Raw genomic sequence first — 130008 nt, forward strand, 5'->3', positions numbered from 1 at the left:
CTCTCTCTCTCTCTCTCTCTCTCTCTCTCTCTCTCTCTCTCTCTCTCTCTCTCTCTCTCTCTGCTCTAGCTCTCTTGCTCTCTCTCTCTCTCCATCAGGCAGCGGCAGGGACTGAAGCTCCCAGTCAGCTCAGAGAGGATGAGGAGAAACAACCCACACTCCAGGCATGTGCTGCTACACCAGAATGTGCAGCAGGTGGGGTGTGACATTTATCTTCATTTGCCGTCTCTTCCCCTTTCATGGGTCTGCTATCATGACGCCCCATCAGAAAAGGAGCATACCTGCTTCCTGATAGTCACCTCCAGGGGAAGAGTGACCCACACCTTATACTGACAATTTCCATAATAGCTTTATTGAGATATGATTTACATGCTGTACAGCCCTTCATCTCAGCCCTTAGCTCTTAAACAAGTCACACACACACACACACAAAAATCATTACTACGTAATTCCAGAACATTGTCATCACCCCCAAAACAAAACCCTATATCCAGAGCTGGGCGTGGTGGCACACGCTTGTAATCCCAGCATCTGGGAGCTGAGACCAGAGGATCGTGGTTCATGGACAGCCTCAGCTACTTAGTGAAGCCCCTTGCAATTCAGTGAGACCCTGTTTCAAAAAAGAATAAAAAATAGGGCTGAAGGTGTCACTAGAAGTAGACACCCCCCCACCCTGGGTTCCATCCTCAGTACCAGAAAGAAAAATTTTATATCCATTAGTCATTTCTAATTTTTCTCTTCCCGCAGCTCCTGGCAACCACTAATCTTTCTGTCTCGATTTTCCTGTCCTCAGACTTGCCTGTTGTGGACATTTCTTACAGACAGACTCATACAAGACATGCCGGCTTTTGTGTCTGGCCTCCCTCAGCTTCCTTCCACGGAGACTGATTATTTCACTATTATTATTTCTGTAGGGAAAGAACTTTGGGGCCAATCCTGGTGTCCTGACCCTGCCACACCCTCACCGTGTGACTGGGCCAGCCGTTCTGTTCATCTCTCCTCCCCCGGCGTTGGGTCTCAGTTTCTTCATCTGTAAAATAGTTAAGGCCAGAAGCAGGCCTATCTTGGCCAAGGCTCTGGAAAGGGGCTTTGTAAACTAAAAAGGACAGCGACAGGAGCTACGTGGCCAGGCTTCTGGCTCACATCTCAGCTGTGACAGCCGTGGCAGTTTGGACAAGGTCAGCTAACTTCTCTAAGTTTCTGTTTTCTCCTCTATAAAATGAGGATCTGGGTCTTGTGAAGATCGCATGAGATAAAGCTTCCCAGTTACTGGGTAAATAGTTTCTCCCCCTGGAAAAATCCACATCTACAGAGAACTTCAGAATGTGACCTTATTTGGGAATAGGGTCTTTGCAGAAGTAATAAAGTTAAAAAGAGGTTATTCCAGGTTAAGGTGGACCCTGGGTCCAAGGCTGTCATCCTTATAAGGAGAGGGAAGGACACAGAGGAACGAATAGAAGGCAGCATCTTAGGGGCCAATCTAGGCCTTCACCATGGGGACCATGGGCCTGGTGGGACTAGGCATAAACACTGTCTCTGCAGAGCCAGGACTGGGCTGCCTGCTTCTCTGCCCCACCCCATCCCCCAGGCTGGGTTCACTCAGGGAGTCTCAGCCCAAAGACCCCAGCTGGGACCATCACCCAGCTTCAGATAGATGGCCCCCAGGCCCTCTGGGCAAGACGCTGTTTAGAGACAACCATGGTGAAACATGGCCAAAGCGAGGTTCCAAGCCGGCTCAGGAGGCCTCTCCCCAAGCCTCTCAGGTCTCCACAGTGGGCAGCAGCGTGTGTCTGTTTTTTCTCCAGTCCTGGCCCAAGTGGATAACCATGTGTGGCCATTCTGTCTTGTGCAACAGCAAAGTGATAAGGTCAGGAATGAGAACAGCTCCTTCCAGGAGCTCCTGCTGGGTCCACCGCCTGTATAGAGCTCCTCCTGCAACACAACTGGCTTCTTCTCAAGCTACAAGACTCCGTGGAAATCCTCCCGCCGCCTCCCTGACCCGCCAAGCACAAGCCCACGCACCTCTCTGTGCCTTAGAACAGTGCGTCTGGTTCTGTTTCCTACTCAAAGTCAGCAAGGACGGCAATGCGTGGGCTCCTCTGCTTGTCTGTGTCAGTTTCATGCTGTAGGCCCCGTGAATGCTGGGTCAGGAGCATGACCTCCAGTCTTCAAGAAGAGATTGTGTTATCTTCAGCAATGCCCGGATACTCAGAGCCCTGAAGCTCAGGGAAGCATCCCCGTCGTGAGGACCAACAGGATTTAGGATAAAAATAAGGGCTCACCGTATCAACTTTGTAATGAGGTCACCCCATCCCAACTTTATTAAAGATATCATAAAGAAGATTAATTTTGTTCCATGCCTGCAGACATGAGCCAACCAGGCACGAGGTGGATGGAAAGGTAATATAAGAGTTTCGCCAGGTGGACACTTTCTGCCAGAATACACCGAGAAAGGTTGCAAGTCTAGGGAAAGGGACCTTAACGTTTGTACGGGAGCCCCTGTGGATATCTATACACTGCAGTATTGACCCTGTCCATGCTTACTTGATCCTCCAGCAACTCTCAAAAGTAAGATGGGTATGGAGGCTCATGCCCATAATCCCAGTCCTTAGGAGGCTGAGAAAGCAGGATCACAGGTTCAAGGCCAGCCTTAGCAATTTAGTGAGACTCTCAGCAACTTAGTGACACCCTGTTTCAAATTTTTTAAAAATTAAAGGGCTGCATAGCTCAGAAGTAGAATAGCGGGGGGACTTCCAGGAAGATGGTGACGGAGAAAAGTGGGGCTTATGAGCCCCACTAACAACCAATCTCTATTACCACAAAATCAGCGCCTTTCATAGCCAGAACACACCATCAGCAGAGAAACAAAAAATGTAATTTCAAGGGACAGAGAAAAAGAGGGCTGGAAAAATGAGACACCAGAAACCAGACCATAGTACTGCAGCTGGAGCCACGGCGCGAAGTGGTGGGCACCATTTTCCCTTGCAGCACCAGGCTCCAGAGAGGAGGGGAACTCATAACAGAGCTCAGAACTAGAGAGGAGATACGCCGGCCTCACGGCCGAGGACACAGCAGCAGCACCTTACTGCTGGCGGCAGTGGCGAGTTCACCGGACGGCACCAGACCAACGCACTCAACAGCCCACCAGGCTCCAGAGAGAAGCGGCAGACAGCGAGCCGCTGTGGATCAGCCAGGAGGAATTCGGCAGATTTCTCGGCACAGGGAGCATCTAAAGCTCCCAGAGGCTGGGCTCAGCACACCCTGCAGGGACTCAGAGCGGAGCTCAAAAAGAGAAGAAATACGCCAACCTCACAGCTGAGGGTGTGGCAGCGGCGCCATATTGCCACCAGCGGCAACAGCAGCAAATTCACCGAGTCCACGACAGCTCCATCAGCGCACTCAACAACAGTGAGTCAAATTGGGGCCACTAGAGGAGAAATCCCAGTACTGCACTCCCAGGGACTTGACCCAGTGGGGGAGTGGCGGTGGCAGAGATATCACACCATAGGAGAACGCCCAACCTGGCACCCCCCCATGGTCTAAAGCAGCCTCGATTGACTCCCAGGGTCTGAGACTCTGCGATACAACCCAGTAAAGGAGTAGTGGGGTCTGAGATACCACAGACTCGAGATCCAGAGCACGTTAAGTGAAGTTGTAGTGACACAAGGGAAGAACCCAGAGAAGGCACAAACTTCCGAAATCATGGGAAAGAGGAATAACAATGGAGCAATGAATGCCCACAACCCCACAACATCAGAACCTGATAAAACAGAAATTCAGAGATTTCTAGAAGATCAAATCAGGAAAATAACTGTAGAAATAATAGAGGTGTTTCAAAAAGAATTCAGAGAGAGCCAAAGAGAGATAAAGGATGCAATTAATGAAGTAAAGGCCTCAATTCAAAGTACAAACAACTGATTAGACCACATGGAGAATAGAATCTCACTCCTAGAAGATGATCATTCAAAAAATGAACGCATAGTTTCTAATTTAGAAAAAAAAAATCCGACAGCAGGAATCTGACATAGAAGAAATGTGGGCCTATTTTAAGAGAGCTAACCTAAGAATAATTGGAATAGAGGAAGGAAAAGAAGGTGAAACCAAAGGGATCAACAATCTTTTCAAGGAAGTAATAGCAGAAAATTTTCCAAAAGTAGAGCAAGAGGTCTATACACAGGTCCAGGAAACTTATAGAACTCCCTTTAGAGAGGATCAGAGAAGAGGATCCCCACGCCACATAATTGTCAAAATGACCAATCTGGAAGCCAAGCAGAGAATCTTAAAAGCAACAAAAACAAAGGGCCAAGTGACATTCAGAGGCAAACCAATTAGAATCACTCCAGACTTCCCAAACCAAGTCATAAGAGCCAGAAGGGCTTGGAGTAACATATTCCAAACTCTGAAAGAAAACAACTTCCAGCCAAAAATTTCCTACCCAGCAAAACTTTCTATCAAATTAGATGGGGAAATAAGAAGCTTCCACGACAAACAGAAACTGAAGGAATTTATGTCTTCAAAACCAGCGCTAGAGAAAATACTCAAAGAGATTAACTACAAAGGAGAAATAGGTAACACACACCAGAACCAGAGAAACAAGATTTTCCATCCAACAGACAACTAAGATTGGTTATCTGTGGAGATTCATTATTTATGTTAGTCTTTTACCTATCTCTAAATTGTATTGTTTGCTTTTATTGTTGCTAATTTTTAGGATTTCTAGTTGAAATATTAATATACCTTCAGATATATATAATCTCACATTATAGTTTCATTTGTCTGATACCAAGCTTTTGATGACTTAAAGATAACATTTCAATATTTCTTTTTGCTTTCTTTCTTACCAGAGAATATTTCTTTCTTTTTTCTTTTTTGGTGAAACTATCATACATTTATTTATTTTTCAGAAAAAATCTATCCTGATATGGAATATGGACTCTAGATACCCAAAACAATTTCAAAGAAGAACAAAGCTAGAAGATATATATTTTCTGATTTCAAACCATATAAAGCTACAATAATTGAAACAGTGTATTACTGTTCTAAAGGCAGATATATAAACCATTGGAGTTAAATAAAAGCCTAGAGATAAATTCTTCTATATATTGTCAAGTTATTTTTGACAAGATTTCCACGAATATTTGGTGGAGAAAATACTAATCTATAGGATAGATTTTTTTTCTGAAAAATAAATAAATAAATGTATGATAGCTTCACCTAAAAAAAAAAAGAAAAGAAAAAAATATTCTCTGGTAAGAAAGAAAGCAAAAAGAAATATTGAACTGTTATCTTTTAGTCATCAAAAGCTTGGTATCAGACAAATGAAACTGTTTTGTGAGATTATAATCGTTAATATTGGATAAATTGCTATAAAACTAGATGTCAACCACTAAGCCAAGCATGGGAAGGAGGGATGGTGAGGGAACGGGGTGGGTATCGGGTAGGGGCTAACTGGGCGATGTGTGCATGTATGTCTACAAAAGTATTTTCTTTATACCATTATGATGTGTGAATACATTGCACCAATAAAAAAGAAAAAAGAAAAAAAGTTAAAAAAGAAAAAAAGAACACATGCACATATATATTGCTGCAACAGTGTGACCTCTTAGAAGTGAAAAACTGGTAGAAGTGGTAACTAACATTTATTATGCACTATATAATAAAAATGGTTATAAATTTTTTAAAAAAGTAGAATAGCGGTAGGTTCAATCTTTAGTACCTCAAAAAAAAAAAAAAAAAGAGGCAGGTGTGGTGGAGCATGCCTGTAATCTCAGTACTTGGGAGGCTGAGACAGGAGGGTTGTAGGTTTGAGGCCAGCTTCAGCCCTGTTTCCAAATAAAAAAGGGCTGAAGATGTAGCACGGGGGTAGAATACCCCTGGTTCAAACCCCAGTACCCACATACATACATACATACATACATACATACATACATACATACAATAAAAATAAGTGAGCAGGCAGTGCTAGGAGGAGGATGCCCAGCTCGTGTGCAGGAGGCCGCGAGGGGGGGCTGGCTCCCTCCCTCTGCAGTACTCTATCCGTGCATGCTCACACTGGGCTTAGAGTCTTTGCATAATCTTCTTCCCCACACCAGACCAGGCGTCCATACAGAGCCTGCCCACAGCCGGGGACCAAGTGGTCCTCGTGGGCAGAACGCGTAGTGGGCTGCGAGCCCTCCACGGAGGCTGTGCGCATGCGTGTGTGTATGTCACACATGCTGGCCCTTCCACTCCACTGCTTGTCTGTCTTCCAAACTCCTCTTCATCTCTCAAAACTCAGCAGAAATAGCCCACCACCGCGCAGTCTTCCTAGACTCTGCATAAGAGCCAGGGTTCTCCCGAGGTAGCCAACGGGAGACATAGATGATAGAGATAGCTTTGCTATAAGGAATTACCCCACGTGAGCATGGGAGTTAAGACGTCCCTCGATTGGCTGTCTGTGAGCTGATGCTATAAGTCCCGGTCTGTTTTGGTCACTTTACCATCCCTGTGACCAAAACAACGACAAGAGCAACTTAGAGAAAGAGAGGCTCATTGAAGCTCAGTTTTGGTCCGCGTGGCCGCTCTGAGGCATAAACGGCAGCGTAAACAGATGGCAAAGCGCAGAGGCCAGAAGCATGAGGGCAAGGGCAGGGGAACAGGGTTGTGCAAAACCCCCAGGCCACAGCCCCATGGCTGCCTCCAGCCAGTCCGCCTGCCTAGGTTACCACCAAATAAATCCACCCCGATGAGCAGCCCATCGATGGAGACGAGAACCCTCAGGGTGAGTCATTTCCCCTCTGAGCACTTCACACTGTCAACACATGAGCCCTTCCAAGGGATGGTCTATGTCCAACCATAACACAGTCCTAGGTTGAAGAAGAGAGATGTCTCAGCGGGACAGGAGCACCAATTATTCCCCACTCTTCGTTTCTGATGGGGAATGTGCCAGTATTGGAAAATTGCTTTGGTATTAATTTCAAAATGTAGAAAGTAGTCAGGGCCTGGGTGCTGCCTGGCACTCAGCTTGTTTTAATGCAGAGTTCCCTCACCAAAAGTGATTACCAAGAGTTGTAGCCCAGGGCCTTCATACTTTAAACACAAGTTTACATGATAAGTAACTTCTAGCAGATAGGCTAAAATTCCCCAAGGATGCTGGAGGATGGTACAGGCCTTTGTCAAAGGGGAGAGATACCATGTGACCCCTAACTTTGTTAACCAAGTAACACATCTTGGTCTTAACAAAGACTTGCACCTGAGATGAGGGGCGGAACCACACCGGCATCAGGGCAGGAAGAAGGCTTTTGGTCAAGCAGAATGGGAGATAATCATACCAAAAGGCTTGCACCAGAGATAACGGGCTGGCCCACACTTACATCAGGTCAGGAAGACTATTGGTTAAGCCAGATGGGTGATAATGAATCTTTATAAAAACTGTTTTATATTCAAAACCCCATGTCTTATTTTCAAGGCACTCCACTACATCACTCTGATGTACGGCTTTATTATTCTGTCCCTTCTTTCTACCTTTGTAATAATAAAAATTGCTTAAGCTTACAGCAATATAGTCCTGGCTATTTTTTTCTAAACTAGATAAGAACAAGAACCCACGGGCAGCTCAACACCGTTACATTTACCATCCTATCGGACCGCTGATCCAAATGCTAGTCCACTGCACAAACCCTCATGGACACACCCAGAAATCACATGATTCCAAACACCTGGGCACCCCAGGGCCCAGTCAAGTTTCCCATGAAATTACCCATCACACCCTGCTGCAGGCAGAATTACTTCTGTCTCCATACTAGGACAGAGCCTGGGCACATCAGTGCCACTTTGTGTCCCACAAGTGCTGTCACCACATCAATCTGTCTTTGTCCTCAGCCAGGTGGACAGCTTCCTCAAGGGGACGGGGTGGGGTGCCTTGGTGTCTCTGGACCTGAGTGTTGTCATAAGATGAGTGTGTTGACATAAGACAAAAAAATGATATTCTTATATAGAAATAAGTAGGTATGAATTCTCTTAGCAAGTATTTATTGAGCACCTACTTTGTACCAGCCCCACTTGAGGAGTTGGGACGATGACCTTAATCCAGAGAGATAAATCCTTTGCTGAGCTCACCTGTGGCTGCAGAAGCAGGAAGTGAACATAGATGCACAAATGTGTACCGTGCAGAATGAAGAGGCCAGAGCAACCTGGTGAGCTGGTGAGGGGCCTTAAATGAGAGGGACCCACAGGAGGCAGCCACCTCCAGCACCTGTGTCTTCTGCTGTGTCTGGCACGGAACCTGACAGGGCTTCCAGCTGAGAAGTGACTGGCCCGCCTTGGGACTAGAAGATAGAGAAACAGAGCGTGTTATCCCAGCTATGTTGCCCCTCCTGAGGCTGCCTGGGAGGCCCTGCTGTGGGCCAGGCCCCGGCTGCATTCCCTCCTGGGATTCTCACAACCCCTGAGAACAGGGTTCCATGGCTCCACTGTCAGGTGGAAGGTCCCTTCCACAGGGGGCTGTTACTGGCCAAGAGCTTGAACTTTCCTGGTCTGTGGAACGCCCAGCCTAGCAGAGCTTTGACTCCTGTGGGCTTCTTCAAACCCCAGAACTGGCACCCAGGTCCCTCCAGCTGGGCCCGGCCATCAGCTCAGGCCAGCGCCACACCTGCAGCTGCCTCAATGCCCCACGATTTCCAGGTGTCATTCTTCAGCCTTGCTGATGGGCTACAGGGTTGCACCAGGTCTGATCAGCAGATGAGAGAGAAAAGGAGGAGGAGGCCAGCCGACATCCACAGAAAGCGAGAGTAGCGGGCACCAGGAGCCCACGAGTCACCGCTCTGCCCCACGGGGCTCTGGGTGTTACATTAAGACCACAGAGGGGCACCGTCCTGAGAAGCACAAGCGCTCCCCTGGATGGGCACATAGAAAATGGTTCCACTGAGCCGGGCTTGGTGGCGCACACTTGCAATCTCAGTACTTGGGAGGCTGAGACAGGAGGATCATAGGTCGAGGCCAGCCTCAGCTACTTGGTGAGGCTCTCCCCAACTTAGTGAACCCCTGTTTCAAAATAAAAATAAAATAGGGCTGGGAGTATAGCTCAGAGGTAGAATGCCCCTGAGTTCCATTCCTAGCACCATAAAACAAACAAACAAAAAATGGTTCCACTGATGTCAAAGAAGGACTTGGTCCTCACCCAGCGTGAACTGGGGCCACACCCGGCAGAACACAATGCCCAGGAGTAAGCGCAACCCCGGGCAGAACCAGGACACGTCCTGGCAACTGAGGCTCACACCGTAGCAACCTGAGGACCTGACACCCAACCCGCAGCTTCGTCCGCCACAGAGCCTTGCCATTCGGCCACCAAGAGCAAGGTCAAAGTGGCCAGGCCCGCTGTGCCTGTGGCGGTGGGGCTAGTCTTCACTTTCGGTTCCAGCAAAGACCAGTCCTCTCCAGAGTAAGCCTCGCCAGCCCGAAGACCAGACCCACTGGGACCTGACCAGGAAGCTCAGACTCTGAATCAGACTGTGCAACCTGCCTTTCCAGATTCTACTAATCCCATCCCTCTCTCTGTCTCTCTCTCTCTCTTCCTCCCTCCCTCTCTCTCTCTCTCTGTCTCTCTCTCTGTCTCTCTCTCTCCCTCCCTCCCTCTCTCTCTCTCTGTCTCTCTCTCTCTCTCTCTCTCTCTACTTCTCCCTCGCTCTCTCTCTTTGCCCTAAATATAAAGTATGTGACATATTATATTTATGAGAAGTGTTAGTGAATAAGGAACATGTCTAGGCCACTGTTGGGATTGAGCCTGTATTTATTGCTAATGAGGGCAGTACTCGTTGTTAATAAGAACAAAATTTTTATACTTAGGCAGAACAATAAAATCCCTTTCTCTCTAAGCTGTCAGCCAAGGGCTGCAGCCAGGGTTGACTTTGATCAGCTAAAAGTGAGCTATTAGCCCAGCTGAACACTGAATGTTGAAACACAGACATCTACACTTAAAAAAGAATTATATAGACTCACAGCAGTTTAGACTAAAGTCCATATTAACCCAATATTAATGACTAATAACACAAATTGGTTAATCTCCCAAAAACTCCATACTTTTTTTTTTTTTTTTTTGCAGATCTGGGGATGAAACCCAGGGGCATTCTACCTCCGAGCTACACCCCCTGCCCTATTTTTTAATTCTTTATTTTGAAACAGGGTCTCACTGAGTTGCAAAGGGCCTCACTAAGTAGCTGAGGCTGTCCTCAAACCATGTCTCAGCCTCCCGAATGCTGAGATTACAAGCGTGCGCCACCATGCCCGGCTCAAACCTCCATACTTTAAAAGACTATTTAAAAGACTATATCCCTGTCTTTTTTTTTTTCTTTATTACAAGACAAGTTTTCAGCATAGTAAGTAACTTCTAGCAGACAGAGATAGGGAAAAGCTGAGAACTTACCAAGGACACAGGTGGACAATACATGTTTTAAACTTTAATAATAAAAGACAAAGCAGGCTTCCACCATGCAGCCCCTGACCTTGATAAACAAGTAACACATTTTGATTCGTGATATTAGACCTGTCTGTCCCTGTGAGGATGAGCAAAGAAGGTTAGCAGAAAAGGCTCACACAGCAGAGAGAACTGGTGGCCTGTGCCTGCTTTTGGTGAGAAAAAGACTATTGGCTAAGCAGGGTGGGAGGAAGGAGATAATGAATTCTTATAAAGGATGTCATGTGTTAGAGTCTTTAGTGTCCTGTTTTCAAGGCACCCCACTGTGTCCCTCTGACGCAGTGCTTTGTTCTATCTGTCCCTTCTTTCTACCTTTGCAATAATAAAATTTTGCTTAAGCTTGCAGCAGCGCTGTTCTGGCTATTTTTTTCTAAACTAACTAAGAACAATAACCCATGGTGACATCTCAAACTGTTACAGTCACGATTGCAATAAAGCCTCTTGAAATGACCGGAACCATGTTTTGGTTGGTCTCCTGATCTCCACCTGCTCGGAGCACCCCTCTAGCAGAAGGATGGGTGGAAGGGAAGGAGGGGGCTTGAAGGACTGCACCCTGAGAGGGTCTGCGCACTCATCTCCATCCCCCAGTTGAGATGGCGTAGGAAAGAAGAAAAAAAAAAAGCCCGGGTCCTGAATACAAAGGAAATATAATATCTCCTGCTCCAAACAGCAGCTGAGGCTCACTCTCAGGAGCCACAATTCCAGCCTGGCCCGTCCCCTGCAGGAAGGGAGGGAGCTGGACACAGCCTCAATTTTTTTAAGGAATGACAAGAACAGATAAGGGTCATTTGGTCAAAGTGTGTCTGGCAGAGAGAGCCAGGAATGTCTTGATTTTCTCAATTTATTCAGCAAGAACTTACTGAACACTTACTATATATCAGTCCTGTTGGAGGAGTTGGGGCTAGAACCTGAATCCAGAGACATAAATCCTTTGCCTTGAAAGGGGGCTCTAGAGTAGTGTAACTTGAGAGGTGCAGGTTTATATCAAAAGTGAATTTCAGAACCGGCAGGCGAGCTCAGGGATAAAGCACATCTGATGTTACTCAGCGCTGAGCACTGCCTGAGTCAAACTTTTCCCAGCTCTCAGTTTGGATCCCGGGGTCCCCACTGATGGATTCCTGGCGGTGTAGCCTTCATGACCAAAACCCAAAAGGGATGTTCAAATTGGCTCCCACTGAAGCCGCTGCAGAATCCCAGGCCCCCGGGGCCAACTAGGCACCGGGAAGTCATCACTCAGCCCAGGCTCAGACTGTGAGCGCCGGGGGAGCTGGCGGGAGTCGAGCCTGTCTGCCAATGGACCCGTCTCGCGTAGATTCGCCAGCCCCACCGGATGTTACCCAAGGAGAGAGGGAGATGGCGGCTGAGTAATCCCTCACCACCCCCTAATGCAAAGTGAAAGGAGAGTCTGTTTTCCTCTCCAAATACCAGCTCGCCTCCTCCATCTCCAAAGACTCACTTATTCCACAGTCCCTCTGTGACATCACAGAGGAGTCTTCATTTAAGATCCACGGAGCTCCCCAGTGCAGAAACCTCCACAGGCTGCGCTCGCCACCAGAAACCCCAGCTCAAGTTGGGAGCTCTTTCGTTTTTTTCTGAGTAAGTAAAGAACCAGCTTTTTATTTTTTCTTTTATGAGAGTAAAATAAAAGAAAAGATGCGTCTCTTAAAAATGTGAACTAACAGAAAACTTCCTTTTACACCTATATACTGGCAGGGCATATACTCTATAAGGGTATATGTTTTAGCAGAAGTCATTCTAAACCAATTCCATGCCTAGCTTGGGTTCTAATTGCTTTCTCAGAACAGAAGGAAAAGGAGGAGGGATATCTGGAACAGCTTGGGAAGGTTCCAGTAGATCTTTTTATCACAGTCAAATGAAACTTATTAGTTCTGAGTAAAACCATGGACTCTGTCCCACTACAATGTACAAATTCTGATTTATAAAAATCAATTAACCTCTCCCAGGCTGGCTTACAAGATTTCATATAGCCAATAACTGCTCGGGTTATGTGTGGCTTAAAAATAGTATTCTTTTTTTGTGACCATGCTAATATCCTTACCATCTGTGTCTATATTTCAAATGTCTATTTCTTCACCTAACCGCTGAAATTAGAGTTAATTTGAAGAGGGTTAATTTGTTGAAGAAAAGTATGGTTTTTCTCAAAGAGCACATGCCAAGGGTAAAATGTGCAGACCTCAAAAAAAAAAATCATGTGGAAATGAGTGAATCCTCATCTTCAGGATGTATGCCCAGGGCCCCTCTGAATTTTTCAGATGGGATCAAATATTACTAACAATAACAGTAGCTGCAGTTTGTTGAGCACGTACTGTGTGCCAGGCAAATATCAGAGCTAAGCCTAAAAAAGCCATGAAAGATTTCTTCTCTCTGTCTACTTTTAAAAACAGGTAACAGCCTAGAAAGTCAATCCCTGTAAGATACGCCTGGCTTAAGCCGACACCAGCTCCAGCTGCCCTGGCCAGAGCCACCATCAGGCCAGGGAGGGAGGGCACCGACCCTGACCCCATCCCTTCCAGCTGAAGTCATTGATTTGCTGTGGTCACGGAATTCCTGCGGCCACTGGCTTCCCAGGCCGGGTGCTAATGTCCTGCAGCTGTTGTAACACATTGCCACAAATGTGGTGGCTTCCAGCAACACAGATTCATCCTCTTCCAGTTCCAGAGGCCAGGGCTAAAGGCGAGGCATTGCCAGGGTTGGTTCCCTCTGGAGGCTCTGGGGGTGGAGAGTCTTAGCCCAGCTTCTGGAAGCCACCTGTATTCTTTGGCACACAGTCCCTCCTCCATCTCCAAAGCCAGCTGTGGACCATCTTTACATTTCTCTCTGACTCTCCTGCCTCCTCCTTGTAAAGACCCCGAACAGCATTGAGCCCATCTGGATGACCCGGGATCGTCTCCCCATCTCAGGCCCTTTAGTCTAGTCACATCTGCAAAGTCCCTTTTGCATGAAGAGTAACATATCTGCAGGACTCAGGGATCAAAGGAGGACCCAGACATCTCTGGGAGCTGTTATCCTGCCCACCCCCTCCCTTCAGCCCTGAAGAGGGGGTCGGGTACAAATGTTTTATTCAAGTCATATGCTCAACAAACTTCCTGGAGAGTCAGAAGTTTAAAACTGAAATTATCATCGAACGCTTGTCTTTTAGACCAGTTGTTGTCAGAAGCGTTTATTGCAAAATTTAAAAGTATTGCCAGATAAGAAACCATTAGTGGTGGACTTATGCCCTGCAATAAATACCAAAGCCACATAACAAGAACATCCCGAGTCTCCGCACACACTCGGCCCCTGTGCACATGGCTGCCTCACAGAACCAAATCAGGCTTGCCCGTTGCCTGCTCATCGGTCAAGTAGTGACCCAGCAGCTGATGCTCACCTACGGTGCTCGCCTAGGTGATTCTTCATCCAGTCTTGTGGACTTAAAGATCATCCCTGTGATCACATCGACCAATTAGGTATCATTGTCTCAGGTCTGGTCCCCGAACGCCAGACTTGTATAGCTAATTGCCCACTGGTCACCGCTGGTTGATGTCCACCAGGCACCTCAACCCGATTAAGTCCAAACTCAGGCTCCCGATCACTCCCTGAAGGGTCTTACCTCTTTCCCCTCGGTCATCCTCACGCCATGGACGACAATTGCGCACCCCCAGGGACTGAAGCCCAACCCTGGGCATTGCCTTGCTTCTCCTTTCTCACCCTGAATCCAACTGGAAATCACAGTGGTAGGATCTCCAAAGTATATCTAGGACCCGGTCGTGCCTCACTGTCTCCCTGCAGCCACCCCTCTCTGCCACCACCAACACCAGTATTTAATATACTCTTTGTTAGCTGGGAGGGGCAGTGCATTCAGGAGGCTGAGTCAAGGATCACGGTTCATGAACAGCCTCAGCTATTTAGTGAGGCCCTCTGCAACTCAGTGAGACCCTGTTTCAAAATAAAGAATAAAAATAGGGCTGGGGGTATAGCTTGGAGGTAGAATGCCCCTGGGTTCCATCCCCAGTACTGCAAAAAAAAAAAGCATGTATGTATGTATGTATGTATGTATGTATATCCTCAGTCCTTATTTAGTGACACTCTCCTCCACACTGGAGATTTTTGCCTTTTCCATTCTCTGTTATGTTTCAAATAGTGCCTGGCACATAGCAGCTGCTAGGTAAATACCTGTCCAGTGGCTGAATGGGCAGAGGAGCCAGTGAATGCCATCCTAGTGTGAGTGACTCAGAGTGTGCGTGACATGACAGAATGTCACAGGTAGAAAGAATTCTTGTAGTCATCATGCTCCCCTGAGGAAAGTCCAGCTCTGAGACGTGAAGCGACTTGCCCGAGATCACACAGCCAGGCAGAGCCTTCCAAGATTAATTCTCTCTTGCACAGTCTCTTTGGCTAGATACCGTGAGGCTGTGGCCAGTGGGAGGGATCTCAAGCCTGGCTGAGGGATAGCAGTGAGGACACTCATAGTTCAGGTTTGTTGAGCATTTCTGAGAGTCGGAGACTGTCCTAAGACTGGCCAGCTCCCCCATCTGGGGACAAAGAGCACAGAACAACTCAGGAGCCCTGGTCAGTGAGCACCCTGAGCTGGAGACCAGGCTGTCCCGTGCATCTCTAGAGTCTTGCCAAGTGCTGGCACAAAGCAGGCACTCATGATCTGTTTGCCAGTCTCTTTAATAATAATGTGGTCATTGATCAAACTAATCTCCACCTTCCATTGGGCATGCCCTATAGCCAGTCACCACGCTAAGCACTCCATAAATACCATCAGCAGTTCCGTGGGAGGGGGGATACAATTAGCTCCAAATTTTAAAAAGGAAAGGAAGACAGGCATACCAGTGCAGACCTATGATCTTAGTACTTAGGAGGCTAAGACAAGAGGATTGCAGGTTTAAGGCTAGCCTGAGCAACCACTCAGCAAGACACTGTTTTGAAATAAGATATAAGAAGGGCTAGGAGTATAGCTCAGTGGTAGGATGCCCCTATGTTCAATGCCAGTGCCACACATACAGAAGAAGAAAAAAAAGAGGAAGAAGAAAAAGAAGGAGGAGGAAAAGGAGGAGGAGGAGGAGGAGGAGGAGGAGGAGGAGGAGGAAGAAGAGGAGGAGGAAAGTCTATGCCCACATTTGAACCCATGCATCAACCCCCTGGTCCCTTCCTTTAAACCTGAGGTCAGCAAACTCTTCTTCTAAAGGAAGGAATTTGAGCACCGCCAGCTGAGCAGGCCAACAAGATTCTAGAGCAACCACTTGACTCAATGCTATAGTGTAAAAATATTGCATCTGTGATATGCAAATGAGTGGGTGTGGCCAGGTGCTAATAAAACTTTATTGTCCTAAACCAGTGGCAGGCTGTGGTCCTCCACCTCCAGTGTGATGCTACAGGCTTCTCATTTCAGGCAACTGTGGATGGCATCCGGGACACTCTTGGAGCTCCAGTCTCCCAATGGAAGCCAGCTCTCCCCTGCCAACGCCACGTCCTGCGACCATGCCACAGAGGCCTGGGACCTGCTGCACCGCACGCTGCCGACAGTCATCATCACCATCTGCTTCTTCGGCCTCCTGGGAAACCTCCTAGTCCTGTCCGTCCTCCTGCTGCCCCGGCGGCGATTGAACGTGGCAGAGATCTACCTAGCCAACCTGGCGGCGTCTGACCTGGTGTTTGTCATGGGCTTGCCCTTCTGGGCAGAGAACATCTGGAACCAGTTCCACTGGCCTTTTGGGGCTGCCCTCTGCCGCGTGGTCAACGGCATCATCAAGGCCAACCTGTTCATCAGCATCTTCCTGGTGGTGGCCATCAGTCAGGACCGCTACAGGGTGCTGGTCCATCCCATGGCCAGCCGGAGGTGGCGGCGGCGGCGGCGGGCCCAAGCCACCTGCGCACTCATCTGGGTGGTGGGGGGCCTGCTGAGCACCCCCACCTTCCTGCTGCGATCCGTCAAAGCCATCCCCAACCTGAACGTGTCCGCCTGCATCCTGTTCTTCCCCCACGAGGCCTGGCACTTCCTGAGGATGGTAGAGTTGAACGTGCTGGGTTTCTTCCTCCCTCTGGCCGCCATTCTCTTCTTCAACTACCACATCCTGGCCTCCCTGCGAGGGCGGGCAGAGGTGAGCAGGACCAGGTGTGGGGGCCCCGAGGGCAGCAGGACCACGGCGCTCATCCTCACACTCGTGGCTGCCTTCCTGGTCTGCTGGGCCCCCTACCACTTCTTTGCCTTCCTACAATTCCTGTTCCATGTGCGAGTCCTCCAGGGCTGCTCCTGGGAGGAGTTCATCGACCTTGGCCTACAGCTGGCCAATTTCTTGGCTTTCATCAACAGCTGCCTGAATCCTGTGATTTATGTCTTCACGGGCCAGCTCTTCAGGACTAAGGTCTGGGAGCTGTATAAGCAGTGTACCCCTAGAAGTCTCACCCCGATGTCCTCGTCCCATCGAAAAGAAATCCTCCACCTGTTCTGGAGGAATTGAAACGGGAACCCAGAAGCTTGGCTTTACCAAGCATTTCATAAAGACTACTGTGGCCAGCTAAATATGAACCACAAAGATATTCAGGACTTGCTCTCTAAAACCTGTGAATGTTACTTTATAGAGTACCAGGGGGCTTTGTAGGTATGATTAAACTAAGGATTTTGAGATAACAAAATTATGTTGGATTATACAGGAGGCCCAATATAACCACAAGAATCCTTATTAAGAAGGAGGCAGGACACGCCGGGCGTGGTGGCGCACTCTTGTAATCCCTGCGCTTGGGAGGTGGAGACAGGAGGATCGTGCGCAGGTTTGAAGCCAACCACACTGGCTTAAGAGACCCTGTTTCCAAATAAAAAAATATATGTATATATAAAAATAGGTGTCTGGGAGTGTAGCCCGGAGGTAGAAGGGTTTCCAGGAACCCCAGTACCACCACTAAGAAGGAGGCAGGAGAGTCAGAGTCAAGGAGATGTGAGGACAGAGGCCGAGGCTGATGCTGTACAAGGAGAGGCCATGAGCCAAGGACTGCAGGGGCTGGAAAAGGCAAGAAGACAGCTGCCCCTGGAGCTTCCGAAAGGAATACAGCCCTGACTACACTTTACCTTTAGCCATGGCCTCCAGAACTGTAAGAGAATAAATCGATGTTGTACTAATCCATTGAATTTGTGGTAATCTGTCATAGCAGCAACAAGAAGCCAATACAAGCATCCAGGGAGGTTTTTTAAATAATATTTTTATTTATCCAGAATTTTCTGAGCTAATTTCTAAAAATACAGAGGTAGTATGGCTAAAGATGCTATCTGCACGAACTTACATAGATCTAAAAAATTATAAAAAAGAAAGAAAACAAAAAATGGACGCTATAGACCCAGCACTTGGGTGTTTTGAGGAAAGGGGGGCCAGGTTTCTTCTCAGGCCAGAGAGAACACTGTTGAAGGGTGTACACTGTGAGCTGAGTTGCTGCAAAGGGTGAACTCTGGATACAGGGATGGGGGAAAGGGCTGGTAGAGGTATCACCAAAACCAGACGTGGGGAAGCATGTGCCATTCATGAAAGCGCATAGAACGCTGGTACACAAGCTTTCCTGACTGTCAGAGATCCAACCGAGAACCTGGCAATGTCTGTGCCCTCAGAGGCTCATGGCGACTGGAAAATAATTAAGAGGGTGCCATAGAACAGGAGGACCATCCTGTCTGTCCACATGAGAGAGGGGCATGAGAGCACAGAGAAGCGGCCCCAGTCTCCATGCATGGGAGAGACAGTCAGAGAATGCTTTCTGCAGGAAGGGACATATAACCTGAGTCCCAAGGAATGAGCAGGTGGCCAAGCAAAACAGAGAAAAGACATGTTCCCCACAGAAGATACCAATCAGAGCCAGAAGCAGGTAGGTTTGGGCGAGGAGGGAGAGAGTGGAGGAAGGTGAAGGAAGAGGGCTTGGGGTTAGAGGAGAATGGATGTGTCAAGAAGGTCCATGATGGTCAGTAGTCAGGGAGAGCTCACTGGGTAGGAAAGCATGAAGGTGTCCCAAGGACCCCCAAGTCCCCGCTGAAACTAGAAAGCATCAGATTGTCGTGCAGTTTACTCAAGCGATGGGTGGAATCCCCAAAAGACAGACAGTTGAATTGCTCCCAGCTGGGTTCTGCCAGATGGACAGCCATAGTTCAAGAAAGTTGGGGGTCCTGGCCATTGTGGCAAATGACTGGGATGGGGAAGTGGGTGAAGTGTGTCAGTCAGCTTTCTGTCACTGTAACAAAATACCTGAGCCGAACCAGGCGTGGTGGTGCACACTCGTAATCCCAGCATTTGGGAGGCTGAGACAGGAGGATCGCAGTTTGCGGCCAGCCTCAGCTACTTAATGAGGCCCTTTGCAACTCAGTGAGACCCTGTTTAAAAACAAAGAATAAAAAATAGGGCTGGGGGTATAGCTCAGAGATAGAATGTCCCTGGGTTCTATCTCCAATACCGCAAAAAAAAAAAAAAAAATTATATACCCAAGCTACTCAGGTTAATAAAGGAAAAGGTTTGTTTGGGTTCATGGTTTCAGAGATTTCAGATCTTGGTCTCTAGGCCTGTTGCTTTGGGCTTACGGCAGCACAGTACATCATGGCATGGGTACCTGGAGACAGAGGCCTGTCAGAGCCTCTATCATAGGCAGAGAGCAAAGAGAGACAGGAAGGGGCCAGGGGCCCTCAAGGGCACAACCCAATGACCTGACTTCCTTCCTCTAGGCCCTACCTCCCAACAGCACCAGGACTGGGGACCAAGCCATTAACACATGAGCCTTTGGGGGACATTTCAGATCCAAACCCCCGCAGGAGGTGAGGGAAGCTGAGCAACATTAACACAGGTAAAGGAGAGGAGTAGTCGGGGCACCTGGAAGACAGAGCGAAAACGACAGGATGTGCACGGCAGCAGGGGGTGTTCAGAGTTGATATAATTATGAGAGGACAAATATATACTTTCAATATAAACAAATATATAATTAGTAGATATAATTAAGCCATCAGTGGACAAATACATTGTAATGGGTTTAGTGGGTGGTAACCCGGGCAGATGGGTGTGGCAGGGGGAGGTGGCCTTGGGACCACGTGTGTCCTGGAATCCTCCTGCCCTCTTGTTTCTGGCCCCCATGATGTGGGAGCAGAGCTTGCTCACCCTCTCTGCCTCCTGCTGCGGTGCCCTGAGCTCCGCCGACCCGGCCTGACACGGACTGAACTCTGAAATCTCTAGAACCATGAACAAATGAATCTCCCTTCCTCTAAGCTGTGGTTGTCAGTGTTTTGGATCACGGCAGTGGAAATGCTAGCTGAGACAGGATGTTGGAGTGGAACAGGCCAGAAGGAGAGCCAGCCCAGGAGATGATAGGTTGAAGGGGAGAGAGAAGGGGGGGCTAGAGTCACTACAGTGGAGGAACTGTGTGGTCAGCCGGGCCCCAGCGGCAGGCAGAGCACTGCAAGGCCCCGAGAGGAGAGAGTCGCACCCCAGCAGCCAAGGTCAGGCTCGTAGACTGGAGAAGGAGGTGCAGCCCTCAGATCCTAAGACAAGGGGCGAGGGGAGGGCAGCCTCCAGGCCTGTGTGAAAGGGCTGTCCCTTGGGGAACAGAGCACACGGATTCATTCCAGAAAGAGAAAGGAGGCTGGTGACCCCGGAGCCTGCGACAGGGCTGAGAAGCTTGGCCACCGGCCCGCATGGGTGATAATCTCATGATCTGTCTTCCTGGAGAGCACAGCGTGGTTCAGACAGCTGGGTTTGGGTCAACAGGCGAGATCCATCCCGCACATGTGTTTACAATGGTCTGATGGTGTTTAAAAGTTGCTTGCGAGTTCCTTACCAATACTGAAAATCCACATTAGGATCGTGGTTTGCAATACTGAACAGCTGCTTCACTGACTAGAAAGTCACGGCGCATCTATCATGCACCTATGTCGTCAGCCACTGGGTTGCAGGCACCGAGAACACAGCTGTAATCCTGGAGGGCTCCCAGTCCTCTCGGAGTTGACCTCTGGGGCCACCGGGACACTGATTCCTCTGTGTCAAGTGGCAGTGGGGCCCCTCCCGCTGGCATCACACACGCCCGGCAGCTGCAGGCGGCTGATCTTACAACTTCTGGTCTGGTCCAGCTTCTTCATCCATAATCCAGGAAACGGAGGGCACATGACTTGCCCTGGATGGTCCCGGGAGGATTATGGCACCCACCAAGCAGTGTCCTCAGCCAGTCGCCTTGTTCAATCTCTTCAATCCTTTGTGAGGTCCCTAGTCTGCATTTTTCCAAAGGAGGATGTGGAGGATAAGGAAGAGGAGGCTGGGGGAGCGAAGGCTGAGGAAGAAACCGATGAGGTGGAGGCTGGGCTGGCGATTGCCAGGCCCCACGGCAGCAATTCAACAGGCAGATGCTGCGGAGCAGGGGCAGTAATGGGCAGGAATAGGAAGCCAAGAGGCAAATATCTCTGGTCTCTCCATCGCGCGGCAACTGACCCCAAAATGACCCCTTTCTAACTCTGCCTGTGTTAAACTCGTGGCTATAAAAATCCTTTCTAGGGATCACAAAAACCAATCCCTAGGATTCTAGGCCTGTGAAGTCAGAGGCCATGGCGCGCAGGTCTGCCGTCCCAGGGAAAACTGTCACCAGGGTCTCTGTAAGTCCGAGTCCTGATTCATGGGAGGCAGGACATCAGCAGAGCTGGGGCAGCAGCCCCTCAGCGGGAGGGGGAGGGCAGCCTCACAGGAGGCTTCTGCGGGGTCAGGGGACGGCTACTTGTTTGCAGAGGGAGAGAGATTCCTGCCTTGAATTCCCCTTGAATTCCCCAGGGTCTGGCGGTTCGCCTGGCATGTCTCACAGCTGGGTCCAGGCTCAGGCCGCACCCGGGTGCTAACACCTAGGGCAGAGGATGAGTTAGCAAATGGAACTCCCACCTTCCCGGCTCCAGCGCCCATGCGGGCTCCTACTTTCCTGCCTGGGAAGGATGGAGTGGAAACTTATTACTTCTTCCACCGCCAGCTTGGGGCCTGGCCGGGGCCTGGGACTCATGTGACCAGTAGTCATAGCCCCATTACTACTCAGTGCTGGGAAGGATCCAGGCCACACACCACCCCCGGCCCTGCATCCATCACTGTCCATCGCGGGCAATGAGCAGTGCTAAGCCCCTCCAGATCCCAGCCCCGGGGAATTCTGAGATGTCGCAATGGCACGGGCAGGTTCTCGCCGCTCTCTGGAGATGAGTCACGAGTGTGACGAGGAGCAGGTGGGAAGGCGGCCTGGCTACTGCTTCTCTCACCCACACTCACACCATCGCTCCCAGTGGCCAGGAAGAATCTGAGCAGGCTGATGAGCGTGGTGGCCTCTGCACATCTCCAGCCCTCCTGCTGTGCCCTTTCCCCAGGTTCCACCATGAGAACCGGGGAAGGCAGCACCAGTCTGGCTGTTCTCTGTGTCCAGCCCTTCTCCAGACCTGTTCACTCCCCACAGGACTCCTCTCAGCCCCACATGCAGGGAGACTCACTGTTGACGATGCTGTGCAGCCAGCCAGAGGCCAAGTGCATGGGCCAGCTCACAGAAGCCCCCACGCGGGGCCTTGTTGAGATACTCTGGAAATGAAGTGACTCTCGGGCTGCCTCCCACCTTTTTTTGAAAAGAGCAAAGGATAGCTGGGCGTGACAGAGCACGCTTGTCATCCCAGCATTTGGGAGGCTGAGACAGGAGGATGTGGGTTCGAGGATAGCCTCAGCTACTTAGTGAGGCCCTCTGCAACTCAGTGGAAATCTGTTTTTAAAATAAAGAATAAAAAAATAGGGCTGGGGGTGTAGCTTGGAGATAGAATGCCCCTGGGTTCCATCCCCAGCACCGCAAAAATAAAAAGAGAGAGAGAAAGAAAGAACAAAAGAAAGAAAGAGAGAGAGAGAGAAAGAAAAGGGGAGGGAGGGATAGGAGAGCAAAGGGATGGACATCGTGGTAGAGGAGGGCAATGAGTGTGTACACGGGACGCCCTTTCGCGGACGCTGTCTTCACCTACAAGCTAGGAGAGGGTATCCTTGTGGGCTGCGCAGGGGCGCGGTGGCGGAGCGCGTGCTTGGCAGGCGAGAAGCCCTGGCTTCCTTCCATCCCTGCCCCCACCAATAATCTCGCTGAAGTGGACACGGACCAGAGTGGTGACCCCTGAATAAAATCTGAAAAATGTTCCCAGTGTTTATTTTCCTGTTGCGCCAAGTTTGCAAGAGAAACCACCACTGGGGGGCGCTGGGCAGGGATACAGCCTTCCCGTCCTGTCACCTGTGACTACTAAAAAGCCTAAAACTGAAAATGTCATCAAGTGTGACCCCTGTTGTACAGATGAGGAGCCTGAGGCCCAGAGGGCAACGTATTTGCCCAAGGTTTCTCAGTGAGCTGGGCTCCGGGCACAGCGCTCTGTCCCATCGGGATGCCCAGGAGGCCGTGGTGATGGCGTTCAGGCGGTGAGGTCAAGGGGAGGCCACCGTCTGAGTGGCCTCCACGGTGGGGGAGCACCTCTGTGGCTGGGCTGGATTTCAGACAACGAGCAGGAAGGCCGGCCTACTTTCCAGGAGCATCAGGAGACAGCAAAGGACCAGAAAAGGTCTTCTGGGCTCACAAACTCCGCCATTATTTCAGGGGTGAGGTTGACAGGGAGCCCAATGTGAGCTGCCAGCTCTCGGCTGCTTTACTTGGTGTATCTAAAGGAGGGAGGTGACAGCCCATTGGCTTGGCACCTGCCGGCTCCAGAAGTGCTGTGATCGCCCCTGGCTGGTTCAGAAGAAAGGAATACGGCCAGGCGTGGTGGGCACGCTTGTAATCCTTGCGCTTGGGAGGCAGAGACAGGAGGATCGCACAGGTTTGAAGCCAGCCACGCGCGCTGGCTTAGGAGACCCTGTTTCCAAATAAAAATGTAAAAATGGGTCTGGGAGTGTAACCCGGAGGTAGAAGGGCTTCCAGGAACCCCAGTACCACCAAAAAAAAAGAAGAAGAAAGGAATACGAGTGGCAGAAGACTCAGAAGACTCGGCAGCAGCTTGGCAGCAGGGCATGGGAGGGCTTGCCTACAAAAAAGACCTGTATGAAGGGGAGCGAATGTGCTTAGTAGGACCAAAGAAGATAACATTCCCGATAAACAGTTTGACTTTTTTTTTTTTTTTTGCAGTACTAGGATTGGAACCCAGGGGCATTCTACCTCCAAGCTACACTCCAGCCCTATTTTTCATTATTTTGAAACAGGGTCTCACTGAGTTGCAAAGGGCCACACTAAGTAGCTGAGGCTGTCTTCAAACCACAATGCTGTTTCAGCCTCCCGAATGCTGAGATGACAAGTGTGTGCCACCACGCCCGGCTTCCATTTTGGCTTAATTTAAGCAAGAGCTCCTGCTGGTGGAGCTGTCCCAAGAGGGAAGAGGCTAACTGGGCTCCCAGTGGATTTTCTGGTGCTGAAAGGGGGTCAGCCGGGGCTGTGGAGTCTCAAGGCGGATTACAGTGAGGATTTATGAAGATTACCGCACCCCGACCCCGGAGGGGCTTTCTGCACATCAGGAAAGCAGATGTAAAAGAGACCATTCCTGAGAGTGGGACAGAATTGCAGGGCGACCGAGACTGCCCGGATGGAGAAAAGAGGAAAAGGAGTACCCCGAACTGGGTCTTGAATCAGGGTGTGGGCCCCCTGCAGCCTGTCCCTTCCCCAACCTCCCAACCAGTAAGAAGGGCTGAAGGCTGAGGCCAGGGCCAAGGGGTGACTGTCCCCTCGAGGCCACACACGTCGGCGGAGCCTGGACTGGCCTCCGTGCGCTCGGAGCTGCGTGGCTCACAGAGATTAGCTGTAGCGGCACAACAAGCCGGCAAGACGCAGCAGCTTGAAACAGACGCCTTAGCCCTTGGCTGGTCGCGCCGGGCGGTCCTGCTGGCCGTAGCAGGACTTCCTGGTGCACCTGTGATTAGTGGCCAGACAGCTGGTGGCTCTGCTTTAAGCAGGGAGGAGCAGGAGGGGGCAGCAGGTGCCTGGCCGGCCTCGGATGGGCTAGGCATGGTGATGGCAGAGGAGGGTCACCCTGACCTCCCCAAACGCAGAGCCAGGACAGACCATGCCCTGAGTGTCCAGTACAGCCAGAGCGTGAGCAAAACCAGACCTTTCCCAGCCTTTGGGGAGTCTACAGGACAGGGAACCGCTGGTACAGGAGGCCCACCAGGTGGAAACTGAGGCCCAGGGTGCTTTGCGCCTCCACGTGGTCGCATTGGTGTGAGGTCTGGGATCGGGCTCTGTCTATGGCTCTTGCCCTGGGCAGTGACTCCCCAGAAATGCTCCCTGGACATCTTGTCTTTCAGAGAGAAGTGTCTTTTGGTCTGTGTGGATGGGCACAGGAGGGGCAGGAAATTCTTCTTCCTTCTTCTTCTCCTAGAGAGAGTACTGCTGCCTGCTGACAGTTCAGTTCCCTATTTCCACAAAATGAGTGTTAGCTTTCTTTTCTTCCTTTTATTTTTTATTTTTTATTTTTATTTTTGGTGGTACTGGTGAAACCCAGGGGACTTTTCTACCTCCAGGCTATGTTCCCAGACCTACTTTATACTTTATTCGGAAACAGGGTCTCACTAAGTTGCTGAGAGCCTCACTAAGTAGCTGAGGCTGGCTTTGAACCTGTGCGATCCTCCTGTCTCAGCCTCCCAAGCGCGGGGATTACAAGCGTGCGCCACCACGCCCGGAGAGTGTTAGTTTTCTCACTCCATGAAGGCCAAGTGCGGCCTTGTGAGAAGAATCATGCATCACTGCTAGGCAGTCAAAGAAGAGCTAAGATCACAGCTCTAGCTGGGCATGGTGGTGCATGGCACATGCCTGTAAGCTCCGTCCTTGGGAGGCTGAGAGAGGAGGATTGCAGGTTCGAGGCTAGCCTCAGCAACTTAAAAAGACCCTCAGCCACTTACCAAGACTGTGTTTTAAAATAAAATATAAAAAGGATTGGGGGTTTCACTCAGAGGAAAATGCCCCTGGGTTCAGTCCCTAACACCTAAAAAAAACTCACCAGGAAAACACACACACACACACACACACACACACACACGAGAGAGAGAGAGAGAGAGAGAGAGAGAGAGAGAGAGAGAGAGAGAGAGAGAGAGAGAGAGCGCCCGCTTAACGATGCTGGCAAACACTTAATTGTGTGTGCCACAGGCCGGAGCCCCTTCCTGTCTGTGCCCCTTCCTGCTCTGGTCTGCTACCCAGGAGACACTGCCAGTTTCCCTACGCGGCAGAGCCTGTCACTCACTCTAAGCACACCTCAACCCTGGCGGAGTCTGCAGACAGGCACTTCCTGGAGAGAATAAAGAAAGGAGCTGAGCCCTACGGGTCTGGTTCTTTTTATGGAATCAGTTAATTAGATAAGTCACTCTTCTTTCAGGGAGAGGAGTAAGGGGTGGGGAACAAGATTTTTGGGAACAATCCCTCTTCATCAAAATCCAGTGAATCAGGATGGGCTGGGTTCTGCTGCACTAACAAACACCCGGGGTCTTGCTAAGTTGCCGGGGCTGGCTTTGAACCTGTGATGATCCTCCTGTCTCAGCCTTCCCAGTGCTGGCTAGGATTTCAGGTGTGCGCTGCCACACCTGCTTGAGTCCAAAGAGCAGCATCAGCTGCTAGCGAGTTGCCCTACTGATTCGGGGGCCATTTCCTGGTGTCTAGCGCCCACCCCAGCACCTGTGGCTTCTCCCAGAGCCCTCCCCTCCACGTCCTCCCGACCTCAGGATGGGAGGTAAGACAGGAAAGAGTGAGCGAAGGAAGGGAACAGAGGCTCCATCTACACGGAGCAGGATGTCAGCATGTGAGCCATGGGGGATCAGAGAAATAGGTAAAAATTCGAACTTTAATATCAGAACCTGGTGCTAGAGCTCCTCCTGCCTTTACTCCCCAAACCATTTCTCTCCCCCAGGCCTGTCTCCCCCAAATTCCTGGGAAATCTGTAAATCTTAAAATCAACAGCAAAAGAAACAGCCACTGCCCTGTGCACTATTAACAAGGCAGATCTGGTATCTTGAGGCACTTCTAATTCTGGGGACCCTCCAGCTTCTCTGTTGACCAGGTGGCAGAGACCTGGATCAGCCCAAGGACTCTGAGCACGACCAGACACCAGCACCGCCATGTGGGAACCAGACTGAGGCCATCTTCCCACACCTAGCCTTCACCAAGTGCCCTTTAAAAGAAGGACCACGAACCAGCTCGGGTGTGGGGGCGCACGCTTGTAATCCTATCATTTTGGAGGCTGAGACAGGAGGATCCCAGTTCAAGACCAGCCTCGGTTACTTAGTGAGGCCCTTTCCAACTCAGTGAGACCTTGTTTCAAAATAAAGAGTAAAAAAAAATAGGGCTGAGGGTATAGCTCGGAGGTAGCATGCCCCTGGGTTCCATTCCCAGTACGGCAAATAAAAAGAAGGGCTATGAACCCCCAGAGGCACCTCTCTCACTTTAGGGGGGCCCACTTTCTTCTGTGAATGCCTATTTCTTACTTGTCTAAATAAATCTCTACGTCTCTGACACACACTGAAATTCTTTCAGTTACATAAGCCAAGGACCCTGCTGACCCCCAGCTGAGGAATTGACACTTCTCCCATGACAGGGCACAGACAAGACAAACAGGACCAGGGCAAGGTGGAGGGAGGGGTTGGCATGAGCATGGCGGTGCCATGTTAGATCCTGTCATTATTTAAGACACTGAGGTTTTGTTTATCCGGGACGTTTTGTGTTGATTTTGATTGTTTGATGGACTGACTGACTTCACTACTGGCGATGGAACCCAGGGCATTCTACCTCTGAGCTACACCCCAGCCCTAGTTTTTATTATTATAAAACAGCGTCTAAGCAGAAGACCTAAGTTTCTAAAGGCAGGCTTGGAACCTGCCGTCCGCCTGCCTCCGCCTCTCAAGTACTGGGGTTACAAGTGTGTGCCCCTATTCCTGGCTTGATTTTAAATGTGTTAACATCAGCCGGGCGTGGTGGCGCACGCTTGTAATCCCCGCGCTTGGGAGGCAGAGACGGGAGGATCGTGCGGGTTCGAAGCCAGCCGTGCGCGCTGGCTTAGGAGACCCTGTTTCCAAATAACAATGTAAAAATAGGTCTGGGAGTGTAGCCCGTGGGAGTGTACCCGGAGGCAGAAGGGCTTCCAGGAACCCCAGTACCACCAAAAATAAATAAATAAATAAACAAATAAACAAATAAAATGTGTTAACATCATATTACCTTGCTTACTGATGCCCCCCAAACTATGTGTCACAGTTGCCCAGCCTCATCCTGGCCCCAAGTGGGAGTCCTGGGAGGGGGACCCCTTCATCTCCAGGAGAGGGGTCGGGGGAGAAGCTCCCACAGGCTTCTGTCAGACTCGCCTTTGGATGCCCTCAGGGCACCCATGAGATTGTCATCTGACTGTGAGGCACATTTCCCATCTTTCAGACCCCCAAATGCCCCTTACCCACCTATTATAAAAGCCTCCCGGGGACAAAGGGCCTGCTGTATGATGTCAGCCAGCCTGGTATTTCCAGGAAGAAATTAATCGTGAGATAAAATGACATTTTTATTTCTAACTGAAGCGGTGTCCTTGACTCAGAAGAAGCTGACAGGCAGGCTCTGAGAAAGAGGATGGTAGGGCTTGTCCAAAGCCTTCCCAGGGCGCATGGGAAGAGCACTTGCTCAGGCTCAGAGCCCCCCAAACGCCATTTCATAGGGACAGATTCCCAGCCCCGAGTTATGCTGGAGAGAGCGCGGGCGCCCTCTGCTGGCCCCGAGGTGCGCGGCTCTTTCCCACACATTGTCAAGGCCAGCCTTATGTGGGTGACCTCGGATCTGCTCCACAGCCACACGGCAAGGATTCTTCCAGAACAGGGTTGTTTAAAATCCCCTTCAAAAGAGTTACTTCCAAAATTATAAACCTGACGGTGGGTGTGTCAACAGGCACAACTTCTATTGGAGGGCAACTGGCAATGGCCACGCACATTCTAAATGGACGTCCCGTTTCATTCACTCGTGGTGACTTATCCACAGACACACTCATGAGACGCTTCATGAAGGTCGGTGACTCGCTCAAGACGGACCTTGGGGTGCAGAGTCAGTGCGACGGGGTAAGAAGCGGCCTGGAGAAGATTGTGTCCTGAGGGGGCGGGGAAAGGAGAACAGATTCATTTGGTCTTTTATTTTTATTTTTGGTGCTGGGGATGGAACCCAGGGACATTCTACCTCCGAGATACACCCCCAGCCCTATTTTTTAATTTTTACTTTGAAACAGGGTCTCACTGAGTTGCAAAGGGCCTCACTAAGAAGCTGAGGCTGGCCACGAACTGTGATCCTCCTGTCTCCGTCTCCTGAATGCTGGGATTACAAATGTGTGCCACCATGCCCGGCCTATTTTTTTTTTTTTTAAACAGGGTGTCACTGAGTTGCTGAAGCTAGCCTCAAACTTGTGATCCTCCCATCTCAGCCTCCCAAGTACTAGGATTACAGGCAACCACCACCACACCCAGCTAGTCAGTATTTTGGTTTGTGTTTGTTCCTAAGACCTAAATGCCTGATAAAGCATAACTCTGAGGAAGTTTCAGAAGTCATTCTAGGATTGGCTGGCTCCACGGTGGAGAATGGTGGGTGGAGTCTCTCTTACCTCATGGCAGCCAGGAAGCAGAGAGGGAGAAGAGGCCACCAGGGCAGTCTCTGAGGCCATGCCCCCAGTAACCCACCTCCTCCAGCCATGGCCCACCTCCAACCCAGCTGCACTGCCTAACAGCTGAGCTTCTCTGGAAACCTTGTGTGTGTGTGTGTGTGTGTGTGTGTGTGTGTGTGTGTGGTAGTAGGGATGGAACCCAGGGGCATTTTACCTCCAAGCTTCATTCCCAGCCCTATTTTTTATTTTTATTTATTATTTATTTATTTATTTATTTATTTTTGGTGGTACTGGGGATGGAGCCCTTCTACCTCTGAGCTACATTCCCAGACCTATTTTATATTTTATTTGGAAACAGGGTCTCTTAAACCAGTGCAGCTGGCTTCAAACCTGCGCGATCCTCCTGTCTCTGCCTCCCAAGCGCGGGGATTACAAGCGTGCGCCACCATGCACGGCTCATTCTTTATTTTGAAACCGGGCCTCACTGAGTTGCAAAGGGCCTCACTAAGTAGCTGAGGCTGTCCGTGAACCATGATCCTCCTGTCTCAACCTCCCAAATGCTGGGATTACAAGCGTGCGCCACCACACCCGGCTCTCTGGCTACATTTTATATCCAAATTACCAAATTCTAACAGTTAGCAAAGTGTTTATTACAAAAGGATTTCTCTCTATAATGGCATAGTGTGGAGAGGTTGTTGGTTCTCTGCTTTTACTTAATGTTGAAGGTCTCATGGAGCATTGCCGTGAAGTCTCCACCACGGACACAATCAGGCCACAGCGAGCTGACAAAGGCTCGCCTCGGTCACGGACGCAAGGTCAGAGCCGCACACAGAGCATCCGTGCTGTCCTTTGGATCTCAGTGGGTCCAGGTTTAGACATTCTTGCTGGAAGCATGTGCTAGTGTTCATTTTTCTGTTATCCCCAAAGCCAGAAGACTTTGCCTCCAATACCCTCTTCAAATTTTATCTCCAAATACATACCACCCAAGATGTTACCTCAATCAGATGTCCCTGGAGCTGAACTAGGCAACCCTGGGCTAACAAAGCAGCCGATGCCCAACTACCCACGCCGCCCCAGTTGGTGCTGACTGCCTGGGAAGCCTGTGTCCAGGGGGCTGGGGCTGGGCGTCAACCAGCAGGCTCACAATAGGAATTCCAGTTCTAAAACCTCTCTATGTGGTTTATGTGTCTTTGCTCAGCTTCATGAAACATGTCTGAAGCTGATTTTCACTTATGGCTGAACGGATGAGCTGGGTCTAATCAGTTTCGTGGTGGAATGTGAGGTCCTCCCACTGGGTTTGGAGCAAAGACTTTGCCAATCACCTGTGGCACTGGCCTTGCAACACTGGCGCTCAGGAAGGACCAATAAGAATTTCTAACACTTACGTAGTGTCCGCATTGTTGGGATTCCAAATGCAGTGATTAATACCCCCAAAGAGGGAAAGAGTGGCAAATTTTAACATCACATGCCCTACATAGGCTAGAGATTGGTAGCAGGTAAATACTAGATTTTCTATCAAAAGTGCCAGGATTGCGGGAACATCGTTTCCCAGTACCAGGGTGTGTCACAGACTTACCCTACCGAAAGGCACTTCATATAAGCTTTGGGAACAGACCTGGGCGACAGACGAAAGTTATGTATAAAGCAAAATCCAAAGAGTAAATATTTTAATTTTTTAAGAGTATTCTTAACCTCATAATATTGTAAATACACTAACAAGGTACACTTTCACAAAGATACTTGTACAGCATCAGTGTTATTAAAGAATTTACATCTATAATTACCACAATTAGAAAGACGAGGAAACGTAGTAAAGACAACGTATACACATATGTTCTTCTACTCGGAGTGGGATAAACCAACGTCTACGTCAGGATGGCGCTACACAAAAGCTGAGCTTGGTGTCCCTACCAAATGTTTCAATGAAAAGTAAACAGTCCTGCAAAAACAATGCAAGGCAAATCCTACCAGAGACTGGACACTGCCATTTCATGTACGCAAAACACATATGAAACAGCAAAGTAAACGTTTCTGTGAAGGGAGGGGCTGCTATGTCAACCCCAGGGCACTAGAGATGTACCAGCCAGCAGACATCACTTTCACAATCTGCGGACACACCACAGACAGCACTTGGGTGCTTGCTACGAAGCAAGAGGCTGAGAAACGCCTCTGACTCCTACGTTTACAGAAAGTGCTGACTTCCAAATCATTGATACCCAAATTTCTCATCCCCAAAAAAGCCCATCATGGCAGTTTGTTGGAATGCTTTTTCTGTCTCTGATTTAGACAGTGTGATGAAAGGAAAATAATTCCTGAATAAGACTGGCTGGCATACAACTGTGCGTCAGAGGTCTATTAAAGGGATCAATGTGCCCAGAATGGTCCTAGAAATGTTGAGATAAAAATAAATTGGCACGGTAAGCACTACATTATTCCTATGTGAAGGGGGACTATGCCCTCCATAAATCAAAACAAGTTTCCCGGTAATAAAAGTAAAATCCTTTTCCCCCTTTATTACTTATACACTCTACAAATAATTTTCCCTTTTTACCTAAGACTCATAAGTTTCTTTATTGGAACCAATTGGTATGCCCAGTTGATACATGTGTGGGTCCAAAACAGTATCATTTGTGTCTGCAGTCCCTAACTTCCAGGGAATTAAAAACTTTAGATATTCTCTCTAGAGTCTTAAGTGAGGCAAGAGGATTGTGGGGAAGCAGGAAAGAGGCACCTTTCCCTGTTGCCCCCCCGCACCCCCACGGCCTGTGAGAAGACTGAAGCAAAGCTGATTTCGCTTGCAGTTTCTCATGTATAGAAAATTAAAATTAATATTAAGACAGTTAACAATTAATCCTGTAACAAGTACAAATGTGAATGCCTCTAAAACTCAACCCTGCCTGCGGTCCCTCCTGCTGGTGATGACAGTGACAGGGACCCAAGTGGAAGGACATCAGGAGGCGGCCTCTCTGGTCAGGCGACCGCTGCAGGAACAGACACTGCCATGGGGACTCTTGTAGCTCAGCAAGGGCACCAAACCCACCAAACGTTTTTAAAGGAGATAGTTAAAAAGCAACTTTCTCCCTAAAGGTCTGAAATACTGCAATAGCCCTTAAAAGTGACAGGCAGGTGGCAGGAAACACTGGTTTTTAGTATTTTTGCAATCCTAGGCACATTGCTACTTGGGAAGACTTTTTTCTTAAAATGATTTTTATTTTTTTTTGCATTTGAAAAACATCAACATCAGAGTGGGAATCCACGTTCTATCCAAACTCTGTTGAAATGAAGGTCTACTTCTACATCTGGAAGAAATGTGTCTCATCTGGTCTCAAAGGCAGATGTTCAAGGGATGTCCTATGAGTGGGCAATAGCTACGTAGGCACAGGCGGGAAGGGAGAGCAGGGCTCCGAGTCCCCTCCTGGAGAGGAAGGCATCGCTATGGCCTTTCCTGCCTTTCTATTTGTGATCTGAAGTCCTCTCAACACATGAGCACTGTGGGGTCTGAACACCCTGGCAGGCCCTGATCAGCTCGCTCACCTGGACTCCTTGGGGAATGTGTAAGGTTTCAGGGTAGCAGCAGTGATGTGCCTGGTCTCCAGTCCAAGGAAACCACACGGGCAAGTGACAGTTCAGAAACAGTCACCGAGACCCAAGATCTAAAGCAGGCTGCTGTGGGTATGGTGTGACGACAATACTCACACCAGTGTGAGGCGGCCCCGGTCTGTGGCACTGTACTGAGCACCAGGCTCGGTCCACATATGCACAAATGGCCTATCCTCCCGAAACCCTTCACTTACAGATAGAACGCTGAGGCCCAGTGAGGCTAGATGTCATGGCCAAGCCATCTTGGTAAGCCACAGGTCTGGCAGCCCCAGGATCCTGCCCATACTCTTTTCAGAATGATCCTCAAATTCTTAAAAGATATTTTAACAAAAAAAAAATCAAGGAAGAAGTGTTCTAATACAGACAGGTCCTCTAGTGACTCCTCAAGTAGAGAGCACTTGGACCCAACTGGCAGTGACAGACCTGGAGACCGAATCTCTGAGGTCCAGACAGCAGCTCCCTGGAGAGCAGGCTCCGGAGGGCGGAGAGGACACTGGACAGCTCTCGCCTCGCTGGGCTTTATAAGCTTCATTTGTTAAAAGCAGTGTCCATTTGCAACTCAGAGGGCAAAGAAGATGATTTCCCCCTAACTGAACATAGGCAGAACAATGGATTAAGGAGATTTTTTTGGGGGGGTCTGGGCATGGAACCCTGAGGCATTTGACCTCTGAGCCACACCCCCTGCCCTATTCTTTATTCTTTATTCTTTATTCTTTATTTTGAAACAGGGTCTCACTAAGTTGCGGAGGGCCTCACTAAGTAGCTGAGGCTGTCCGCGAACCGCGATCCTCGATCCTCCAGGTCTCAGCCTCCCGAATGCTGGGATTACAAGCATGGCCACCACGCCCGGCAGGGAGATTTTAAATGTTTGAAAAACATAATGACTCATAGCATGTTTCACTGTAAAGGTAGGAAATCCAGGAGTTGGTGAGCAGGGCGGCCAGAGTGCGCCAAGCAGAGGCTGGCCTGCCGCGGTGATGGGCAGCGGCACTACCTGCTGGTGGTCAGGGCCACCTGGGCTGCACTTAAAGGACAGAGCAGCAGATGGCTCCAGGACGCCTCGACAGCTCACTCAGCACTGGTGGTTTAAGTTTCTCAGCAGCACAAAGGAAAAACTTAATCCTCATGCTATATAACACAATTTTACAAATCCCAAATGTTTGTATTTCTGTTTCACAATACTTTCCTGTTTAGAAAATTTAGAGAATAAAAAGGATTTAACTTCATCTTCCAACCCCAAACTGAACAGAAATGCAGTTCTGAAATCCACATTAACCTCAACAACATCCACCCCCCACACACATACACACGCTTAGGAAATGAGGCTACATCGGGCAACTTGAACACTGGGTGGGTACCAAGTCTCAGCGTTCATTTCTGCTCCATCACTCTGTGGTCAGGGCTGAGGACAGTGTCCCTCTCACCCTCTGGTAACTATTTACTTACTACTAACCACAATCGACACTGAGAGTACTCCTAATTATCTCTGGGCAAATCCCAGTACTGTATCTACAAATGTGCTCTAAGAAAAGCAAAGTATTCATGGAAGCATAAAACAAATTTACCTTTAAATAAAAATACTTTATTCATCCCTGACAGAATATCAAAATGTACACTGTTAACCAAGTAAAAATGGTACTTTGAATTCATTGACTAGGGCATATTTTTGAGAATTTTTCTTCAATTTTCAAAGAGTAAAAACCACTTCCAGTCTCCCTTTCCACACATTCCTAACACGTTTGCACTTCACCTGCTTAAAATGAAACATATAAACATGGACCCCAGGTCACTATAGAATGCACATTTTTACTTACACTTAAAATAAATGAAACTATTACATCTGGGTCACTTTTCTTCGCCAAAACTTTCAGACACATTTACTCCTTTTCATATTTTGTATAATTTTGTAAATGACATAGAATATAGCACATGACTTTGTATTAATCTCCACACAACACACACACACACACACACACACACACACACACACACACACACACACACAGGATAAAGTGCAATACAACAGGACGCATCTGTAACATTCACTTTCTCCACAGAAGGGTTTTCCACATAAATGGAAAGAATATTGTTCTAGATAACTCAAGTGCACACCCTCAGTCCAGCAGGGCAGTTAGACTCCCAGGCTTATCCTGAGAATCCCTCTTGCTTTGCTGCACCTGTGGCCACTCTTGTTCTCAACAAAAGTTTTGAAGCTGTGATTCTTTTTAAACCTTGGGAAAAATCAACTCGTCAGAGCTACACAGAATGTTTTAAGAATGCTCTGATGTTTTTGAGCACTCTACACTGTGAAAGGTTTCCAATGACATTTTGTCTGACAACAAGGAGAACTATAGTCATTTTAATAAAAGAAAGCATTCCAGTAACTTGGCAGCAAATGCTTTAACAATCTCTGGCACCAACCACCAAGCCTTTCTAAAGGCAAGTACCAAACTAGCCCTAAAATGTCAGTTTTTGGTTGCATGTTGTGTTGACATTAAATTTTTTAACTAGAGAATGCTTTTGTTCCTGAGATGAGCACAATAAAATTAAATATGTTTCCTCCAAAGCTGCCACTGGGGCTCTACGCTCCTTATTTCCCTCACTTTCTTCATAAAGAATCGCGCTGGAAACACCACCCTTCCCCATGGCGCCATTTCTGGGACTCGTCTTGCCGCACATCCGGTCTAATTTGGTTTCTCATGCCACCTAACACGTTTGACGTTGCTTCAGTGGCAACAATCAGAGGCTTCACCACCGCCGGAGGAATCTGGCGCAGGACCTCGCCCACAGCCCCCGTGACCCCTCTGCTCTCGTGTTCTCGAGCTGCCGTTTCATAAATGGTCTGGGCCGTGTCTGTGATCCCCTGCGCAGAGAGCAGGAGGCGGGAGAGAGAAGGGAAAGCAATCAGTGGTCAGAGATCTCATTTACCCTGTACTACACGATTTTAGTACAGTTAATCAACACTACTTTTGCAACTAGACCAAAAAATAAAACTGCCTTTGAGATTACACAGGATAATTATTTTTATGACAAAATTCTAATTACAAGAGAAAGAGGCAATTATTATGATTTAGCATTTTGTTGTGACACCAGAGGCAGAGAAAATGGAGCTAAACTACAATTTCACACAGGGAAGCTTACAGAAATAGTTAATGATCTAAGAGTAGCTTTTCTGGTGCAATTAATTGTTCCAGTTAAACCCAACTCAGCAAACAAAGCTTCTCGAATAAACACACTAGCTAAAGGACCATGATGACAGCTTCTTTGATGCTGCACAAAAATACTTAATTCCACCAAGCTCTAGAAAATTATTTAATTTGTTTTAAATTACTATGTATTAAGAAAGATAACTGGAACATTCAGTTATGATAAAAAGCTAAGTAGAACACTGTGCTGGATTAAATAGAGGACTGTGAACACACAGCAAGCAGGAACCTGTCGTCTAGTGTGAGAATGGAGCCTCCGGCGCGTCTCCATCTTTCCTCCCTCTACCCAGTGTTAACATAATAATGACTGCTAACTTGAGGCCAAACCTGGAAACATGCAGGGCAGCTCAAGTAGTAAAACGTCACATGACTTTGGAATCTCTGCACTTTATCTAACTCAGAAATCCTCAGAAGAAACAGGAGGCACTGGTCCACTGTGAGAGCTTCAGTGGTGGACACAATGTAAACAAACTTTGGGTGTGCCAGGGAAATCGAGGACCTTGTCCTAACTTAGACAAAGTATGGTTTCTACCATGTGCAGCAGGAGAAAACACGTTAACACCATGAGGCATACACATACGCATGTGCGTGTACACACACACGCTCCAGAAAAACTAAAGGAAAAAGTAGGTGCTATTTGTAAAACTAGAAGAAATCGCCTGTAGGAGTAACCTTGAGTACAACGAAGGACAGGCGAGTCATCTTCCCTGCCCTCCCCGCCCCGCCCGCCAGCAGGGAACAGGGTTCTCTGTGCGGATGTCACGACTGACTCCAAGTCTGGAGACGGATGTAAGTCCAAATCTCAGCCCCATCACTTACTGTGTGACCACAGACAAGCCATTTAAATGGGGGATTAAAACACTGCCTGCCTCCTAAGCGCGTGCTAGAGTTAAATGAAAAACTCATCTGAAGAGCTGGACATGACTGGAAGACACATGTGTCCAATGAGGGATCCCTAAAGGACCACCATAAGCCACGTCACGGCAAGTATCATCAGCAAACTTTTTCTGAAATGGACAGATCATAAAGATTTGTGGGCCACACAGTCTTTTTAAGAGAAGATTACACTTTAGCCACCATGCCCAGAGTTCTGGGCCTGACTCTGCCACCTGCTGGCTGCAGTTCCCTGGGGAGTCACATTCCTGCTGGGCCTGTTCCCTCATCTGTGAGGGAACCTGTAAGTGTCACTCTACACCTGTAAGGGTCACTATACACTTGGCACACAGTAAGCACATAAATACATCATTAAGTAAACATTAGTTAACACAGTAGACAAACACTACGTGCCAAAGTGCTCTTCTACAGTGCTGCCGACTGCCCTGGTCACACCTAGAACCTCTGGATGAGTTCTGCAAATCTGATTTCTAACATGTCTGTTGATAACTGGCCCCATCCCAAGGAGCAGGTCTGGCTGGCAATTCTCTATTTTCTCCACTAGATATCTCTTTTGTAAAGCTGACCTTTGCCTTTCCCTCAGCTGTCCACTCATATAATTCCTGTGACCTTCTCACCGACTAGGGACCACTGAGGCTACTTCTGTCTGGTGAATGGCCAGCCTAAGCCCTTCGGACTATCATCAGCGCATGTCTAGGAAATATCTTTGATGAATTCCTAAAACATGAATCTTAAGTAGAATGACTATAATCTTATGTCTGATCAAAAAGAATGCCAAGCTGGGAATGGTGGCGCACACTTCCAGTAGTTGGAAGGCCGAGACAGGAGGGTCATAGGTTTGCAGCTAGTCTCAGGAACTTAATGAGGACCCCTGCAACTTAGTGAGACCCTGTTTCCAAACAAAAAATAAATTGGGATGAAGCCTGGAGAGAGAATGCCTCTGAGTTCAATTTCCAGTACCAAGGGGCGGGGGAAGAATGTCAATAAAAAAGGAAGCCCCAAATGCCCCGATGACTCTCAGAGAACCGACATTGACTGGGACAGCAGCCGGAGAGTGACAGTGATGCTTAGCAAGTGTCAAGACGCCCATAGCTACAGCTCACCAACTCCACCCCAAAGGACTTCCTCACATAGCAACGAAGACATTTAGTGAGCATTCCCCTGGCAGTATTTCAGGGAGGAAATAGACCTCAAACATCTACCAACAGGCAAATAACCACAGTGTACTTGTGTATGATCCTATAAAACCTTTTAAATCAGATTACATGTATCACATGGATATATCTTGAAAGAAGTAAGTTGCAGAATGGTACATATGATAGCACTGACATAAACTTAAAATATACACATTGGTATGTTTTGCTTTTCCATACATACCTATATGGTAGAATCATTAAAACATGTACAGAAAAAATATGTGCCCCTTCAGGACCGTGAATGCACAGGACAGGGATGAGGGTGGGTGATCTACCTGGAAAGCTGTATTTCTTACATCTGAGGTAAACAAGGTATTAATAGGCATCCGGCATGGGCAGTGAGCCGGGGGCAAGCACGTCTACCACAGGCTGCGCACTTGCTGGTGGAGAGAAGATAGCCTGCCCCTCACTCCCTACGTGTGAGCCGCATCACACCTAGCCCTGGCCACTCACTTCAATCACATGCGATGAGGATAGCTCCCATCACTCCCAGGGTCCCTCTGAAACACACTAAAACCACTGACTGCTGTTTGGGTAAAGGCAGGAAGCTATGCAGATGGCCTGCATACCTCTTTCACGACACTGTAGGCCTTGGCCACGCCTTCCCGGAGATCTACTGGCTGGTGAGCGAGCCGGTGATGAGGAAACCTTTTGGCCTTTTTGGGCTCGATACAAAGAGGACCAGGAGACACCATGTCATAAGCAGTTTCTGCTGCTGCCTGTGTGTTTTGTCAACAGTAAGAGATGAGTTAGAAGCCAACCTGAAAAGTCACATACCAACAGTACAGCAATGCGCTACCCTGGGAGAGCCCTAACTGACATGTTCACAGTGTCCCAATTCTTGGCAAGAGCTTACTTATTACTTTTAAATTTAAAAAACGTTTGTTAACTGGGCTGAGCTGACTCATTCCATCGCTTCCTCTTTGCGCTGAGAACACTCATGTTCCCCGGTTATTCTATGCAATTCAGTAAGCACTTCTACTGCCTCATTAGGTAGGCATTCTTGGATTCAACTGTGATCTCTTCATACAGACTAGTTTAATGGTTATTTACCTGAACCAGGCAGGCAAATGCAATACTGTTTCACCCAACCATGGCACAGTGGCTCTTCTAGTAGGGGTCAGGTGGGTAGGGAGAGATACCTGTATGGTTTGAACCATTCTGTTGGTGAGTTCTAGAGCAGCCATGGCTGTTGAGGTGCCAAAGGAAGCAGCACCCCTCTGGAACCCTCTGACGATGCGGCCATCCTTCCGGTACTGCTCTATGGGTAGCCAGACCAAGTCCTTTAGGCCCTGAACTAGAGCAGTGGACAGAAAGAAAGAAGCATGAGTGCTGGAGTCCAGAGCTCTGTCAGCATTCCAACCCTAGAGTTTTTAACCCCAAATCTGAAGACAAAGTTTTGTGTGTGCCAGTACACATGTAGGTTTTCTGGAAAAATGTTTTCCATGTAGACTCTCGAGGGTATTCATAACCCCAAGAGGGTTAAAAAAGAAAAAGAAAAAAGGACCCTCACCTAATTGTACCAGCGAATGCATGGGCCCGACGCCTCCCAGGATTCCTGGTAGCTGGTTCTTCTTAATGTCATTGAGCCATTCGTTGATTGCATAAGAGAACAATTTGTCAACACCTAGCAAACTAGAGTAAATGACTATTAGTATATAGAAAGGAGAAGTGAATTTATAAACTTGGATAAGTTTTTTACTTAAAATGAAAGAAAATACCTAAACATTTTTTTTTCTTTTTTCTTTTTTTGGTGGTACTGGGGGTGGAATCCAGAGGCTTTCTACCTCCGGGCTATACTCCCAGACCTATTTTTTATTTTTTTTATTTGGAAACAGTGTCTCACTAAGTTGCTGAGAGCCTCACTAAGTAGCTGAGGCTGGCTTTGAACTTGTGCAATCCTCCTGTCTCAGCCTCCCAAGCGCAGGGATTACAAGCGTGCGCCACCACGCCCGGCTTACCTAAACATTTTTTAAAGATAAAAGGAAATCTAACTAACCTAACTCAGCCACTTAACTCCTAATCTGAATTCCTTTTTCTCTCTAAATTTATAGGAGAAAGGTAGATACAGAGATACAGAAAAATCAGCTGTGATGCTATTAATTTCTGCAAGCATAGGTATTTTGTACAAATGTGTTGTTCCATTATTCTTATTTGTTGAACATTTAAGGCTCCGGTGTAGGATTAACCCAAAGTATAAAAAGTGGTGCTACTAATTGCCACTAAGAGCCACAACCTTGTGAACTTAGTCTTTTCACAGAATAAGCTAATTTACAACTTTAGAAAATTATTAAAAATATCCCAAAGTACAGCTATTTTAATACTACTACTCTATTCAATCTACTTTTAATTCCCTAGAAATAAAATTAAAATTAACTTCTAATCAAGAAGAGCCCTCTAAAAATGAGCTCTCTATATAAAACACTGCATGTTAAAAGAATTAAATTATAAATTTTAATTATATCACTAAAAGCGCTTTATTTTTAATTTGTTATACACTATCTTTTGTAACCTCATATTAAAAAGTCGCCTTACCCATGCCGATAGAACAGCCTCTTCAGCTTCAGCTCAGAGCAGTTTAACTGGGCCAGGCCAATCAAAATCCCAGCTAATGTGCCCTTTACAAGGAAAACAGCCCAGGTTAATCTGCACGTTAACAAGAGACTCAACATTTAATATGGCTATTATTTGAGAAAATCAATACAATATTCCTTAATAAAGCTAAAACGTGAAATATTTATAGAAAATATTTTCTAATATGCACAATGCAATATATACCAAGTTATACTCATGATACTGTAGTACATGGTATTACAAAAAAAAATTTTAGTTGCGTAATTAGAAAATATAAGGTAATTTTATAGAGTATATTTGTGCAAAGTTTCCAAACCTGATCCATCGATACATGTTTGCCATGATAATCAAGTCGAATTGGAACTTCTGATGTGAATCTGAATTCTCTAGAAATATAAAAAAGGGAGAGGAAGTTATTTATATTCATAATTGCTGATAATTGAAATTAGATTTAAATCAATTTGATAAACTAGAAAATAGAAACAAAACCATGAAATAAGTCATTTGACTATCTTACAGCCTTCATAGACAATGTCTTCCAGCTACAGCTTAACTAAAGGTACGACCACTAAACAGGTGGTAGCAGTTTGACAAATTACATACATTTATTATATTTTTCTCTCACAAGAATCTTTTCTTAGTTTATTAAATAATGCTTATTCTTAGAAATAAGTATTTTACTTTGATAGATAATCTCAATTCATACAAATTAATAAAAACAAAATAATATAAACAACCTTCAAGATTAAACCAGTCAATAGAATCATTACCAAGAATTAGTAAAAAAGAAGAGGTCAGATGATTATTTAGCTCCATGTGAAGCAGAGTCAGGACACGTGGGCATGACAACCACTTGAGCAGTTAAATGGGATACAAGCATGGACAGGTAATTAAACTCTTGAGTCTCATTATCCTCATCAGTAATATTAAAAACGCCACCTACATAGGCAAATTTGGGTGAGAATTCTTAAAATTAATGCTTATAAATTAGTGCTTATAAATATCTAACTAGGTAGAAATATTTAAACTAGATGAAAATTCCCATAAGGAAAAAGGCAGGAATGCCAGAGTTTATGTGAAACACACTAACGCTGGAATTTCTGGGAGAAAGAAGCTGTACGCACACACTGAAGGCACATGGCAAACAGAAGGAGCTGGCTTCTGAGCGCTGAGCGCCTCCTAGACGTCGTCGCCCTCTGGCTGTGTGGCCAAGACTCCCCCACAACTCCCTCCTCCTTTCCTGCTCTCCTCTCCATGGAACACAGAACAGGACAAGCCATTAATTTAATTACTTGTAAGCTCAAGGAGAGATCGCTCACTATGCCTAGACCAAAACCTGGTGTATATACCAAATGTTCATAAATATCTGTAGAATGAGCACGTATAGGGAGGAGGGAGACGACGACGACACCCCTGAGAAAAGCATGGAGTCATGTGGACTTATGGCTAAGAAGGTCTATGTCCTAGTCCCGGCTCAGTCACTAACTACAGCTCTTAAGCAAATCAACTCACCTCTGTGGGTATTAACTCCCTCAACTATACGGTGAGTAATCGATACTAGATCACTGATTACTACCCCAGGGCTGGACCCTTTAGAATAGAAATGAAATCTATAAGCCACCGCCAATATTAAACAACCTAATTAAAAAAAAAAAAACATTTACCTAAGTAAGTGGGTAGAATTATACAAGCACTTCTTAGTTTTTTTTTTTGTTTTTGTTTTTAAGTGTCAATTTGGGTGCAGCTGTGCACACCTCTAGTCCTAGCTACTTGAGAAGCTGAGGTAGGATATCATGTTCAATGCCAGCCTGGGCAATGTAGTAACTTCTGGATTCAAAAAAAGTATCAAATCTCTTTGCTTTCAGGCCCATGTTTACAAAAAACAAAACCAGCAGTTTATATGTGATTCATACAAAAAAGAATAAAAAATAAATACACCAGTTAGTGACATGGTGATGGGAAGAAAAGCTAACATAACCTCATGGTGCCCAGGACACTCACACACTGCAGAACAATTTCCAAAACTCCAAAAGAACTTCGTTGTTATCAAAGTAAAACTATTTACCTAAAAAACACAGGCTGATCACTGAACGATGCCTCCTGGGCTGAGAAGTCCTGCTCTTCAGCTCCATTAGCCACCTCCACTGAATTGGCACTATCATCTCGGGAAGGCTGCTTTGGCCCAGGGAAAGAAAGAACTAGATTTGGCTCTTTTGAGGCACTCAGATGCCTTGGCAAGCTGCAGGTGACATCAGCTCCAGGAGACTTTTTAACTGAAAAGGTGATGTGCACATTTGAAAGATTAGGTATGCTTCTTTAGAGAAACCATCTCAATCAATCTTGTTTTGCTATATCCCAATCGATAAATTCCTACTAAAACACAGAACACAGATATATGTAAATAGGAAAAAAGATTATCCATATATTCTCAAATAAACCTTAATAAAAATCAATGTAAGCCAGGCGTGGTGGCGCACGCTTGTAATCCCCGCGCTTAGGAGGCTGAGATAGGAGGATCACACAAGTTCGAAGCCAGCCTCGGCTACTTAGTGAGGCTCTCAGCAACTTAGTGAGACCCTGTTTCTAAATAAAAATATAAAGCAGGTCTGGGAGTATAGCCCGGAGGTAGAAAAACCCCTGAGTTCCACCCCCAGTACCACCAAAAAAAAAAAAAAAAAATCAATGTAAGTACAGATTAACGATGATTTGACTTAGAATTTTTCAACCTCACAATGGTATTTTGCATTTTGAGTTTTATCTTTTCCCAGCCTAGCATATGCAGTCGGTCCTCTCTTGTGATGCTGGGTGGTTGCATGTGGCTCCGTGAATCCCTGAATCACAAGGAGAAGCAACCAACACTACAGAGCATGGTGTTGCCGAGCCGGGACCGCCAGCAGGTTAGAGGTATTAAATTAACCTTCCACTATGTATTTCCAACTCTCAAGGGGTTTCTCAGGATGTGACCCCGTCCTGAGTAGAGAGCAGATGCACACAGAGAACTGCCCAGCTGTACGTTACAGACCTTCAGGATCTGGAGTCAGTAAAAGCTCCACCTCTGTAGAAAGGCTCGTGAAGAAATCCTTCAGGAAGAACAAGGCATCCTAGAATTAAGAGATGTTATTATAACTGAAAGGGGAAAAAACATCTATTTCTAAAACTGAGACAAAATATCTAATATCTTAAAGCCTCACATTTTAATCATTATTCAAATACAGTGATAGTTTATTAAACCTTTATGTGTGTCATAGCCCTAATCCAATTCTCTATTACACACACACACACAGTGATAGTTTATTAAACCTTTATGTGTGTCATAGCCCTAATCCAATTCTCTATTACACACACACACACACACACACACACACACACACACACGACAATTCTCACAATTCTATGAGGAAAAATTAACTTACAGATGCAAATATTGAAAACAGAAAAGTAGAGAAATTAAAAGCCATAGAGCTAGGAACAACTTCTAGATCGAAGTAGTTTTAGTTTCTTAGGAATATTAAGCATTCTCGTTCTTACTTGGCATCAGTTCTCATTCTGAATCAGCAGTGGTAATATTACTAGCAGAACAACAGCAGCTAGCATGTACTATATTCTTAGTATATGTCATAAAAGTCTTTGACGACTTATTTCTGCTTTTCCCTCTATGTTACATTACCTTAATACATTTCCTTCAGTGGACATGATCTTCAAAATAAGAATGAAAACTAAACAAATCATCTACTCAGGGTAGTCCTTTCTGGTGCAATGAGACAACAGAGAGGCTTGGCTCTGTCTTGTCAGTGCTCTTACGTTTGCCTACTATGGCAGCTTCATTTTGCTTCCTCCCTCAAACTCACAACTCTACCTTAGGGGCTAGGAAACTCAAATACCAGAGCCTGCGCTTTCCTATTCTTCCCCTCCATTTAAAAAATCTTAACATAATATAAAACATTAATACTGCACCAAAATACAATGCAAAGGTGAATTACCAAGAGTCATAATATTTGAGAGCACACCAAAAACGCCTGACCAACAATTTCCAAGGCTCTGCAATCCCCTTTATCCTAAGTCTAAGTAATGCAAGTGAAAAGTATATCCTAGGTAACATGGCACGGAGGGGCAACGGCGGACGGAGGTCGACCCAACAACACTGGCGATGTTCTGGTTCTGAAGCAGGCAGTGCGTCTATGGACTGATCATTATTTTGCTATGCTTCACGCATGCATACTCTCTTGCGTCACTTATGTTATTCACACTACACATTTACCATATATTACATATTTATATTAAGCATTACCCATTAATAAATGCTACATGAAATGCTATTTCTTGGCCACAAGATGGTGACATTTTAATGCAAATAAGTGCTTTAACTCCAAGCCTGCTCTCATAAAAACAAAACATTTCATGTATCAATCTGCTCTTTGAAGAAAAAGGAAAAGAAGACTGGCGTGGTGGCGAATGCTTGTAATTGCAGCACTTGGGAGGCTAAGATACGAGATCATGTAGGTTCAATGCCAGTCAGCTACTTGGTGGGCTCTCAGCAACTTAGTGAGACCCTGTTTCCAAATAAAATATAAAGATAAGTCTGGGAGTATAGCCCAGAGGTAGAAACCCCCTGGGATCCATCCCCAATACCTCAAAAAAAAAAAAAAAACTAAAGAGACAATGCACAAAATAAAAGACAAGGGATATTAATCACCAGCAACTCAGCAAGATGAACAACTCAGTTTTTAAAACTAGCCAGACAAAGGCAGTCCACAAAAGGATACACAAATGGCTAATAACACACGAAAAGATACTTAGCATCACTAGTCAACAGCTAAAATTAAAAAGATGACACTGCCCAGTTTGGTGAGGACAGGAAGCAGCTGATCCGTACTGGCCGCTCGTGGGACCGCAGGGTGGCACAGCCACGGCGGGACACTGGTGGCTCCTATGACAGCTAAACACGTGCCTGCTCTACGACCCTGAAATTCTGCTTTATCTATGTTATGCATACCTAATAGGAACTGCAGCCACTGCACCTGCCCTTTGCCAAGGCGCCTAACAGATATATGTATTCACCTGTTGACTTACACATGCATACATTTATATTTGGGTACACACATACATTAATGTGTGTGTGTGTGTGTGTGTGTGTGTGTGTGTGTGTGTGAACCCAAATATAAGTCAGAAGGTAAAGAGATAAACTGTGATCTAGCCATGGTGAGACACTGCACAGCCACAAACATGAAGAGACTGTGCTAGAGATGTAGCTCAGCGGCACTTGCCTACAATGTGAGGCCCTGGTTCCAACCCATAGAACCATAAAAAAACCTAAGTAGAGTGGTAGGCTATCCAACATGCTATGGGACAGATACATTTTATGCATATAATGTTGAATACAGGAAACCAAATGCAATTCTATTTTCTTTTTCTTTTTTTTTTTTTTTTGGTGGTGGTACTGGGATAGAACCCAGGGCTATTCTACCTCTGAGCTACACCCCCAGCCCTATATTTCATTTTTTATTTTGAAACAGGGTCTCACTGAGTTGCAAAGGGCCTAAGTAGCCAAGGCTGTCCTTGAACCTTGATCTTCCTGTCTCAGCCTCCCGAGAGTACTGGGATTACAAGTGGGCACTGCCACGCCCGGCACAATTCTATCTATTAAGCTATGGAACAGGAAGAAAAACTAAAGCTTGATACTGAAAAGATGAGTGGTTGCTCTGGGGTGGTAAATACTGAATACAGAGGCATAAGGAAACTTTGCAGGGTGGAGAAAATGTTCTGCGCTTCAGCTGGTTAGCCACCAAGCTATATGACTACTAAGCATATTTTATAAATCTCAAATAAGCTTATGTTTTAAGCATCTCTTTGAATTTCAAAGCAAAGCCCAGAAAAAATTGGACAGAATGCTTGTCTGTATATGGGAAAGCAGTTTTTTTTGTGCTTTGTAAATCTACTGTTTATAACCCCTTTAGGTTATGATTTACTAATTTTCATTTTTCAAAGGACAGAAAACTTAGCTTCCAGACACTGCAATTATGACATAATCCCTTTTGTCATTCAACCCATCAAAAAGTTCTTCAATATTAGTGACTGAAAATATATGTATGTCTTAATGAGGAGTAAGTCCATGAGGACTGGAGAGTAAGCGACACGTCTGCAGTCCTGTGTCACAAGACAATAAACAGGGATTGGGGACAGTACCACCGGTCTCGTGAATCTGCCCTGTTGTTTGCCGGAAGTCTGCTTTAGTTATGTCACTTTCACAAAGCCCAACAGCAGTCAACATGACCACCCCACCTCATTATGAACGTGGGTATCTATACATCTAGTCATATTTGCATGACTCACCCCACACTACACACCTGGTCAATGTTGAGGCGAAGTGGCATTAGTGACACTCTCAGGCAACATTCCTGTGGTGACCTGCCCGACTCTGGACGCACATGTAATGCTTTAATTGTCAACTGCAAGACAGAGAAACATTTTTCTCCAATGATACAATAATTTTGTTCTCATTAAAAAGAGAAAAGAAAAAGTAGCATGTTCCTACATGAGTACAAACACTGGAACTGTTTGCCTTACTTCCTTAAAATCCTGAATCTGACTTTTTTGGGTCCCATCCTCCTTCAAGAACCTGATGACAGATATGGACTCTCTTCAGGAAAAACTGCAAGCAGATAATGTACTTGAGGCTCAACGGAGTCTGCTAAGCCCTGGAAGACAACTTCCTTGAAGACCTCCAAAGTCCTCAGCTAATCATTTCTATCTTACTCAAATTTAAAGTCCCAGAAATCTGGACCATGTTCAACAATCCTAATTATTTTGTGCAGATAGCTTTGGACTTCTGATTTTCCTCAGGTATCAATATATTGGCCAGTTATCGCTAATAATAAACCCTAGGAGTGACATGCAAAATATTTTCTTGAGCATAAAACCTTCAGCAGCATAGTTAAAAGGGATTCTCATATTAAAAAGAGAACATAAGTATAAAAGAAAAGTGAGGCTTTAAATCTCACCATGTTGGAATGAGCTTTCCGAGGCATTTCTTTGCTGCAATACAGGTACAAAAATTTATTCATCTGTGATGTCGCCAGACGATCTCGAATCTCAAGATCCTGAACAATGAACACCTGCCGGGAGACTGGTTGCTCTAGGAGGCTGGAGTCACACTCTGGCTGGCATGGCGGGTAGACCTCATGCTGAAACTTCACCTTCATACACAAGGAGAAGGAACACAGCAATCTCACACTTCATCTAAGTTAGGTTTTCTCTTTACAATGTAAGTGATCACTCCTCATTTCTTTGACTTATACCTCAGCTTACAACCCCTCTCAAAGAACAAAACGCCATGTCATCTCTTCATCACTTCACTCACTCACTTATTGAGGCACATGGCCTGCCATATGCAGGTGAGCTTGTCCAGAGTTTTTTTTTTGTTTGATTTTTGTTTTTTTTGCAGGTCTGAGGATGGACCCCAGGGGCATTCGACCTCCAAGCTACACCCCCTGCCCTGTTTTTTAGCCTTTATTTTGAAACAAAATCTCTCACTAAGTTGTGGAGGGCCTCACTAAGTAGCCAAGGCTGTCTTCAAACCGCAATCCTCCGGTCTCAGCCTTCTGAATGCTGGGATTACAAGTGTGTGCCGCTATGCCTAGCTTGTCCAGCATTTCTTATTTGACCTTAATAAAATCCCTTATCCTTTATAAGCAAAATCCTCAATTAGAAAACAAAAAATTAACATCTTCAATACCTATGAAACTGTATGCAAACAAATCAATGGGGGCTGGGCTCAAGTTTCAGAAGGGGGCAAAATACAATTAAATAGATAGAATTATCATCACTACAATATTCTGTTACCTACCCAAAAATATGGCACACAGGACATCTCAGACAGGCTAAAAGGGCTAAATGCATAAATTGCCATCAGTGGTCTGGCCCCATGGCCTCTAAAACATTGGCAAAGGACCTGCCACATGCTCTGTGCAAAGGCAGGCCTTCCCGGGCTCCAGGGCAGCGGTTCCCCTGGGGGCAGGCAAAAGGTAGTATCAGCATCACCGGGAAACTCCCTAAAAAGGCAAAATCTTAGATTCTACATCAGACTTGCTGAGTCCGAAATTCTAGGGTGAGGACTAGAAACCCATGTCTTAATAGGCCCTCCAGGGGATTCTAAGCTCACTCAGCTTTGAGAACACCCTACTCCAGGGTTAGTCTGGGAGAACAAAAACAAAAGTACCATGGGATTCTTAGAACATTTGAAAAAGAAAAATTTAAGAATTTTGTACAAGATCCTCGCACTTTTCAAGCTCAAGACCCATGGGGCTGGGGCAACCTAAGAACCCCCACTAAGGCTCCTATCAAAGTGGATTTTTCCTTTCAAAATGCTACCTTACCTTGCTTAACTGTATTTCCATTAAAAAGTCATGGTTCCTTCCTTTCCCCCCACATACTGTTTTACGTCCATGTCTTGTGGGTGTATGAGAAGGTGAACTGTGGGGACTGCTAAAAATGAAAAAGAAAAAAATTGAAAGAATATTCAGGCAATTTTAATGAATGGCACAAGAAAGAAGAGTAACAAGAAAATCACAAACTATCAGCATGCTCCTCAAATTACATTACTATAAATCAAAACTTACTTTTATATCTTAGTGATAATAAAATGCATTTTATTATGACCACTAGAGTAGTCATCTGCTTGATAAACAGTCAGAGCTACAGAAAAACTCAATTATAGTGCTGGGGTCCATATCTGTTATGGTGGATATGGAACATCCCCCAGAAATACGCATGCGCTGTCAATGTGGCAAGATCCAGAGGTAGAGCAAGGCTGGAGGAGGAATGTCTCTGGGGTGGGGCCAGGGGACTCTATCTGTCCCTGGCCACTCCTCTAGCTCTCTCCGCTACCAGGCTGCATGAGTGGAACAGCTCTTCCCTGCCACACCCTGCCCCCATGATGCTTCTGCCTTGGAGCTGGCCAGCCATGGACTGACCTCTGAAACCATGAGCCAGACAGACTCTCCTCAGTTGTTCGTGTCAGGTGTTCTGATCACAGCTCTGAAAAATCTAAGGCAACACCACACGATACATGTAAACGAGACCTCATAACCTTCTCGTTACCTTAGAAATCCTTTTTGGTCTGAGCACAAGTCCTAGAAATGCCAGTTAAAACAGAAAAGAACTGTAGACAAATCAGACTGGCCTGCTAAATAACCTTACATAGAATTTAACTTACATGTAACTTTTAGCTGGAGAAGGAGGAGGAACTGCTCCAAAATCCTTGCCCCCATAAAGATGCCACACAAGAGAGACTTCCTTAACGACATAGCGAATGACAGGAATGGGAAAGTGTAACGGGGCCTTGCTTGTATCTGTCTTCTTAATGGGCAGGCTAAAATAATTGTCCCTTATCACAATCGCATCGTCAACCATGATTTTTATAACTGGTTCTTCTTCCTTCTCCTGAAATCAATCAAGAGGTAACATACACTTTCATGTCATTGGAAACTACTTACTATGCTACATATCTCAAGGATTTCTTGAGTCTATATTCTTTTCAATAATTCTGATATACAAAATGGGATAGTGATTTCTGGTATCAATCATCACATAAGATCTCTCCTTTATTAACCATAAAATAAACTTTTTGTTCTATATAAATCACCCAATGAAAACTTTTTATAGTTTACAATTTGGCTTTTACTACTTACATGGTAAGAAACAGGCATAGAGTGTGCATGTGTGTATACAAGTGTGTGTTTTTATTAAGTTAATGTTGATACTGCAATCTAAGCCAAAATCGAACAAACTTCAATACACTAACCAAATTCTCATGTTCCTGATAATAGGTTTATCATAAGCTTGACTGCTCTGATTTTTAAAATTTAACCAAAAGGTTCTCAGAACTTAGAGAACAAATACAGCATACACCTCCTAAGAGACTACGGGGCAATTCTTGTGTGTACGCTCCCCTCCACCATCCTCGGCCTTCTCGCACGCCTAGTCACTCTCCCACAGAGCGGGCACATCCTCCTGCATTTAATTCACAACCTTTCAGAGTCGTCCTACTACGTACAACACGTGCCATCAGAGGATCTGTTATCTAATTACAAAATTTCGCAAATGTGGACCACTCTTCTCTGAGTCTAAGGGATGTGTTAGAATGGTAAAGTATAACACCCAATTACAAAGCACCAATGGCAAATTACAAAATTAAATAATTCAGAATTGTGAGGCGTTAACCTAAAAAATCCTCAGGTATCCTTTGGTTGATTTGATTTGTAACATTATTTAAGCCTCAATACTTCATGAACTTATTACCTGAATGGCTGCTTTGGGTGCAAAAAGAATGCAGAAGTCGTCGTTTTCGGCGGGCACACCTGTCACTGCATCACTAATCGAGTGGTGAGGGAACGAGGCGTAAGTGGGCCCAGGCTCCTGGGACACATTCCCACTCTCGTCGGGGAACAGGAAGAGATCTGAACAGCACGGCTCCTGAACGTGAGAGTTCTCATCCAAAACACCTAGGTAAAAAAGACGGCAGCTGCCACACTCTGCAACACCGAGAGCAGTAAGCTAAGCATCTGAACCACGTGTCCGACACCATTAGGCTGAGTGCTTTCACTGGCAAAATCCCATCGTCTCCTAAAATAACTCTGTGAATCTGAGGCCTAAATGAATTTAAAATAAAGAAGTTTGCCCCAAAACTCCTCAGCAAGAGGCAGAAACGTAGCTGGGTATGGTGGTACATACCTGCAATCCCAGTGTTTGGGAGGCTGAGACAGGAGGATGGCAAGTTTGAGACCAGCCTCGGCAACTTAGGGAGGCTCTCCTCAACTTAGCAAGACCCTGTTTCAAAACAAAAACTAAAAGTGCCGGGGTTATAGCTTGGATGTAGAACCCTGGGTTCAATCCCTAGTACCATAGGCAAAAAAAAAGAGGGAGAAATACATCAAAAACCACTAATTAAAAAGCCCATGATAAATCTGAACTTCTCTAAAAGAAGAGTAAATGATCTAAAGTATAGCCGGGCGTGGTGATGTACGCTTGTAATCCCCGCGCTTGGGAGGCTGAGACAGGAGGATCGCGCAGGTTCGAAGCCAGCCTCAGCTACTTAGTGAGACCCTGTTTCCAAATAAAATATAAAATAGGTCTGGGAGTAGAGCCTGGAGGTAGAAAGCCTCTGGGTTCCACCCCAAGTACCACCAAAAAAATTAATAATAATAAAAATAAAGTAGAGACAGTCTCCTTTTAGTCATCTGGCATTAGAGAAGCTAGGATTCAGTAGCAGCAGGTAACGTTGACTGGAGTTTTGCTTCAGCCAGGATTTCATTCTAACAGTTCTGTCCTGTTGGTGAAGCTCTGAAGAAATTTCTTGGGCAATACTGCAAAGGATGGGAAATGCCGTACATCCAGCAGATCCGGGCCTAAGACTAGGAGGTCTCTGCTTGTGAAAGGAACAGTGGCCAAGCATGTTTTAGGCAAGAAGAAGAGAAGTGACTCCAAGAAATTAAAACCGTTTCTTGGGCACTCGGATCCCCACACTGGACATCTGTTCTGAGGGAGTTTTCTCAATATGAGTTCAGAAAAAATAGCATGTTGGCCAGGCGTGGTGGTGCACACTTGCAAACCCAGTATTTGGGAGGGAGGATCACAGGTTCCTGTCCAGCCTCAGCTACTTAGTGAGGCCCACTGCAACTTAGAGAGACCTTGTTTCAAAATAAAGAGTAAAAAATAGGGCTGGCGTATAGCTTGGAGGTAAAATACCCCTGGGTTTAATCCTTGGTACTGAAAAGAAAAGAAAAGGAGAGAACAGAAAAGGAGAGAAAAAAGGAAAGAAAAGATAGCATGTGCACATAAAACCATATGTGAACATATATTTTATGCATTTATATTACATATTAAGAGTCGGTTATTCTGTATCCATTCATTCAAACCAAACACTGCAATGAGACTGAAAATATGAAAAAGAAAAAAGTGACTTTTTAATTTTGGGGGGGTGGTACTGGGGGCGGAACCCAGGGCTTTCTACCTCCATGCTATACTCCCAGACCTATTTTACATTTTATTTGAAAACTGTGTCTCACTAAGTTGCTGAGAGCCTCACTAAGTAGCTGAGGCTGGATTTGAACCTGTGCGATCCTCCTGTCTCAGTCTCCCAAGTGCAGGGATTACAAGCGTGCGCCACCACGCCAGGCAAGAATAAAGTGACATTTTGGCCTCAAGAGACTCAGAGACAAGATTCTAAACATTTACATGGCAGCACCATGGTGAATAATCTTGTCTAATAAAACCATTCAGTAAATATTTATTTAAATATTCCTTCCCAAGCCAGGCATGGTGAAGCATTCTTGTAATCCCAGTGCTTGAGACGCTGAGACAGGAGGATCACACAGGTTCGAAGCCAGCCTTAGCTACTTAGTGAGACCCTGTTTTCAAATAAAGTATAAAATAGGTCTGGGAGTATAGCCCGGAGATAGAAAAGCCCCTGGGCCCCACCCCCAGTACCACTGAATAAACAAACAAGTGAGTATATAAATATTCCTTCCCATGTAATTAAGGCAGCCGCTGATGTGACCAATGAAGTGAGCCCGGGAAGCTAGATCTACCAGTATATTTACGTAGTTCTAATTTATCCTAAACTAGAAGCTTCGTTTAATGCTAAACTTCTACAGCACCATGAAATGTTTAAAGATTAAGATTTTACAGCATGTAGAAATAGCTATGTCCAACCGTTTAAAAAACTATTTTTGAATAGATACTTCAATATTTAGACCCTTCCATTTGGCTTTCAAGGGTCCCTAACCATCTGTTCCCTCCCTGCTTATCCACCTGCACTGTTAACTCCTTTCAATAAGAAGAGCACTTTTGTTCTTTTTTTTTTCCCCGTGATAAGGGCTAGAAAACAAAGGCCAGTGCGTGTCCTTCTCGTGTTCCGACACAGTTCACTCTATATCTAGTCAGGACTGCTGTTTCCCCCTCTACAGACCTGATTCCTACCCACTTTTTTTCTGTGTGTGTGTGTGTGTGTGTGTGTGTGTGTGTGTGTGTGTGTGTGTACTGGGGATGTAACCTAGGGCATCCTACCTCTAAGCTACACCCCCAGCTCTATTTTATTATTCTTTATTTTGAAACAGGGTCTCACTGAGTTGCAAAGGGCCTCACTATGTAGCTGGGGCTGGCCACAAGCTGCAGATCCTCCTGCCTCAGCCTCCCAAATGCTGGGAGTACATGGTGTGCCTCTACGCCGGCTCCTACTCACCTTTAAACACCAACTCATCTCATGTTTCCAATCCTTCACTCATCTCACTCTTCCAATCCTTCCCCAAAATACACTACAGAGCACATTCTGAGGTATTTTCCTTATCATTTGTCAACCACGCTTGGCAGCAGCAGCAGTCTCCTGCCCATTTGTTTTCCTAGGCTGTGAACAACCAGAAACAAGTTTTGCCTCCCACCCACTCTGTATCCCCCACATCATCCTGGCTGCATTATTTACCTACTAGACAATAAAGACAAGCTGACTGCTTAGTAAATATGTACCAAAACTCAGATTATGTCTTTTCTTCACTAAGTACTCGTTGAAGAACTTATGAGAATGCAAATATATTCACTGTAATATCAGTGGTTGCAGAGCCAGAGCCCAGGCCTACCATTGGCCTGCGGTTTCGTGGATGAGGTGGCTTGCTGCGTGTCGATCTCCTCCATGGCATCGCTCATCAGGTCCCGTAAGATCTGCTGATCTGCCTCTGGGAGCACTGGGCCACGTGACGGTGATCGGCCACTGCAGTCTACCTGTAGCCCAAAAGCGTAATTAAAACAGCGCAAGACGGGCACCATGGCATGTGCCTAAAGCCCCGGCAACTTGGGACGCTAAGGAAGGAGGAATCAAGGCCAACCTGGGCAACCCAGGAAGACCTGTGTCAAAGAATAAAAAAGAGCTGAAAATACTCTTTAAGAAGCAAATTCCTGCTGGGTGTGGTGGCACAGACCTGTAATCCCAGTACTTGGGAGGCTGAGACAAGAGAATTGCAGGTTTGAGGCCAGCATGCACAAACTTGATGAGACTTTCTTTAAAAAAATAAATAAATAAAAAGGAAAGAGCTGTGGGTATAGCTCAGAGAGTGGGTATAGCTTCAAGCCCTAGACAGACAGACAGACAGATACACACACACACACACACACACACACACACACACACACACCCCAAGAAGCAAATTCCTCACATTTATTTTATCCTAGAAATACAATACACTTTACAGAAACACCAAAACAGGACCATACTCTCTTTTTCCAATTCTTGCCAGCAGCTATTAACACTTCAGTACCATCAGATCACCCTAAGGAGTACTGGCAAGGACAGGAATAGGAATGAGCGTGCCGCCAGCTGAGACCTACAGGGAGGGGGACGTTGCAGAGGCCAGTTGCAACCATCACCAGAAAGCCAGGCAGTGGGGATTACTGAGTAACTTGACCTGCCCAACTCCTATGGGTGATGACAACTTTCAACCTTGGAGACAGAGCCATTTCCTGGACTACAGAAGACAGTAGGGGGCATACGCAGGTGGGAAAATCTACTAAACAGTGATTCACAGGGCTCTCCAGTGCTGCTAGTCACCATTTTGGTTAGTAAACTGTGAGTTCGTCATTCGTATATAAATGTGAGCAGGACTCTAAAATGGTAAATCCAAGTTGAAAGGGATAATTTTCCTTTAATTAACTGGAGACTGTTTTATTTATTTATTTTTTTAATTAATTAATTTATTTTTTTAAATTGGTGCATTGTAGTCATATATCAATCACATTGGAGTACAAGACTTGAGAGGATATACAAGCACACATCATCCAATTAGCCCTCATCCAGCCCCCATCCCATTCCCTCCCCCTCCCTCCATCCCACACTCCTTTGGTGATTAACTTTGATACATGTTTATGTACCTCCTGCGTTTTAAAGAGATTCTGTCCTCCACTATTACATACCCTCTGATTGGTCACATTAGTTGCTTCACTATAGGGCCCTTTCTATAGCTCGACCTCTTCCTGTTGCCCCTTTCCTCCTAGTTATTGCTGATTAAGAGAAGCATCTGATTTATATTTTCTGCGATATTTCTCTATGCATGCTGCGTTGCAAGTACCGATCCCACTCTTGACGGCCCCAGTAGTGGCCTGGCTACTCAGTGGACTGATCCAGACCTCGCTGGCTCAAGCAGCGGCCTTGCCTCATGGGAGGCCCCGGTTCTGGTCTCGCTGGCCCCAACACTGGCCTAACCCCTCAGCTGGCTTCGGTCCCGGCCTTGGAGGCTGCAGGAGTGGCCTTGCCTCACAGCAGGCTCCGATGCTGGCCATTGGTCCCTGCACCGGCCTAACCCCTTGGCAGGATTCCAATCCCAGCCTCGGAGGCCCCGGCACCGGCCTAGCCTCACGGCAGGCTCCAATGCCAGCCTCGTTGGCCCCAGCACCAGCCTAACCCCTCGGCAGGCTCTTATCCTGGCCTCGGAGGCCCCAGTACCAGCCTTGCCTCAAGGTAGGCTCCGATCCCGGCCTCGGAGGCCTCAGCACCGGCCTTGCCTCACGGCAGGCTCCGATGCTGGTCTCACTGGCCCCAGCTCCAGCCTAACCCCTCGGCAGGCTCCAATCCTGGCCTCGGAGGCCCCAGTACCAGCCTTGCCTCATGGCAGGCTCCGGTGCCGGCCTCGCTGGCCCCAGCACCGGCCTAACCCCTCGGCAGGCTCCGATCCTGGCCTCGGAGGCCCCAGCACCGGCCATGCCTCACGGCAGGCTCCGATGCCAGCCCTGGAGACTGTTTTTAGAGAGAGAATAAATAAGTAGCAAGGACACTATGTCATAAGTCACCTTCTTATCAGCAATGACTTACACACAGAAGGCTACCACAAAGGAAGTGGAGGGCACTCCTGAACAAAAGGAAACCCAGCGCCAGCCAGCCCTCACTAGAGCTCACAACAGAGACGCCCACTCCAAGGAGAGCGAGAATTCTGTTGAAAAAAGAAGCCATGAAGAAGAATCCTGAGGAATAAACATGCTACACAAACAGGACAGTGCTCCAGTGGGACACGGGAGAGGTCTGGAAGGTGACGCTTGGGCTTAGGAAGGCACTGTGCTTAGAAATAAAAGACGGGTCTGCTCCTGTTTCTCCCCCATGAGGGCAAGTCACCCACATGATTCACCTGTAAAGAGGAGATGATCATCTTTAACCTCTCTCTGGGCATCATGAAAGGAAAGGAAATAATGTATGAGGACACGCGCTAACACTGGGTGGTGTTACAGATAACAAGGAGGGAAGATGCTGTTAGAAAAATAGCCTTCTGATAGTCGCACCGCCACCCGCCACCCAGCTGCTCATGGCAGTCTTACTCACACAGGATAACTTCCACGAGTGTTTTCATCCTTCTCTGAGAAGATGAAAAGACTGAAGTCTGGAGAGGTCTTATGTTGGTTCACAAGGTTGTTTGGAAACAATCTCAAAAGGGTAGAAGTTTTTCACCCTTCCAGACCCATTTCATGGAAGGTAAAGAACAGATACTGTTCACTTTCTTTTCTACCTTACGACTATCACCAAGGCCTGCCTGCTCCAACCACAGCCCTCATGTGGCAGGCACTGGGAATGAGCACTGCCGACGGTACCTGGGACGCCCTCTGCGGGGCTCCGGGTCTCACGTCCGCCCTGTCAGGTGCGTGCAAGTCGCCATAGCTTGCGACGTACTGGATGAGGTTCATGAGCGCAGCACAGGAGTCTGAGCAGGTCCTCACGTGGACCACGTCACTGGAGCAGTGCAGCTCAAAGCGGGGCTCAGGCTGGGCACCATGTGGGGGAGGAAGAAACTGTTTACAACCAAAGACAAAGCTGTCTTTTTTTTGGCATAGATTTATATTAAATAAGATATATGATCATTGTGTTACAGGATAAATGTATTTGTGGTAACCCAATCTAAATTTTAAAATATTTTACCTATTTTTGAACAAAATTAGGTTAAGTGAGAAAATAATTTTACAATACATTCCATTTTTATCTCTCATAAACTGAGACTTAAATAAAAATTTCCATTTTTTAATAACTTACTTGCTCTCCATCAGAGTCAGATTTCACTGCAGTTATGGTTAATTCTAAAAGTCCCATGTCCATCACACGAACATAATCTAAAGATTTTAAAGTAATTAATAAAATGTCCAAAAAAATTTCTGAGTGCACTTTCAAAAATGCTTAACCAACTAACACATAATAAAGCTAGTTTGTTTGTTTGCTTTTGTAATCCTGTATATTGATCCCAGGGGCTCTCTAATGCTGAGCTACATCCCCAGCTCTTTTTGTGTTTTTATTTTTAGACAGGGTCTCACTAAGTTACCCAGGTTGGCCTTAAATTGGTAATCTTCTGGCCTCAGCCTCCCAAGTCACTGACATTATAGGCTGTACCACTGTACCCAGCTTCTCATTTTAGTTAGAAACAAACTCGTGTGTGTGCGTGCGTGCGTGTGTATGTGTTAACTGGAGATTAAACCCAGGGATATTCTACTTCCAAGCTATACTTCCCCGTCTCATTTTTGCCTTTTGTTTTGAAATAGGTCCTCACTAGGCTGCTGACAGCCTCACTCCTCCTGTCTCTTACTCCCAAATACTGGGATTACAGGTGTGTGCCACCACACTCGGCGCAAACTCTGTTTTATATGAAGTAAATAATTGGAGCATATGCAGTTTTGATGGGCATAGCGAATGGTATATGAACACTGTAACTTTAAACTGAAAAACTACTACCTGAAAAACTTTGACAATATGATCACCAAATGCTTAAAGAACTTTTAATCTTTAGAGCTCTTTAATAAGATCCCTAGTATGCTTGCATTACTCAAGAGTTGAAATGCTTTAAAAGAGTTACACACAAGAAAATAAGATAGCATAATCTATTTTAGATTTTGTTTTTTAACTCTTACCTCTATTCAAATTTATGGTAACAGTATTACATTTGTCAGAAAGATGTAAAGCAGCCTCATCCATGATTATTCTGAGGAAAAAAAGAAAACCAACATCTGGAAAACTAAGCTTTGAATACATATCACAGTATTATTCTATAATTTTATCATTTTCTAATATGAACATTGTAGAAATTATGTGGTTTCTAACATAATTTGTCATCTAACATTTAAAGAAATTTTTTTTAATTTTTAATTTTAAAAGTTGTTTATTAGTGATAGATATTTTTAAATGGTATAAAGCTCTAAATTAATCATTCACTCAAATTAATTCTAAATTTTATTTATTTATTTATTTATTTATTTATTTATTTTGTGTGTGTGTGTGTGTGTGTGTGTGTGTGTGTGTGTGTGTGTGTGATGCTGGCTGAAGATTGAACACAGGGACACTGTACCTCCAAGATACACCCCTAGCTCGATTTTTTTATTCTTTACTGTGTGGGGGGGGTGGGGTTCCTGGGAATGGAACCCAGGGGCATTCTACCTCTAAGCTACACCCCCAGCACAATTTTTTTTTATTCTTTAATTTTTGTGTGTGTGATACTAGGGATAGAAGCCCAGCCCTATTTTTATTCTTTATTTTGAAACAAGGTCTCACTGAGTTGCAAAGAGCCTCATTAAGTACCTGAGGCTGGCAGCAAACCATGATCCTCCTGTCTCACCTCCAGAGTACTGGGATTACAGCATGCGCCACCATGCCCAGCTTATTTTTTATCATATATATATCATATACATATATTTTAAATATATATATATATATTATATTTTTTTTCTTTTTTTGTGGGACTGGGGTTCCTGGAAGCCCTTTTACCTCCAGGCTACACTCCCAGACCTTTTTTTATATTTTTATTTGGAAACAGGGTTTCTTAAGCCAGCACGGCTGGCTTGGAACTAGCGCAAACCTCCTGTCTCTGCCTCCCAAGCATGGGGATTACAAGCGTGCGCCACCACGCCCGGCTTTATTTTATATATTTATTTGGAAACAGGGTCTCTTAAGCCAGCGAGACTGGCTTCGAACCTGCGCGATCCTCCTGTCTCCGCCTCCCAAGCGCGGGGATTACAAGCATGAGCCACCCCACCCGGCTTATTCTTTATTTTAAAACAGGGTCTCACTTCACTAAGTAGCTGAGGCTGGCCATGAACCTGATCCTCCCATCTCAGCCTCCCAAGTACTGGGATGATAAGTGTGTGTCACCATGCCCAGCTTTATTCTTTATTTTGGAAACAGTGTTTCACTAAGTTGTGGAGGGCCTCACTAAGTAGCTGAGGCTGGCTGTGAACCCAGATCCTCCTGTCTCTGACTCCCAAGTACGGGGATTAGAAGTATGCGCCACCATACCTGGCTAATTCTAAATTTTTTGGCAGTTGTTTTAAAATATATGCCCAAATTCACAAGGTTTAAGTTATAATGGTAAAGTATATCAAGTATTGGGACATATAACTTATGTTCTAAAAAGAAAACTAAGAATATAAAAGATCAACAGCTTCCCTAAACGTTAAATACAATAATAAAAAAGTAGAACAAATGCCTTGAGAAAGAAAAATTGGATAAGTTAGATAAAAGTATATAGGTATTAGTAGAAAAATGTTAATTTTAACAAAAAATGGAACGAGACTTCAATAAAATGATTTAGGTAAACATCAGTTAATGTGTTTGGGGGGTTATTTTGGGGGGTTGGGTATTTTTGCACTGGAGAGTGAACCACCCAGGGGCATTCTCCCCCCCTCCCCCAAATTATATCTACAGCCCCCTTTTCAAAACAGGGTCTCATAAAGTTGTTAAGGCTAGTCTCAAACTTGCAATCCTCATGTCTTAGTTTCCCAAGTACTGACAGGACAGGCATGCCTGGCTCAGTTCTTAGGTTCTGAACACATACATTTTGTGAACAATGAAGCTGACAGGGTACCTGAGAGTAGAAGAAGACTTGTCCAGTGCAGCACTACTGGAAATGCTGAATGTTTCAACAGTAAGAAGAGATCGGATTGGCAAATAAAGGGGTCTGATGCCAAAAGAGAGAAAAACAGAATGTCAGTTTCATGCAACAGCAGAAACTCTTTCAAAAACATTTGGAGACTTAATTCTATGAATCACGCAGTTGTCAAAAATTAGTTCTTATTTTTAATGAGCATTTTGTTCCATCTGTGTACGCACCTGTAATCAAGTGCACAGCTCCACAGATGAATGTGAAACGTTGTACATGAGGTTGGAGGGTTATACCCCAAAACAGGTTCATCAGCAATGTTCAAGAAATATAAAATCTATAATCACAAAAATATAAAATGCCCTGCTTTAGAAGAAAAAAAGGTTTTGGTATAATATACTTCGTGGTTATAAAACAAGTATCTCACAGAAAAAGTAAGCATTTATATGAAAATTCATAATGCTAAAATGAAAACAATCATCATTTTAAAGAATTGGTTCAAGTACACACACACACACACACACACACACACACAGGCTGATTATGAAAGACAATACGTTACTTTGACTATAGTAATCATTTCACTATATATATCTCAAAACATACTACATACTATAACCTCATACTATATACCTCATACTATATATGCATCATACTATATACCTAATATATATAATAAAAAACTTATAAGCAGCCGGGCGTGGCGGCGCACGCTTGTAATCCCTGCACTTGGGAGGCAGAGACAGGAAGATCACGCAGTTTTGAAGCCAGCCGCGCGCGCTGGCTTAGGAGACCCTGTTTTCAAATTTAAAATATATACATACATATGTTTATATGTGTGTGTGTATATGTGTGTGTATGTGTGTATGTGTGTATATGTGTGTGTATATGTGTGTATGTGTGTGTATGTGTGTGTGCGTGTGTGTGCGTGTGTGTGCGTGTGTGTGCGTGTATGTGCGTGTATGTGTGCGTGTGTGTGCGTGTGTGTGCGTGTGTGCGCGTGTGTGCGTGTGTGTGCGTGTGTGTGCGTGTGTGTGCGTGTGAGCCCCTGAGAGTGTAGCCCAAGGGTGGAAGGGTTCCAAGAACCCCAGTACTACAAAAAAAACTTCTAAGTACTTTCAAAATTAAAATTTGAAATAAAGAGGCTCTTCCATGTAAATGTTACAGAAACCTTAGAAAAATCCTTTCTTATGAAATTAACAGTGAGGTGCACATAATATAATTTCACGTGGCTTTGGGGCGGGAGGGACCGGGGAGGAGCCAGGGGCACCCCAACTCAGAAGTGAGCCCCCAACCCTTTTTACTTTGAAACAGGGCTTCACTCTGTGGCTGAGAGTCTCTAACGTGCTAAGGCCAGCCTCAAACCTGCGATCCTCCGATTTCAGACTCTCAACTAGCATCACAAACATGTGGCATGATGCCCGGCTAGTAAAATTTTTAAAAATTATTTAGAACAACCACAATTTAGTCTGAACTTGTGTCAAAATTAAAAAATAAAATAGGGCTGGGGGTAGAGCTCAGAGGCAAAATATCCCTGAGTTTAATCCCCAGTGCCACACATTCCTGAAAAAAAAATTGCTGAAGACTGCTTTAAAGATATCTAGTTTCCTTAATAACCCACTGTGGTGGTGGTGTGGTCTGGTTTTCTACACAACTGTTTGCTGAAGGAAGTTTTTCCTTAATTTATGCCTGGTTCGGTCCAAAAACAGGTCTCCTCACCAATATCCCCTCACTTTTTTTTCTTGGTACTACCTCCAAGATACACTCCCTTTTTTATTTTGGAATGGGGTCTCACTGAGTTGTTGAGGCTGTCCTCAAACCTGCAATCCTCCTGTCTCAGCCTCCCAAGTACTGCCACTACCGGTGCATGCACCACATCCTGCCTAATCTCTCACACTGCTAAGCAAACACTGACTCTACTCCCATCAGAAAGATATCTTCATGTCTCTTATGAGAATATTTTGAAAACATTCAAGTTTTTACATAATTTACTCTATTTCCAGCACAATGGAAAAAAACGTCCTCTATTCAAAAAAAGTCAATTTCTTATTCAAACATACTTCCGCTTCTTCTCCTTCTCCTCCCCCTTCTATAGAGGGTCTTGCTAAGTCCCTCAGGCTGGCCTAGAATTCACAAGCCTCTGCCTCAGCCCCCTAAGCAGTGGGGATTACAGGTGTGTGCCACCACGCCTGGCCAGCCGTGTTCTAATTCTTAACCTAAGAAGTAGTGGTGCATGATGTCTGTTTCATAATAATCCGCTGAGTTGAATTTATGACTGGTAACTTTTCCATAAGCACAGTGTATGTCAATATACATTTTAAAATATCTCAATGCACACTTAACCGCTTTCTTACCTGCTCGTGCCAGCTAAGCCCAGGAGGAAGCATTCTGTGCTGGAGGGTGGCTCCTTTCAGTCCCACAGCAATGAGAAACTCCTACACGGAACAATCACAGGATCACATGTACTGCCGACAGAACCCTGGCGCTCAAAAGGTTTCCCAAAGAAAAGGACTGTGCTGCCTTTCATGCAATCATTCTTAGTAATCAAATCAATAACATGTATTGGTGGTAAAAAGCAAAATCACAAACCTTTGTATTAGATTCTGACTTATCAGACAATATTTTAACTGCAACTGAGAGCATATTCAAACTGTCTCCTCCAACACCATCTGCAGCAGCTCTGTTAAGGCCATCTTCCTCAGAAGAATAAATAGTAGGTTCCAACCAATGCGGGCGTGTTGAACAGGGCAGTCGTGTTTCTGTGGGAAGAATCACTCCATCCACTATGCCTAGATCACATGGAGGTAAAAATATTAACAAAATGATTACTTCAAGTTAGTTCTATAACTTTTAACATCTACGACTTAAAACAAAAAAATTATATACAGATAGAGTGTCCCTTATCCAAAATGCCTCTTTTGGATTTGGGATTTGGGAATATTTGCAGATATCTAAAGTCTTATTATCTTGGGGAGGAGACTCAAGCATAGACACAAAGTTCATTTATGTTTCATATATACCTTAAACATATAACCTGAAGGTAACTTGATAATAGTGTGACTGCATTCTGACTGTGACCTATTACGTAAGTTCAGGTACACAATAGTGCCTTCATGAATGACATGATTTAGAGCTAGAATATACCCTGAAGAGCTAATCTATTAATTTTCAGAGCTGATATAATTGAGTCATGAAGATTATAACTTATCAGTGGATAAACTGATTGTGGTAGGCTTCCTGGGTGGTAACATAGGTGGATGGGGTGTGGCTGGAAGACAGGGATCTTGGGGCCTGTGCTCATTTTTTATTTTTTGGTTTTTTTGGTTTATTTTTTGGTTTTTTTGTGGTATAGGGGATGGAACCCAGGGGCATTCTACCTCTGAGCTACAACCCCAGTCCTATTTTTTTAGTCTTTTTATTTTTTGAAACAGGGTCTCACTGAGTTGCAAAGGGCCTCAGTAAGTAACTGAAGCTGACCATGAACTGCAATCCTCTGGTCTCTGCCTCCCGAAAGCTGGGATTACAAGCGTGCGCCACCTGCCTGGCTACTGCGCTTGTTTTTGAATTCCCTTGCTTTATCTTTCTTGCTTCCTGCCTCTTTACTGTGAGAGTAAACCCTTGCTTTCTCTCTCGCTCTGCCTCCTACCACCATGCCCTGAGCTCTACAGACCTATCCTGACATGAACAAAAACCTTGAATTCTCAGAACTGTGAGCAAATAACTCTTCCTTCCTCTAAATCACAGTGAGTTGTTTTTTTATTACAACAGGAAAAATGTTGACCAAAACAATATATTATTAAAAAGTTACAGCTGGGCATGGTGGCACATACTTGTAATCCCAGCATTTGGGAGGCTGAGACTGGAAGATCGCAGTTCACGGACAGCCTTGGCTACTTAGTGAGGCACTCCGCAACTTAGTGAGACTCTGTTTCAAAATAAAGAATAAAAAATAGGGCAGGGGGTGTAGCTCAGAGGTCGAATGCCCCTGGATTCCATCCCTAGACCTGCAAAACTCCAAAAACCATCTTGGCATTAACAATCCACTCCTCTTTAATATTCGTCTGACTAACAGAGTGCAACAAAAATTTTTTTCTTTTTTTTTTTTGCAGGTCTGGGATGGAACCCAGGGACATCCAACCTCCGAGCTATACCCCCTGCCCTATTTTTTTTTTTAATTCTTTATTTTGAAACCAGGTCTCACTGAGTTGCAGAGGGCCTAAGTAGCTGAGGCTGTCCACAAACCATGATCTTCCGGTCTCAGCCTCCCAAATGCTAGGATTACAAGTGTGAGCCACCACGCCTGGCTCCAAAAAATTTTTTAAAACCTAAGATTCTAAAATGTTAGGAAAATAAAATTTAAATAAGAAATCTCGTCAACATTAAAAAATGTGCAAGTGCCTCATGTGTATATACAACTGCTCAAAAAAAAGTGGTAAACTTTTATCTAAAACCAAAATGAAATACTTAAGGAATAAAGAATGTAAAGTACCATCAACTAAAAAACTGATAAGTAAGATGGTATATTCATATACTAGAAGATTATATGGTAATAAAAGCATGAAGTACTAACACAACTTGGATAAGCCTTGAAAACAGCAGGTAAAATGAAAGACTATCATCCCATTCACAAGAAATGTTCAGAATATGAAATCTACAGAGACAGAAAATGCACCAGTGGTTGCTCCCAGGAAGGAAAGGGAGAGGTGGAGGATCATAACTAAGGTGAAGGGGGTGACGAAAATTTCTAAAATTTACTCTGGTGACAGCTGTACAACTCTGAAACCCTAAAAACCACTGAAATGGACATTTTAAAGGCAGGAATTATATGACATATAAATTATATCTTAATAAAATCTATTACAAAAAAATCTGTATATAGTGCCACATGACTGTAATTCCGACACTTGGAAGGCTAAGACAGGAGGATCATAGGTTCAAGTGTCGGTCTTAGCAATTTAGCGAGACCCTCAGCTACTTGGTGAGACCGTATTCCAAAATAAAAAAATTTTTAAAAAGCTGGGCGTGGTGGCGCACGCTTGTAATCCTTGCGCTTGGGGGGCAGAGACAGGAGGATCGCGCTGGTTCGAAGCCAGCCTCGCTGGCTTAAGAGACTGTTTCCAAATAAAAATATAAAAATAGGTCTGGGAGTATAGTCTGGAGGCAGAAGGGCCTCCAGGAACCCCAGTACCACCAAAATAAATAAATAAATAAATAAATAAATAAATAAATTAAAAACAGGACTGTAGTGTAGCTCAGAGGTAGAATGCTCCTGAGTTCAATCCCTATAACACACACACACACACACACACACACACACACACACGAAAACAAAGCCAACTTCTGATCTACAATAAGTATTACTTTTATAGTAGAATCAGAACCCTACACAGAAAATAAATTAACATTTTGTTCCTAATACATTTTTTAAACAGGAAATTTAAACATATCTCAACAGAAAAGAACAAAAAACACATCTGTCCTACCTTTGTGGTACAGACTGAAACTGCTACCATGGAGGCAAATGTAGTGCTTGTCGTCAAAGCCTTCATACTTTGTCACACAAAATAATGAGCCAGTATTGAACTCTAACCAGAATTCACCATGCTTATTTTCCAACAGGTCTCCATTATCTTGCTAATGAAAAGATCAGAAAAGTATAGAAATTATTTTATTATTTGTTTATTATTTTATTTCAGCACTGGAGATCAAACCAAGGCCTCTGGAATGCTGGGCGCACTCTACCGCTGAGCTAACCCCAGCCCCACAAGTTACTGTTAAATGCAGAAGAGAAACAACGCCCCTCAGATGCTGCTTCTTGATTTAGTTTGGGAAAATCTCCTATATAGCACAGGGGAGGAGGCTAATTCTAAATGATTCAATATGAATCATTTAAATGCTACTATGTAAGACCTCTTACCAGATATAGCCCTGTACTTGACCCTCTTAGAATTGATCAAATTGCCCATCATGTACTCAGGAGAGAATTAGCACCTGCTTCCTAAGGGTGGCCTCGGAAGTCTGATCTGTGATGAGAGTTCAAGTCCGCAAGCCTCGGGACACTGGTACTCCTCTCTCGCTCACTGACACAAGCTCGGCCTACTCTGATCACCAGATAAACATTACAGTAAATTTCTTCCAAATAGGATACATTTGAAAGAACACTTCAGAGTTGTAAAGCATACCTTTACATCTGTGAATACTGCCATTAAGCCATGATTAATATTCAGAAGAACTGAGAGAAAACTCTGTGAGTTCTTGTTTTGAGAGTCTAGCTTTTTTTTCCTGCGGGACCGATAGTTAGGATCAACAGTAGAAAAATACTGCAAGGTCTCTTCTTCAGATCCACTTTCTTCATCTACGAGGGGAAAAAACATACCATTGCCTGGTTTTGATAGCTTATTAAATTAAAAGAGCAACTGAAAAATTATCGCAGAAGTATTCTGTATTTATTACCTGCTTATTTTTACAAAGAATATGTTATGACAATAAAAATTTGTACCTTCTATTTTTCTCTTGAGCCCTGGACTTCAAATAACATGTACACTATCATGCTAATCATAATATATTCAAGTAATAATGATATTCTCAACATATGAGATAAATATAGAAAAGTATTTCTATAAATTACCAAAAAATTATGAAATATAGTTACAAATAAAAAAACACAAGAAAACATTTTAAGTCCACAACTGAAAAGCTACTACTTTCTTTATAAACAAGACATTTTAATTCAGAGAACATGTAAAATATATTACCGTAGTGCACTGTAGATTTAAATGGACTGAAACTATCTTTGTTGAAGGTATTGATCAGCTGACTGGCTACTGAAAGCCCAATACCATACGAAATATTTTCAAATGTCTCCACTGGTGAAGGAGCAGTTGGCTCCCATAGAAGCAAGTCATTAAAGATCCTAGAAAGACAAAGTTAGTAAGTACATAGCTCCTAGCTTAACTTAAGACAAACTAAATATCCTTTTAAGAGGCCACATGAATAATATTTTTAAATGGTAAAGTGGAAATCAGATCCTAGAAAGGAATTTTTTAAATAATTCTATTCTTTCAATAGAAAACAACTGGCATGGTTAGCACGCAGGACAGTGAGAAAGGAACCTGCATTAGATACTTGCCTAGCCATCACCTCTTGGCCTTCTGGTCAAGATCAAGTGTAGGTACTTGCCTCATTCATATTATACATCAAGATACACTTTAAAGATGGAAGCTCATTCAAAATAGAAACCCACAAAGAATAAAAAGATGACTGTTCACTCATGAGAGCACTCTGCAAGCCGCACCACCTCATCTGGCCTCCGCTTTTTTTGGGGGGTGGGGGAGCATTGCAGGAAGAACGCATGAGCTGAGGAATGGGTGTGCTGCAGGAAGGAGGAAAACACAACCTGCCACAGCAGCCCAACTGACCAACGGGTCACAGCTAGGTTCCCGCCACATCCTACCCTTTCAAAGAAATACTTGCCACTACTCAGATGTGCTCTGTCCTGGTCTTCCACGCTCTAAACTTTCAGGAAAACTCAAACTTGGCAGTGCTCTCCAGGAAAGCGTGTGAGATTGGGCCCACGCTTCAGCTCGCTGCTGTATTTCCTCTTTTCCCTAATCTGCTGGCCACACACCCCACCTCAGAGAGGGACTTAGTCTAACTAATTCTAGCTGTGCCTAGCACAATGCTGCTGTCACACAGCAGGCACTGACAGCTGACAAGAAAAGCACAAGTGGGTGTCTCCCAAGAAGTCTGCCAAAGCACGGACTGAGCGTGGTGCCCAGTGTGACCGCCAAGCAAGGAGGCAGCCCTGCCCGTCCCCCAGGAGAGCTCCTTCCAGGTCGGTCCCTGAGCTCGAGTCCTCGCAAGGGCACAGCGTGGCTGGGCACCTGCCTCTCTGCAGGCCTCCTTGTGGAAGCATCGCTATTAGAGACTCCAGGAATACAGGAGAGGAGAATGTCACCTCTCACACACAATGGTGGCTATGTCTCAGAACTTGGGGTACAAATGTGGCTTACTGCTTCTTAGGCATCACAGGACAAAGAAACAAAAGACTATCCAGATTTTAGTCTGAACTCCTACATATATGAATGATGAAGGTATAATTTTCTCGGGAAATGCTCTTCCTTTCCCTTAGTCCCTACAAGAATTCTCTTTTTTTTTTTATAGGATAAAAAGAACTATATTAAATAAAACCTGGAGTTCATGGTTTATAACACGTGAATGTAAGTTTTCTATCATTTTACTATGTTTGCCTTATTTATATTTGGGTCTACACATAGTCTTGACACCACAAATACTATAAAACATTGAGTGATTTTTCTAATATCAAGAGAAAAAGAAAACAATGCCTAAGTCATTTAAGCATAAATCATTGTCATTCTGTGTCTATGAGCCTGAAACATAATAGATGCTCAATAAATATTTGATATAATGAAACCAGTTATAGTTATTTTATATATTCTATTCTAAAAGGATTGTAACAAAAAAAATCTCCTGCACCTGAAACTGTCTTTTAAATTTTTTATTTTATTTATTTGTTTATTTATTTATTTAATTATTTTGCAAGTCTGGGGATGGAACCCAGGGGCATTCGACCTCCGAGCTTCACTCCCTGCCCTATTTTTAATTCTTTATTTTGAAACCAGGTCTCACTAAGTTGCAGAGGGCCTCACTAAGTAGCTGAGGCTGTCGCGAACCAGGATCCTCAGGTCTCAGCCTCCCGAATGCTGGGATTACAAGCGTGTGCCACCACGCCCATCTTGAAACTGTCTTTTTATTTATTTATTTTTACTTTTATTTATGTATTTATTTTTTATTTTTTAATTGGTGCATTGTAATCATATATCACATTGGAGTACAAAACTTGAGAGGATATACAAGCACACATCATCCAATTAGCCCTCATCCAGCCCCCATCTCATTCCCTCCCCCTCCCTGGATCCCATGCTTGTTTGGTGATTAACTTTGATACATTTGTTTATGTACCTCCTGCATTTTAAAGAGGCTCCATCCTCCCCTATTCCATACCCTCTGATTGGTCACCTTAGTTGCTTCACTATAGGGCCCTTTCTATAGCTCGACCTTTCCTGTTGCCCCTTTCCTCCTAGTTTTTGCTGATTAGGGGAAGCATCTGATTTTTATTTTCTGTGATATTTCTCTGTGCATGCCGCGTTGCAAGTACCAATACCACTCTTGACAGCCCTAGTAGTGGCCTGGCTACCCGGTGGACTGATCCAGACCTCGCTGGCTCAAGCAGCGGCCTTGCCTCATGGGAGGCCCCGATTCTGGTCTCGCTGGCCCCGACACCAGCCTAACCCCTCAGCTGGCTCTGATCCCGGCCTCGGAGGCCCCAGCACCGGCCTTGCCTCACAGCAGGCTCCAATGCCGGCCATTGGGCCTGGCACTGGCCTAACCCCTCGGCAGCCTCCGATCCTGGCCTCAGAGGCCCCAGCACCGGCCTTGCCTCCTGTCAGGCTCCAATGCCGGCCGTTGGCCTGGCATCAGCCTAACCCCTCGGCAGCCTCAGAGGCCCCAGCACCAGCCTTGCCTCACGGGGAGCTCCAATCCCGGCCTTGCTGGCCCCGGCACCAGCCTAAACCCTCAGCAGGCTCCGATCCCAGCCTTGGAGGTCCCAGCACCGGCCTTACCTCACGGCAGGCTCCGATGACGGCCTCGCTGGCCCCAGCCCCGGTCTAACCCCTTGGCAGGCTACTATCCGGCCTCGGAGGCCTCAGTAGCAGCCTTGCCTCATGGAAGGCTCCGATGCCGGCAGCTGGTCCTGGCACCGGCCTAACCCCTCGGCAGGCTCCAATCCCGGCCTCGGAGGCCCCAGCACCGGCCTTGCCTCACGGCAGGCTCCAATGCTGGCCATTGGCCCCGGCACCGGCCTAACCCCTCGGCTGGCTCTTATCCCGGCCTCGGAGGCCCCAGCACCGGCCTTGCCTCGAGGCAGGCTCCGATGCTGGCCACTGGCCCCAGCATTGACCTAACCCCTTGGCAGGCTCTGATCCCAGCCTTGGAGACCCCAGTAGCGGCCTTGCCTCACGGCCGGTTCCAATGCCGGCCATTGGCCCCGGCACCGGCCTAACCCCTAGGCAGGCTCTGATCTCGGCCTCAGAGGCCCCAGCACCGGCCTTGCCTCACAGCAGGCTCCAATGACGGCCTCGCTGGCCCCAGCCCCGGTCTAACCCCTCGGCAGGCTCCTATCCGGCCTCGGAGGCCTCAGTAGCGACCTTGCCTCACGGAAGGCTCCGATGCCAGCTGCTGGTCCCGGCACCAGCCTAATCCCTCGGCAGGCTCCAATCCAGGCCTCGGAGGCCCCAGCACCGGCCTTTCCTCATGGTGAGCTCCGATCCTGGCCTTGCTGGCCCTGGCACCAGCCTAACCCCTCGGCAGGCTCCGATCCCAGCCTTGAAGGCCCCAGCACCAGCCTTGCCTCACAGCAGGCTCCGATCCCAGCCTCACTGGCCCCAGCATCAGCCTAACCCCTTGGCAGGCTCCAATCTCGGCCTCGGAGGCCCCAGTAGTGGCCTTGCCTCACGGCAGGCTCCGATGTTGACCATTGGCCCTGGCACTGGCCTAACCCCTCAGCAGGCTCCGATCACTATCTCGAACCTCCAGCACCGGCCTTGCCTCACGGTAGGCTCTGATCCCAGCCTTGCTGGCCCCGGCACCGGCCTAACCCCTCAGTAGGCTCCGATCCTGGCCTCGAAGGCCCCAGCACCAGCCGTGCCTCATGGCAGGCTCCAACCCTGGCCTCACTGGCCCCAGCACCAGCCTAACCCTTTAGCAGGCTCTGATCCCGGCCTCGGAGGCTCCAGCACTGGCCTTGACTCACGGCAGGCTCCAATCTTAGTTTTGCTGTGTATGTTGCCATCCTCACCCCTCGGCAGGCTCCAATCCGAGCACCCTCTTCGCTTCACCCAACCAATTGTCCCACGTTCTCGAGGGTGCGTGGTGGTTACATTCTGCCTCTGGGGTTATTATTTCAAAGGTTCCAGGTATAATGCATCAGATCTCTGCCTCCCCTGAGTACTGGCCACTGCCATTGCCACTGCCTCCACCATTTCAAATCCTTCCCAGGCTATTTTTCCACTCTGAATGTTGTCCAGTTTTCCTAAGCATGCGTGACGGTAGCATTCGACATTTGGTGTAATTTCTCCAAAAAATTAAGGTTGGTAGGATCCGATTTCTGCTTCTCCTGAATACAAGTCTCCACCGCCATCATGGAGACCGCTTTCAACACTGCCTTTCTCCTTGGTCTCTGCTAAACTCTCTCCTTACAGGTGATCTCCAAGATTCTTAACAATATAGAGAAACAGCAGTCCTCCTTCACAGAAAATTTTTCCATAAGTTCCAGTGCATTTGGATAAGTTTTGTCTGCATCTCCAGTGTCCTGGCATCTGCCATGGCTTTCTTAACCCCTCTCTGATATTTTTCCTTTTTCTTTTTCTTTTCCTTTTTTTTTTAAATAAGAGAAGACAGTATATGTGGTTTGAGGAGGTAGTGGGATCAGGCACTCAGTAGCACTGTGACCCGGTCAGTTTCCCCATGGGTCCAGCGTGCTCCGCACTACTCTGCCTGGGGCCCAGAGTCCTAAGACCTGGGCCCTGGCTGTTCCGGGGTCCAGCGTGCCCCGCCCAACCCCTGCCCGGGACCCAGGGTCTTACTGGGCCCGGTTTCTCCAGGGGTCTGGTGTGCTATGCGCGGTCTGGCCCAGGGCCCAGAGTCCCGCAACCCAGGCTGCGGCTGGCATGCCCCACCCCACCTCTGCCCGGGACCTAGGGTCTTACTGGGCCTGGTTGAAACTGTCTTTTTAAAATGAATCAGTCAACCAAGGCCATTAAAAGAAAAACCTGTATTTTAAAATATAGACATCTTAAATATATGAAGTGGGGCAGAATTGGCTATTGGTTATAACCCCTGCTCAAAAAAAAAGCTTTTTAAAAAAACCAAGTAAAGGACTTTATTGAAACATTTAGTAAAACCTGAATGGGATGTAAAAATTAGATGGCAACATATATCAACCCTGATTTCCTTAGATGGCTGGGTTACAGTTATGTAAATGTCCTTATTTGTGGGAAATATGCACTCACATACTCAAGGCTAAAGGGCATGAGATCAGCAATGTATTCGCAAGTAGTTGGGGGGAGAGAAAGTTCTTTGTACTAGTACACTGTCTTAGTCTGAGAATATGTGAAAAATTTTTAAATATTAATTTGAAAATATAAAGCCAAATAAAGGGCAAAGAATTCACACCCTGAGAAAGATAGAAATGAGATTTTCATGATCCACACACGGGGCATTTCAGTCCTAATGCCATTCCAGGAGCTTAAGAGATGGGTAACCAGGCAGAAGAGAAACTCTCCTAAGCAACTCCATTAATCCACTACCCAAAGTAACAGAAAATCTAGTTCCCAGATGTAAGCAGTCAAATACCGAATGCTGCAACAGCCATGATGATGGATGTTTCCATCTACTGACTGCCTCTGCTGGTGACTACGCCTCAGCAAACTGGAGCTTATGTGGCTCTCAACAGAGATGCCCATTTTACATATTCAGCAAAGGTAGACTGTATTTGGTTTCAAATATGCTTGCATTTGCTACTGTAATTATAGTTTAACCAAATACTATATGCTAACATGGTGTGTGTGTGTGTGTGTGTGTGTGTGTGTGTGTGTGTGTTACTGGGGATTGAACCCAGGGACATTCTACATCTGACCTATACCTCCAGCCCTATTTTATTTATTTATTTTTGAAGCAGGATCTTACTAAATTGATGAGAGTCTCAGTATTTGTTGAAGTTATCCTTGAACCTGTGACCTCCCTGTCTCAGCTTCCCAAGTACTGAGATTACAAGTGTGTGCCATCACACCTGGCTCTAACATTATTTTTGAGCATCCAGATTGTGGAAAAAAAAATCTTAAAAACCTACAAGCATTTTGTACTCAGATTACTTTGAAAATTCTCTTACCATACTATTTTAAAATCAAAACTAAAAACAATGCCTTCTGGGTATACTTCGTGCAAAATAGATGAGGTAGAATTCTAATTAGTAGCTCATATTAAAAAAAAAAGACCCTATTCTATATCTCAAAAAGAAGTGGTAGAGCCAGGCAAAATATGCATGCCTGTAATCCCAGCTAGTTGGGACTGAGGCAGGACTATTTGAGCCCATAAGTTTGGAGCCAGCCTGGGCAACACAGCTACTCTCTGTCTCAAAAAGTGGTGAATTAATGCATATTTATAAATTGAATGTTTAAAGTATGTATTACCGTTTTTGATGTCCTATGACCTATAGTTTATGACCTAGAATTCCATTCATTTCAACGTGTTTGTCTGGTATATATATTGAGGGGTATTAAATGTAATAAATTCAAACTTTTGTATTCAAGTGTACAAGTAGAGTTTAAAATTCCAACAAGAGCCTTCCTGGATTCTGAGAAAACAAGCTCCTTTCCATGGCCCTAGGATTTTGATTCTATGTTAGTATCTGCTGGCCTTGAAACAAGTATCTTCTAGTGCTTTTTCATGTCAGTACACATGTAGAAAAATTAGCATTTGCTCAGCATCCTGCAATAAGCTGATGGGGCAAGCAGCCAACCCGAGGGCTGAGGCTCTCGGCAGCTCACACACTAGTAGGCCGGCGTGAGACGCACGGGGTGAGAATCTGCTCTGAAAACAGCACATCACAAGGGCAACAGTTCTACAGCCACCACCTAGACTATGCCAAGTACAAAGAGATGACAGATGATATTAGAGTAAAGAGAGAAAAGGGGGAGGAAGAGAACCAGAAAGGCAGTTAAGCAGAAAGTCTGATTCTAAAGATTCCACTAAATGTGTGTAAACTCACCTATTATACAGCTTCTCATAAAAACTTTTATTAGGTAGTGTTACGTGAATATTTGGTAACATAAGTTCCAGCACATAATGAGAATTGCTTATTGCTTTATCCTGAAACTCCGTCATTTCTACAGGGTCTCCTGGCATCACCATCTAAAATATAACAGGTTAGTGCAAAAAAAGGCATCAAATATCCACACTTTATGTTTAAAATAGTAGTAGCATCTTAACCTATCTGTAGCATTTACTACGTGTGCAAATAACTAAGCACACAATCTTTAACTTGGAAGGAAAAAAAAATAGGCATCAACCAATCTTGGAGTTTAAAAAGTATGAATAGTACTCTTTTAAATTAAGAATTTAAAGAGCCAGGCTTGGTGGCACATGCCTGTAATCCCAGCATTTGGGAGGCCTAGACAGGAAGATCGTAGTTCGAAGCCAGCCTCAGCTAGTGAGGTCCTTTGCAACTCAGTGAGACTCTGTTTCAAAATAATGAACAAGCCCGGCATGGTGGCGCACGGAGGAGGAGAAGGAGACAGGAGGATCGCACAGGTTCGAAGCCAGCCTCAGCTACAGCAAGTGAGACATTGTTTTCAAATAAAATATAAAATAGGTCTGGAAGTATAGCCCAGAGGTAGGTGGGGGGGAGGTGAAGAGGAGAGGAGAGGAGAGGAGAGGAGAGGAGAGGAGAGAGAGGAGAGAGAGAAAGAGAGAGAGAGAGAGAGAGAGAGAGAGAGAGAGAGAGAGAGAGAGAAAGAGAGAGAGAGAGAGAGAGAGAAAGAAAGAAAGAAAGAAAGAAAGAAAGAAAGAAAGAAAGAAAGAAAGAAAGAAGGAAGGAAGGAAATAGGGCTGGGTGGGGGTGTAGATCAGAGGTAGAATGCCCCTGGGTTCAATCCCTAGTATCAAAAAAAAAGGAATTTAAAAAATAAGAATTAAAATCACTACTCTATGACTAAGAACAATACTGTTCCTGTTAACTGCTTGCCCACACTTTTCTTTTACCTGTTCGTTCTCAAACATTACTCTACGAGAAGAAAAGGGTGACGGGGCTGGTCTCCGCAGGTCGCAGACATCTTTCAGGGAATGAGCGCCTCCGTCCTCCTCCTCCTGGTAGTGACCGTCGTGGTCTTCCTCCTCCTCGGCTGCTATTCTCTCCAAAATGGAATGCATAGCTGGTGGATTTATTTTCAGTACCATTCTGATGTCAAAGATAATTTTTAAATCAAAATCTAAGTATAAATAGCAAAACTAAACAAATAATGTTGATTAGGCTTGGGTAGGATTAGACTTCTTTACAAAGTCTATGTGTCATGTAACCCACTTACCCACATGCTACAAACTTAAAGTACAGACCTGAAACAAGTGACTAAGCAAAGTATTAGCACTTAATGACTGCTAACTCAAAGTCTGGCTTTTTGAAAGCAAATGGATTATTTTGTTGTTGTTGTAAGCTTAAGCAATTGTATTATTACAAAGGCAGAATGAAGGGACAGACCATTAAAGCACTGTGTGTGTGTGTGTGTGTGTGTGTGTGTGTGTGTGTGTGTGTGAGAGAGAGAGAGAGAGAGAGAGAGAGAGAGAGAGAGATGCATAGTGAACTGAAAATAAGTCACTCAAATAGGTTATCTTTGAATATTAGTAGCAGCCAGAAAACTTCACCTAAGAATTTGAGTTATGATCATTAAGCCAAATCTCACATGGTTATTCTTCTATGATGGAATACTTGCCACCTCAGAAACCTCATGTCATGCAAGTGGCTCAAATGGAAAAAGGGGAACTTAATTAGAGAACAGTTTCGGAACTACAAGAGCAAAATTAGGTATTCCACTGGAAATTTCCATTTAAAAAGTCTTACGCTATTGTTTGAGGATACAAACCCTACACATCACTGCATTGATTCGCTCTTTAGATGGCAGAAAGCTAACGGGCTTTGGCTACAGAGTATAATCATATCTGTTTCCTCATCTCCTCATCTGTAGCGTGTCACTAGCCACAGTCTGTGTGGGGGGTGGGGATAGAACCCAGGGCCATTCTACCTCTGAGCTATACCTGCAGCCCTATTTTTATTTTTATTTTGAAACAGGATCCCACTAGGTTAATGAGAGTCTCACTACTTGCTGAGACTGTCCTCACACCTGTGATCCTCCTGTCTCAGCCTCCCAAGTACTGTGACTACAGGCTTGTGCCACCACACCTGGCTTTATTATCCTCTTATCATATCAGCTCATTATTATGATAAAGCATGAATCCTTCAAACAAAATAGCCATGTTGTTGTATCTAAACTTTTCCCCCAAGAAGACAGTGCCACTTGGTTCTAGTAAACTATCACAAACTTTCTTAATTTATGGATATTCAAATATAAGTAGTGCTTCCAAATGCCCGAAGTAGAACCAATTCCTATGGTGAAAATCCATGCTCATTCAGGCATGTGCTAACAATGCTGTCCTAGGAATCTATTAGGGCAGTGCATAGAAGGGAAGAGATTCAAAAGAAGGCTGGCAAAAAAAACACAAAAAGGATCAATTTAGGTCTTAGGATTCATTCCGTTTTTGATATAACAATTGATCATTATTTTAAGTATACTATGTTCTTTTAAATAAGACCCAAGCCTACTAGCAGGCTAATGCAACTTAAGAAATTAATTCTTCAAAAATCTTAGAGCAAGGGGTTCTCCAAGTCCAGTAGTACTAGAATCACCTCTTAGAATTAAAAAAGAAAAATGATGCCCAGGTTCCATCCCAGAATCTCAACTCGCGACTCAAGAACCAGCAGTTCTTTATAAAAACACCCCAGATTTAAAAAACACTACCCAAAAGCAGTAACTGACTAAACAATTACACAACTATCCAAATAATGCCTCGTGATATCTCTTCTGTATCCTTGAAGTGTTTTTAAAATGCGCACTGATTCTTTTGTCCCTCTAATGAGGCTGGGTAACTTGAGACCAAAGACCATTCCTATACTTCCTTCGATTTTTCACAGGGCAGTGCTCAGTGTTATTATCTGTCCATCTTGCTCTGGGTTCTTTCATCAAGGCCATTTCTAGCTTAAATCTAATCGTCGAAATGTTGTTTAAAAGGACTATCATATTTTTTCCAAAGGGACAATCCCCTTGCATTTGCTTACCGTGGCCAGTCAAAGTCATCTGAGGACGCTATATCTCCATCAACTCCACCAGACACGTGGAAAAATTTAATAGATGGTTCTCCTTTCTCTTCTTGGAATGACCCTAATAACACAAGACTGATTTACTAGATGCATCCTTCTTGAGTGCAAGAGAAGCTCTTCCTTCCTGGGAGGAGCAAACCTCTCTAAATCAGGGAACAATGTGCCGCGAGTCCTTTGTTCCCACTGCCATGTGGCATGTAGTAAAGAGCGTGCAGATCAAGGTGTTGTTCTTCATTCAAACCAAAATCACTGAGTGACACATTTTAATGTATAAGATGTACAGTCATGATATATTAAATACAGCAGTTACCACTTACTGAGTGCTATTAAGAATTATTTCTTTACAGAATAAAAGTATATTCAGCTAATATACAGCTAGAAACTTTAACTATTCTTTATATGTGCACTTCGCATCAAATACTGTAAAAATCTCTATTCAAAATAGCTCTGCATTGTACATGTTTTTTCATTTTATAACTCAAGAATGGCTTTCTTCCAAAATACTTTCTTGAAGATGAAAGATGATCAGATAACATGTAAAAGCCCTTTCATGAAATCTTAATTGGCAAATGTTAATTTCAAATAGCTCCAAAAATATGTAAAAGTTAGAGAAAACAGGAAAGGAAACTTCTGTAGCCAATTCCAGGATTCAGGACCCATGACCCAGGTGTGAGTGGTCATGGGCAAGGGGACTATAGCAGAAGCAGCACTTCAGGAACCAGAGGATCAAAGATCTTCCAGTGTTATTCCTAGGCCTGATCCACTCTAAGTCCACATACACTCTCTTCAGTAGCTAGCAAAAAACAATGCAATATAAGCCAGGTATGGTGATACAGACCTGTAATCCCAATACTTGGAAGGCCGAGACAGGAAAAATGCAGGCTCAAGGCCGGCTACAATAACTTAGCAAGACCTAGTTTCAAAATTTAAAAAGTAATAGCTGGGCATGGTGGTGCACGTTTGTAATCCCAGCATTTGGGAGCCTGAGACAAGAGGATCAAGGTTTAAGGCCAGCCTCAGCTACTTGGTGAGGCCCTTCACAACCCAGTGAGACCTATTTCAAAATTAAGAATAAAAAATAGGGCTGAGGGTGTATCTTGGAGATAGAAAGCCCCTGGGTTCCCTCCCCAGTACTGAAAAACATATATATAGTAAAAAGTAAACGAAGGAAGAGTGAGAGCATGGCTACGAGTGTAGCTCAGAGGTAGAACGATCCTGGGTTCAATCTCCCTCCTGTGCCAAAAAAAAAAAAAAAAAAAAATCCAAAGCAATATAGAAAAAACCCAAAACATCCTTTATAAGGAAAATCACTATCACTAGAGATTAGCTCCTGTGGTGGTAGAAGAGGTCTGGTGTCAAATTTGGGTCTGAAGTTTGATTCTGTCCTTTACTACAATATAATCTTGAAAACCCACTCCTAAGTGCACCAATTCACTCACCTACTAAATTATAAAAACAATTGAAAAATAGGATATCATGATTATGATGATTAAAGTAAACAAGATAATATATGTAAAGTACTTAGCAAATTACCTAACAGAGGCACTAACAGATTCTGCCTATTATCAGCAAGTAAGTGGGAGGTGGTGATTTTAAAAAAAGGCACGCTAAAGCACTATATTCCCCTACAGAAAATAAGTGCTCTAGCTAAGTAAACAAATCCTCGTGCTTGGTAACTTTTTAGAAAACTAACCGAGTACATATTTCTAAACAATCCTAAGGGGCACTGCTGCTGCTCTTGTTTGCTCACATGATGTTCCTTAATTTTACTGCATTTGGAAATTATCGGAAACTTTATGGCATAAGATTCAGTATCTAGCCTGGTTCTTCCAGACACTCTCAATCTTACCAGCCAGTTCTCTAAAGGTAAGTTCCAATTTCATTTGCTCTGGGGTTGACCCCCCTGTAAGTTCGGTCTTAAATTCCAGATCTGTGAACGCTAAGTGGAGGATCTCCTTCTGAAGCGACTTCTTAAACCATGGTCCTCTTTCTTGATCTGCCCGAAGATCAGGTATCGGGAAGCGGACAGAAAGATTTAATGCTGGAGCAGCAGCCTGCACGGACACTCGACAATTTGCAGGACTGTGGGAATCGTCTAGAAACACTTCAGTGAAAGCCTTGTGCTGAAACACAAAACATCAGAAAAGCATCAGTGCGCTCGATGAAGTAAAAAGACATAAATGACATCAGTGTCAACATCTCAGCACGCGCAGACATTAGCTCCTCACTCGGCACGATGCATAAAATACAAGTCAAAGCAACTGCCATGTCAGTGCAGTGTAGTAAAATCCCATAAAGCGGCAACTACCAGCAAGTTAAAACCTGATACAAAAATAAATCAACCAAAATAAAAACTAAAGTGAATAGTAAGAATATGCTGATCTTATATAAACCACAAAACTACTAACAAATGCAGGCTGAGCTGGGCATAGTGGATCACGCCTGTAATCCCACTTCTTAGGACTCTAAGATTGGAGGATCACAGGTGTGAGGCCAGCCCGGGAAACTTAGGGAGACCTTATCTCAAAATAAAAAAAAAGAGTTTGGGGTGTGGCTCAGTGGTAGAGAGCCCCTGGGATCAATCCAGTACACCCCCCCCACACACACATACACAATGCCATTCAAACAAGTTCATTATAAACTTTTCTACAGAATGAATTAAAACTAATCAATCTAGCCGGGCATGGCAGCACACGCTTGTAATCCCCACGCTTGGGAGGCGGAGACAGGAGGATCGCGGTGGTTTGAAGCCAGCCGCGCTGGCTTAAGAGACCCTGTTTCCAAATAAAATATAAACTAGGTCTGGAGTGTAGCCCGGAGGTAGAAGGGTTCCATCCCCAGTACCACCAAAAAACAAAACAACTAACAAATCTTGATTCCGCTGTAGGTGTTAATGCTCCTTCGCTTCTTGAGTCACTCTTTAATCACTTAGATTACAAACTTCTCTTTTTATTTTTATTTTTATTTTTTTGGTGGTACTGGGGTTCCTGGAAGCCCTTGTACTTCCAGGCTACACTCCCAGACCTATTTTATATTTTTATTTGGAAACAGGGTCTCCTAAGCCAGCGCGGCTGGCTTCAAACCACCGCGATCCTCCTGTCTCTGCCTCCCAAGCACGGGGATTACAAGCATGGGCCACCAAGCCCGGCTCAAAGTTCTTTTTTTAACCGAGACCTTGGTCCCCTACCCCCCACCCCACACCACCCCCCGGTACTGGGGATGGAACCCAGGGGCATTCTACCGTCAAGCTACACCCCCAGCTCTATTTTTTATTCTTTATTTTGAAACAGGGTCGTACTGCATTGCAAAGGGCCTCACTAAGAGCTGAGGCTGGCCGCGAACCCAGATCCTCCTGACTCAGCCTCTCAAATACTGGGATTACAAGTGTGCGCCACCACGCCTGGCTTAGACTTTGATTTTTAACAAACCTATTCTACTCGTCCCCTACTCAACTTTCTAGTATTAATCCCCATTCTCAGGCAGAAGTAACCCAGGAGATTAAGTCGTCATCCCAATATACCTGTGGCTAACAGCATATACAGAGACTAGCCCACAGAACTTTACTTGTAATTGGTGAAAATAAAAAATGAAGAAGGCTACTTAATGTGAACACTCAGCACCAAGAGAAAGGTAAATAAGTAGGGAAGTTGCACCAAATCGGAGTAAAAGTGATGTACTGCAGTAGTCAAGAGATTATTTTCCCATTTTCAAAAGTATATCCCAAATTTGGGTTACACTTTTTTGGTGGTTCAAGAAGTTTATTAAATGTGTGAAAAGATAAAATTTTGTGAATGTTATAATCACAGCATATAAACACAAATATGACATTTTAATTCCATATAAAAAGATCAAGTGTGGTATTTATTTTATAGATCTCATTTCTGCATTTGTTTTTTTACAGTACTAGGGAATGAATCCAAGGGTGCTCCACCACTGAGCTAAACCACACCAACACACCCCCTTTTGTGTATGTATGTTTGTGTGTGTGTGTGTTAGTTGCAAGGGATTGAACCCAGGGGTATGCTACCTTTGAGCTATACACAAGCCCTATTTATTTTGTTTTTAAACAAGGTCTCATTAATTTGCTGAGGCTGGGCCCAAACCTGTGATCCTCATGTCTCAGGCCCCCAAATACTGAAAATACAGGCATGTGCCACTACATCAAGCTTTTATTTTTCATCTTGAGACAAGATCTCACTTAAGTTGCTCAGGCTGGTCTTGAACTTCTGATCCTCCTGCCTCAGCCCCCCAAAGAGCTATGATTACAGGTAAGTACTACCATGCCCAATCCTGATTCTTTTTCTACACACCAATTTTATTTTTGTAGTTGTAATAAAAATTTACATAGAATAATCTATTCTACTTTTTCACTTAATACGTCTTGATAAGCCTTCTTAATGTTGCTATGCCATCTTCATAACCATCATTTTAGAATAAATGCATAAAATTTCATTCATTACATTATCAAAACTTAGCTATTATCAAGCCATAAATATCTCCATTTCTGCCAGGCGTGGTGGTGCATGCTTGTAATCCCAGGATTTGGGAGGCTGAGACAGGAGGATCATGGTTCGTGGACAGCCTCAGCTACTTAGTGAGGCCCTCCGCAACTTAGTGACACCCTATTTCAAAATAAAAAATAAAAAATTGGGCAGGGGTTGTAGCTCAGAGGTCAAATGCCCCTGGGTTCCATTCCCAGACCCACACACACAAAAAAATCTCCATTTTACATTATTAAAAAATAGCACTGCTTTAATATGTGCTGCCTAATCTATTAATAACACTTAGTTCAGAAATTATCTCAACAAGCCTATTGTTAAATGCAGTTATGGTTATTTACAACTCTTGAATACTTACCAGACTAATATGCTTATTATATGATGTATACATGTGAGATGCCATCATCTCTACTGTAGTAAGTTTCTGTGGTTGCAGCAAAGAATTTAACCTGTCCACAATGCTGATATCCAGTTCACAACATACTGGATTTAGTTTAATTTGTAATTCTGCCTTCTGAGGAACTGAACTAAGTCTTGCTTGATTACCCTTAAAAAAAGGGAGGGACATTAACACAATCATTAATAGTACTACAGAATTAGGATAAAATCTTAAAATTGTGAGAAAATATATATCAAGTAAAATTTTTACATGTCATAATCACACACAAAAAAATCCTTACCTGGGGTCCTCTACTCTCAGAATGTTTATAATGAAGCTGAAGACACACAGGGGGGTGGGCATCACTTCTTTCTTTAGAATGGAACGTTAAAAGCTTAAAAACAAAGATGCAGATAAATTAAACCTAAGATATTAAGCTATAATTAATCACAGATTCATAAACATGCCAATTTAATAATGAGAAGAATACAGCCAGAAAAGCTGGCTTTCAGCTTCATTTTTATGACTTAAACTAGCAATGTAAATCTTGGATTCGTTAACTTCTGAGATACTTGGTACTTTATCTGCAGAATATAGGTGAGGTTATTCAAATAAATTGATACTCAAGAAAGGGCTTTGACGCCGGGCATGGAGGTGCACGCTTGTAATCCTCGCGCTTGGGAGGTGGAGACAGGAGGATCGCGCAGGTCAAAGCCAGCCGTGCTGGCTTAAGACACCCTGTTTTCAAATTTAAAAAAGTATAAAAATAGGTCTGGAAGTGTAGCCCAGACGTAGAAGTGTTTCCAGGAACCCCAGTATGGTGCACACTTGTAATCCCAGCATTTGAGAGGCTGAAACAGGAGGATCATGGTTAGAAACAGTCTCAGCTACTTAGTGAGGCACTTTTCAACTCAGTAAGATCCTGTTTCAAAATGAAGAATTAAAAAAAAAAAGGGCTGAGGATGTAGCTTGGAAGTAGAATGCCCCAGGGTTCCATCCCCAGAACCACAAAAAAAAAGGGGAGGCTTTGAAAATAAAACAATGTATACTGGCAAAGGAATAGCAGTAAATGTTAAAAGTTTCTCCAGGTCACACTTTATTTATTTATTTGTTTGTTTGTTTGTTTGTCTTTTTATTTTTTGAAACAGGGTCTCACTGACTTAAAAGGGCCTCGCTAAGTAGCCGAGGCTGTCCATGAACCGCGATCCTCTGGTCTCAGTCTCCCAAATGCTGGGATTGCAAGTGTGTGCCGCCATGCCCGGCTTAGTCACACTTTTAAATTAGGAAAAAAATCAAAATTGTAAGAGAACACAAAACATTTTGTCTTAAATAGTACTTAATAAGTGCAGACATTCTGCATTTGCTCAAGTAACAGAGTTCTTCTGAAATGAAGGGTGCTCTGAAGATGAATGAAACAGGCATTTGTATAATAACCCGTCTGGAGGCTAAAACAAGACAAACCTGAGTTGAAAACGTCAACGGGTTCATAACGGCCTTTAAGTGCCATAAGGAAAATCTGTCCCAACAAAATGCAGACAAACTAACAGTAACGGTCCCATAAGCTCTCCTATATATATTTTAAGAAAACCACTGCTATTCATACAATTCCTAAAGAGCAAGGCATATTGAAAGAATGATTCCAAAGGAAATACCCAGCATTTACCTCTGTATAATGAGGAGGAGCAGAATGAGAATCAGTCGGGAACAGACACTCCAGAAACTCCACGTGGCCAATCGACAGGTCAGTACTAAAATATCGGGAAGCTGATCTTTGTCTTTGTTCATAGGAAACCTTGATGCCAGTGCCTATAAACCTATTATAAAAACATAGCATTTAAGAGTATCAGATACTTCTAAGTTAAGCAATATTATCATAATAAATCAGAATATATAAATGTTAATATTAGTAACTACCCTCTTATTTTAACAACTTCCAGTTAGCAATGACTGATATTCCTATGACTATTAACCAGAAAGACTGCTTCAAACATCGCATCTCTGACAAAAATATTAGTTCTGTTGATGGGAAATGGTCCATAATATACTTTTTTCCGAACACTGCCCTGCTTGCTTCTGCATTTTAAATTTTCACTGCCATTGGATAAAATATTTCAAATATGTAAAAGATAAAAAATTGTTTCTTAAAATGATCTAAAAATACTGTGTGCTATTTTAAAACTTCAACTGGCAGGACCAAATGAAGTCTGCCTCTAGTTTCTGTGGGTTTTGCTATACTTTCTACATGTAGATATATGAAAACTGGTCAGAAATACCTTTTTAATTTTACTTTAAATAGTAGAATGCTAATCTGTCAGATATATTTTGATAGGTGTCAAAAGTACTCTGCATATTAACTTTAATATTTAAAAAAGTCAAGTTAAAATATAATCCCATGGTATTTTCTAAAAAAATAAAGTACATGGTGTAAACCATTCATTTAAATAACTTATCAAAGCTGGGCATGGTGGCTCACACTTGTAATCCCAGTACTTTGGAGGCTGAGACAGGAGAATCTCAGGTTTGTGGCCAGCCTCGACTACTTAGTGAGGCCCTCCACAACTTAGTAAGAATCTGTTTCCGAAAAATGTAGAATGAAAAATAGAGCTAGGGCTAGGGGTGTACCTCGGAGGTGGAATGACCCCAGTTGTGCAGAATAAATAAATAAACAACCTATCATTTAACAAATTCATAAATAGTATTTGTAGCTTAACAATACTATACTTAAAACTTCAATTATCCATTAGGATCAACTCATAATGGATGACTGACAATTTGGACAGCTTTTGTTTTCTTTAAAGGAGTTAGAAATGTGGCACCACAGCGCAGGATCAGCCTGAGTGTTATTTCCCACCCGTGGCCAGCAACAGGCGACTGTTTCCACGTGTCTTCTCGTTAGTTCTGCTCTCACTACCACCGTCATCTCTGCTAGTGCCCCGGACAATAGGAACTGCTTTCATGACTGTAGAGTCCGTTGATATGATGGCAAAGTATGGTCAAAAATTTTGGCAAAGCCGGGTGTGGTGGTGCACGCTTGTAAACTCATACATGGGAAACTGAGACAGGAGGATCACAGGTTTGTGGCCAGACTCAGCAACTTGGTGAGGCCCTTGGCAACGTAATGAGACCTATTTCAAAATAAAAAAAAACTAGGGCTGAAGGTATCACTCAGAAGTCGAATGCCCCTGGGTCCAATCCCCAGTACTATATACACACAAAGAAACTAGACACTAGCAGAGCAGCAAGCGACAGAGAGAATTTAGCAAACTCCAGGTTATCTGGATCATGTCTCTCCATTATTCTGCATGCCACATAACCTGAATGAAAAATTCTACACTGACGAATGAGAAATTTCTATACTATATTTCTTGTAGCACTGCAAGAAAACTTCATTTCACTCATTTGACGAATAAAATGTGAATTTTAAAAACAAATGCAGATAAGTAGGTAGAGAGACACGAAAGTCCACACTGGTTCTTTCTCAAGGATCGTCAATAAACACGACAGAGTTTACCTAAGGTGGTCGTGTGAACAAGCTTCTGCAAATACTGTTCGGAAAGACTTAAAGTCATCTGCTGACAATGCTGCAGGATCGATCTTTTCTATACAAGTGAAGAAAGCTGTCGCCATAGATGTCAGCGGGTTGAGGTTCAGCGATGTTTCGGGTGGAGATAAAGGATCGATGTGAAGCACAGAGACTGAAAACGTTCCGACAGCCAGTCTCAAAATAAGCTCGGGCCTGGACTCGTCCACGGAAACAGATCTGGAGGGAAGAGCTGAAACACACATGTTGAGATTAAGTACATGAGATAAGTCACCTATCAGATTTATAAAACATTTACTCATATATTAGAAAAACAGCTGATCACACAACAGTTAGAATTATATTCAATAATTATGGTTTAATAAACTGTTATCTTGTCACATCTTATATCCAGGATCCTTGATGCTTGAAAAACAGATTACATCACAATAGTAAATCTGAACAACACTCTTGCATAATACAACTGTAGTGGAAAAATCAAGATTAACCAAATGCCACACACCTTTGAGAATCATACATTATCATCATAGCTTGTTTATTTCAATTAAGTTTTGCAGAGTAAGAGCTGGAGGTTTAGTTGTGGTAGAGTATGTGCCTAGCATGTGTGAGGCCCTGGGCTCAATCCCCAACACTGGGGAAAAAAATTTTCATTTGCATAATAGTAGCTTAAGCTTCTCTTTCAAGGAATATATAAATAATGAAGGGAAAAAAAACAGTGGGTTAGAGGTGTAGCTCAATGGTAGGGTGCTTGCCTGGCATCGTATCTGCCCTGGGTTCAATCCTCAACACACACACAACCTGATGGCTGACTGAGGTTCCTAAACTGCAATAATAATAATAATAATAATAATAATAATAATAATAATGAGGAGGAGGAGGAGGAGAAGAAGAAGAAGGAGAAGGAGAAGGAGAAGAAGAAGAAGGAGAAGGAGAAGGAGGAGAAGGAGAAGAAGAAGAAGAAGAAGAAGAAGAAGAAGAAGAAGAAGAAGAAGAAGAAGAAGAAGAAGAAGAAGAAGAAGAAGAAGAAGAAGAAGGGGAGGGGGAGGGGGAAGGGAGGGGGAGGGAGAGGGGGAGGGGGAGGGGGAGGGAGAGGGGGAGGAGGGGGAGGGGGAGGAGGAGGAGACTTAAGGTACACTTTGACACTAACAATATCTAAGGTTTTGGGTTTTGGTGATTAAGGGGGGAAGGAGTTACTGGGGATTGAATCCAGGGGCATGCTACCTCTGAGCTATACCCCCACACTTTTTATTATTTTTTATTTTGAAACAGGGTCTCACTAAGTTGCTGAGGGCCTTGCTATGTTTTAGAGGCTGGCCTCAAACCTGTGATCCTCCTATTTCAGCCTACCAAGTACTGGGATTACAGGCATATTCACTGTGCCTGGCTATAATATCTAAGTACTTAAATATAAAAGGGATACGATGAATAAGTATTCAGAGTAAGTTGTTTAATAATTCTTCATTTTCTTTCTAAACTTTCTAAACTTTGTTTCTTGTTTTGGCCTACACCAAAAGAAAAATTATGAAAAAAAAGAAAAGCAAAGGTATGAAATGCATGCTGAGCATGCGCAAGGCTCTGGGTTCAAGTCCCAGCACCAATAAACCAGACGTGGTGGCACATGCCTGTAACCCCAGTACTTGGAAGGCTGAGAAAGGAAGATGGCATGTTTGAGAACAGCTTCAGCAAGTAGTGAGACTCTCATCAACCTAGTGAGACTCTGTTTCAAAATAAAAATAAAATAGGGCTGGGGGGGTAGTTCAAAGATAAAATGCCCCTGAGTTTAATCCCCCAGTACCATAAAAAAAGTAAAATTAAAAAAAAAACCTGACATTTATGGAAGGGAGAGAGGGAAAGGGAAGGGGGAAAAAAGGATAAAAGCAGAATGGCATTCTTTTAAAAAAGAAACAAATTTTTTAATTTTAAAATCTTGAGAAATTTCAGTGGAAACTACCAACAAATGCCTCCCTTGAACTTACCAGCCTTCTGCAGAGATGACTGGTGAGCTCGAGTGGGCGGGAGTGCTGACCCTCTGACCGGCTGCTCCTTGTGACGATCCAGGAACTCTCCCCACGCTGGCTGGAGCTGCAAAAGATTGCCTTTAGCACGTGAAGAAAGGGCAGGATCTTAGAAGCAACTTTTCAAGAATACAAAAGAAATTAAATGATACTTTACCACAGTAGCACTTAATGGAGATCCTGCTGGGGTATTTGTGTATGTACTAGTTAGAGATAACTCCAGGTCCATATTTGGGGGGTCCCCAAGGGGTGGAAGAGAAGAGAGACTATGGGACATGTCCATATCAGCCATGGAGAAGAAAACTTCTTCTTCTGGAGAGAATTAAACTTCATCACTTATGTCACAATTTCACCAAATCAAATCTTTTAAATAGGTTAAGAAACATTAATAATCTTCTTCCTTTGGGTTAAGATATAGTGATGCCCCAAATTGTATGTTAGTTGCAATAGAGTAATTGATTTGAATCCAAGATATGAACGGAATAGTAAAAATTCAGCCAAACATAAGGTAACAAGATTAAAGTCTCCTATTGATGAATATTTTGTTTTGAAGATGATACCTAGTATTAAGTGATGTATTTTTAAAGCTGTCATATGATGATTTAGAAGTTAAAATTGAGTCTCTAAAATTGAATTAGCATGTATAAGGCCTTAGGTTTAATCTCCAGCATAAATAAAGTACAAATATATTGCCATCTCTAGTTTCATTTCCTTTAAATAATACGTTATTCATGATTTTATTTACATTTTAGATCCTTCTTTTGAAGACTGTTTTACCGTCATGCAAGTGAAGCTTGTTACAGCTAAAATTTCTTAAGTCGGTTTTAATAGTTTTATTTGGGTTCAATAGTCTATTCTTAAATTCTTATTATTTATGGTATATATTCTAAAATATCTATAAATGCAAAATTATACTAGGTAACAATATTACATATAATTGATGGGAAGATTAATAAAGAAGGTTCCCATTTGAAAAAAAAACTACTATATAATCTTTGAGCACAAAATTTGGCAAAATGAATAATTACTCCCAATTTATATTTTGTGTAAATTTACATTTTTATAAACTGATTTTTACTTAGAAAAAAATCATCATTTATAAGACAAAACAATATGATCAAAATAACTACATAATCATGTGCTAGTGTACCAGTGAAATTCTGTGGTCAGATCAATTTATAAATTAAAACTTTCTTATAATATGGGTTTTCTATTCTTTCATTGTTCAACTCCTTTGCAAAAAAGCCAAAATTAAGGTTGATTTTATCTATGATGATTATGTATGATTCTGGTGTCAACTTGTTTGAGTTGCTTACCACGGCTAGAAGGTGTACGAGCCGTTTCTGTCTCATAAAAGCTCTGCTCTGAAGATACACCCACAGAGAGGGAATCTTTTCTCAAATAATACCGGTTTAATTCCATCTGAATTCGATACTCGTCTTCCTGCTGCATGGGTCGGTTTTTCCTATCTTTATTAGCTAACCCTATTTTGCTAGAATTCTCTACAAGTATACAAAAGGGAAGCAAAACAGTAATTAAATTTTGAGTTATGTCAGCATTTTTCTCCCCAAACCCATTCATCCAATACCAATGGCAGCTTAACAACATAGTTAGTGCAAAATTACCACTATTCAATATTAATCAGAGATCTGAGCAACAGTCGTAAGCAACTTAGCCAGGAATCAAAAAACCTTCCTCTGGTACATAGGAGTCATTAGAAATACTTAAATATGCGTGTAATTGTATAGTGTGTTCAAGAATTATATTTTTCAGTTGTTTGAAATACTATCCCAACCAAAGACATGAGTGAGAATAAGTTTTAATGAGTTAAGAAAGTGACGCACAGCCGGGCGTGGTGGCGCACGCTTGTAATCCCCGCGCTTGGGAGGCAGAGACAGGAGGATCACGCAGGTTCGAAGCTAGCCGCGCGCGCTGGCTTAGGAGACCCTGTTTCCAAATAAAAATGTAAAAATAGGTCTGGGAGTGTAGCCCGGATATAGAAGGGCTTCCAGGAACCCCAGTACCACCAAAAAATAAATAAATAAATAAATAAAGTGACGCACACCGAATACAAATCTGTATCATGGTAACACAGTTTAAAAGACCCAAGGCATTAATATTTAGGGTTCTTATTTATAACACATCTTTAGTTTTACACCTTCAAAAATAACGAGTTTTCCTATATATGTTATATATTTTAATTTAAAAGTTTCCAATTTTTTAAAAATAATAACAACAGAATTATACTTGCCTGGTCCAGCAATAGCTGCTAACATATCCAAAAGCAAGTGTACCTGTCTTGGTGACAGGAATAGATGAATAGAGTCGATCTGTCCATCAACATCCAACTGAAAAAATATTCAGGATGAATATTCTTTAAAAGCTCATCACCACAAATTTCAGTATCCTCTAAGGCATTGAGATACACATTTCCCTGTATTCTTAGATTCCCTTCGCCTAAGATTCTCTCTGTTGATTTACACATCTACTTGAAAAGACTTAAAGGCCACCCAAAGTGTGATTCTCAGGTGTCTGCTCCAGGAAGTCCACCCTCTCCTAGGCATCAGAGTAGAAACCACAGCTGACATGAGTGCTTCTGTGGACTTCTCTGCCCCTAGTCCTTCTGGGTAAGCAGAAGCTCCATCACACTCTCTCCTGATCACTGTGGAAGACACTCAACAAAAGCACTACTCTACACTACCTCCTAGAAAGTCAAAAGACAACTAAAAGCAAACACTGGAACAAAGCAGCTTTACATTCAATCTAGGCAGTCCCCTATTTTCATACATAAAGCATTCCCCCGAAATACTTTAAAACTGAAATATGAAATACCAAATACTACTCAAGGAATATCATTCTTACAGAACTAAAAAAAAAAATATCATAAAAGCTTTCATAACATTTTGAACCCATAGTTGACAGACTTACTGAGCACTGGAAATAAATGAGATTTAACACTTTGCGTTTTCCCAGCAATGCCATCTGTGTCTACACTCTAGTAAGGGTATCAGATCTATGCTTCTCAATGGTAATCTCCAGAACTTTTTTTTCCACTTAGCATTCGTTTGTTAGATAAAAATATATGCAAATACTCAATTTATTACACAAAAATTACTATCGGCAAGGACGATACTATGTCCAAATACTAAATACTAGCTGGCACACAATGAGACCATGCGAAATTTCCACAGGTTCATTTGTCGCCTAATATACAGAACTCTAAAGGTGACATATAAGAAGCACTTACACAAATCAATACAGTGTGCAGAACTTTAGGACTACATAGACGAAAACACAAAAGAACCATAAAAGTTATTGCTGCCGATCTTCTTTCTTAAAGAAATGGCACGAATGCGTTCCCCAGACACAAATGCACTGGTTTCCCAAGGATGTTGCCACAGCAGAGGAGTCCCCGTGGTGTTTACCTGAACGATGACCATGTGCTCCCTAACAATCCCTTCAGGTTTTTTTTTTTTTTTGGTGGTACTGGGGTTCCTGGAAACCCTTTTACCTCTGGGCTACACTCCCAGACACCTATTTTTTTATATTTTTATTTGGAACAGGGTCTCTTAAGCCAGCGAGGCTGGCTTCGAACCTGCGCGATCCTCCTGTCTCCGCACGGGGATTACGGGGGCCACCACGCCTGGCCCCCCTCAGGTTATTCTGTAGAGGCTGAAGACCCAGGGAAAGTATTTTATGCCTTGAGGTAGGTCAAAGTGGTAAACAAGAGAAGAGCAAGAATCAGTAAGAGAGGCATGTGCCCATTCTAATTATCCCTGACCTGCTCCTAATCCTACTCAAATATGCTGGTCCAAGAAAGTATTCCTGGACATTCTTCAATCTTTTGAAAATCTTTTTATGTATATTCACAAGTATCTAGTGGCTCCCTTTTCTATGTTTCCATAGCAATTTCTATACCCCTCAGTGTACCTTCCATTAAGGCAAAGACTGGATTCCACTCATCTCTGTATCTGTCCCATGAACTCACAAAGGGCCCAATAGCAGTTAGGAAAATCAATGAATAAATAAATGAATAAATCCTGACATCTTGTTCATTTAAACTTCATTTTATAGAGATTATATAGAAATTTAGTTTCCAATGTATAAGAATATATTTTTAAATGATTACATGAATACAAGTTTCCTTACTCTCTAACAGACTAATCAGTGTTACTTAATAAAAAAGTATAGCTGTCTTTACACAATGTCTTCAAAAAGCTAAGCGACACAATGAAAAAAGTCAATCTCTCTTCTCAAATGTTATACTATAAACTTTAAAAAAAAACTATAACCATACTCTTTCCATTCTAAATAGATTTTGTTTAAACATCTTCCACAATCAACTTCCCACTCCTCAAATTTCTTTTCCTTTAAAACTTAACTTTATGATAACAGAAAGAGATTATATGATGAATTCCTGCGTGTATTACGTGGGGGAAGGGGGTACTCGGTACTAAACCCTGGGGCATTCTATCGCCACACCACAACCCCAGCCCATTTTTATTTTTTATTTTGAAAGAGGGTCTCAGTAAATTGCTAAGGCTAGCCTCAAACCTGCAATCTACCTGTCTTGGTCTCTCAAGTATTGGGATTATAGGCACACCAAAGCCAGCTAACTTCCTTACTCATGAAACCACAATGTTTTGGTTTTAGATTGTTAGAATGGGGAGAGTTAGTGTAGAGGGCAGCCCTTCATAAAACCTGACTCATGGTAGTAGGGCAAATACAGTCATTACTTGTGTGACCTAAGAACAGCAACATTGATACTAAAAATGCTGACTTCAAGATAGCAGACACCTTAGTTATAGGATAACCACAGCAATCAATCAGTAGGTCACTGCATACACTAAAGAATACTTGTATTTCCACTTGAGAAAATAAAACAAATACTGACCTTAGCTCCAGGAAGTACTTCATTCTGTTTCAACGTGAGACTCAACTCCAACCTACCAATTAATCCTCCAATCTGCACTGGATCAGATGGTGCTATCTCTGGTAAATTTCTTGTTAGTTGTGGGTGTGGCTCATAAACAATTTTGGGATTCCAGCTAGGAGATAGCTTTGGCTCAGTTTCCTGCAATAATGCAAAAAGAAGGAAATAACTATTTAAAACTTTAGAGCAAATAAATTGGAATGCAAAATATAAATGTCAACTCGATAGGCAGAACTGTATCGTTACAATGGATAAACCAAGATCTTTTAGCTAAAATGAAAGAGTGCTGTTAGCATAGTAACTGAGACACAGCATGGGAAAGGACCTTATGAAAAGAAAAACAATATCTGTTCAAGTTACAGTAATAATGACACTTGTCATTAAAAATGTGATTTGTGAAATGTCTTAAAAATAAATAATGGAATGACTGATCTTTAAAAGGATTTTGTACTCTTGGAAGACATAAACAGTTCTTTAATTATAACCATTTTCTTAAGGCATGATTTGTAAGATAAACTATCAGCAATACATTCATTCTCTAAGGTAAATCTGAACACTGCTTAATTTCTTATTTGTACTGTAAAAGGATACTAGACGTTAATATACCATTTTGCCCCAAGTCATAATACATAACATTTCTCCATCAATACACAGAAAACTGGTAGAAAAGACAATATAAGCTGAGTGTTTTTAAATCTCTGAATTATATATCCCTATTACTAAATATTGTGTTAACTCCCAAACCAGATGGAGACTCATTAACACATACTATACGCCCTACCAAAATGTAATAGCCCTCATTTAAACCTTGATCAGGTTTGGAGGCTTCTGTTTTGCTTTTCTTACCGCTGGTGCAGTGGAACACACCGGGGAAGACTTTGCTGATGCAGAGAACTCATCCCAGAAGAGACACACTCCAGAGAGCTGCAGTGACTTATGAGCAAACGCTGTGGGCTGATGAACATTAATTCCTGAGGATTCATCAGCAGTTTCATCACAGTATACAGTTCTGAAAGTAAAAAAACAAAATGAGCATTTGAACAAAACTCCTAGAAAAACCTATTTGCAATAATAAAAAATGGAGCTGGGCATGGTGGCGCACGCTTGTAATCCCAGCATTCGGGAGGCTGAGACTGAAGGATCGCGGTTCGCAGACAGCCTCAGCTACTTAGTGAGGCCCTCTGCAACTCAGTGAGACCCTGTTTCAAAATAAAGAATAAAAAATTGGGCAGGAGGTGTAGCTCGGAGGCCAAATGCCTCAGGGTTCCATCCCCAGACTAATAATAATAATAATAATAATAATAGTAATAATAATAAAAATGGAGAGCTTCTAAATTAAAAGGGATTTTTCAGATGTTAGCGTAGAATATGACTATAATAATGTCTACAATGTAGGTCATCATCACTACATTTTTTACTCTAGTAAATCATTCACAAAGAGACCTTAACACCAAGAAAAATAACTTTATTTGGCTCTTAAACTGGAGGGGAAAAATTAGCTTCCTAAAATTGGCTGAACTCTCACAAAATATCCCTTGGAAACGATGAAATACCATTTCAAGCCACAAATCTGAAATAAATGACATTTCTTGAATTCCTGTGTGACCAACATTCAGTTTAAACAAGATAATGAATGGGGTTCAAAATGCAAGAGATTAGTTAGATACAGTTCTAAAGTAATGCCCCCCACTTTCAAAGAGTAGTTAACAATAACTAATGTGTTTTGTGAAAGACAGAAACCACAAGATACTATTTAAACTTTGAAGGAAGCCCCCAGTAGATGGGCATCAATACATTTAAAAATGTTTATTTTATTTTATTTTGGGCGGGTCTGGAGATGGAACCCAGGGGCATTCAACCTCCAAGCTACACTCCCTGCCTTATTTTTTTATTCTTTTACTTTGAAACCGGGTCTCACTGAGTTGCGGAGGGCCTCACTAAGTAGCTGAAGCTGTCCGCGCACCGCGATCCTCCGGTCTCAACCTCCCGAATGCTGGGATTACAAGTGTGCGCCACCATACCCTGCTCGAATTTAAAAATTTTAAAGCAACCTGTTTACATCTTTTTAAGTAAACTACTACTTCGCATGTTAGCCCAGAGAATCATCAAAGACAGCTAGGCATGGTGTGGCCGTCTATCACCCCAGGGCCTGGCAGACTGAGGTCAAGGCCAGCTTTGGAAACTTGGGGAAGCCCTGCTGGGGAATGCAACTCAGAAGTAGAGCACCCCTGGATTCAACCCCTAGTGCCACAATAAACAGAGAGAGAGAGAGAGAGAGAGAGAGAGACAGAGAGAGACAGAGAGAGACAGAGAGAGACAGAGAGAGAGAGAGGCTATTACAAAAAAGAAAGAACCCTCAGAGAACTACCAGAGTAGCACTAGATTCAGCACAGCAAAGCCAAAGTCTTTCACATTAATAAAACGTGCCAGAATATTGCATGGCTCACATGAAAATAAACACTGACACTCTAAAAAAGGGTACCTTAAATGTAGTAGTATTCAAGCTTTTAAGTTGAAAGATATCAACTAAAAGAAAATTACTTGCTTTAAATTCGACATAGTATCATATATACTTACACCTGACTTGTACTTTAAAATTTCAATAACGAGATTAGAACATAAAGAGCACTTTACTCTGAAATTACACAATATTTTAATTTAATGCATCACCTCTGGTCTCCAAAAGTATCCTTGAATTTTTTTTTCAGTACTGGGGATTGAACCCAAGGCCACTGATACATACTGGGCAAATATTCTACCAACAAGCCACATCCCAGGCCCACCATCCTGAAATTTACTGTGAGAGTTAGAATAGAGTCATTTATTTTCAGATACAAAAATTCTTACCTTTCTATTCGAATTTCAAGTGCAGTTCCAGTTTTGGAATTTTCTGGCACATGTTCAATTCTTAAAACAGTGTCTATAAAAGTGACTTTAACTCTTCTTAGTACTGGAATAAGCAAGTAATCGTCAATGAAAGAACCATACACAAATAAAACTTTTTTTTTCTTTCGGGATTGGGGACCTCTGAGCTACACTCCCAGCCATATTTTATTCTTTATTTTGAAACAAGGTCTCACTAAGTTGCAGAGGGCCTCACTAAGTAGCTGAGGCTGGCCCTGGACTCCAGTCTCAGCTTCCCAAGCACTGGGATTACAAGCGTGCACCATCATGCCCAGCTTTTTTTTTTTTTTTTTTTTTTTTTTTTTTTGTGGTACTGGGGTTCCTGGAAGCCCTTCTACCTCCGAGCTACACTCCCAGACCTATTTTTACATATTTTTTTATTTGGAAACAGGGTCTCCTAAGCCAGCACACGCGGCTGGCTTCGAACCTGCGCGATCCTCCTGTCTCTGCCTCCCAAGCACGGGGATTACAAGCATGCGCCACCAAACCCGGCCACACCCAGCTTTAAATAAAAATATTTTAATGAAAGAAATAAATCCAGGCGTGGTGGCGCACGCTTGTAATCCCAGCATTCAGGAGGCTAAGACTGAAGGATCGCTGTTTGCAGACAGCCTCAGCTACTTAGTGAGGCCCTCCGCAACTCAGTGAGACCCAGTTTCAAAATAAAGAATAAAAAATAGGGCAGGGGGTGTAGCTCGGAGGTCGAATGCCCCTGGGTTCCATCCCCAGACCCGCAAAAGAAAAGAAAAGAAAGAAATACTAGGCGTTGATCAAAATGAAGAAGACAGTTTAATCGTCTTTAAAAGCCCAAATCCTGAGTTTTGTAATAAATCATGTGCTTTACTGAACACTGACTCAAGCTACGTCTCAACAGAGACTCAGGGCAGTGACTAGTACTGTCTTCTGAACTCTAACCCCATCATGCTGCAAACATAATAAACAGAAAAAAACTAGGGAACAAAAGAAACAAGCAATTAAGTACAATATTTTAAATAACCTCACTTCTAACATGCTGAAATAGAAACAGTAATTCTTTTAGAATTCATTCCAAGAGTTGCCTTATACAAAGCTTAATTCGTTAAAGGTACTAAACTTAAGTAAAATCTGAAATTTTGAAAATGGTAAATAATGCCAAACCTGTTTCAATGGTTTCAGCAAACTTTTCAAGTCCTTCAAAAGGCTGGGATCCTTCTCCTTGTTCATCTGTTAGCTTCTGGTTAAGACACTCTTTTGCCAGTTGCATACTGCTGGTCATGAAACTTGACCAATACATAGGCTCAGAACCAGTTGCTGCAGAAAATGTAGATTAGTCCCTAAATAATTCTCAAAGTTACAATGCCATTGCTTAAATAACACATATCAAGTAATTTTTTTTTCTTTTTTGTGGTACTGGGGATTGAACCCGGGGGCATTCTACCACCAACCTACATCCCCAGCCCCATTTTTTTTTTTATTCTTTATTTTGAAACAGGGTCTCACTAAGTTGCAGAAGGCCTCACTAAGTAGCTGAGGTTGGCAGCAAACCTGTGATCCTCCTGCCTCAGCCTCCCAAGTACTGGGATTACAAGTGTGTGCCACCACACCCAGCTCAAGTAGATTTTTAACATTATGTATCACTCATTATAATATTCTAGAAATTACTCTTGAGATTTAAACATAACTAAGACTCCCACACCAAGAAAAGATCACAGAAAAAATTAGATACACATGTGATCTCATGTCATGTTTTACTTTTATCAAATATTAATTCATGTATTCATTCAACAAGAATATGACATGTTTTACATATGCACAATATTATTTTAAATATTATAAGCCTGGTATAGTGGCACATGACTGTAATCCCAGTATTTGGGAGGCTAAAATAGGAGGATTGCAGGTTCGAGGATAGCCTCAGCAAGTTAGTAAGGTTCTCAACAATTTACCAAGACTCTGTTTCAAAATAGAAAATAATATCAGAATGGAGTATAGCTCAGAGGTAGATGTCCTTGGGTTAAATCTCAAGTACCTCAAAAAAGAAACAAACAAGCAATCCAGGTAGCAGACTTGACTTGGCCTGCAGTCCATAGTTTGTTAACTCTGATGTAGTGGATTAAAAAAATGAATTGTGCTGGGCGTGGTGGTGCACGCTTGTAATCCCCGCGCCTGGGAGGCGGAGACAGGAGGATCGTGCTGGTTCCAGCCCCACTGGCTTAAGTGACCCTGTTTCTAAAAATAAAAAAGTTTAAAATAGGTCTGGGAGTGTAGCCCAGAGGTAGAAGGGCTTCCAGGAACCCCAGTACCACCAAAAAAAAAAAAAAAGAATTGTGAATTCTGCCCCCAGAAAACTTACAATATAGTGAAACAATAAGGTACTATCAAGAAGAATTGAACGGCCACTATAAGCCAAGCATGCCAGGGCACGCCTGTAATCCCAGTACTAGAGAGTACTGAGACCGGCGGGTTACAGGTCTGAGGACGGTCCTAGCGATGTAGCAAGGCCCTCAGAAACTTAGCGAGACCTTGTTTTCAAAACAAAATTTTTTTAAAAAAAGGACTACTGGTGTAGCTGAAAGTAAAACGTCCCTGAGTCCAATCATCAGCCTCCCAAGTACTGGGATCACAACCATGTACCGCCATGGCCTGCTTAATGAAGTATTCAAAAAGGAGAAATACTTGAAAGTGTGACTTCGTATATGGAAGTATTATATCTGCCCATGAGAGTTAAAAATACTCTTGTAAGTTAAATATCAGATTATTATATAGGGTATCAACTTCAAAATACAGGCCACTGTAATTCTACTAAGTATAACTTACACTTTGGGGGCAGCCAAAGGCAGCATTTGGGATTAAAATTCTATTATGCATACATTCATGCCTATCGCCTTACACTTACCAATTCTATCTCGTTCTACCAACTCTTCTGTAAGTAGGTATTTTGCTGTAAAGAAGCGCATGCCCTTCCTCCTGCCTACCTTACGTGTTTATTTATATTAGGATAGACGTTGGGATGTTTTTAGTATGTTACAATCCATCATTGTCATATTCTTTGTAAACACTCCAAGTTGTCCCAGATTTGGCCAATGGAAATCCCTTCAAGTTCTTTCAACACTTCTCCACCAATCTTTGAGCGACTCTTCCTTGTTTGGGGCATAATATTCTGAATCTTTAAAGTAAGCCGGGCGTAGTGGCGCACGCTTGTAATCCCCGCGCTTGGGAGGCAGAGACAGGAGGATCGCGCAGGTTTGAAGCCAGCCGCGCGCGCTGGCTTAGGAGACCCTGTTTCCAAATAAAAAAGTATAAAAAATAGGTCTGGGAGTGTAGCCCGGAGGTAGAAGGGCTTCCAGGAACCCCAGTACCACCACAAAATAAAAAATAAAAAAAATAAAGTACAAGCCACTCTCCATAACTGGTAATGAATAATTATATGAAGCAGATTATATTAAAATTCTTGTGAGTAAACAGGGAAACAACTCTATGTTATAATCTCATGCCTCCTTGATAGAGCCAAGGTAATAAATACTGAATTTAATGCAATCAGGTTACTTTCTTAATTGCAGAAGGGTAAAAAAAGAAGCCAATAAAACAGTAACATATAGCACACCTACCTAGGCGCGGTCTGGGTCGAAACACCATTTCTAACCCTTTTACTTCCAGTGCACAATTATCCTGCAGCAGCGAGCCCCATGGAACTGACAGAGAAATTGACTGAATGAATCCTTTAGTGACTTCTAAAGGTGCATCTGCTGACTCCAGGATTTCATTGAGACACTAAAAAAAAAAAAAAAACAAGTTCATTTTGAAATCACACAAACAAGAACATAATACTGCTAATTTTTCTTTTTCTTTTTTCTTTTTTTGGTGGTACTGGGGGTGGAACCCAGAGGCTTTCTACCTCCAGGCTATACTCCCAGACCTATTTTATATTTTATTTGGAAACAGGGCCTCACTAAGTAGCTGAGGCTGGTTTCGAACCTGTGTGATCCTCCTGTCTCAGCCTCCCAAGCGTGGGGATTACAAGCGTGTGCCACCACGCCCGGCTACTGCTAACTTTTTCAAAGATGTGAATGTGCCCTCACAAGTGCCAAGCACTTGAAATTGTAAAAAAAAAAAAAAAAAAAAAAAAGCGGAGACCAAGATAGAGATGCCTCCCAGTCTCATTAAGTTTACAAGATGGTATACAATGAATGAATCATTTAACTAAAGCATGTTAACTTATATGATCAACAAAACAGAGCGGGCTCTTTGAGCACCTAACCTGTAGGACCACGAGGGAAGACACTGAGGAAGTGTGATCTGGGGAAGAAGTTAACTAGTGAGGTGGTCCAGGCAGAGGAGAAGGCGTGCAGGGGGCAAAGAAAGCAGAAGCCAGAGTACATGTACATGGATTTGAGACACAAGAGTACTGGAAAAACAACAGTTGCTTCAGGCTTTAGTGTGTTCAGGTGAAGACTCAGAGATAAGCCTAGATAAATAAGGAGACTGAGATTCTAAGAGCTTTGTAATACACGGGGACAAATCTGAAATTTCTCTCCAGGAGCGATGTGAAGCCACTGCAGGACGCTAAGAAAGGTCACCACCATGCGATTCACTCTGAGGGGTGCCTTCTGCTGCCATGTGGAACATAACTGGAGAGCAGGAAGCTATGAGCACCAGGAGCTAAAGAAAAGGGTCTGGTAGGAACAGCAGCAGTGAGAACAGTTAGAAGTAGATGAATTTCGAGCCGGGCGTGGTGGCGCACGCTTGAAATCCCCGCGCTTGGGAGGCGGAGACAGGAGCATCCGGGGTTCTCAGACAGCCTCAGCTACTTAATGAGGCCCTCTGCAACTTCTTAGTGAGACCCTGTTCCAAAAAAGAATAAAGAATAGGGCTGGGGGTGGAGCTTGGAGGTAGAATGTCCCTGGGATCAATACCCAGCACCACAAGACGTAGATGAATTTTTGTTCTGTATTTAGGAAGCAGAACTGACATTATGAGGAATAAAGAAAAGAAACTAAGAATGACACCCAGGAGCCTTGTCAGCACCACTAAGCAGGTAACAAAATGATAGGAGGCCTTAGAGAGACCTTAAAGAAAAGGAACACTGTACAACAGGCTAAGAAAAAGGAATCTAGCGGCACCACCGGGCCTGCCTGCACTTGGGAGGCTGAGACAGGGGGATGGATCCCAGGTCTGAAGCCAGCCTTAGTAACTCAGTGAGGCTCTCAGCAACTTTGTGAGACTTTATTTCCAAATTAAAAAGAAAACTGGTCTGGGGGTATATCCTGGAGATAGAAGGCCCCTGAGTTCCATCCCCAGTACCACAGGTAGAATAAAATTCAACAAAAGCTGGGCGTGGTGCCGCAAGCTTATAATCCCAGCACTTGGGAGGCTGAGACAGGAGGATGGCACAGGTTCAAAGCCAGCCTCAGCTTAGTGAGGCTCTCAGCAACTTAGTGAGACCCTGTTTCCAAATAAAGTATAAAATAGGCCTGAGAGTATAGCCCACAGGCAGAAAAGCCCCTGGGTTCCATCCCCAGTGCCACACACACACACACACACACACACACACACACACACACGACACCATTGAGAAGTTAATTGGCAAGCCATAGACCCTGGGTTCCATCACCAGTACCACACACACACAAAAAAAAAAAAAATTCAAAATCAGGACCCAGAAAATTGTGAAAAGAAATTTAAAAAAAGGAAGAGTGGTCAGTGTAACACAAGCTAACAAGATGTCAGTTGTTTTTCAAGTATTTTTAAATACTTTTACTGGTGCACTGTAACTAGACAGCGTAATGAGATTCAAAGGGATGCTTCCATAGCAGACCGCCTCCCACCCGCGCGCCCCCTGCCTCCCCACTGTCAGTGAGGCTGTAGTGATCACCTCCACTCGGAACAGCATCTAGCCGTCCCCTTCCTCACACCTCGTTCTGCCCTCCCTTCCTCCCCCTCCCCTCCCAGCGTCCTACTGGCCTCTCTCCTGTTTATCTGAAGTCTGTTTCCTAGTTTCTCTCCAGCTTCTATAGATGAGATAAAACATATGATCTTTGACATTCTGAGACCGGCTGATCTCACCTGGCATAATATTTTCTAGTTCTATCCATTTCCCTGCAAATGACATACTTTTGTCTTTATGGTGGGTCAAATTCCATTATATGCATATTCCACATTTTCTTTACCATCCATCTGTTTACAGATGCCTAAACGGTTCCATAACTGGGCTACTGTGGCATGCGTTGCTGTGACTATCGTAGTCTTGCTTTAATTCTTTTGGAAAGACACCACGGAGTGGTGTATCTGGACCCGATGGCATTCCAGTCCTCCTCTTTGGCGGGCCCTCCACACTCATCTCCATCGTGGTTGCGCTGATTACATCCCCTCAGCGATGTATACGAGTTCCTATTTCCCCACATCCTCACCAGCATTTACTATTTGTATTCTCAATGACTGACATTCTAACTAGACTTAGACAGAATCTAATGGTAGCTTTCATTTGTACTTCTCTGATTACTAGTGATGTTGAATATTTTTTATATATTTGTTGGCCATTTGTATTCCTTTTGAGAAGTGTCCATTTAGTTCAATTGCCCAGTTTTTTAATTGGGTTGTTAAGTGTTAAGTTTTTTGAGTTCTTTACATACTCTAGATACTAGTCCTCTATCAGAGGAGTAGTTGGCAAATATTTTCTCCCATTCTGCAGGCTATCTATTCAAACTTTTTTTTTTTTTTTGCATTTCTGGAGATGGAACCCAAAGGCTTTTGACCTCTGAGCTACACCCCCTGCCCAATTTTGTATTCTTTATTTTGAAACAGGGTCTCACTGAGTTGCAAAGGGCCTCACTAAGTAGCTGTCCGCAAACCGCGATCCTCCTGCCTCAGACTCCCAAATGCTGGGATTACAAGCGTGCGCCACCACTCCCGGCTCCATTCAAACTCTTATTGAACCCTTTGCTGCACAGAGCTTTTTAACTTGATGGCATCCCATTTACTGGTTTTCTATTTTGTCCTTAGCTTCAGGAGTCTGACTGAGGAAGTTTATACCAGCACCTATATGTTGGAGAGTTGATCCGATATTTTCTTATAGTAATTGCAAATTTTATGATTTAATTTCTAGGACTTCGATCCATTTCAAGTTAACTTGTGCAGGGTGAGAGATAAGGGCTGAAATTTCATTCTTCTATATATGGATATCCAGTTTTTCCAATTTCATTTGTTGAAAAGGCTGTCTTTTCTCCAGTGTGTTTTTAGCACCTTGGTCAAAAATCAACTGGCTTTGTGTGTGAGGATTAACCTGTGTTCTCTATCCTGTTTCACTGGCTGATGTGTCTGGTTTTAATGCCAATACCATGTTTTTATCACTGTAGCTCTGTAATACAAGATTACGTATTATGATGTCTCCAGCATTGGTTCCTATTGCTCAAGATGCTTTCACTACTCTGGATCTTTTGTTTTTTTCCATATGGATTTTAGGAGCATTTTTTCCTAGCACTGTGAAAAAAAAAATGATGTTGGCTTTTTTGTTTTTTGGTTGGTTTTTTTTTGTGTGTGTGTATGGTACTGGGGGTGGAACCCAGGGGCTTTTCTACCTCCAGCCTATACTCCCAGACCTATTTTATACTTTCTACCTCTGGGCTATACTCCCAGACCTATTTTATACTTTATTTGGAAACAGGGTCTCACTAAGTTGCTGAGAGCCTCACTCAGTAGCTGAGGCTGGCTTTGAACCTGTGCGATCCTCCTGTCTCTGCCTCCCAAGCGCTGGGATTACAAGCGTGGCCACCACGCCCGGCTGATGTTGGCGTTTTAACAGGAATTGTGTTGAATCTATGAATCACTCTTGTTAGTCTGGCCATTGAACAGTACTTATTCTGTGTGTTTAAGAACATGGGAAGTCTTTCCATCTCCTAAGCTTTTCCATTTCTTTCTTCAGTGTTCTATACTTTTCATTATAAAGGTCTTTTACCTCCTTGAATAGATTTATTCTTAAGTTTTTTTTGAGGCGATTGTAAATGAAATTATTTCCATATTTCTTTTTCAATGGATTTGTGATTAGTGTACTGAAAAGCTAACGATTTTTCTAAGTTGATTTTGTATCTGATTATTTTTCACACAGACCAAAAAAAGGTCACACTTGTCTCTACTGTAACATTTGACAAATAATTGGTAATATATTTCTGCAACTTAAGGCAATTTATTTATTTATTTATTTATTTGTTTGTTTGTTTATTTATTTTTGGTACCGGGGGTGGAACCAAGGGTCGGAAACCCAGGGTCTTTTCTACCTCTGGGCTATATGCCCAGGCCTATTTTATACTTTATTTGGAAATAGGGTCTCACTAAGTTGCTGAGAGCCTCACTAACTAGCTGAGGCTGGCTTCAAAACTATGTGATCCTCCTACCTCAGCCTCCCAAGCGCTGGGATTACAAGTGTGTGCCACCACATCTGGCTAAGGCAATTTTATCATATGTCAATAAAGTGTTAAGTAACAAAGCAATCAAAACAAATTATTAAATTAAAATTTAATAGTTTTATTAAATTATGTAACAAACTGAATGTAATAAATTACTAATGTCTATCTTTCTGGCCATACTGAGTTCCTGGAAGAAAAGGGTCTTTGTTTAATTCACAATTATATTCCCTGCCCCTCACAATGGAACATACTGAAAGCTCAATAAATGCACTGAATTCCTTAATGAAAGAACTTCTATTTTAAAAATTAAGATAAGTCACAATAAAGAGTTGGAAAGTAGTGAATCATTAAACCCAACATCCCACCAATGTGAATTTTCTTCCGTCCAGGTTTTGCCTGTTTCTAGGCACAAGGAGTTCATCAAACTTCGGCCCGGCCTGTTCTAACTGTGGAACAGCCCAAGGTTCCTGGCCTCCAATCCCCACTCCTGCTGCAAGCCCTGTTTAAAACAGTTATCTTCAAACTGTGGTGTCTACACCCAGAAGTCCAACAAGTGATTCATACGGATAGGAGAAGGAAATTAGATGTTCTATAGTAGGTATTTCAAATTTTACATTTAAAAAGTTCTACCAATACTTAATATACAAATGGGCCAGCACACTCATTTCGGCCATACAAGTACCAACCGCAGAGAGAGAGCACAGTCCCACAACATGGAAAAATTCAAAGTGGTACTCTCAGTTGGATGTTCCATCCCAGCACACTGAAACTGACTTCAGCATTCTACATAATAAAAATATGCTATATAATAGAGCGGGGCGTGGTGGCGCACACTTGTAATCCCAGTACTCTGGAGGCTGAGACAAGAGGATCGGGGTTCACGGCCAGCCTCAGGTACTTAGCAAGGCCCTCTACAACTTAATGAGACCTTGTTTCAAAATAAAGAATAAAAAAAAAATGGGCGTAGGGGTATAGCTTGGAGGTAGAATGTCCCTGCGTTCCACTGCAGTTCCTCAAAAAAAAAAAATTATATATGATAAATACATTCTACATACAAAAACAGTCTACATAATAAAAACAGACCTTTAAATACTAGCAATTTAGCTGGGCGTGCTTATAATCCCAGCATTTGGGAGGCCGAGACAGGAAAATAATGGTTTGCAAACAGTCTCATCTCCTTAGCAAGGCCCTTTGCAACTCAGTGAGACCCCATTTCAAAATAAAGAATAAAAAACAGGGCTGGAAGGCCGGGCGTGGTGGCGCACGCTTGTAATCCCTGCTTGGGAAGCAGAGACAGGAGGATCGCGCAGGTTCGAAGCCAGTCGCGCGCGCTGGTTTAGGAGACCCTGTTTCCAAATAAAAATATAAAATAGGTCTGGGAGTGTAGCCCAGAGGTAGAAGGGCTTCCAGGAACCCCAGTACCACCAAAAAAAAAAAAAAAAAAAGTAAAAAACCAGGTTGGAGGTGTAGCTCGAAAGTAGAATGCCCCTGGGTTCCATCCCTGGTACCTCAAAAAATATTTTTTAATTAAAAAAAAAATAGTAGCATCTTTGTAAAGAGTGAGTGACTTTCTGGTTTCCTGGTTTTTCTTATGGTCAAGTCTTTACAATTTGAGTTGAGAGATAAGCAGTTTCCTTTTACACAGTGTAAGTAGTTCTAAATGTGTAAACCATTCGCAAAATGACAAATTGCTACTACTAGTATATGACACCCAGCAGATATTTTCCAAACAAAATATTTATTTAATCTCTCTTTAAAATAAGAATAACATTTTAATAATGGGTAAGAAAATAAATGCTTTTCAAAGAATTACTTTACTATGGGGAGAACAATTTTAAAAACTGTACTTGGAAATTTCCCATTGTTCCATGATTTTGCTGTTGAAAACAATGTCTATTAAAAACACTGACTGTAGCCAGGTGTGGTGGTGCATGATTGTAATCCCAGTATTTGGGAGGCTAAGACAGGAGGACCACAGGTTCAAAGCCAGCCTCAGCAATTTAGTGAGGCTCTCAGCAACCTAGTGAGACCCTGTTTCCAAATAAGATATAAAATCAGGGTATAGCTTGAACGTAGAATGCCTCTAGGTTCAATCCCAGCACCTAAAAAAAAATTAATTAATTAAAAATTTTAAGAAAACACTGCCTATGGAGATATTTTGTTTGTTTTTTTGTGGGTTTTTTGTGGGTTTTTTGTTGTTGTTGTTGTTGTGTTTTGTTTTTGGTTTTTTTTTTTGCAGTACTGGGATGGAACTCAGGGGCATTCTACCTTTAAGCTACACCTCCAGCCCTATTTTTTATTCTTTATATTTTGAAACAGGGTCTGAGTCACAAAGGGCCTCACTAAGTAGTAGCTGAGGCTGTCCTCAAACCACGATCCTCCTGTCTCAGCCTCCCAAATGCTGGGATTACAAGTGTGTGCCACCACGCCCAGCTTGCCTGCATTTTTAAAACTCTATCTACACAGGTTACAAAAGGTTCAGAAATATGGAAAGACTATTCCAACTGATCTAAAAGTCTTCTGAACAAAGAATTTATGGAAAATAAAAGGTTTTAAACCAATTTTTTGTATTCTGAATATATAAAAATACATCTCCCAATTAATGAGAAAGACTGAGATCAGGGAATACAGAAACTCCATTGCCAATTTCAACAAAATCCTTTGCACCGTTCATATTTAAGAATTGAAACCGGGCATGGTGGTACACACCTGTAATCCCAATACTTGGGAGGCTAAAACAGAAGGATCACAAGTTCCAGACCAGCCTCAACAACTTAGCAAGCCCCTCAACAACTTAGTGAGACCTTGTTTCAAAATAAAATATAAAATAAGGTTCAGGGTATAGCTCAGAGTTAGAATTCCCCTAGGTTCAATCCCCAGTATACCAAAAAAAGAAAAAACTGAAACATTAGTCATGTAGCTAATGACGTAATTCTTCTATTAGGATTTATGAGTCCTTGTAGATAGTTTTATTTCAGACAGGGAAGTCATTAAAATCAAGTGTCAAAAGTAACTGAATTTAGAACCAGAATTTTGAATAGTTATACCTCAGATTTACAAACTGTATCTTAATCATCAACACACACACTAAAATAAATAGATCAGCAGCAGCAAATAACTTGCAGTAAACCAGAAGCTCTGACATCATTTTAATTGACAAAGCTCTTACTTTCAAAAACAAAACCATCCTGAGATTAAGTCTAGTCATAAATTATTTTGCCAATGATCCTGAGGTCAAACTATAAAATTCAAGAATCACCATTTCCAATTTCCTACAAGGATCAAATAAAATTATAAAAAATTAAAAAGCCTAGAACAATGCCTGACATAAACAGGTGTTCAGTAAACATTAACTGGCTTTCTCCTGGTCTTCAAATACGTGCTGCAATGAAAGCATGGTCTTAGAAAGGATATCCGAATTCCTGTTGAAACTCCTGTAGTTTTGTGAACTGGGCACATTATTTAACTCCGTCTTAAAATGTTAATAATGCTACCTTTTAGGGTTAATGTGAAGTCACTAAAGAATAATGCCTAAAAAATCACTCCCGCTACAAGACACTTAATAAATGTAAAGGGTTGGGGATATAGCTAAGTTGCAGCGTGTTTGTCTAGTATGTGTGAGGTCCTGAGTTCCATCCTCAGCACTGCAAAACAATTTTTAAAAAAATTCCAACTCTCTTTCAAGATAGTCTATTGAAAACTGTACCAAAAACATAGAATCGTGGGTTGTTAACGTAAAAAACATCAGAATCCCTATCTTCTTGTAAAAGGTACACCTATGTACTATACCCACACCGTATTAATGTCTATTAAAGTCAGGTGAATACTACGTCCACTATCATTTGGCTCTTTTTGCAGCCAGGACTACCCTGATGTAGGACTGGGTCTTCCTGCAAACTCAAACTAGGGCTCTTTATCCTGCTACTCCCCTAGTTTAACTCACCTACTTACTGATACAATTATACACTTATTCATACTCTCTAGCACAAATTATTAAGAGTTATAGTAAGGCTTTACCATAATTGAAGCTTTGTGAGGGCAAAGGGGAGAAGCCATTCCATTCTCACAGAACCCATGGGGGAATCGACTTCCTATAAAATACTATGCATTCAACCCCTAGATGCAGACGCAACTGAAGGGAATGAGCTGAAATATACCAGAAGCGCCTATGAGACACAATGCGTCAACTCGGCCTCTGGATGAAAAGTAGAAAACAGGCTTTTAAAACCGTGTGAAAATCGCAGCGTCAGCGCCTTTGCAACACCTGTTTTTACGATCTGTCACGTGAAGCAACCGGGGCACAACTCAACAGAACTGCGAGGGCCACACAACCACAGGCCGGCTCCACAAATTGGCCCTGCAAACATATAATCAAGCAAAGCTGGCAAACCGGCAGAGGAGACCTAGACCTAACTCTCTTCCTTCTGGCAAACGCTGGCCCGAGCCAACCCGAGCAAACGCGGTGTGCAAGCAGCCAATCCAAAATAAGTAAGGAGGGTTTTGACAGCCCACCGGTCCCCACTTCATCTTCCATCATTCCGGAATGTCATCCGATTTCAGAGGGTCTGTCTGTCACGACACCCCGCAGCCCTATCCATCCCAAGGAGCAGGAATGGTCACCTCTTTCCGCGGACCCTTTGCTGCCAGCTTCCTGGATCCCGAAGTAGTGACTCAAACTATCCCCATAGTGTAGACTCCAGTGCATCGGTTAAGTTTCTGGGACACGTGATTTGGGGAAGCAAACTTGGCTCGAAACGGATCAAACCACACTCGGAACACATTCCCCTGAGCCTTGCCACACTTGGACCCAAACAATTAACAGGGAGGGACGGAACGTCACCAATCTCGGATGGCACTCGTTCAAGTCGCCCCAAGCAGGCAGCGAGTCCTGCCCGCGGGCGGCCGGCAGCTCTTACCCATTTGTCCAAGGGGACCTGGGCGAGGGACCCGGTGCCCTGATACAGGTCCAGGCTGAGCTGCTCCAGGCTCAGCTTCTCCTGCAGGAAGTGGCCCAGGTACCGCTGCAGGAGGTACCGACAGGCCCTCTTCTTGATAGACTCTGAGAAGGGCCACGGCATGGCGGGGGTGGCAGCGGGGCCGGCGGGGGCTGCGGCGGCTCGGGCCTCGGGTCGAGGCTCCAGCTCCCGGCCGGGTCCCGGCGGCGTCTAAGCCCTGATCGGCCCCTGCATGTCGCTCGGCGCTGCCGACCCTCACGGGGACTCCATGGCCCGGCGCTGCGGCTCGCGCTAGGCCCGGCGGGGACGAGGCCCGACGAGTGACAGCCGCCGGGCCGGGACTTCCGGGGGTCTTCGTCAGCCCAGAGACGGAGTCACGAAGAGCGCGAGGGCCCAGGACGCGGGCTAAGGCCGCCGCCGCCGCCGCCGCGCAACCACCACCACCAATTTGTTGTCATCCACGAGGCGCGCTCCCGACCCCGGGGCGCTCCCGGCGCGTTCGCGAGACCCGGGCTCCTCGCGCGCGACCGGGCGCGGGCGGAAGTGACGTCACACGGGGCCGGGCGGGCGGGGATAAAGGTCCGGGTCGGAGCAGTTCCGGCGGCGAGGGGCGGGGCGAGGGCGGGGCGGGGGCGGGGCCGGCGCCGCGGGTCGGCTGCAGACGCCGGGCAGGAAGGGAGCGGGGGACGCCGGGCGCGCGCAGGTGAGCGGCCGCGGGGCGGGCTGCGGGCGAGGGTGGCCCCGAGCGGGCCGGGCGGCGGCGGGGCCCGCGGCAGCCGCACTGCTGCCGGGCAGTGGGAGGCGGCGGGCGGAGGGGCCGGCGTCCGGTGTGAGCGGGGTCTGGGGGCGGGGCTGGCCTGGCTGTCCCGGACCCTCGGAGCCCCCGGGAACTGAGCTTCCGGGACCGCGGCTCCGCGGCCGGGACCCCCCGGAGCCCCCCGCCACCCGAGCGCCAGCGGCGCCCTGGGCCAGCAAGTTACTGGCCCCCTGCCCCGGCCAGGCATTGTGCCCAAAGCTTCCCCGGCTGCTCTCGGGCTGCAGTTCGCCGGGCGCCCCTCCTGTACGCTGCCTCTGTCGTGGGCACCGGGACACTTGGGGGTTCGAGGCATTTTTTTGGACAGAGCTGCCTATTCTGATAAATGCCAAAGCCTTCCGACCTCCTGGGGACCTGCACGAAGTACTTGTGCCGTCCTGGGGAATCTGCGCAGTCGTTTGTCTGTCTGCTAGGAGGCAGCTCTTGCAGAGGCTTTAAGTTAGTCAGTCCCCAAAGGTCAGGGCGCAGGTGGCCCGGAAGGCAGGTAGATGTCCTGAATTTGAATGCTGGCGCTGACCCTTGTGAGCTGGGCCACCTTGAACTGGCCACTGCCCTCTGCGAGCCTGCGGTGCCTCCGGGGCCAAGTGTGAGCTTATTAGTATCTTAACCTCCCAGGGTTATTAGGAAGATTAGAAGATTTGAATAGGGCATGAACCTAATCGGTACTGAAGCACACTGCTGATTAGGTAAGAACGGTGAGCTCGTTTACGGTGTCGCTTACTCTCTTGGCAATTATTTCATCAATGCTAGCTAACGTAGCCCGGAAATGCTGACAGCGAAAGAGCTGGTTCTCCTTTCCACCGCCACCTCTCTGTTTTAGTTCCTGGCCGCTGTCCAGTATATATAGGTACTTGGATTGTTGGCGCCCCTCATTCTTTGTAGACGTCTAAGCATTACCAATAATAACTTCAGTTCGTTTGCTCTTTATTCATTCAAAAGTGTTTGTTAAGGTAGGGATGGTGGTTCATGCCTGTAATTCAGGAGTCAGGAGCCTAAGAACAGGAGGATTGCAGGCTCGAGATTCACGGGGTGACTTAATGAGGCCCCGTTTCAAAATAAAAAATAAAAACAATGAGCTGGCGTGTTAGACAGTGGTAGAACTCTCCCTCGGTTCAATCTTCAGTGCCACAGGGGGGAAAAATAATATATATAATGTATATGTGGGTGTGTGTATATATTCATGCATTATATGTGTATGTTTGTTAAGAACCCATTAAATGATCGTCACTGCATTTGGTGATGTGAAAAATGTAAAGAATCAGGCAGTGTAGAGCCATGTGTAGCATGCAGATGGCCCCTGGGTTCAATCCCCAGAACCCTCCCCACCAAAAAAATAACCTTCAAAGAGTTTATGCTCTAAAGTCATTCATTTACTTAGCAAATATTATTAATTATATATTTATAATACAAAATATTACAATCATTGATTACCTATTATATACCAGAGATCGTGCTGGGGATACAACAGTAAACAGATTGAGTTCCTGTCCTTTATTTTATTGGAAGGGGGGAAAGTATGCCATGTGATGATCTGTGCTGTAGGAATAAATAAAGCAGCGTAAAGGGAATTGAGAAAGGAGCGAGGGAAGATGTTTGCCTTTCTTGTATATGGCAGTAAGAGGAGGCCTCTCTTGCACTAAGATGACATTTTAGGGTCAGGTGTGGTAGCACATCCCGTAATCCCAGTATTGGGAGGCTGAGACTGGAGGGTCACAGGTTCAGAGCCAGCCTCAGCAGCTGAGCCAGGCCTTTGTAACTTGGAGAGATCATTTCCAAAGTAAAAATAAAATAGGGCTGAGGTATAGCTTGGAGGCAGAATGCCCCTGGCTTCAATCCTAGCACAACAGAAGAAAGGAAGGAAGGAAGGAAGGAAGAAAGAAAGAAAGGTTGATTTCAGAAGCAAGGCACATGGATATCTGGAAGGCCTGTTTTCCAGGCAAGGAGAACAGCAAGTGTGGGAGGCCCATGCTTGGTGTGTTCAGGAGTATCAGGAGGGACGTGAGGGGGAAAGGAACAGGTCATATGGGACCCCGTATTAAGGACTTGGGCTTCTGCTCTGAATGAAATGGGTCTGGCCTAAGTTTTTATAAGGTCATGCTAATTACTGTGTTGAAAACAGCCTGGGGGGAGGGGGGATATGGACACACCAAGACCAGTTAGAAGGAGATTGCAGTAATCGATACTGTGGTCCAAACTGGCATTTGGCCCAGAGCAGTAGCAGTGAAGATGATGAGGCACGAGTGGGTTCTAGATATATTTGAAGATGGTAAGACACATTTATAAGTAATAATTATAATACTTCCTATAAAAGGAGTATAAACAAAGTGGTATGGAAAATCTAAGGTAAGAGCTCATCTTGTAGTGAACTACAAGGCCTTGGGAGGTTTGAACTGGACTTTGGACAAATGAGTAAGATTTGGTCTTCATTCCCTGATTGCTAAAGAAGTAGTTTACTTTGAAATGTAGAATTACAGTCAGACTGTCCTTAGAATGCCTGCAGTTTCAGATATCAGAAAGGAAAATAAATACCAAAGATTTTATAATAATAGATAATAATACTCTATTCAAAGTGTTAGGTGTGTTTTGTATATTTTATGCTCTCTAGAAGAAATTCATCAAACATTAAGAATTAGGAGTCATCACTGTTACGCCATTAGCTCAAGTAGGATACAAACTCACCCAGTTGTAGTTGTGTTGTCTGTTTATTATCAAAGTTCCTAGCATAAATGGTAACACCTAGCATTAACTGAGGGAAATGAAAATAGTTACCCAACCAAATATTGTCCACTTTTTAAGAATTATATAAGGGGGTTTGAAGTGACAGGTCAGAAACAATATGCCACAGACAAAAAGGTTCATATCAGAACAATTATCCTTCAAAGAAATCCATGTTAACAAGTGAAATGAAAGAAAAGCCAATGAGATGTTGTTGACCTTTTTTAAGAGCTGCACCCGAGGAACAGAATTAGATCATCACAACTACCGGGGCCGTAATCCAGCAAAGTGTAGAGAGCACTGAACTTGGGGTCAAAAGCCGTGGATGTTCAGGGTGAGCGCTTTCTTCTTTAAGGATAGTTGTTTTGGGTTATTTTTTTTTTGGCTTTTTTTGTTTGTTTTTTGCAGGTCTGGGGATGGAACCCAGGGGCATTTGACCTCTGAGCTACACCCCCTGCCCTATTTTTATTCTTTATTTTGAAACCGGGTCTCACTGAGTTGCAAAGGGCCTCACTAAGTAGCTGAGGCTGTCCACGGACCGTGATCCTCTGGTCTCAGCCTCCTGAATGCTGGGATTACAAGCATGTATGTGCCACCACACCCGACAAGGATAGTTTTGATATATAATAAATAACAGAAAATATTTCTTAAACTAGCCGTGTATCCAGCACCATTCTAAGCACTTTCTGTATATTTGCTCATTTGGGTCCGTCAGCATCGCTTTAAGGTAGATATTATTCTTTGCTTCATTGTAGAGAGGAGGAATGTATAACTGGAAGGCTAAACTGTCTTAGCCTAAGTTGCAAAGTAACTTCCAGAGCTGAGCCTAGCGCCAGACTGTCAGCTTGAGGGCCTGGAGACCCCCACACCATACTGCCCACTGCTTATGTCAAACGGATTTTCCAGGCTATACAGTGCAGGCAAAAGTGCCTGTGACTGCTGGGCGTGGTGGCGCACACTTGTAATCCCCGCGCTTGGGAGGCGGAGACAGGAGGATCGCGCAGATTTGAAGCCAGCCGCGCGCGCTGGCTTAGGAGACCCTGTTTCCAAATTTTAAAAAATGTAAAAATAGGTCTGGGAGTGTAGCCCGGAGGTAGAAGGGCTTCCAGGAACCCCAGTACCACCAAAAAAGAAAAAAAAAAAAAAAAAGTGCCTGTGACTGATACTGTGTTCCAGCCCTCCAGCTGACTGTTGTAATGTCAACTGAAAAGTCAGATTCTTTCAAAGTGAGGATTTGTAATCTCCCTTCTAATCTTGAAATCTTTCTTGTTGGGGTATATATAACTCACTTTGCCCATTTTCCTTCCTTAAAGATGAAGCTGACCTCTACAGTTTTTTTTCCAGGTCTTTAATGCTATGAATTTGTGGGGAAACAAAATAAGGTCTCATAAATAGAGTATAAAGGATTTAGTTATCAGTGTCTTTCTAATCAGTTTTATGACTCCTCTAAAGGCACAAGAAACATAATACAACCCAAAATTATGCCAACAGATGGAGAAAGAAATGAATCTTAAATAATTTATGTGTGATATCTTAAGAATCAGTTTTGGGAATGTTACATGAGCTGATGCAGTCTACCAGAATAACTGATAGCAACTGCAAGAAATTCTGATTTCTTAAGATTCTGGCAACAGAGTATTGCTCAGACTCGGGTGGAGAACCAGTATAGGGCCGAAATGAGAAACCATGAGGCTTTCTATTTGTATCTCTTATTGACTTGTGTTGGCCAGAATGTGCTTCATTTAAATACATTGCCAGGTCATTTTTATTCCCTAGAAGGTTATATAGTAATCACTGTGATTCCTGGTTGTTGTTGTTGTTGTTGTTGTTGTTGTTGTTGTTGTTTGCAGTAATAGGGATCAAACCCAGGGTATTCTTCCTCCAAGCTACACCCTGACCCTATTTTTTTCTTTATCTTGAAACAGTCTCACTAAATTCCTGAGGCTGGCCACAGCCTGTAATCCTCTTGTCTCAGCCTCCCAAGTACTGGGACTACAAGTGTGTGCCACCATCTCCAGCTTCAAGTTACGGTTTTGAAGGAAAAGTTTAGTGCTGCTGTTTATTGTAGCTTTTAAAACTTCTCAAACTTGTGCATTGTATTTCTTTACCCTGAACTTCCTCCTTAACAAAAACATGTTACAATTTCTATTGGCATGATTTGTGATTTCTAGATTATATGTATGTCTGTCATTGTTGAAATGGAGGCACAGGGTAATTTTGAAAATAAGTGTATAAATGGAAAAATAGCCATTTTGCAAATGGTTCTGATTTTAAAATCTTAATTTTATATTTAATTTTAAATATATATGAACTATTGAAATTTTAATTTTAAAATATACACAAGCTATTGAAAACATGTAACTATTATGTGTTAGAGAAAATAAAAGTTAAACTGTTTTAGCTTTACGTAAATTCTAATGTTGCAAATTGTAATTAATCAACTTTATTCTTCTTTACTTTTCAAAATAGTTTGAAATTTAGTAAATTCAAACCTCATTTTATTTGAAATGAATGTTACCAGCTACTTTAACCATCTTGATAATAGGCTAGCTTCTCTAAGAACATTTCTGCCTCCACACCCTGTACTTTCCAACAGATCACAAAAACTTAACTTTTTTATTACTGTAAACATACATTTTCATTTTATTATAGAAAAGAATGTTAAATGTTATAGCTACCAATAATTACCTCAACTATTAACAAATATCAACATAAAGAAGTGGAAAGAGTTGTAAAAGCTTAGAGAATGCCTAACTCAGTACTAAACTGCCAGCCTTCTACCACCTGCCTCTGCCTGTTAGCTTTATACTACCAGACAGGAATCCTGAACTATTTGTTTTTATTTAATCCATTGGATTAGGACAGTGCTTTTCAAACTTACTTTCCACTCAGATATTTCTGTCAGATCCCAAAGGAAACCCTAGAAGTATAAAAATGTAATCTAAAGAGGACATGGCTTGAGCTTCCAAACATTTTTGTTATTTTTTTATAATTCAAGACAGTTTTGTATCGTATTTCATAATACTGCTACTCTGTGTATTTCCAGTAATGTCTACCATGTTTATCCTGTGGCTCTGTATACTCCTTGTCAGAGCTCAGTACCACAGCTGGAAGAACAGAGAGGTAGAATTTTTCTGTGGTTTATTCATTCAAAAAAAAAATTCAGTGAAAACCGGACATGGTGGTGCACGCTTCTAATCCCAGCATTTGGGAGGTTGAGACTGGAGGATTGCGGCTCGTGGATAGCCTCAGCTACTTAGTGAGGCTCTTTGCAACTCAGTAAGACCCTGTTTTAAAATAAAGAATAAAAAATAGGGCAGGGGGTGTAGCTGAAAGGTCGAATAACCCTGGGTTCCATCCCCAGACCCGCAAAAAAAAAAAGTCCAGTGAAGACTTTCATACCAGACACTCCTGGTGGTTAGAATCACACTTCCCCCATCCGTGGGTGTATAGTAGTTATACACAGAAATTAGTAATGAGCTCTTATAGCACTACCATGCAGAAATGCTGCTTAGGAGGATATGGGCTCTTATCAGGTCAGATGCAGAATTCTGAAATAGGTATGTCTGAGCTAAATTTTAAGGGTTAGAAGTCTTCAAAGTAGTATCAAAATACATTGCGGGGGGGGGGGGGCTGAGGATGTAGCTCAGTGGAAGATCAAGCCTACATATGTGAAGCCTTGGGTTCAAACTCTAGCACCTCAAAGAAAAGAAGAGAGAATTTATATACCATAGTAACACTCTTTCAACATTTACTTTTATTAGTACATGATATATAGTAGTATTTGTTGTAACATATTTAGACATCCATATATATGTGTGCATGTGTATGTAAACACTATATATACATATCATATGTGTATATATATACTTTTTGTACTGTAGATTGAACCCAGAGCTATATCCCAGCCCTATTATATATATATATATATATATTTTTTTTTTTTTTTTTTTTGGTGGTACTGGGGGTGGAACCCAGAGGCTTTCTACCTCCAGTCTCTGCTCCCAGACTTATTTTTTATATTTTATTTGGAAACAGGGTCTCACTAAGTTGCTGAGAGCCTAAGTAGCTGAAGCTGGCTTCGAACCTGTGCGATCCTCCTGTCTCAGCCTCCCAAGCACTGGCTTTATAAGCATGTACCACCATGCCCAGCATATATATATATACGTGTATATATATATATATATATATATATATATACACATATATATGTATATATACACATATGTGTATATATATACATACACATATGTATATATACATATATGTGTGTGTATATATATATATATATATTTTTTTTTTTTAATCTGGAAACAGGTTCTCACTAAATTGTGGAGGGCCTCACGAGTCTGCTGAGGCTGGCTGAGAACATGCAGTCCTCCTGCCCCAGCTTCCAAAGTACTGCAATTACAAACATATGTCAACATGCCCGGCATAGACATGCATATTTAAAAATTTACTTAACCCATTAATAAACTAAAGGAATCCACAAAATGGTAAAAATGTTTCATAGTAGTATAAGAGAGACCAAAGTCAATGAAAGAAAAACTGATGGATTGGGATTTTAAAGTTAGTTCAAAAGTGCTTAGTAGAATTTCTACATCTGTTCAAGACAGAATAACAGATTCTCCCACCTTAACAAAAAAATGGGCAGGCAAAAACATATGAAACAGTATTTTGGCATCAGGCAATGGACTGTACCCTGAGAAGCAAGATATAAATGGGATGTGACTGTTGCCCCAGTTTATTGCCTTGAGCGGTTTTAATCATGACACTTAGAGGGAAAATCCAGGTAAGACCTGGCGCTCTCCCTAAGCTGAGGACATGGAGTCCAGGAATGCCAAAGCAGTTAGGATAGCACATTAGAAAGTCGAGCGCCTCGGAGAGCACGAGCTGTGAAGCTCTGCCGAGGGTTCCTCTTGAGCCTGCACCTGAATACTGGGATCAACACGCGGCTGTGAGGACATTGCTCAGAGCTGAGAAGAGCCGGGTGTGGTGGCGCACACTTGTAATCCCAACATTTGGGAGCCTGATACAGGAGGATGGCAGGTTCGCAGCCAACCTCAGCTACTTAGTGAGACCCAAGAAAATAATAGGGCTGGGGGTGGAGCTCAGAGGCAGAATGCCCCTAGGTTCAATCCCCAGTACTGAAAAATTTAAAAAGGACTGAAAAGAGAACTACCCAGAAGAATTAGAGGAAACAGTCTCCTGAGCTAAAGCAGGAGACGGTTACTGTTCCTGTTACACAGAGTGAAAAGCCTTGTAACTCACAAGGCATGGAGTAGAGTGCTCAGAAAAGTTTTGATTCTGTAATGGGCCAAAATTAGAGACTTAAATGTAGCCTCGGTGCCTAAAAAAGGTCTAAAAGGAAGACAGAGAAGGGTGAACCTGTTTCTGGATAACTCCACCCAGCACAGTGCCTGATAATATTTGTAAGCAGTCAACACAAGTCTGCAACGTCTCACATTCAGTCAAAACACCACCAAGCATGAGAAGCAGCAGACTCTGACCCATAAGGGGAGTCTTTTGAAACCAACCCAGAAATAACAATGAAATTAGTAGTCAGAATACATCTAAAAATCTATAACCATTTCATATATTTAGAATGCTATAGAAGCCGGGCGTGGTGGTGTACTCTTGTAATCCCCGCACTTGGGAGGCAGAGACAGGAGGATCGCGCAGGTTCGAAGCCAGCCGTGCACGCTGGCTTAGGAGACCCTGTTTCCAAATTTTAAAAAATGTAAAATTAGGTCTGGGAGTGTAGCCTGGAGGTAGGAGGGTTTCCAGGAACCCCAGCACCACAAAAAAAAAAAAAAATTATAGAAAAGGTTAAGCAGCTTAAGCAGATACATGAAAGATGTTTTTTTAAAAATACATTTGCTCCCAGAAGAAAAATGAACCCACAATACAAGAATCTCAAATTCCAAAAGAAGCATGAGAAACGTACGTCAAAAAGAATAAAAAGTGACACTAGATTTCTCATGGGAAATGCTATGAATAAACAATAGTAGAGAAACATCTTCAAAGACTTGAAAGACAAATAACTGTTAACCTAGGATTCTATACTATGCAGCAAAATACCTCTCAGAAATGAAGTCCATGAAAGGAAAACTTGTCCAGACATACCAACCTAATCAGCAACAGATGCATACTGCAGGAAAGGTTGAAGGAAATCCTTTAAGCAGAAAATTTTACAGACCAAGTATATAATTATAAATCAACACAAAGAAATAAGTACAGCAGAAGTAGTAACTGCGATTAAATATGAAATATTTTTGCTTATTAAATCTCTGAAGATGGTCAGAGCAAAACTTAACATGCATTATAAAGTTTCTAGCATGTAGAAATAAATGACAAAAATAGCAGAGGGCATATCGTGTACTTTTGTAAGGGTTTTACACATGAAATGGTATATCAAAAAACATTGTGGTAAATTGAGGATGTATACTATATAAAACAACCACCAAAAACGCATTACAGAAAATTATAATTAATAAGTCACCAAAGGATATAAAATAGAGTCTTAAAAAGTGGCCAGCCCAAACATAGGCAGAAAGGTAATGAAAAGAGAGTAAAGTACAGATAAAATAAATTGAAAACAAATAACAAGATAGTAAATTTAAACTCGGCCATATCAATAATTACAGTAATCATATTAAATATAAGTGGTCTAAACACACCAGTTTAAAGATGGAAGTTGCTATATTTTTTAAAAAGGGACCGAGTGATGCTGCCAATATGAAGCCGACTTCAAATGCTAAAGATGTTATTTCCATTCTCAAGACCTTGACACTACCTATTTTATCACATTCACATTCCTGTGTCTAGGTGTCAGCATCCTGTCAAACAGCCACCCTCCCTTTCCGTTACACCGAACAGTTTCCTCTTACTTCAGTGAGGCTAGTCTCCTTTCAGTTCTTGCTACACCTTGTGCAGACCCAGGAAGAATCCTTTACAACTTTTAGTACTGTTGTGCTATCCATAACTCTCTGGGCTCAATCTAGACCAGTTTTGACATATTCAAAACTTAATTCCCTATTATAATTAACAATTATGTCATAGATCACAGAATGTCAAGGCTCTTAAAACAGTGAAGATTTTCCTGTCCATATTCCTTATGTTATAGATGAAAACACCATGGCCAGCACAAGTTCATACAAGTTCAATTATAGAGTTTGTAGTCAGACAATATCGTTGCTTCTGTAATTATCAACCATGCACAATTAAGTACATTTCTTTGGTTTAATTATGCTGTGTATTTGTAGTTTTAATATTTGTATAAATATTTCACTTGCCTGTCTTATTTCCCAGATTTGACTGTAAGCTACCAGTAGATATATTTAATTGGTAGTCTAATGCTAAAAAATGCTGAATATATAGATTCACAGTGTATTATATTTGATTAGTAAACTTGGTGGCTAAATAGACAATTGGGAGGCTAGGGGTATAGTTCAGTGGTAGAGCACTTGCCTAGTATGTATGAGGCCTTGAGTTTGATTCCCAACACTGCACAAAAGCAGACAAGATTGTAAAACATAGGAAGTAATTCATCCATTTTTATTATTTGAAACACTGGTGGTTGATTCCCCTCTATAGAGGAGTTAGGATTCCGTTCTCAATTTCCATAATTTGCTACTCGTGTAAGCTTTTATTCACTACCTTTATGTCTACTGATGTTTTTAACCATAATAAATTCATGTTATTATCTTATTATCTACAAGTATTTAATATTTTTAAGAATGGAAATTAGCTAGGCATGGTGGCACACTCTTGTAATCCCAGTACATAGGATTGTGAGGCTGAGACAGAAAGATCCTGGGTTCCTGGCCAGCCTCAGCTACTTAGTGAGGCCTTCCGTAACTTACTGAGACCATCTTCCAAAATAAAGAATAAAACATAGGGCTGGAGGTATAATTCGGAAATAGAATGCCCCTGGGTTCCCTCCCCAGTACCTAAAAAAAAATTAAATTCAACTCTTCCATCACAGTGGCCAAACTTGAGGAGTTTGAGTAGCTACACGTGGCTAATAGGAAGGTTTATTTGGGCTCATAGCTTCAGATGTTCAGTCCATGTTCAGCAGGATCCAGAGGAGAAACACCATGGCAGCAGGCATGGCAGGAAAGCTGCTCAGCCCATGGCAGCCAGGAAACAGGGAGAGAAGGAACCAGGGGTTAGGCAGAGTCCCAAAGGCCATGTCCCAGTGACCCCTTCCTCCAGCCACACCACCTGCCTACAGTACCACACAGTAATCCATTCTAATTATTAACCTATGGGTGAATTCATCCACTAATGAGATTATAGCCCTCACAATCCAGTTCAGCTGTGAACACTGCTGCATTGCCCAATAGGCTTTTTCAGAGAGACAGGCCACATCCAAACCATAAGGCCATCCCTAGTTTGAGGAGGGGCCATTGACAGCTGCGGGCTTCACAGACAGGTGCCTGAGTGTGACGGAGATGAAGCGCTGCACAATGAAGAGTCGCCTTATCAACGCATTAGCAGTCTGTGCTCAAAGCATTTTGGAAATAGGCTCGTCTTTAGTGGGGATGTTAATTTGGCAAAGAATGATTTAGTAGATAGATGCCTAGTCATCGTTGGCAGTGGCTAAGAAGATTAAACTGTACTGGTTCTGGGAGGCAGAGTTGGGAACCTATTATGGGAAATAGTCAAACTGCAACCAAACATGGCCACTACAGCAGAGACTGATCAGATGATGATTGAAGGATCTAAGAAATACACACAAAGCCGTGGTAATGTCTCAGACAGCCTTGAACAGTAGTGCTCTCAGGCTCCAATAGAAGACTGTTGAGTACTGAGGAGGGACACCAAAGGGAGAGAGTTCCATTGTGTGATTAAGGATTTGACAGCTATTCCAATCTCCATATCTCCAGAAGAAGATACCACAGGAGAGTTTCTCAATGTATTGAAACAGTATGGAAATCATTTACAAAGGGGAGCTGTAAAAGTTGATGGAAGCACTGTCACTTGGCTGACAGCTCCAGCTCCTGTGGAATTCTCAAAGGAGATCATCTGTGTCCCTTGATACTAGAAACCACGGGTACTTTCCACTGTCTTAGCAGATGAATACCCCTAGTCATGTGTGCTGCAGATGGACTTCCAGACTTCCACGCGCTGTCCATACTCCAAGTGAGTTAGGCAACTGATTGTAGATTCCACAAAATTTTTCTTTTTTATTATCTTTAATTTTAAAAACCAAATGGAAAATTATTTTGATGAACTGGGTGGGTTGCTACTGCTGTTGTTTTGAAAGTAGCTGAAGGAAAATTAGCACAGCAGTGACTGAGAAATTCACTGACTCTGGAATGTGATTTTCATTACTTTTTATTTCTATGTGGGGTATGCTTTGGTTTTGGTACACTTCACATTTGAAGTAAATATCATTGTTTTGTCCCAGAGAGAAATTCTTGATGGTGATTCTTTCCCACAGAAAGAAATAATAGCTTAGATGTTAAAAATTATTGCTTATAAGAGAGTTTTAAACAATATCAGTGCTTTGATTAAATTACAAGGAAAAAAATAAGCACTGGGTATGGTGGCACACACCTGTAATCCAGGATTGGGAGGCTGAGACTGGAGGATCACAGCTTCAAGGCCAGCCTCAGCAATTTAGCAAGGCCTTGTTTTTGAACAAGAAATAAAAAGGGCTGGGAGTGTAGCTCAAAGGTAGAATCCCCCTAGGTTCATTCCCCAGTACCACCCAAAAATGTATATTTCTATATTTTTCCACAAAAATGGGGAAAAAATGAGGTGGAACTATTGGAGAGGCAGGAGGTCATCAGGGTGCTGCCTGTAGAAGGAATCAGTACAGTTCTCTTGGGACCCTGGTTAGATCCGCCAGAGCAGGTTGTTATGAAAAGAGCAAGCCTGGCTCCTGAACGTCTCTGATCCTGCCTACCCCACGATCCCCACTCACCCGCACGCCCACTGTGAAGCCGCCCTCCACCATCCTGTGACACAGCCATGGGCTCCTGCCAGAGCCACATGAGCTAAATAAACACGGTTTGGTTTGGTTTGACTTGGTTTGACTTGGTTTGGTTGTTGGTGCTGGAGATTGAACCCAGGGGCATTTTACCTTCAAACTGTACCCCCAGCACTATTTTATTTATTATTTGGAAACAGGATCTCACTAAGTTGCTGAGGCTGCCTTCAAACTTGTGATCCTGTTGCTTCTCAAGTACTGGGATTATAGGTATGTGCCATGCCTGGCTAACTTCTTTTCTTTATAAGAATCCACCTCCAAGTATTTTATTACAGCAACAGGCAGTAGATTAAAACACCAGATAACTGACTTTATGTTTTTATCAAAAGTAACTTATAGTCAGGCATGGTGGCACAAACCTGTAATCCCAGTTCTTGGGGGGCTGAAACGGGAGGACCACAGGTTCATGGACTGCCTCACCAACTTAGTGAGATTCTGTTTCAAAAATGAAAAAAATAAAATAGGGGTGGGGAGTGTAGCTCAGAGGTAAAATTCCCCTGGATTCAGTCCCCAGTAGCACACACATGTAAATTATAGCCATATGTGGTGGCGCACACCTGTAATCCTAGTACTTGGGAGGCTGAGACAGGAGAATCATAGGCTCAAGGACAATCTCAGCAATGTAGCAAGACTCAGCAATCTAGCAAAACCCTGTAGCAAAACAACAAATAAAACAAGCTTAGGGTATAGCTTAGAGGTGAAATGTTCCTGGGTTCAATCCTCAGTACCACAAAAAAAGGAGGGGGGTTTAGGACTCACTCAAAAAAGCATGAACAGAAAAAGAAGTCTTTTGCTGCCTTTTTTTTTTTCTGTGATAGAACATGAGTACTGTGATAGACGACATAATAGCCCCTCAAAGATGTCCCTGTCTTAATCCTTAGAACCTGTGAATATGTTACCCTCCATGGCAAATGGAGCTTCGTAGGTGTGATTAACAACCATGAGACAGGATGTTATCCTCCACTGGGTCCTGGTGAGCCCAGTGTGGTCACAAGAAGCCTTACAAGGACTCGGGAGATGTAACCACAGAAGCAGAGGTTGGATTGATGTGCTTCTGTGTAGAGGAAAGGACCATATGCCAAAGAATTCAAGTGGCCTCTTGAATCTAGAAATGACAACGGAAATAGATTCTCTGAAGCCTCTGGAACAAATGCGGCCCAGCCCACACCTCCAGAGCTATAAAAATGTAAGTGTGCTATTTTTTTACCAAGTTTGTGGTATTTTGTTACAGCAGCAATAGGGAACTAATACAGGCACATGCTGATATTCAAGTTCTCTAAAGCTTTTTATTAGGCACTTTGTGTGCAGCAGCTAAACAAATGTTCATCATAATTATCAGGCCTGGTTTCATATTTTAAACCATTTAAGCTCCATGAGGCAGTTGTAGAGCTAGATTAAGCACTGCTTTTCATTTGGGGCGGTAGACTCCTAAATCAGGATGCTTTCTATTGCCCTTAAAATAATAGAAATTTTTTGGCTCCAAAAAGTGAAAAGTGCGAAGATCCCGGAACCAGGATGCATTCTGGCTCCATTTCTCCACGAACCTCTTGGCTCCATTCCCTGACCATTGTCAGTGCCATACTTGGAAAAAGCATCCCCATCTCAGGATGGCTGCAAGGAAGACTGGGACTGTGTGCTGTGACTGAACTGTTCTGGGCTAGAGTGACCAGGAAGAAGTTTGTGTGTTCAAAGCAGTCTGCAACAGGACCAGAGTCGATCTCAGCCAGATTTCTTGGTTACTCAGTAGAAGAGGGGTATTATGATTCACTTCAGAAAGTCTTTGTGGTATTAGGCTGGAGAAAGGATACTGATAAGAAAGGTCTGTTATGGCCAACAAAAAAAAGTTATAATCATACTTTTAACAGTTTAAGGCTGGGTGTGTGGCACATGCTTGTAATCCCAGTACTTGGGAGGCTGAGACCAGGATCCTAGGTGTACAGCCAGCCTCAACTCCTTAGTGAGGCCCTCTGCAACTTATTGAGACCCTATTTCAAATTTTTAAAAAAGGACTGAGAGTGTAGCTCAGAGGTAGAATGCCCCTGGGTTCAACCCCCAGTTGTAAAAAAGGAAATGATGTTTAGGCCAGGCACAATGGCACACACCTGTAGTCACTACTTGAGAGGCTGCGACAGGAGGATCGTGGGTTTGAAGCCAGGCTCAGCAACTTAGCAAGACCGTGAAGCAACTTAGTGAGGCCTTGCTTCAAAATAAAAAAGGATGAAGGTATAGCTCAGAGGTGGAATGCCTCTGGGTTCAGTCCTCGGTACCAAAAACTAAAATAAGGACTATTTAAAATCTTATTATTTGTCTAATTCTTCAATAGTAAAATATTTTTAATATATATGTATCATCAAAATTCTGAATTTTGCCAGGCATGGTGGTGCACACTTGTAATCCCAGCCCTTGGAAAGATGAAACAGAAGGACTGCGGGTTTCATACCAGCTCCAGCAGATCGGGCCATCTCAAAATTTAAAATACTGGGGTATAGTTCAGAGGTAGAATGCCCCTGGAGTCAATCCTCACCACCAAAAAAAAAAAAAAAAAAGTTCTGAATTTTACTAGAAACAGTGGTACATGCCTGTAATCCCAGTTTATTTGGAAGGCTGAGGCAGAATTACAAGTTCAAAGTAGCCTCTGCAAGGCTCTCAAAATAAATAAAATAAAAAGATGTGGGAGCATTGCTGAGTGGTGGAATTCTTTCCTCTTATGCTCCAAGCCCTGGTTCAGCCCTCAGTACCCCCACCACACACGTGCACAGAAGGTTCTGGGATTTTTACATGATTCGGAGACATTTTGGTGCAAGTCTTCTTAGGGAAGGTGTTTCTCTTTTTTGCAGCTTGGTGCTGATGGTTACGCAGCAAGAGTCTGCTGACCTACTTTGCTGACCTGCGAGGATTCCTACCATTCTAGTACCCGATTCTTTATCATTCTCCATCATTAAGGTCCTAATTGCACTGAATTAGACTCTTGCCAAAAGAAAAGTGTATAAACTGTCAGACTTTCTCACATAAACATTTTTTCACATAATGATTATTTCTGACATCTATAATTAGGTACATTGTTACTTCGGCAAAGTAAAGATGTTTGACATTTATAATGTTTACAGATTTATAGTGGATGATCATAATTAAAATCTTCAAAGCTACATTTGTAAAAATAGAAGATGTGCTCATAAATATAGAACCAAGTACAATTTCAGCAATACATTGATTATATCAAAAGGAAGGTGGACACTTAAAAAATCAAAATGTATAGTAAGTTTTAGATTTTAGTTCCCTGACAGATTGCTCCAGCAGTAATTGGCAATTTTGTAATTGAATTGTTCATACTGAGTAGCCAGTTCTATAAAATGCTATGGGAGGAAGATAAAGGATCCTTAAAACAGATTTAAAATAGGATGAGAGTAATATTTATACACTTGCAGTGTATTTTTGGAAATAACTTAGATTGTTTTTCATAAATTGCCTTTATCAAATAGTTTTAACTTTTTTTTTTTTTAGTTTTGACTTTTATAGTGTACAAATGCCATGCAGCTCTAGGAACTGCCTTCTTAAGATTTTTGCTGATAATTCAGAGCAGAAGCTACACAACAGAGCTCTGAAAAATACCTGTGTCTCAGAGAGGGTTCCATTTCTCTGATTGATTGATGGGGTCAACCAAGCTATTTTTATAAACTCTAAGGCAAATTTAATGACAGCAGAGGATGAAAGCACTAACAAAGAATTTTGAGGCCGGGCATGGTGGCGGACTCTTGTTATCCTAGTACTTGGGAGGTTTGAAGCCAGCCTCAGCAACTTAGTCCCTGTTTCCAAATAAAAAATAAAACCATGCTGGGGGTGTAGCCTGGAGGTAGAACACCCCTGAATTCAATCCCCAATACCACAAAAAGTAAAATAGGGCTAAGGATGTGGCTCAGAGGTAGAACATCCCTGGATTCAATCCCCAGCACCACCACCCCCCACACACACACACACAAGAATTTTGAACATCATACACAAAAGGCACAAGTGAGTAACTTTAGAAGAAGAGATGGAATGCATAACATAATCCACAAGTGGTATAAATAAATGTTTATGCAAATTCTCAGCATCCTCAGAAAAAGAGGAATTGAGGCCAGGCACAGCAGCACAGGTCTGTAATCCCAGCAGCTCAGTGGTCCAGGGCAGAAAGCTTGCAAGGTCAAGGCCAGTTTGGACGGTTTAGCTAGAACCTAGTGTGCTTTGTTTTAGTGTGTGTGTTGGAACCTTTCTACCTCCGGCATACAGCCCCAGCCCTCTTTTATTTTTTATTTGGAAACAGGGTCTCACTAAGTTACTGAAAGTCTTAGGTTTCTGAGGCTGGCCTCAGACCTGCAATCCTCTAGTCTCAGCCTTCCCAGTACTTGGGATTACAGGCGTGTGCTACCAAGCCCAGCTTTAGGCCATGTTTCATTGGAAGAGTGGTCTTGGGTTCAATCTCCAGTACCACAAAAAAAAAAAAAAAAAAATAGGAAAGAAAAAAACTCCAGGTAGGAAGTGAGTTTAGTACTGATCTGTCTGAACTTTTCAGTGTGGTGACGGTAAGGACCAGGTCTTGACCACAGTGCTCAGGTACTGGGAAATGATCGTTAATTGCATATGTGAGCCATACTGCATACAGGTAGCAGATGGTTAATTCAGCCAGAGAAATGAAAATGTTAACTGACTTTTAAAGCTGCCGGGTAAAAAGGAAGCATGATGCTTGTTCTCAAAAGCCCTTTTTAAGCCGGGCGTGGTGGCGTGGTGGCGCACGCATGTAATCCCAGCACAGGAGGATCGCGTAGGTTCAAAGCCAGCCTCAGCTACTTAGGCTCTGTGCAACTTAGTGAGACCCTGTTTCCAAATAAAATATAAAAAATAGGTCTGGGAGTATAGCCTGGAGGTAGAACGCTTCTGGGTTCCACCTCCAGTACCACGAAAAAAAAAAAAAAAAAAGCCCGTTTTAGCATTCAAGAGGCTGAGACCGGAGGACAGCCTCAGCTACTTTGTGAGGCACTCTGTAACTTATGAGACCCTGTTTCAAAATAAAAAATAGGGCAGAGGGTATAGCTCAGAGGTCAAATGCCTCTGGGTTCCATCTCCAGACCCGCAAAAAAAAAAAAAAAAAAAAAAAAAATAGGGCAGGGGGTACAGCTTAGAGGGCAAATGCCCCTGGGTTCCTTCCCCAGACCCAAAAAAAGGAAAAAAACAAAAAAAAAAACCTTTTTACATTCCTAAGCAATTTCACACTTGTACTTTGTGTGTGTGTGTGTGTGTGTGTGTGTGTGTGTGGGGTGGTGGTACTGGGGTTCCTGGAAGCCCTTCCACCTCCGGGCTACACTCCCAGACCTATTTTTTTTTACATTTTTATTTGGAAACAGGGTCTCCTAAGCTAGCGCGTGCGGCTGGCTTCGAACCTGCGCGATCCTCCTGTCTCTGCCTCCCAAGCACGGGGATTACAAGCGTGCGCCACCACACCCGGCTCACATTTATACATTTTAAATTTTAACAAATCTCTGCCAGGAAAATGTGGGTATATATTTCTCTGAAGATTGAACCCAGTGGCATTTTTCCTCTGAGCTACACCCTGGCCCTATTTTACTTTATTTTTTTTTTTAGAAACAAGATCTCACTAAGTTGCCAAGGCTGGCTTCGAACATGTAATCCTCTTGTCTCAACTTCCCAAGTACTGGGATTACAAGCCTGTGCCACCATGCCTGACTAGGAAAATCCTTTTTAACCCTAGTCACAGAAGGAATAACATGACCACATAACAGCCTGGCAGTCATGTTGGATCAAGTAGCCTTGAGAAATCATATTTTTCAAAAGATAATATTTGGCCTGTTCCAGTAAGTGATAAAAAGATGAGTTATTCAGTGAATAGTAGTAGGATGATAGACTGTCCATTTGGAAATAAAGCAACACAAATTCCAGATGAATTAAAGAGTTAAAGCAGGTATTATAATTTAGAAGACAGCTTAGAGGATTTTTTTCAGTGTAATCTCAGGATGGAAGGCTTTCTTACATAAAATCCCAAATCCAGATATAAAAGAAATAGTAAGAGTCAAATGTGGTATCACACACCTGTAGTCACAGGATCTCAGGTTCGAGGCCAGCCTTAGCAAGGCCCTCCACAACTTAGTGGGACCCTGTTTCAGCTCAGAGGTGGAATGTCCGTGGGTTCAGTCGCCAATACAACAAAAAATAAAAAGTAATAAGAAGTAATATATTTTCATAGGTCAGGGCTGAACTTTGAGTTTTAAACTTTGATCTTCATTTCCACTTCTGCCTTTTATGCCTGTATGATCTTAGAACTGACTCTCTCAGTTCTGAATGTCTATCCTAGAGAAATAATTATATATTTGTTTTTCTTTTCTTTTTTTTGTTTTTTGTTTATTTTATTTTATTTATTTTTTATTGGTGCAATGTATTCATACATCATAATGGTATAAAGAAAATACTTTTGTAGACATACATGCACACATCACCCAGTTAGCCCCTACCCGATACCCACCCCGTTCCCTCCCCATCCCTCCTTCCCATGCTTGGCTTAGTGGTTGACATCTAGTTTTATAGCAATTTATCCAATATTAACGATGATAATCTCACAAAACAGTTTCATTTGTCTGATACCAAGCTTTTGATGACTAAAAGATAACAGTTCAATATTTCTTTTTGATTTCTTTCTTACCAGAGAATATTTTTTTCTTTTCTTTTTTTTTTTTTAGGTGAAGCTATCATACATTTATTTATTTATTTTTCAGAAAAAAATCTATCCTGATATGGAATATGGACTCTAGATACCCAAAACAATCTCAAAGAAGAACAAAGCTAGAAGATGTATATTTTCTGATTTCAAACCATATAAAGCTACAATAATTGAAAGAGTGTAGTACTGTTCCAGAGGCAGATATATAAACCATTGGAGTTAAATAAAAGCCTAGAGATAAATTCTTCTATATATTGTCAAGTTATTTTTGACAAGATTTCCACGAGCATTTGGTGGAGGAAATAATAATCTTTTAACTAAATATTGTTGAAAATAATAATTACATGAAAAAGAATAAAATTGGACCCTTACCTAGCATATTTACAAATATTAACTCAAAATAGATAAAAGACCTAAGTATAAATCTTAATACTATAAACTTTTAGAAGAAAATCTGGGTCATAAAACCTCACACCATTGAAATTGGCAGTGATTTCTTACATATGATTTCAATGGCGCAGGCAACAAAAGGGTAAATAAACTCCCTAAAAAATAAAAAAATATTGTATATCCAAAGACAATGTAAACAGAGTTAAAAGTTACTGATAGAATGGGATAAAATATTTCCAAATTCTACATAGGAAGGTATATTAATATTCCAACTAGAAATCCTAAAAAATTAGCAACAATAAAAGCAAACAATACAATTTAGAGATAGGTAAAAGACTAACATAAATAATGAATCTCCACAGATAACCAATCTTAGTTG

The 130008-nt window shown here is 43.5% G+C and overlaps 2 protein-coding genes across 2 annotated transcripts; one reads left to right on the forward strand and one right to left on the reverse strand.

Moving 5' to 3' along the window:
- Positions 1-15858: 15858 nt before the first annotated feature.
- On the forward strand, positions 15859-16917 carry BDKRB1 (bradykinin receptor B1; the record flags this gene model as incomplete). The annotated part of the gene is made up of 1 exon (XM_080706903.1): positions 15859-16917. The coding sequence occupies one exon, from the start codon at positions 15859-15861 to the stop codon at positions 16915-16917; it is 1059 nt and encodes a 352-aa protein (XP_080563029.1).
- An 18333-nt stretch (positions 16918-35250) lies between these two features.
- ATG2B (autophagy related 2B) lies at positions 35251-109127 on the reverse strand (the record flags this gene model as incomplete). The annotated part of the gene is made up of 42 exons (XM_080707546.1): positions 35251-35505; positions 38508-38657; positions 39081-39235; positions 39452-39573; positions 40474-40556; positions 40829-40898; positions 42578-42785; positions 43535-43613; positions 46857-46958; positions 47511-47705; positions 48885-48993; positions 49724-49950; positions 50809-51011; positions 54141-54282; positions 57130-57300; positions 57566-57642; positions 58432-58502; positions 60378-60470; positions 60623-60729; positions 62747-62827; positions 62982-63181; positions 65876-66026; positions 66575-66747; positions 67148-67305; positions 74242-74384; positions 75234-75429; positions 77359-77461; positions 79250-79523; positions 82258-82446; positions 82580-82672; positions 83942-84092; positions 85790-86051; positions 87796-87901; positions 87992-88146; positions 89151-89336; positions 90086-90182; positions 92729-92908; positions 93614-93776; positions 95615-95717; positions 96809-96961; positions 99259-99421; positions 108966-109127. The coding sequence occupies 42 exons, from the start codon at positions 109125-109127 to the stop codon at positions 35251-35253; spliced, it is 6261 nt and encodes a 2086-aa protein (XP_080563672.1).
- Positions 109128-130008: the final 20881 nt, after the last annotated feature.

Source organism: Muscardinus avellanarius (assembly GCF_963383645.1).
Source record: "Muscardinus avellanarius genome assembly, chromosome: 12".
Lineage (NCBI taxonomy): Eukaryota > Metazoa > Chordata > Mammalia > Rodentia > Gliridae > Muscardinus > Muscardinus avellanarius.